The sequence below is a fragment of the Aotus nancymaae genome, unplaced genomic scaffold, assembly GCF_030222135.1.
Source record: "Aotus nancymaae isolate 86718 unplaced genomic scaffold, 86718_ANA_hifiasm-v0.15.2.pri h1tg000016l, whole genome shotgun sequence".
Classification (NCBI taxonomy): Eukaryota; Metazoa; Chordata; class Mammalia; order Primates; family Aotidae; genus Aotus; species Aotus nancymaae.
Genome location: NW_026988428.1, coordinates 73,553,181 through 73,697,359, shown reverse-complemented (window position 1 = coordinate 73,697,359; position 144,179 = coordinate 73,553,181). Strand labels below are relative to the sequence as shown.

The 144,179-nt window shown below is 35.7% G+C and overlaps 5 protein-coding genes across 19 annotated transcripts; 4 read left to right on the top strand and 1 right to left on the bottom strand.

Moving 5' to 3' along the window:
• Positions 1-33,275: 33,275 nt before the first annotated feature.
• KLRC1 (killer cell lectin like receptor C1) lies at positions 33,276-40,535 on the top strand. Its single transcript, XM_012477043.2, has 7 exons — positions 33,276-33,357; positions 35,386-35,603; positions 35,995-36,090; positions 36,610-36,663; positions 37,191-37,342; positions 38,928-39,028; positions 39,902-40,535. Exons 2-7 carry the CDS (start codon positions 35,417-35,419, stop codon positions 40,011-40,013), a joined length of 702 nt encoding a protein of 233 aa, XP_012332466.2. The 5' UTR covers positions 33,276-33,357; positions 35,386-35,416; the 3' UTR covers positions 40,014-40,535.
• Positions 40,536-48,854: 8,319 nt separating this feature from the next.
• KLRC2 (killer cell lectin like receptor C2) lies at positions 48,855-61,128 on the top strand. 7 transcript variants are annotated; one of them, XR_010343062.1, is made up of 9 exons: positions 48,867-48,961; positions 50,627-50,856; positions 51,228-51,326; positions 51,848-51,892; positions 52,435-52,586; positions 54,176-54,276; positions 55,408-55,502; positions 57,996-59,082; positions 61,041-61,128. XR_010343062.1 is itself a non-coding variant. In XM_012477046.2 (8 exons), coding segments are annotated over exons 2-8 (678 nt in total). In that variant the 5' UTR covers positions 48,867-48,961; positions 50,627-50,672; the 3' UTR covers positions 57,998-60,300. The 7 variants fall into 7 exon arrangements, 4 of the variants coding, with proteins under 4 accessions (XP_012332470.2, XP_012332468.2, XP_012332467.2 ...); XR_010343061.1 differs by lacking the exon at positions 61,041-61,128 and adding an exon at positions 60,777-60,864; XR_010343063.1 differs by lacking the exons at positions 55,408-55,502; positions 61,041-61,128 and adding an exon at positions 60,777-60,864 and having other exon boundaries at positions 48,858-48,961.
• KLRC4 (killer cell lectin like receptor C4) lies at positions 61,116-63,540 on the top strand. Its single transcript, XM_021671993.2, is given in 5 exon segments — positions 61,116-61,312; positions 61,693-61,791; positions 62,317-62,370; positions 62,921-63,005; positions 63,007-63,540. Coding segments are annotated over 5 exon segments (474 nt in total). The 5' UTR covers positions 61,116-61,125; the 3' UTR covers positions 63,056-63,540.
• On the top strand, positions 62,989-93,207 carry KLRK1 (killer cell lectin like receptor K1). 4 transcript variants are annotated; one of them, XM_064377658.1, is made up of 9 exons: positions 63,055-63,069; positions 77,290-77,361; positions 78,239-78,331; positions 79,796-79,903; positions 86,650-86,742; positions 86,961-86,996; positions 87,723-87,874; positions 88,195-88,298; positions 93,004-93,207. In XM_064377658.1, exons 3-9 carry the CDS (start codon positions 78,289-78,291, stop codon positions 93,119-93,121), a joined length of 654 nt encoding a protein of 217 aa, XP_064233728.1. In that variant the 5' UTR covers positions 63,055-63,069; positions 77,290-77,361; positions 78,239-78,288; the 3' UTR covers positions 93,122-93,207. The 4 variants fall into 4 exon arrangements, with proteins under 4 accessions (XP_021527667.1, XP_064233728.1, XP_012332471.1 ...); XM_012477048.3 differs by lacking the exon at positions 63,055-63,069 and adding an exon at positions 77,015-77,177; XM_021671992.2 differs by lacking the exon at positions 77,290-77,361 and having other exon boundaries at positions 62,989-63,069.
• Positions 93,208-126,708: 33,501 nt separating this feature from the next.
• Positions 126,709-136,403, bottom strand: KLRD1 (killer cell lectin like receptor D1). 6 transcript variants are annotated; one of them, XM_064377653.1, is made up of 7 exons: positions 136,155-136,403; positions 134,758-134,850; positions 134,551-134,613; positions 132,754-132,849; positions 132,120-132,271; positions 130,902-131,008; positions 126,709-130,074 (listed from the first exon to the last, which is right to left on the bottom strand). In XM_064377653.1, the coding sequence occupies exons 1-7, from the start codon at positions 136,159-136,161 to the stop codon at positions 129,954-129,956; spliced, it is 639 nt and encodes a 212-aa protein (XP_064233723.1). In that variant the 5' UTR covers positions 136,162-136,403; the 3' UTR covers positions 126,709-129,953. The 6 variants fall into 6 exon arrangements, 5 of the variants coding, with proteins under 5 accessions (XP_064233723.1, XP_064233725.1, XP_012332484.2 ...); XM_064377655.1 differs by having other exon boundaries at positions 130,902-131,005; XR_010343060.1 differs by having other exon boundaries at positions 129,984-130,074; positions 132,116-132,271.
• Between the last annotated feature and the right edge of the window lie 7,776 nt (positions 136,404-144,179).

Below are 144,179 nucleotides of genomic sequence, written 5' to 3'. Positions count from 1 at the left end.
TGGAATAGCTAGAGATGATGATTCTTTAGGATACAACAGAGGGGGAATCCACACTAGGGATGGAATTTTCAGAGTTGTTCAGTGGGAAGAAATTTTTTTTTTTTTTTCTGAGATAGATGAATGGGTACCTGTGTGTTTGTTGGAGGACAAGCAAGAAATTTATTAAAGTAGCAGATGAGGGCATTTTCTGAAAGGGAGCATCAAGGAAGTACAGTAGATAATTTAGAAAAATATTACATAATTGAAATAGCTGTTGAATTGAGAAAAAAAGATACAGTAAGTAGATTGTATACTGTTGAAGGGCTAAATGATCATACAAACCACAATTTGGAGGTGAATTAATCTGCATCTGTACAGTTTTGTGATTTTTATTTTATTTTATTTTATTTTATTTTTGCCAGGAGGCTTTCAGATGCTTTTGTGAAGATGAGATGGTGAGTAACAGAATGTTTCAGAACTGGCTGTTTTTAGATGAATAATATGCATTACATAAAGACTATGGTACAAGATTGTTAGATGTCCTGCCAAAATTATAAAATGCTACATTATGTGGACTGGGGTGGGCAATAAGAAAAGGAGAAGAGAATTGACTAATTACAAGGAAATAGTAGTAGTTAGAAACCAGATGTCTTTCATGTGTCTTTTAATTTCGGGTCTAGAATATAGGTATTGGAGTGGATTGCTGCATGGAGCAATAACTGCATTTGTTATAATTGGGAATGTTAAGAGATTATGCAATTTATGTTGGTAGATTTTTACGAGTAGAATCAAATTTGAATGAACAATGGTGAATAGAAGCAGAATTGTTTTTGTGTGTGTGTGTGTGTGTACTGGGATTATAGGTGTGAGCCACTATGCTCGGCTGCATTAATTATATTTTTTAATCCTTCTAAGTTTTAAAGGTAGTATTAACACTATTTCACAATTGAGGCTATACAAGTTTAATAACTTGCCTAGAATCCAGGTTACCATGACTATGTTCATTCTACCTATCCATCAGGTCAGTTTTAGTTTAGTAAACTTAGGTCATTTTTAAAAAGGCAAAATTAAAGCTCCAATTTTCTCATAAAGTACAAAGAAAGTAAAGATAACTAGACTTACATATAATTCTGTCCTTTAATTTTTTTCTATACTTTAAATTAATTTTTATATCTACAGATAAAAATACTTAATAACAATTGATCATATTGCACATGTGGTTTTGCATTCTGCCATTTTCATTTAATCATGATGTGAATGCTACTCTGTGTTGTAAATTTTTTTTGAGACAGAGTTTCACTCTTGTTGCCCAGACTGGAGTGCAATGGCACGATCTCGGCTCATCGCAGCCTCCCTCTCCTGGGTTCAAGCATTTCTCTTGCCTCTGTCTCCCAAGTAGCTGGGATTACAAGCATAAGCCACTGCACCTGGTGTTTGTTTGTTTGTTTTTTTTTTTTTTTTGGAAGAAAGAAAGAAAGAAAAAAAAGAATGAAGAAGAGGAAGAAAAAGGAAGAGAAAGAGAGAGAGAGAAATGGGAGTATTGCTTTCTTGCCCAGGCTAGAATGTAGGTTAGTAATGGGTATTGAAAACCTCTTTTATACCAATAATTATACTTAATGATGTAGACAGGGAAGGAATAAGGGAAGAAAATAACAAACAAGCAGCCAACCAATATTTCATTTAAACCTATGAAATGCTATGCGATTACTGAGGAGTGATTTACTTCCATTTATGTAGTCACTTTTGGAATAGGTGTGAGGTGGTAATGTATGTTTTGTGTATTTGAAGTGGAGAGTTCTATAAATGTTTATTAAGTTTACTTGTTCCGGGTCTGAGTTCAAGTCCTGGATGTCCTTGTTAAATTTCTGTCTCGTTGACCTATAGAATCATTAGCTCTTCTTGTTACATTGATCCTTTTGCCATTATGTAATGTCCTTCTTTGCCTCTTTTGCTCTTTGTTGCTTTAAAGTCTACTTTATCAGAGGCGAGAATTGCATCTCCTGCTTTTTATTTATTTGTTTATTTTTACTCTCATGTTTGGTTGGTAAATCTTCCTCCTTCTCTTTGTTTTGAGTCTTTGTGTATCGCTGCATGTGAGATGGGTCTGGATGCAGGATACCGATGGGTTTTGGCTTTTTATCCAATTAGAATATATATAAGTTTAATACTGCCATTTGATGCTAGCTGGCTGTTTTGCCCATTAGTTGGTGTAAATTTTTCATTGTGTTAATGCTCTTTGCTTTTTGATATATTTTTGGAAAAGCTGATACTGGTTGTTCCTTTATATGTATAGTGCTTCTTTCAGAAGCTCTTGTAAAGCAGGCCTGGTGGTGGTGAAGTCTCTAAGTACTTGTTTGTTCGCAAAAGATTTAATTTTTCCTTCGCTTGTAAAGCTTAGTTTGGCTGGATATGAAATTCTGGGTTGAAAGTTCTTTAAGGATGTTAAATATTGGTCCCCACTCTTTTCTGGCTTGTAGGGTTTCTGCTGAGAGATCTGCTGTAAGTCTGATAGGTTTCCCATTATGGGTAACCTGACCTTTCTCTCTGGCTGCCCTTAGTATTTTCTCCTTCATTTCAACCCGAATAAATCTGGCGATTATGTGCCTTGGGGTCGGTCTTCTTGAAGAATATCTTTGTAGTGTTCTCTGTATTACCTGGAGTTGAATATTACCCTGCCTTGCTAGGTTGGGAAAGTTTTCCTGAATGATATCCTGAAGAGTATTTTCCAACTTGGATTCATTCTCTTCGTCACATTCAGGTACACCTATCAAATGTAAATTAGGTCTTTTCACATCCCATATTTCCTGGAGACTTTGCTCATTCCTTTTTATCCTTTTTTCTCCAATCTTGTCTTCTCATTTCATTTCACTAAGCTGGTCCTCGACAGCTCATATCCTTTCTTCTGCTTGATCAATTCGACTGTTTAAACTTGTGCATACTTTGCGAAGTTCTCGTGTTGTGTTTTCCAGCTCCATCATTTCACTCATATTCCTCTCTAAATTGTCCATTCTCGTTAACATTTCGTCGAACCTTTTTTCAAGGTTCTTAGTTTCTTTGCATTGGGTTAGAACAAGTTCTTTTAATTCACAGAAGTTTCTTATCACCCACCTTTTGAAACTTGCTTCTGTTATTGGAAGCTGCTTCTGTTATTGGAACACACTCGTTCTCCATTAAGCCTTGTTCTGTTACTGATGAGGAATTGCGATCCCCTGTAGAGGGAGAGGCATTCTGATTTTGAGTATTCTCTGCCTTTTTAGGCTGGTTTCTTCCCTTCATTATATATTTATCCCTCTGTCGTCTTTGTAATTGCCGACTTTCTAACTAGGTCTCTAAGAGGACGTCCAACTTGTTGATTCCCAGTGCTGAAATCTGTGCAATCCACTGCGCTGGCCAAAACAGCAGTGTTAAGATTGATGGTGCTTTTCTGCCCAGGAATCTCTGGACTCTGCACCAAGAACTGCTGCGCTAAGGCACCAGCGAAACCGCCACGCTGGCCACCAGAGTCACCCTGGGAACCTGTGGGGCTCCTCCTCTGGGTATCTTTTGGTCCGTGAGCAACAAATATTCGTCTGAAAGTGTGGCGTCCTCTCGTTCTCTGCGCTTTCACTGGGAGCTACGAGCCCAAACTGCTAGTGATCAGCCATCTTGTATCTCTCTCCCAGAATTGTTAATAGAGACTCAATTGTGTAAGAAATCGCTGATGAATTATTTTTAACAGAGCCATACACTTTGTGCCTTTACATTTTTTATTCTTGACTTTTTGGAAGAAATTGCTATTTCTTTCAAGGAATCTTAACTTTCCTTCTGCACGTTAGAAATAGCTGCATAAGCTCTTTCCTTGTGTGTTTTCAATGAATTCATTATAGACTTATATGTAGAGATAAATCCCTTTAACTCTAAATGCAAATATCAATCACAACCTTGAAATAATTGTTTGAAGATAGAGTAAAAGCCAGCTAAATTCTTCAAATTTCCAGTTTATATATTGTTTTATAAATAATTACTGTTTTATATACTGAAAAAATATAATTTATAAGTAATTTTATTTAAAATTTCATTTTATGTTCTGACATTTCAAAATATTTTGTTTTTCCCAGATTGTACTTTCACTTCATCGACATCATTCACTTTGTTCTTTAGAATTTCAGTAAATACCAGGTATGGTAGCTCACGCTTCTAATCCCAGCACTTTAGGAGGTTAATACCAGCAGATCACTGGAGCCCAGGAGTTTGAGACCAGCCTGGGCAACATGACGAAACCACATCTATTAAATTTAAAAATTCAGTAAATAATGATAATGAAATCATCTTTCATTAAAGCCATTCATAATATTAATTTTATAATATAAAGTTCTGCAGAGTTCCTCTAAAGGTAAAAGCATAAGATATAGAAGAGAGAAAAGAAAGAACAAATCTTCTTTCTAGAAGTTAAAGATCACTCAGTTTTATCATCTAGTACAAGTATGTACTAAGCACTTAAGCTGACAGCAAACAGATTTTTTTTCCATAGAATTAACCCCTTCTGCACTATTTTAGTAAAATTTTACATTGATCTTTGTCAGGACTTTTAATTTTGTTTTTTCTCATCAAATCTGTTTTCTATATTATATGTAATTCAACACTTGATTTCACTAAAGAAGACCTTATTGTCATATTGATTTGAATAATTTATGCTTGTGAATAAATTTACCCAATATAGAACTCTTAGGATTAACATTCCTATATATTCACTTTGGTAGATTTCTTCCTGCAGGAGGAACTTCTCCATATTGGTGCAGTTTGTTTATACTTAAGAAGTCAAGATTTCCCAATGTAATCCTAATAGTGGCCTTGGGTCTGTCAGAGACAGTCTGGCTCAACAGTATTTTTCCCTGAAGAATTTGGTAGAAGAGCTATGTTCAATATACAGACTTTTGGCACACAAGGGAATGCTATTTTCTGGTAATTCATTCTGAAGTAAGCAATGAAAAATAAAGCATACATGTCTCTAAATGGTCTTGGGGATGGGGTGCAGGTGATTGTTTTTGTTTTCCAGTAAAAGGCTGTGCCTCTTGTCAAGGAAAATTGTTCTGCTATGGAGAAAAATGTTACTATTTTTCAAAAGAAGAGAAAACTTGGAATGAGAGTAAGAAGTCATGCCAAGATCGGGGGTCTAATCTCATTAAGTTTGATGCCAAAGAGGAGTAGGTATGTTCCTCTTTTTTATTAACCCCGAGTAAGTGCTTTATGAGAAATATGTGTGTCCCGAGTTAGGATAATGGGCTTTCCTCCTTTCTTATTTGGCCCATTTGGTGGAGGTACCTTTAGTACTGGTGCACATTTTACCTGCAGAGGAAAGGGAGTAGGTATTAAAGAGACCTAGAAGAACTATTACTTTTAAACAAGAATAATAGCCCTGATGTGGGTGCCATGGAATGATTTTGTCTTTTTATTGTGTGTTTCATGTTCATGTTTTAGTATATATCAGACTATTCAATATTTAGCCTCTCAGTGCTAATGTGGGACAAAATATAAACTGCCTTGGATGATATGAATAGTCTAAAAGAGATGACTTACTGTGTTGAGCTCTCTTCTTTCACCATCAATACTTGGGAAAGATCAAATTTCTAAGGGAAGATGATCTCTTACTGTCGTGTCTATGAAAACAATAGGATAAAAAATTGAAGAACGTAAATAGCAATGAAAAATACACATTGTTTTTAGCTGGGACTACAGGTACGCGCCACTGTGCCAGCTGTTCTTTATATTTTTTATCATGAATATATAAATAATTAGCATATGATTGGGTGTGGTGGCTCATGCCTGTAATCCCAGCACTTTGGGAGGCTGAGGCAGACGGATCACTTGAGGTAAGAAGTTTGAGGTCAGCCTGGCCAGCATGGCAAAACCCCATCTCTACCAAACATACAAAAATTAGCCGGGCATGGTGACGCGCACCTATAATCCCAGCTACTCTGCAGGCTGAGGCAGAAGAACCACTTGAACCCTGGGGGCAGAGGTCACAGGGAGCCGTGATCATGCCACTGAACTTCAGCCTGGGCAACAGAGCAAGACTCCATCTCAAAAAAATATATTCACAATATTAATATTATTGCTAGAATAATATTTATATTTATCATTAAATTATATTATTTATAATATAGATATAAATATTGCTTTACTTATAACCTGGAATGTAGAAGGAAGTTTTTCTTTTCCAGACCTATCACATGTTACCATTACTTGCAATGTTTGGAAACACAGTCAATGTAACAGATTCTGTATATGTACCTACAGTGATTCAATGTAGGCACTGAATTCCTTTTATAATGTTCGTTCCTAGTGATGTTATTTCTTATAGTACGTTATGACAGATCAGTTAAAGATTATTAGCTTTGCTTATTTATAATATATTTTATTAAAATAGGTATTTTATAAAGCAATAGAAGAGGGAATCAAAGAAATACAAAAATCAAGATTTAAGTATGTTAGTCAACTTAAGCCTCAGTCGTTATTAATCAACTACTAAATGGTTTGGGTTTTGCTGTATTCTCAGAAAATTTACTTTACTTACATGTAATTCATAGTTTTTCTTCTGATTTCCAATTTTGTCTGCTTCTGTTTTATTCTTGCTATTGGAACTACTGGACTTTAGAGTTTCAATGAAACTGCATACACCTAAGTCATACCTATATTTCTGTGAACTATTATAGCCCTTTGATATTTCTCAAACTTCTAAGCTTTATTAGAGCTAAGGCTGGACTTTGTACTCTAATATCTCATTTGATTATGGCTTTGTCATCCATGTCTAACATCTGCGCACAGATACTCATTACAAACCCTGTGACGAACTATTTTAGAGCAACTTTTGTTCACACTAACGGTTTAGATTTTTGAGTCTTTGACTGCTTTATAAAGTCTAAGAGTATAGACAAAGTAATGACTTAGAACCACTGATATTTCAAAACAAAAGTGGCCTTTCGTGCATTTATGTATACTCCTAACAGTTAGCAGTAATATCTGACTGCATTAATGAACATGTAATTGTAGTGCCTCTTTAGAGATCTAGAAATAATAAACTACACTTTTAACCTGCTTCTAAAATACCCATTTTACCTCTCACTTGACACAAGTTACATACTTTTCATCCCTTATTCACATTGAGTATTAAGGAATTACCTTTGGGTGTTTTGTCTTCATGAAGAGTGTCACAAAGTTACTTTCAGCAGCTCAGACTTGGATTGGCATGTCTTTTAAGGAAGAGGGTAATGAATGAAAGTGGGAAGATGGCTCTTCTTATCCTGGCCTGTAAGTTTTTAGTATATAATACAATTCCTTATTCCTTTCTCAGTGTCTCAATGTGGTTTTCTTAAATTTTATACATAATAAAGGCAATTAGATATTTTATAATTTGTGTAAATATGCCTCTATTATTAGATGATTTGATTATAACTTTTATAATAAATATAATATGGGGAAGAACATTGTTATATATGAATTTTGGAATATCTCTGATATTTTTATTGGGAAGATGTACAGAATTATTATTGTTTGGCCAAAGAGTTTGGACCTTTTTTGTGGTTTTAAGTAAAAATTGTTAAATTGCTCTACAGAACACTGTATTAGACAACTATAGTAAGCTATTTTATCACTCTTTGCCAACTTTAGATAACCTTTGAGAATTTGGATAGTGGATTATTTTTATTTTGTTCTTTTCAGTTATTTTCTTTTGATGCTACTGAGGCTGTTATTCCTATAATCTATATAATTTTTTTTGCCCATTTTATTGTATTTTATTGCTTAGTATGAATTTCTCATATATTAAGCTGATAAATTCTTCTTTGGATATCTTGCTGGTTTTCTTTCTTTTTTTTTTTTTTTTTTAGTAACTTTCCTTTTAAGTTTATTTGCTTTTATTGGGTGAACAAATGTTTGACATTTAAGTGGACTGAAATTACCTTTATTCATTGGAAATTTCTTTTAGGATGAGAAGGAGACAGTTGAAGTACATACATGTGTATACACACATAGATAGAACTCTTTCTCTATATATATATTTCAGTTGGGCAATCAGTTGCCAGAGTACTGCTTAAATGATTCATTATTCTTTCATTATTGATTTTAAAGTTAGATTTATCGTACACTAAAACATTAATATGTAAATATTTAAGTCATTTAATATGCAATTTAAATATTTCATAATTTATGCAAATATTTTATGTACAAACATGTTTCAACATTTTCCTGGAATTTTTTCAGTATTTCCTGGAATGTTTTCCTGGAATTCAATATTTTCCTGGAATTGCTCATGCTATTGCATCAAACTGTGAGTATACTCTTGCTTTTATGATAATAATTTAAATGTTATAATGTTATTTGATCTTTTATACCTCAAGCCTTGTATAATGTTTGGCACATAGAGCACTCAATAGATATGCTGAATTAATAAATAGGAAATATATAAGAATATGTTGGCAATATATTTCTTCTTTTTCTTTTTTTTTTGGGACAGAGTTTTGCTCTTGTTGCGGTGATGTGATATCGGCTCACTGCAATCTCCACCTCCTGGTTTGAGTGATTCTCCGGCCTCAGCCTGCCGAGTAGCTGGGACTATAGGCATCCGGCACCAGGCCCGTCTAATTTTTTGTACTTTTAGTAGAGACAGGTTTTCACTCATTTTCAATTGGTGTAAGTTTCAGTTATGCAGGATGAATAAGTTCTAGAGATATACTGTACAACATAGTACCTATAGTTAGCAACAATATATTGTTCATTTTAAAATCTGTTAGGAAGTTAGAGCTCATGTGAAGTGTCTTACCTGTCCTCCGCTCCAAAATTAAAAGTACTCAAGAAAACTTTTGTAGATGATAAACATACCTATTATCTTTATTGGGTGATAGTATAATGAATGTATGCATATGTCCAAACTCATCAAATTATATATATTAAAATGTGCGTTTTGTGTATATAAATTATACCTCAATAGGGCTATTGTAATAAATCTCTAATATAGCATCTGTTAATGGTCATCACTCAAACATAATTTGAAGAAATGAAAATTAGGATATAAACCACAACATAGCTATTTGTTTTGAACAAAAAATAAATACATTAGTAATTAATCTTCTTAAAGAAGAAAAATATTTAGCGCAGAAGTGATATTATCAGGTAATTTGGGTAGTTTTACTTTTAATTTTTGAGGAACCTCTTACAGCTTTTTCACAGTGTGGTCTTATCATCAATGTGGTAGGGTTCCAGTTTTCTCACATGTGAAGAAATATATATGTATATCCATATATATCTATATGTATATATCTATATATACACACATATATCCATATATATACACAAATACATATATCCATATATATACACACACATATATATCCATATATATGCACATGTATATCCATATATATACACACACATGGATATATATGTGCAGATCCATATATATACATATACATCCATACATATATACATATATGTACATATACATCCATATATATACACATATACCATATATATTCACATATATCCATATACACAAATACATATATCCATATATATACACACACATATATATCCATATATATGCACATGTATATCCATGTATATATACACATGGATATATATATGTGCAGATCCATATATATACATATACATCCATACATATATACATATATGTACATATACCTCCATATATATACACATATATATATATGTAAAATAGCCATCCTAACAGGTGTTAGGTAGCATCTTATTCTGGTTTTGATTAACGTTTCCCTAATGATTAGTGATGTTGAGCATTTTTTTCATATACCCACAAGCCACATGTCTATTCAAGTCTTTCATCCATTTTTTTAAATTGGGCTATTTTTTGTTTTTCCTATTAAGTTGTAGAGGTTCTAATACCTTAACAGATATGTTATTTGCAAATATTTTCTCTGATCTATAGGTTGCCTTTAACTCTGCTATTTTCTTTGCTGTGTGGAAGATTTTGAGTTTGATGTAGTCCCACTTTATATAATTTTGCTTTGGTTACTTATGTTTTGTTAATATTTAATATTGTTAAAACATGCATACTATCCAAATACATCTATAGATTCAAAGCAATTCTGATCAAAATTACAATAGCATTTTTTAGAAAAATAGAAAAATATTCCTAAAACTTATATAGAACCACAAAAGACACTCAATAGCCAAAGCAATCTCCAGGAAGAACAAGGCTGAAGGCATCATACAGCCTGATTTCAGAAATTTCACAAAGCTACAATAGTTAAAACAGCATAGTACTGGCATAATAGAAGACATAAGATCAGCGGATCTTTGAGAAATGCATATCAAAACCACAATGAGATATCATCCTCACCAGTCACAATGGTGATTCAATTTTGACATTTTGATTAAAATATCAAAGAATCAGAGATGATGGTGAGGTTGAAGAGAAAAGGGACACTGATATTATGTTGGTGGAAATGTAAATTAGTTAAGGCGTGGTGGAAACCAGTTTGGAGATTTCTCAGACAACTTAAAACACAACTACCATTCAGCCTAGTAATCCCATTACTGGGTATATGCCCAAAGGAAAATAAATCATTCTACCAAAAGACATTAGCATTTGTATGTTTATCACAGCACTATTCACAATATTAAAGACATGGAATCAACCTAGGTGCCCATCAAAAGTGGATTGGATAAACAAAATGTTGTACATACACACTCATGGAATACTATGCAGCCATAATAAAGAATAAAATGATGTCCTTTGCAGCAACCTGGATACAGCTGGAGGCCATTATCCTAATCAAATTAACACAGGAACAGAACACCAACTACTACATGTTCTCACTTATGAGTGGGAGCTAAACATTAAGTACACATGGGCATAAAGATGGGAACAATAGACACTTGGGACTCCAAAAGGAGGAAAGAAAGGAGAGAGGTAAGGGGTGAAACACTTCCTTTGGGTACTATGCTCACTATGTGGTGATGGAGTCAATTAAAAAAACCCAAACCTCAGCATCACACAATATATTTATGAAAAAAATCTGCACATGCACCTCCTGAATCTAAAATAAAAATAAAAGAATGAGATAAAAAAGAGATAAAGTATACTTAGTACAGTCTATTAGGGCATTCCTAGATTTAAATTGTTTCTATATAATATTTCTAATATATAAACTATTCCTCTATGTTTTCTTCTAGGAGTTTAAAAGTTTTAGTTCTTACACTTAAATCTTCAGTTGATTTTGATTTGATTTTGTGCCTGATGTATGATGAATCCAGCTTCTTCTACATGTGGATATCCAGTTTTCCCAACACAATCTGCAAAAGAGACTGTAATTTCATGGCATCCTTATATTAATATAAAATTAATTGACCATGTGGGTTTATCATGTGGGTTTATTTTGGGGTTTTCTATTCTTTTCCATTGGTCTATATGTCTGTTGCTATTGTTTTGCTTAATCAGTACCATGCTGTTTTGGGTATTGTAATCTTGTAGGATAGTTTTAAGCCAGGTAATATGAAGCCTCCAGCTTTCTGTTTGTTTGTTCACTTGTTTGGCTATTTGGGCTCTTTTTTGGTTCCATACAAATTTTACAATAGTTTTTTTTCTAGTTCTGTGAAGAATGACATTGGTGATTTGATAGGAATTGCACTGAATCTGTAGATTTTTCTAGATCATATGGACATTTTAACAGTATCGATTTTTTCCAATTTTTGAGCATAGAAAGTTTTGGCTTTTGTTTGTGTCATCTCTTGTTTTAGGGGATGGCAATGTTTTGTAGTTCTCCTTGTAAAGATCTTTTACCTCTTTGGTTAGATGGATTCCAAGGTATTTTAATATTTCTGTGATTATTGTAAATGAGATTACATTCTTGATTTGATTGTCAGCTTGAACATTATTGGTGTGTGGAAATGCTACTGAGTTTTGTATCTTAAAACTTTACTGAAGTCATTTACTGGGTCTAGGAGTCTTTTGAAAAAAAAACTTTAGGGTTTTCTACTATAGAATCATACTCTCAACCAGATGAACTTACAACAAAATTCTACCAAATGTACAAAAAAGAGTTGGTGCCAATTCTGCATAAACTCTTCCAAAAAATTAAGGGGGAGGGATTTCTTCCTAACCCATTCTATAAAACCAGTGTTTCTGATATTAAAATCTGGCAAAGACACAACAAAAACTACAGGCCAATATTCGTGATGAACAGGGAGGCAAAAATCCTCAACAAAATACTAGGAAACCACATTCAGCAGTACATCAAAAATATAATCCACCACACTCAAATGAGCCTTATTCCTAGGATGGTGGCATGGTTCAACATATACAAATCAATAAATATGATTCCCCTCATAAACATAATTAAAAACAAAAACAATATAATCATCTAAATGGATGCAGAAAAGGGACTTGATAAACTACAGCATCCCTTTATGATAAAAAAAACCTTCAATAAACTAGGCATCGAAGGAGCATATCTCAAAATAATAAGTACCATTTATAATAAACCAACAGCCAATGTCTTACTGAACAGGCAGAAGTTGGAAGCATTTCCCCCCAAGAGCTGAAATAAGACAGCGATGCCCACTGTCACCATTACAGCTCAACACAGTACTAGAAGTCCTAGCCAGAGCAATCAGGCAAGAGAAAGAAATAACAGACTTCCAACTCGGAAAAGTGTAATTATAATTGTCTCTTTATCTAAATCTTTTTATCAGAGCTATATATAATACATATTCTTAACCAAATTTAAGAAAATATTTACATTGTTTCTAAAACAAATTTTTCATTGACTATGTAAACAAGCATTTATTAAGAATCTTTTTTTTTTTTTTTTTTTTTTTTGAGACGGAGTTTCGCTCTTGATACCCAGGCTGGAGTGCAATGGCGCGATCTCGGCTCACTGCAACCTCCGCCTCCTGGGTTCAGGCAATTCTCCTGCCTCAGCCTCCTGAGTAGCTGGGATTACAGGCACGCGCCACCGTGCCCAGCTAATTTTTTGTATTAGTAGAGACGGGGTTTCACCATGTTGACCAGGATGGTCTCGATCTCTTGACCTCGTGATCCACCCGCCTCGGCCTCCCAAAGTGCTGGGATTACAGGCTTGAGCCACCGCGCCCGGCCTTAAGAATCTTTTTTATGCCAAACATGCATCTAGGGTCTGAGAATACAAAAGAAGAAAAAACAAAGAAAAGTCATAGTTCACATGAATGACCTTTAGTGGAAAGAAGACAGGTAGTGAGTGAGTAAATTACATGTGTAATACTTGATTATAAGTAATCATAATAAAGCAGGAAAGGATATTTTGCAGTATCAAATGGCATGTTTCAGTAAACTGGTCAGAAAAGCCTTGGCTGATCCTTGTTTCTTTCCAGTTCTGCTTTGGTCATCAATTAATCTAAAATCTCACATTCTCCACTGGTAGCGGTGGCTCATGCCTGTATTTCCAGCATTTTCAGAGGCTGAGGTGGGCAGATCACTTGAGGCCAGGAGTTCAATACCAGCATGGCCAACATAGTGAAACCCCATCTCTACTAAAACTACAAAAATTAGCTGGGCGTGATGGTGCACACCTGTAATCCCAGTCACTCGGGAGGCTGGGGCAGGAGAATCACTTGAACCTAAGAGGCAGAGGTTGCAATGAGCCTACATCATGCCACTGCACCCCAGCCTTGGTGACAAAGTGAGACTTTGTCTCAAAATAAAATAAAATCTCATGTTTTCATGGATAACTGAAATTCTCTATATTTGCTATTATGACATGGCTTCTTGACAATGTAATTACTCTACTAATGAATTGCATTATAAATTGATGGGGCTGTAACTTCCAATATAAGAAATTTTAAAAATTTATTGGTTCACTAGGTTGTAGAAATACAAAATATTGATAACATTTTGTCTTTTTTCTTGTGATTTCTTCATGAAAACTAGGCCAAGAATAAGAAAAATCAAGGTGGAGATAGTTATTCCCTTTATAATTTCAGAAACAAGTAAACAGCAGATAATCCTTCTGAAACCTAGGTACCCATTGAAATGAAACTGACACAAAAAGAGCTAATGGTAGTTGCTTAAATCTAAATCTCCTACAATAGTCTTGAAATATATATAGATTACATGAAAAAATAAAAACAAATTTATGCCTTTAGCATGACTAGGGGTCAGAAAATATCAAAACTTCAAATTACTTGTAAAAAAGACTTAAAATGGAGCTATTCCTAGATCCCATCTCTATCCTTTCACGGTGCCCCAGGAGTTTCAGATAAACTAGCAACTACCTCGGAAAGAGCAAGACCACACTAATTGTGAAAATTTAAAAAGGAGCTCCAGAAGGATCAGATTGCTGGATAGAAGGAAACTGTGTTTTGGACTCGAAGAGTTAGTCTTGGAAAACCAACACTTTTGAGGAGAAGAAGGTGAAATATAGGAAAGGAAAAAGCACATTTAAAACCTGCTAAGTCAATAAGGGGAAAAGCCAGTGTGTATATGTGTTGAAGAGAAGTGTGAGGATAATCTTAGACAAAAATGACACTCAAAAAACAAAACAAAACAAAAGAAATTTCTCTCCCCCAAATCCATTCATTTATGAGAACGCATTGCAATTTTCTGACAGAAGAGGACACTCTTGACGTAGGAATCCAGTACAGTGTTCCAACTATCATCCCAGTCTACAAAAAGCATTTTTCGTCTATTAATATACGAAGATACGATGGAAAGAACACAGAAAATGAGAATTAGAATATTCAAACTGATGTTTTAAATGCCCCATGAAGAACAATAATGAAACACAAGAAAAATATGATGCAACACTTCAAACTGATTTAAATATCCTAAAAACAAATGAAAATAGAACAAGTATATCAAAAACTCACAAGTTAGAAACCAAACTGTACAAAGCAGAAAGAAATGCAACAGTTCTTTGATTTTCCCTTTTTCGCTCACTTATTGTTATAGGGACTTTTTAAAATCTAAATTACAGACTTTATAGCTACAAGCTTCTTCCTAGGAACATCCTACATTTTAGCAACTTTCAGAATGGGTTTTCCTTATATAAATCTTTATTAAATTTACTTATTATCCAGCTATTTTTTTCTGGAAACATACAATGATAAGTTACTTCCTGCCTCAATAAATTTTTACTTCCTGGATTTTAAATATGCAATGACATATCGGAGTCCTGTAACCACTAAATCCTTTCTAGTTTATTTTTTTTACATATATTTTCACAGAAACCCTGGCATCTGGATAACCTGTCATGTAATTTATGCTAGGAGAACCTTTTATAAAATGTTTTAAGCACTATTTTTCTGACAATTATAAGCCAAGACTCAGAAAAAATGGATCAGTGAAACAGAAAATGTTCTAAATCAGATGGCCAGAATTATCTATGATTCGGAAAATAAAGGCAGGAACAAAGACTGTGGCCATGAGAGTTGCGGAACTAATTCCTAGTGTTTAAGTCCTGAAAGAATAAAGTTTCTGCTAACATGTGTTCTGTTTCTATTGCTTTGATAATTAATCATGGAATTTTTATTTTTTTTAGATGACTGTAATTCTCTGACTTTGCTTTAAAAAAATCAATTCTCTTGGCCAGGCACAGTGGCTCACACCTGCAATCCCACCGCTTTGGGAGGCCGAGGTGGGTGGATCACCTGAGGTCAGGAGTTTGAGACCAGCCTGGCCGACATGGCAAAACCCCGTCTCTACTAAAAATACAAAAATTAGCTGGGCACATGGTGGCAGGTGCCTGTAATCCCAGCTACTTGGGAGGCTGAGGCAGGAGAATTGCTTGAACCTGGGAGGCAGAGGTTGCAGCGAGCTGAGATTGCCCCATTGCACTCCAGCCTGGGAGACAAGAGCGAAACTCCATCTCAAAAAAAAAAAAAAAAAAAAAAAAGGTCAATTCTCTCTATTTAACCACAGCTTATTCAAAAGAGATGACAGGTGTATAGATCTGTGGTTTCTGTCACAAGAAAATCACTTCTTAGGAGAATTTTCTATACATAATCAAGTTTAGAAATGCAAAAAAAAATTTTAACTTATCTATAATATTGATTACAAAGATAGGAAAAAGTAATATAAAGAAAATGGCTGATTTTTAAAAATGTATCTTTGTGCATATCCTAAAAAAACCCTGACTTTTATATAGAGATAACTATTACTATTTTTCTTCAGAATTTTAGAAATAACAAAAGAAAAGAAACTTTTACAGAAATCTATGTTTCCATCTCATTAAAATAGACCAAGGAGGGATTTGGACTGTAGACACTTCATCTTATTTCCTTATCTTATTCTATTCATGTTACTATCTCTAACCAAAATAATCTTTCTTACCTTTGACTAGCTGGTTTATACTATTTTTAGAACATAATGTTATATATTCTGTTGGAGCAAGACACAGAAGTCAGTGATAGCACAAGGCAGATGTAAGTCTGAACTGTGATAGGAGTATGTAGGATGGACCTTATCCAAAATGTTAGGCTGCCCAGCATTTACATATCTGAAAATAGTTTTCTGGGGTATTTAATATTGAGTCAAATTTTAAAAATGAAAAGAATATTTTTTACAAGACATAGCACATTCAAAGATACACTGTTTTCTCATCAATATTTTTTTATGCTCTAGCAAGCTACAACAAAAAAAAACATTTCTTGGTTCCCAGGAACTATGAAGAATTTCAGAAGGAGGGAGTGTAACTTCTACATTCAGAAAGCACTTTAAAAGTTAAATATGAGCAATAAAGTTGAAGGTATATAAAAACTGAGTATAACAATAGTAAGTAGAAAAATGACTGTGTATGAGTGGTTGAGTGCGTGCACTCACCCTTGTAGAAATACAGCAAGCCCCAGAGCTGCCAAGGCTGTATGGAACTTCTGTGGCTTCTAGGGGAGGTGTGTAGTTCAGCCCATGACGTCAATATAGTTCAGAGTGCTATTTACTGACTATTTGGCTGGAACAATCCCCTGAATTTTATGTGAATTGCTTAGTGGAAAGTTTTAAAATCAAGCAATACCTGTAAATATATTTCTTGATGAGAGAAACAGTACAAAAAGGATAAAGTGAGAAACTTTTCTGGGCAGTGAGGTCAATAAAACACTAGTAGAGAAAATGAGACTGACCTAAAGATATTGACAAATATATTAGAAAAGAGCAAGAGAGAAGATTAAGCTCTCATATTTGTCAGCATACAAAATTTGATCATTCATATATTATGTGAAGGTAGATCTGAAAGTTTAGGAATTGTGTTGATATAGCTTGCATTAAAATTCAAACAGCTTTTTATTAGAAATGATATTAACACACATAAGTTCATAGCTTACTATTGATTACATTTACAAGACCAATAATACAAAACATAGAATTTGTTGGAAAATGAATTTGCTAGCAAAAAATTTAAATCTATGATTGTGAATCAATGACTGAAAATGACTTTAAAAATCTATTGCAAATATTAAGTATTTTATTCCACTGAAGAAATATGTTTCCTAAACAATCATTTCATTGAACATATGAGGTCTGATTGTACACATATTGTGGAATTTAATGTGTACAAAATTGTATATGTTTCCACACTGGTTTAGAAAATAATATTAATTTTTTTAATTGAAAGAATAATTTGTTTTACCTCTTTTTTCTCCTTGAAAGTGATTTGTTTTAAAAGTAATTTATCATAATATTTCAGTTACAGAACCAAAGAATTATGGTTTACAAACTTGAAATTTCCTGTACACAGTGGTAAGATTTATGGGGGATTGATATAAAAATACTAATTACTATACATTATATGAAATATCATTTTTAATGTTTAGTTGTATGTCTTTGCTTTCCATATTTGGTAAGTAGATTTGTCAGAATTCCTCTAGCCTGACAGAAGTGAGTGTCTTTGGTGTATCAGTCACAAAATCAAGTATACACCCATTGAGAAAAGAAGGGAGAAACACCAGGTTAAATTTTGAAAAGCCATGGCTAGTAAGGTGTTGTAAAATATGTGGCTTAAAGTTCTAGAAAATCCTGAGTCAGGATTGCAGAAATTGGCATTTCGATTCTGAGGTGTGCACAAACTTGAGAAGTTTGAAGAAAACCTTTGGAATTTTTAAGGAATAATAATAATAATTGTGAGTTAGTGATACAGACAATTTTGCAAAGATGCAAAAACATCACAAAAGAATGGGTATGTCTTTATAAATTCAGAATAAAATTGCAAAGCATCCTATTCTTTCCTAGATAAAGGGTAAATTTTTGCTTAGCATTGAATTATATTGTCAGAACCTAGTAAAGTGAAAAATTTAGTTTAGGAAACACCATTCAATTTGAGCTCTATTAATATTTCAACTAGATTTAGTCTCATTATTGGGATATTTACTTACTTGATGATACTTATTTAAATAGGGAAAATTTTATTTATGGAAATACATTTTATTATAGAACTTAGAATGTATGGACATAATAACATATTATATTAATCTGCATGCTGATATTCCAAAGAGCTTTTGGGGAATTTTATGTTTGCTATTTTCCTTCAGGAAATATTTCATGAATCTTAGCCAGGTGCAAATTGCTACATATGTGGAAATAATGTGAACATTGAACAGTGTAAAAACATTCCTATTTCTCCACATCCTCTCCAGTATCTGTTGTTTCCTGACATTTTAATGATCACCATTCTAACTGGCATGAGATGGTATCTCATTGTGGTTTTGATTAGTATTTCTCAAATGACCAATGATAATGAGCTTTTTTTCATATTTCTTGGCCACATAAATGTCTTCTTTTGAGAAGCATCTGTTCATATCCTTCGCCCACTTTTTGATGAGGCTGTTTGCTTTATTTTTTGTAAATTTGTTTAAATTCTTTGTAGATTCTGGATATTAGTCCTTTGTCAGATGGATAGATTGCAAAAAGTTTTTCCCATTCTGCAGGTTGTCTGTTCACTCTGATGAGAGTTTCTTTTGCTGTGCAGAAGCTCTTTAGTTTGATTAGATCCCATTTGTGAATTTTGGCTTTTGTTGCCATTGCTTTTGCTGTGTTAGTTAATGAAGTCTTTGCCCATGCCTTTGTCCTGAATGGTATTGCCTAGGTTTGCTTCTAGGAGCTTTATGGTTTTAGGTCTTACATTTAAGTCTTTAATCCATCTTGAGTTAATTTTTATACAAAGTGTAAGGAAGGGATCCAGTTTCAGTTTTCTGCATAAGGCTAGCCAGTTTTTCCAACACCATTTATTATTAAATAGGGAATCCTTTCACCATGGCTTGTTTTTGTCAGGTTTGTCAAAGATCAGATGGTTGTAGAGGTGTAGCATTATTTCTGAGGCTTCTATTCTGTTCCACTACATATCTGCTTTGGTACCAATATCATCCTGTTTTGGTTACTGTCGCCTTATAGTATAGTTTGAAGTCAGGAAGTGTGATGTCTCCAGCTTTGTTCTTTTTGCTTAGGATTGTCTTGGCTATATGAGCTCTCTTTTGGTTCCATATGAAGTTTAAAGTAGTTTTTTCTAATTCTGTGAAGAAAGTCAATGGTAGCTTTTGGGAATAGCATTGAATCTACAAATTACTTTGGGCAGTATGTCCATTTCATAATATTTATTCTTCCTATCCATGAGGATGGAATGTTTTTCTATTTGTTCATGTCCTCTCATTATCTTGAGCAGTGGTTTGTAGTTCTTGAAGAGATCCTTCATGTTCCTTGTAAGTTGTATTCCTAGGTATTTAATTCTTTTTGAAGCAATTGTGAATAGGAGTTCATTCATAATTTGGCTCTCTGTCTGTTATTGGCGTATAGGAATGCTTGCGATTTTCGCACATTGATTTTTTATCCTGAGACGTTCCTGAAGTTGTTTATCAGCTTAAGGAGATTTTGGGCTGAGATGATGGGGTTTTCTAAATATACAATCATGTCATCTGCAGACAGAGACAATTTGACTTCCTCTCTTCCTATTTTAAATATCCTTTATTTCTTTCTGTTGCCTGATTACCCTGTCCAGAACTTGCAATACTATATTGAATAGGAGTGGTGAGAGAGGGCATCCTTGTCTTTTGCTGGTTTTCAAAGGAAATACTTCCCGTTTTTGCCCATTCAATATGATATTAGCTGTGGGTTTGTCATAAATAGCTCTTATTATTTTGAGATAATGTTCTATCAACACCTAGTTCATTGAGAGTTTTTAGCATGAAGGGCTGTTGAATTTTATCGAAGGCCTTTTCTGCATCTATTGAGGTAATCATGTGGTTTTTGTCATTGGTTCTGTTTATGTGATGGATTACATTTATTGATTTGTGTTTGTTGAACCAGTTGCATCCCAAGGATGAAGCTGACTTGATTGCGGTGGATAAGCTTTTTGATGTATTGCTGATTCTGTTTGCCAGTATTTTATTAAGGATTTTCACATCAATGTTCCTCAGGGATATTGGCCTGAAATTTTCTTTTTTTTTTTGTTGTGTCTTTGCTGGGTTTTGGCATCAGGATGATGCTGGCCTCATAAAATGAGTTAGGGAGGAGTCCCTCTTTTTGTATTGATTTGGAATAGTTTCAGAAGGAACGGTACCAGCTTCTCTTTGTACCTCTGGTAGAATTCGGCTATGAATCTGTCTGGTCCTGGGCTTTTTTTGGTTGATAGGCTATTAATTACTGCCTCAATTTCAGAACTTATTATTGGTCTATTCAGGGATTTGACTTCTTTCTGGTTTAGTCTTGGTAGAGTGTATGTGTCCAGGAATTTATCCATTTTTTTCTAGATTTTCTAGTTTATTTATTATTAAATACTATAGAGGTGTTTATAGTATTCTCTGATGGTAGTTTGTATTTCTGTGGGACCAGTGATGATATCCCCTTTATCACTTTTTTATTGTGTCTATTTGATTCTTTTCTCTTTTCTTCTTTATTAGTCTGGCTAGCAGTCCATCTATTCTATTAATCTTTTCAACAAATCAGCTCCTGGATTCATTTATTTCTTTGTGTTTCTATCTCCTTCAGTTCTGCTCTAATCTTAGTTATTTCTTGTCTTATGCTAGTTTTTGAATTTGTTAGCCCTTGTTTCTCTAGTTTCTTTAATTGTGATGTTAGGGTGTCAATTTTAGATCTTTTCTCCTTTCTCTTGTGGGCATTTAGTGCTGTAAATTCCCTCTAAACACGGCTTTAGCTGTGTCCCAGAGATTCTGGTACGTTGTATCTTTTTCTCATTGGTTTCAAAGAACTTATTTATTTCTGCCTTAATTTCGTTATTTACTCAGTAATCATTCAGGAGCAGGTTGTTCAGTTTCCATGTAATTGTGTGGTTTTTAGTGAGTTTCTTAATCCTGAGTTCTAATTTGATTGCACTGTGGTCTCAGAGACTGTTTATTATGATTTCTGTTCTTTTGGATATGCTGAGGAGTGTTTTACTTCCAATTTTATGGTCAATTCTAGAATAAATGCAATGTGGTGCTGAGAAGAATTATATTCTGTTGATTTGGGGTGGAGAGCTCTGTAGATAGCTATTAGGTCCACTTGGTCCAGATCTTAGTTCAAGTCCTGAATATCCTTGTTAATTTTCTGTGTCATAAACCTGTCTAATATTGACAGTGGGGTGTTAAAGTCTCCCACTATTATTGTGTAGGAGTCTAAGTCTCTTTGTAGGTCTCTATGAACTTGCTTTATAAATCTGAGTGCTCTTGTATTGGGTGCATATATATTTAGGATAGTTAGCTTTCCTTGTTGCATTGATTCCTTTACCATTATGTAATGCCCTTTTTTGTCTTTTTTGATCTTTGTTGGTTTAAAATCTGTTTTATCAGAGACTAGGATTGCAACCTCAGCTTTTTTTTTTTTTTTTTCCTTTCCATTTGCTTGGTAAATCTTCCTCCATCCCTTTATTTTGAGGCTCTGTGTGTCTTTGCACATGAGATGGGTCTCCTGAATACAGCACACTAATGAGTCTTGACTATCCAATTTGCCAGCCTGTGTCTTTTAATTGGGGTATTTAGCTCATTTACATTTAAGGTTAATATTGTTATGTGGGAATTTGATCCTGACATTATGATGCTAGGTGGTTATTTTGCCCATTAGTTGATGCAGTTTCTTCATAGTGTTGATGGTCTTTACAATTTGGTATGTTTTGCAGTGGCTGGTACCTGTTTTTTCTTTTCCTATTTAGTGTTTCCTTCAGGAGTGTTTGTAAGGCAGGCCCAGTGGTGATAAAATCTTTCAGCATTTGGTTGTCTGTAAAGGATTCTATTTGTCCTTTGCTTATGAAGCTTATTTTGGCTGAATGTGAATTCTGGGTTGAAAATTCTTATCTCTAAGGGTGTTGAATATTGGCTTCCACTCTCTGCCATGGAGGGTGAGCAGAAGGAGGATGGGGTGTTGCTTCACCAGGGAAGTGCAAGGAGCCAGGGGACCTCCTTCCCCCAGATAAAGGAAGACATGAGGGACTGTGCTACCCAGCCCAGATACTACACTTTTGGGTGCTTTTCCCATGGTTTTTGCAATCTGCAGAGCAGGAGATTCCCTCGTGTGCCCACACCACCTGGACCCTGAGTTTTTGTTTTTGTTTTGTTTTTGTTTTTTTGAGACAGAGTCTTGCTCTATCACCAGGCTGGAGTGCAGTGGCACAATCTCAGCTCACTGCAACCTCCACTTCCTGGGTTCAAGCAATTCTTCCGCCTCAGCCTCCCGAGTAGCTGGGACCACAGGCACATGCCACAACTCTGAGTTTTAAGCACAAAACTGGGTGGCTATTTGGGCAGACTCCAAGCTAGCTGCAGGAGTTTTTTTGATACCGCAGTGGAACCTAGAACCCCAGCAAGACAGACCTGCTCACTTCTCTGGAAAGGGGGCTGAAGCCAGGGAGCCCAGTGGTCTCACTCAGCAGGTCCCACTCCCAGGGAGCCCAGTGGTCTCACTCAGCAGGTCCCACTCCCATGGAGCCCAGCAAGCTAAGAACCACTGGCTTGAGATTCTCACTGCCAGCACAGTAGTCTGAACTCAACCTTGGATGATCCAGCTTGGTGGGGGAGGAGCGTCCACCATTACTGAGGCTTTAGTAGGTGGTTTTCCCCTGACAGTGCTAAGGAGGCTGAGAGGTCTAAATTGGCAGCATTCACCACAGCATGGCAAAGTAGCTGTGGCCAGACTGCTTCTCCAGATTCCTCCTCACTAGGCAGAGCATCTCTGAAGGAAAGGTAACAGCCCCAGTCAGGGGCTTACAGATAAACTCCCATCTCCCTGGGACGGAGCACCTGGGGGAAGGGGCAGTTGTGGACTCAGCTTTAGCAGATTTAATCTCCTGTATGTGGTTCTGAAGAGAGCAGCTATTCCTGACAAGAGGGATTCTCCTGGAACAGCACACCAGCTCTGCTAAGAGACAGACTGCCTCCTCAAGTGGGTCCCTGGGCCCCATGAGTCTTGACTGGAAGAGACCTCCCAATGGGGATTGACAGACCCCGCATACAGGACAACTCCAGCTGGCGTCAGGAAAAAATCACAAGCATTCTTATACACCAATAATAGACAAGCTGCTTTACCCCTCTGGGACAAAGCTTCCAAAGGAAGGAGCAGGCTGCTATCTTTGCTCTCCTGCAGCCTCCACTGGTGATACTTAGGGAAAGAGTGTCTGGAGTGGACCTCCAGCAAACTGTAGCAGATCTACAGAAGAGGGGCCTGACTGTTAGAAGTAAAACTAGAAGCAATGGAAAAAACCAATAACATCAACATTAGCAAAAAGGACCCTCCCCACAAAAACCCCATCCAAAGGTCATCAGCCTTAAAGAGTGAAGGTAGATAAATCCATGAAGATGAGGAAAAACCAGCACAAAAACACTGAAAACTCCAAAAACCAGAACGCCTTTTCTCCTTCAAATGATCACAATTCCTCTCCACAAGGGCACAAACTGGATGGAGAATGAGATAGATAAATTGACAGAAGTAGGCAAATCAGTAAATGTAATCCATCACATAAGCAGAACCAGTTACAAAAACCACATAATTGTCACAGTAGATGCAGAAAAGGTCTTCTATAAAATTCATCATCGCTTTATGCTAAAAACTCTCAATAAACTAGGTATTGATGGAACATATCTCAAAATAATAAAAGCTATTTATGACAAACCCACAGCCAATATCATACTGAATGGGCAAAAAAGGGAAGTATTTCCTTTGAAAACCAGCACAAGACAAGGATGCCCTCTCTCACCACTCCTATTTAACACAGTATTGCAAGTTCTGGACAGGGTAATCAGGCAATAGAAAGAAATAAAAGGTATTCAGATAGGAAGAGAGGAAGTCAAATTGTCTCTGTTTGCAGATGACATGACTGTACATTTAGAAAACCCCATTCTCTCAGCCCAAAAACTTCTTAAGCTGATAAGCAACTTCAGCAAAGTCTCAGGATACAAAATCAATATGCAAAATTACAAGCATTCCTATACTTCAATAATAGACAAACAGAGAGCCAAATCATGAGTTAATTCCATTCACAATTGCTACAAAGGGAATAAAATACCTGGGAATTTAACTTTCAGGGAACATGGAGGATCTCTTCAAGAACTACAAACCACTGCTCAAGGAACTAAGAGAGGACACACACACAAAAAAATAGAAAAACAGTCCATACTCATGAACAAGAAGAATCAATATTGTGAAGATGGACATACTGCCCAAAGTAATTTATAGATTCAGTGCTATTACCATCAAGCTACCATTGAATTTCTTCATAGAATTAGAAAAAAAATACTTTAAATTTCATATGGAATGAAAAAAGAGCCTGTATAGCCAAGTCAATCCTAAGCAGAAACAATGAAGCTGGAGGCATCATGCTACCTGTTTTCAAACTATACTGCAAATCTACGGTAACCAAAACAGTATGGTATCGTTACCTAAACAGATATATGTTTAGGAACAGAACAGAGGCCTCAGAAATAACACAATACATCTACAGCCATCTGATCTTTGACAAACCTGACAAAAACAAGCAATGGAGAAAGGATTTCCTATTTAATAAATGGTATTGGAAAAACTGGCTAGCCAACTGCAGAAAACAGAATCTGGACACCTTCCTTACACCTTATACAAAAATTAACTCAAGATGTATTAAAGACTTAAATGTAAAACCTAAAACCATAAAGCCTATAGAAGAAAACCTAGGCAATACCATTCAGGACATAGGCATGGGCAAAGATTTCATAACTAAAACACCAAAAGCAATGGCAACAAAAGCCAAAATTGACAAATGGGGTCTAATTAAACTAAAGAGCTTCTGCACAGGAAAAAAAAAAAAAAAAAAAAAAAAACGAACACCAGAGTGAATAGGCAACCTACAGGATGGGAGAAGATTTTTGCAATCCATCCATATGACAAAGGTCTAATATCCAGAATCTATAAGGAACTTAAGAAAAAAACCAAACAATCTCATCAAAAAGTGGGTGAAGGATATGAACAGACACTTCTCAAAATAAGACAGTTACGTGGCCATCAAGCATGGAAAAAAGCTCATCATCACTGGTTATTAGAGAATGCAAATCAAAATGCAATGAGATGGTATCTCATTGTGGGAACACACACACTCAGATATGAGAAATAATCAAAGCAAGAACTTCAGTAACTCTTAAGGCCAGAATGTCTGCAGACAACTGCCCCAGTTTTCCAACAAGAGTTCTTAACCAGGCTGAGCTGGCTGAAATGACAGAAATAGAATTCAGAATATGGATACAGATGAAAATCACTGAGATTCAAGAGGATAATAAAACCCAATTCAAGGAAACTAAGAATCACAGTAAAGTGATACAGGAGCTGAAGGATGAAATAGCTGGTGTAAAAAAGAATCGAACAGGTCTGACAGAGCTGAATAATGCAACACAAGAATTTTACAATGCAATCACAAGAATTAACAGCAGAGTAAACTAAGCCGAATAAAGAATCTCAGAAGTTGAAGACTGGTTCTCTGAAATAAGACAGTCAGACAAAAATGAAGAAAAAGGAATAAAAAGAAATGAACAAAACTTCTGAGGAGTATAGGATTCCATAAAGAGGCCAATTTTATGACTACTTGAGAGTGGAGGGTAGGAGGAAGGAGAGGAGTAGAAAAGATCACTGTTGGTGATACTTGGGTGATAGAATACTTGGGTGATAAAATAATTTGTAAATAAACCCCCATGACGTGAGTTTACCTATGTAACAAACCCTCACATGTAAATCTAAAATTAAAAGATTTTTTAAAAGACTGCCAAAAGGCTACTAGAACTCATAAATGATCTTAGTAAGGTCTCAGGATATAAAATCAATATATCAAAAGCAATAGCATTCCTATACACTAATAATGTCCAGGCTGAGAGTAAAATACAAAACACAATCACATTTATGATAGCCACAAAAAAATGAAATAATAGAGATACAGCTGACCAAGGAAATAAAAGATCTCTACAAGGAGAATTACAGAATTCTACTGAAATAAATCACAGATAACACAAATTAATGGAAAAACATTCCGAGCTCATGGAATGGAAGAATCAATATTGTTAAAATGGCCATACTGCTTAAGGCAATTTACAGATTCAGTGCAATTCCTATCAAATGACCAATGCCATTCTTCACATAATTAGAAAAAACTATTCTAAAATTCATTTGAAACCAAAAAAGAGCCTGAATAGTTAAAGTAAATCTAAGCAAAAAGAAGAAAGCTGGAGGCACTGCACGTCCAACTTTGAATTTTACTATACGGCTACAGTAATCAAAACAGCATGGTATGGTACAAAGTAGACATGTAGACTAATGGGCAGAATAAAAAAAAAAAAAAACAGAAATAAACCTACACATTTACAGCTAGCTGATTTTCAAAAAGACAGACAAAAAAATAAATGGACCCCCTATCAATAACTATATACACTAGTCCATGGTGTATATATGGCACATTTTCTTTATCTAATCCACCACTGATGAGCATGTAAGTTGATTCTATACCTTTGCTGTTGTGAATAGTGCTGTGATAAAAATATGAGTGCGTGCATCTTTTTGATATTATGATCTATTTTCATTTGCTTATGTTCCTAGTAGTGCAATTGAGGATCAAATGGTAGCTCTATTTGAAGTATTATGAGAAATCTCCATACTGCTTTCCACAGTGGTTAGACTAATTTACATGCCCACCAACAGTGTATTAGCATTTTCTTTTTTCTGCACCCTCACCAGCATCTGTTGTTTTTTGACTTTTAAATAATGGTCATTCTGACTAGTGTGACATGGTATGTCATTGTGGTTTTGATTTGCATTTCTCTGATGATTAGTGATGATATAGCATTGTTGTCAGGGGTAATATTCGAGGTTTATTGTGCCGTGACCACAGAAAACTGGACACAAATACACCAGAGTGAGGTTAAGAGCAGAAATTTAATAGGCAAAAGAAAGAGAAGAGCTCTCTGAACAAGGAGGAGTACTAGAGAAAATAGGTTGCTGCTTCTGCAGTGAAATGTAGAAGGTTTTATAGATGAGTTTGAGGGGGCAGCATCTGATTTACATAGGGCACAAAAGATTGGTCAGATCAGGCATGCAATTTGCATAGCTCTTGAAGAAGCTGGCCACTCCACCCTAATCTTTTATCATGCAGATGGGTCCTTTACCTGGCCTGTGCCATATTGCCTGGTTCTTTACTAGTGACAAAGGAAAGGGAAGATGGAGCCTCCATGTTGAAAGTACCTAGCTTCCAGTTAGCCCCTTTTCTATTGGCACAGCTGCCAGCATTCACCCATGCAAGCTTCCAGCTTGCTTATCTATGTCTGCTGCTTGATTTTTCAGGCTGCTCTTTGCTGGAAAACAAATTATTTGGGTCTGCTTTTTGTTAAAAAGAAAAGCCTTGCCAAGGATTGCTTTATCCTCACTATCTGCCTAATTTCTTTCTAGCTCCTATATCACTGGTATAACTGGCTAGCCATGTGCAGAAGAACTAAACTGAACCCTTGCCTTTCACCATATAGAAGAATTAACTCAAGAGAGATTAAAATTTTAAATGTGATACCTCAATCTGTAAAACTTTTAGAAGAAAACCTAGGAAATACCCTTCTCAATGTCAGCCTTGGCAAACAATCTTTTTTGGCCTGAAAAGCAATGGCAATAAGAACAAAAATTGACAAATCGGACCTAATTAAACTAAAGAGCTTATGCACAGCAAAGTAAACTATTAATGAAATATACAGATAGCCTACAGATGGGAAAACTTATTTGCAAACTATGCATCTGACAAAGGTCTAATATCCAGAATCTATAAGGAATTTAAACAGAACTGTGCTAACCTACCCTGTGTTAGCCTAGCTGACTCCATTTTAGCTGAGAGCCAGACAGGCTCTATCTTAGCCTCCCTCTTCCTGCTATCCCCCTCCCCTGAGTGCATAGCTAGGTCACGCTGTACTCAAGAGGGCTCAGGAATGCACTTGCTGATAAGGTACCGAGTCAAGCCATGCCATCCCTGCTTAGGAATGCGCCCACTGATAGTATGAGAAGCCCCTACACCTGCAACTGCTTATCTTTTAATTTTGCTTGCTCTGCTTCTGTAAAATTTGCTTCGCTAGGCTTCCTCTCTCCTCCTTTAAGCAAGGTATAAAAAGAAGTCAAGCCCCTTCCTTGGGGCCGAGAGAATTTTGAGCGTTAGCCATCTCTAGGTCCGGGCAAATAAAGGACTCCTGATTCAATCTCAGAGTGTGGTGCTTTCTTCCAACTTGCTTGGGTATAACAGAACAACAAGCAGAAAAAAAAAAAAAAAAACCTCATTTAAAAATGGGCAAAGGACATGAACACACACTTCTTAAAAGAAGACATACAAATAGGCAACAAGCATATTAAAAAACACTTATCATCACCAATCATCAGAGAAACTCAAATCAAAACCCCAATGACATACCATCTCACACTAGTCAGAATGGCCACTATTTAAAAGTCAGAAAACAGCAGATGCTTGTGAGGGTGCAGAAAAAAGAAAATGCTAATACACTGTTGGTGGGAATGTAAATTAGTCTAACCACTGTGGAAAGCAGTATGCAGATTTCTCATAATACTTCAAACAGAGCTACCATTTGACCCTCAATTTCACTTCTGGGAATATAAGCAAATGAAAATAGATCACTCTATCTAAAAGATGCGTGCACTAACATTTTTATCACAGCACTGTTCACAACAGCAAAGGTATAGAATTAACTTACGTGCTCATCAGTGGTGGATTGGATAAAGAAAACATGCCATATATACACTATGGACTAGTACATAGCCATAAAAAAGAATAAAACCATGTTCATTAGAGCAACATGAACAGAGCTGGAGGCCACAATCCTAAGCAAATTAATGCAGGAACAGAAAACCAACTATTTCAGGTTCTCACTTATAAGTGGGAGCTAAACACTGAGCACCCATAGACATAAATATGGGAACAATAGACACTGCAGACTACTAGAGGGGAGAGAAGAGCAGGGAAAAGTGGTTCAGAAAACTACCTACTTGGGATTATAATGACTATCCTCTTGCAATATATCCATGTAACAAACCAGCACATGTACTCCCTGTATCTAAAAATAATGTTGAAAGAAAAGAAATTGGGAAAATTCTCCAGGACAATTGATTGGGCAAATATTTTTTATTTTAATTTTTTTTATGTATTATTTTTTTATGAGATGGAATCTCACTCTGTCACCAGGCTGGAATAGAGTGGCATGATCTCAGCTCACTGCAACCTTTGTTTTCTGGGTTCAAGCGATTCTCCTGCCTCAACCTCTCAAGTGGCTAGGACTCCAGGCATACGCTACCACACCCAGCTAATTTTTGTGTTTTTAGTAGAGGTGGGGTTTCACCATATTGACCAGGATGATCTTGATCTCCTGACCTTGTGATCCACCCGTCTCAGCCTCCAAAGTGCTGGAATTACAGGCGTGAGCCACTGTGCCTGGGCTATTCTTTAAGTCTTATCCCACAAGCACAGGAAACCAAAGCAAAAATGAACAATGTGATCACATTAAGCTAAAAAATAAACAAAACTCCCCACAAGATTCTCTTGTCTCAGACTTTTGACAATTTGACTCTGTTGTGCCTCATAAATAGTTCTTTCTGTACTGATCTTGCTTATGATTCATTAAGCTTCATGAATCTGGATTTCCATATCCTTCCCAAGTTAAGAAGGTTTTCAGACAGTATTTCTTTAAATAAAAAATATTTTTGGCCTCTTTTCTCTCTGTTTTTCTGAAGTTTCTATACTTTCTATAACATATTCTTGGTGGTGTCTCAAAGGTCTCTTAGGCTTTTTTTTTTTGCCAATTTTTATTCTTTTTTTTTCTTTTTTTACTCTAATTTGTTAATTTTAAATGACATTCTTTTGAGTTCACTAATTCTTCTGCGTAATCGAGTCTGTTATTGAAACTCTCTATTGACTTATTTATTTATTTCATTGTGTTCTTCAGCTCCAGAATTTTTGTTTGGCTGTTTTTAATGGTTTATGTTTCTTTATTAAATTCTTATTTTGTTCATGTATTTTTGTTTCAGATTTTTTAGTACTCTTCGGCATCTCAGATTTTTTAAGATGATTGTTTTGAATTATCTTAAAGGAAACTTATAGATCTCCATTTATTTGGATCAATTGCTAAAGTTTTATTAGTTTCCTTTGGTGGTGGTGTGTTTGTCTGATACTTTTTTATTTGTTTATCCTTGCACTCATGCCTGTGCATTTTAAAGAGCAGACATCTCAGCCGGGAACGAGCACTTTGGGAGGCCGAGGCAGGTGGATCACGAGGCCAGGAGGTCGAGACCATCCTGGCTAACATGGTGAAATCTCATCTCTACTAAAAATACAAAAAATTAGCTGGGCTTGGTGGCGCGTGCCTGTGCCAGGTACTTGGGAGGCTGAGGCAGGAGAATCGCTTGAACCTGGGAGGTGGAGGTTGCAGTGAGCCGAGATTGCACTACTGCAATCCAGCCTGGGCAACAAAGCAAGATTCTGTCTCAAAAAATAAAAATAAAAATAATAAAAATAAAGAGCAAACATCTCTTTCAGTCTTTACAGGCTGGTTTTGGTAGGTTAAGACCTTCTTCTGTTAGGATCCTGGGCCGATGAGATTGCCTTCAGTATCATGGTTGAATGGGGTTATAGCCAGGTTATATGGTTGCTTCTGGGTCCAGAGGGGGATTTTTGGTTCATGATCCTGTTATTAGGGCTTCTAGCAGGCTTGTATCTTATTTAGTCCTTCAGAGGACAAAACTGACTCTAGAATCATACTGTATAGGGGTGGGGAGTGGATGAGGGTTCACTTCAGGGTCTGCAGATAGTGGGTCTATTATTAGGTGTGTAGTTCAGGGAGAGTTTATCTAGTTTCCTGGGAAGGCTGCTCATGGGTCTCTGGGTGGGTTCTTCAGCCTGTGGCTGAGAGGAGTTAGTACTAAGTCACAAGGTTTCCTCAGGATCTATAGTTGAAAGAAGTGTCTTCATGTCTGTCTCTGGGGTCATGGATGAGTGTGTTTTCTGGCAGGTCTCTGGGCAGGCAGACTGGCTTCAGACTGTAATTGAGGTGGGCTGGAGCTGGCTAACAGGACTGTTTCAAGATCTGAAATAAGACTAAGGTCAGTGCCTATAGGTGCACTGATGATGTCTCTCTCCAGGTCCCTGTGTGGGCAAACTGCTTTCTAGCACAGCTGAGAAGGGTTGAAGCCCTTTTTCTGGCCCATTTCGGGATCTGCTGTGAAACCTAGGACAATGGTCTCCCAGTGGGAACATGGATGTGCATGCCCTCCCTCTGTATCCCTGAATTGGCAAGACTGCTCACAGTCCATAGCTGAGAAGAGTGAGGGTCAAGATTCAAGGCTGTTTCAGAAACTACTGTGGAACTAAAGTCAGCAAACTTATACTGCTGACAAAGATGAATGAGTCACACAGTAATTTCCTGTGATTAACTCAGCCACAGTTGAGAGGGGTTTGAGTGGAGATTCAGGGCCATTTTAGTATCTTCTATGTGACAGAGGTCAGCAAGCATGCCCCAGGGGAACAGATGTATATGTCTCCCAGGAAGTCTCTGTGGGTGAAGGACTGATCTCAAGTTGTGGCTGACTCTAGCTAAAGCCAAGTTAGAGGGTTGTTTCAGGATCCACACTGAGACTACAGTTGGTACACCTACCTCCTGAAACACTAGTGTGTGGGTCTCCTCCTGGACCCCTGGGAAAATGGTTTTGGCAGCATGACCAAGGCCTAATGGGGCTAAAGGCAAGTCCACAGGAGGATGGGTCCCTTTTCAGGTCTGGAGATGGAATCACCACTGGCAAGCTGACACTTGGGTGCAAATCTATTCTCTAAAACAACCCTCCTCCTACATCTTGGGTTCCACGGGCATTTTACAAACTCCTACTTGAATTCCAAAACTCCCTCAAAGGAACTTTTGTCTGTGGATGACTGGAAAATTATTGTTGCTGTGGGGTGTATGTGTTGGGGACCACCTATTCTGCCAATTTGCTGACTTTCTTCCTAATAAGATTTTAAACTTACTTTTTCCCCCATACATAGTTTGACTTGAGTTTTTGTCAATTACAACTAAATGTTTCTATTAAAGTTAAGATAATTTGTTATGGCAGAGGATGAATAAATGAATAATGTAATGAATAGCTGCTCAATATTTCAATCTCTGACATGATGATATATTTCAAAATTGATTAATGTTTTATCTTTCCAAGATACATTTATTTTTATCAAGAGTAATCTGAACATTAAATAATCTGCTTAAAAAAATAAAATTAAACACAAGAATTTAAGAACTAAGAGAAGTTAAGACTATAACTTTGGCAATGATGATTTTTGTGCCAGCTACAATCAATTGAGTAATTACTGCAGTAATTTCTCAGATAATTAGTGAAAAAAATCAGTAGGTATCAGTTCATAATGTTACTATGAGTTTTAGAATGTTTTCCCATTATAATGGAGGTGACATAATAAAATAATATAAAGAAAAGAGGTATGCAATGTTAAGATTTAGCAACCTAGTTTAAAAGATACTCTTAACAAGGTGAGCGTTGGCAATGTTTGTGATCAAGACAGAAAAAAAAAATTCTCAGAGGTACTTGAGAAATTGATGAACTAAATGACATACTTTCAAAGTCGACCTTATACTTTTAATAGACCACATTATCCTATATTTTGGAGGTGTGTGATGAAATAAACTGATTTCAAATAGCCCATGTGTAGAATTTCCTGTTCAAACCTTAGTAACACTTTGATAAGAAATCTACTATTTCCACTCTTGACTCACTCTGAGTCTTCACAGGGCAGTCTGCGAAGATCACAGACACTGTTCGTTCTTGTCCTGGATTTACGCCTTTAAATTTCACCTTTTATTACTCAACTGTAGCAGGCCTTTTTATGAGACTAACCTGACCTCTCCGCTAAAGGATGTGTGTCTTTCTGGGGACAGAAGGTATGTGTTGCTACTCTCGAACGCTCTACTAGCCTACCTCATTTAGTGGATGATTACAAGTGCTCAATATGATGCAACAGAGGCTTAATTAATATACAATAAAATCCAAGTAGAACATTGCTGTCTTCATTTGAATAACTAAGTGTAAAAACCTAAAAAATAAAACATGTTGGATGATTTCTTAAAGTTTTCAAATTATTGTTTGTGGAAAACTAGTAGGTTTGTTAATCAATATAATTTAAATGAAACCTATTAACATCACAATAATGAACAATTAATTTTATATTTTATAATCAGTACATCATGTATCTTTGAATAATCATAATTTATATTTAGTTTAGCCATTATAGATTATCAAAATAAATTAATCAATTGATGAAAGCCAAATACAATTTCTCAGACACGCAGATTAAATAAATAAAAGCAGTTTTTATTTTTAATAAAAATCAGAATGAGGTAGATTACATAAAATGCTAAAAGTAATAGAAAAATCAAAATACTTTTTAAAAATTGGTCAAAATATTGCAAAGAAAGATGTAGCACACGGATATAGGAGACTTATCTGAAGATTTATTTTCCACGCTTTAACAGACATGAATCAGAGACAGTAACATAACAATTGTTACTATCTAATAATTAAAAAGCTAATGCTTATTGAGAACTTTAAGTGCCAGGTTGAGTGGTAAATGTTTTACATGCAATGTTTTTATGTTCTTATTCCCATTTTAGATTAACAATCTGGGTTATTAAACATAGAATAACTTTTTAAAGGTCACACATTATAAGTGTCAAAGCCAGAATTAATTCTAGATCTCACTGACTCCAGAGACCATTGACTGAATGATTTAACTACATTATCTGAAATTTTACAAGTGCTATACAACTAAAGTGGCCTTTACTCACTTTGGCAACCATAAAATGTTTCTATAAGTTTAAATGAAATGTGCTTTAACATAAATTACCTATACTTTCATTTATCATTTTATGGTTTATAATTTAGCCAGGAAATAAATTACCAACACTTCTATAAAATAAGTATTAATGATTTTTGTAGTGTTTGTAATACCATTTAGGTTATGCATAAGTTAACTGTGTCACATAACTTTTTCCGATATATGCAAATATTTAAATTTTTAATAATTTCTTAAAATGTTTCAGCCATTAAGAAAAAAGCCATTTAATACCCCATCAATTTTAATAAATACATGTACGTTACTAAATAAAACTAATTTATTGCAAGAAATTTATATATATATATATATATATATGTCACCCTTACTATTAGTCATGTACAGATCCCATAGTCTCAACCATTACTGGATTCCAAAATTAAAATAAAAAATGAGTGCAGAAGTATCTGTAATACAACATTTTAATTTTTAATACAAGTAGGGTTTGGTATTACATTAAAATATATCTGCAGCATCAGACATTAACTAAGAAATATCTTTTCATTCCTGAACTTCTTTATTCCTTACTAATTTATTGCTTCTCATTGCCCCAGCAATAATATTTTGTCAAATGTAGAAAATCTTTTTTTTTTTTTTTGAGATGGAGTTCCACTCTGTCACCCAGGCTGGCGTGCAATGGCACGATCTCAGCTCAATGCAACCTCCACCTCCAGGGTTCAAGCAATTCTTCAGTCTCAGCTTCCCTAGTAGCTGGAACTACAAGTGCGTGTCACTACGCCCAGCTAATTTTTGTATTTTTAGTAGAAATGGGGTTTCAAGCTATTGGCCAGGCTGGTCTTGAACTCCTGACCTCGTGATCAGCCCACCTTGGCCTCTCAAAGTGCTGAGATCACAGGCATGACCCACTACGAGCTTGGCCCTAGAAAATCTTTAAAAAAAAAACAAACAACTATTTCCCATAAGAAGCTTGTTTAAGCTGGAAGAAAATTAGAGAAAGAAGTTTAGATTCTTTAATGCAAAATGAGCTCCAATACTTGTTCTCCACCTCACCCTTTTAACTGCACTAGAGATCTTGTATATAAACCATTAATCAACTTCTTAACTACTGTTATTATAGAGCACAGTCCCTGACATCACACACTGCAAAGATGGATAACCAAGAAGTGATCTACTCTGACCTGAATCTGCCCCCAAACCTAAAGAGGCAGCAGCGAACACCTAAGAGCAATGAAAACTCCATGTTAGTAACTGAACAGGAAATAACCTATGCGGAATTAAACCTTCAAACAGCTTCTCAGGATTTTCAAGGGAATGACAAAACCTATCACTGCAAAGGTAAAGCATTGAAAAGCTCCTCAATATAACAGTCTAGGATGTGCAGCTTGGGGTACAGGGATACGTGGGGAAAGAGCAGGGAGTGCTTACATATTTTCTATTTGCGAAGATCAGAATTCCAAGTGGAGATATGTGATTTCAATATAAAATATGAAGACTGATTTAACTCATTTTTGAAATTTATAGTCTTTGTCCAATAATTCATGGAGCATTATTTTTACTGAAATGCAATAGTATATTATTCTGAAAGAAAGATTACAATATGACATGAGGGTTTGGGGCCCAAGCTTCTCTGTATGATCCTCGTGCATTCAAGTTCTCTTGTCTGGGAATCTTCTAAACAACTGTATCCACCTCTCCTTTTGCACGGTTCTCATTTCTCTCCCTGCAGATTTACTGTCAGCTCCAGAGAAGCTCATTATTGGGATCCTGGGAATCATCTGTCTTCTCTTAATGGCCTCTGTGATAACGATAGTTGTTATTCCCTGTAAGTCTATTTTAGAAGATTACAAGGAAAATTTTCACATTAATGATTGAATATGCCCCTAAACATTTCATATTTTCAGGGAACAGTATTCTCATTGTAAAGTATATATTTGGACTAAATGTGGAATGGTTATTCTGAATTTGTCGAAGAATAAATGAAAGAATAATTGTTGAAAGTATTTGCTTCTGATTCAATTATGTGTATATATTTGTATTTCATAACTCAAAAATATGTTCTAGGGGTCTGAAAAATCTTACTGAGAAATAGAAATTAATTTCTGAAAGTAGTTAAATCACAAACTATAAGAACTATACGAGATGGTGAAATTTGATTCTTTAGATCTATGAAATACTTTTGTAAAAAAAAAACCATCATTACTTTATCAAAATTTTTCTTAAAATCAATTTTATTCTATATTATTCTAACTCTAAATAATATAACAAATTTCAAACAAAAATTAAAATTTTTCTGATTGATTTAGATGCTAATTTTTTACAAATATTGCTTTATTTTTTCTAGCTACATTAACACAGAAGCACAACAATTCTTCCCAGAATACAAGAACTCAGAAAGGTACATAATAATTTTTAAAGTTCTAATATTGTACAGTTTTTTTCTTGATCTCAGGCTGTGCAAAAATAGAATTTGGGGTGATAAATAAGTTATAAAAATTGGCAATAAATGTTCATAAATAAAGATGAGGGCATTACCTTGTCATTAACTATAAGTCAAATCACTATACTTTCTTTTGTCTGTTGCGTTCAAATTATTATTGCTATAATATGATAAGATACAAGTTATTATTATTATTTTTTTTAAAGCAGCTTGTTTTGTTCATTGCTTTTCAAGACACGTATAGAGTGGATTTTTGTTTGCTGGTTTGCTTTATATGGGAACACAATTAGGAGATGAAAGGCTGACCCTTTATTGTGCATGTGTGTATAAGTGACTGGGTATTTTAAAAGTACATATTTACCAGCCTGTGAGGATGGATAGATATGTTGCATACATGTAGCTTTATGCCTTTGCAAATATGTTAAATAATTTTTATTTTTAAAAATTCATGTTGTTCTGGATAGTAATTCCTGCTCTTTATTTAGCATATCGTTGTAACCATTGTCCAGAGGAGTGGATTATGTATTCCAACAGTTGTTATTACATTGGTAAGGAAAAAAGAACTTGGGAAGAGAGTTTGCTGGCCTGTGCTTCGAAAAAGTCCAGTCTGCTTTCTATAGATAATGAAGAAGAAATGGTAAGGTGTAAATGTTTTAAACACTTTATGAAAAGCTTATTTCAGTCAATAATATATTTGTAGAAATCATATATGTATATATATATTTAGCTTATATATTTTTAAGTCTGTGTAATATTCAATAGTTTGACTTAATAGTGTTTTAAAATTCGTATACTGCTAATGTATTTTGATAATTTTCAGTTTTTGCTTTTCATGGAAAACCATGCTTCTGTAAATGCTTTGAATCCACAATAAATTTTGCTATCTAAGTTTATCAAGCAAGATATGATCTGGTCATGCAGATTGATCACAGAGTGAATGAACTCATGTGATACAAGCCAGATCACAAAACAAGTTCCAGCTCCAGCAGTTCCACCCATGTGTATGCCCTCATCACTTATCCTGACTCCTCTCCAAAACACTGTCTTGACTTTCAATGTTATAAATAATATTTGTCTGTTTTTGAATTTATATAAAGGGAATCATACAATGTGAATTTTCTTATCTGTCGTTTTCACTCCTATCTGATATTTGTGCAATTCCTTCATATTATTGCAGTTATCAGTAGTTTGTTACTGTTCACTGCTATACTATATACAAAGAACACTAACAATCCATTCAGTCCTGTGTCTCTGGATGGGGAAGTGAGTCTCATGTCCTCAAAGACAAAGAGGAACCTGGATGGTGCACTGATAGTCACGGGGTCCCTTTGCTGATCCTCCTCACAGACACCCTGGTGTCTATTGGTATGAGAAGGAAGCACTTCCTCTGGCTCCTAATTGGTAGCAGATCTCCTGGTAGATCATCCTTGCCATTGGTACCAGCCTCACCTGGTGTTGTGGAGGGGACTCTTCAATACACAGCAGAAGTGAGCTTTTCTGAGCCTCCTCCCATTGCCAGGTCGGGTGCTGGGAAACAGCAGACCTACGTCACCTTCTTCTGGGTGGAGAACTTAACATGCTCCCTTGGACACTTGGTTGATCCCCAATGCTAGGGTTCCAGACAATTTCATCTTTCTCTTTCCAACTTTCAGAGTTTTCCATTGCTTTTGTCTTTCATTAATCCCAGAGTTTAAGTTGTTTTTAGTAGGGAGTAGCAGAGAGGAAGTAGCAGAAAGGGACATTTCTATACCACCTGGTCAGGACCACTGTTATTCCACCAAACTGAATCAGATAAAAGTGAGGGTTTATCTAGTTAAAGAATGGTGTGGTGCCCAGAAAACCCAATCTGTAGCTTCTATGTCATTTATTTCTGAATGACCACCCCTCTATTCTCTTCTAAGTCTACAACTCCGAGAAATATAGTACAAAAGTAGGTTGATTTAGTCACAGTATCTGGAGGAATAAATGCACAGTATCAGGAAACTCATAAAGCCTTGCTGTGTTTATTCTGCCAATTGGGGTAACTATTATATTGCAAGAATTAAAATTTTTAAATTAACATGAGAAGAATGAAACTACTACTGAAGAGTTCATTTAAATCAAAATTACAAACATATATGAAAGTTTTTGGCCTTGCCAATAGTGGTTTTCAACTTTAATATACTGTTTTTATAATGTTTTCATAATTGTTATTTAAGTGAAAATTCTTTATTTTCTTTCAGAAAGTTCTGGCTGCCATTTCAGCTCCCTCATGGATTGGTGTGTTTCGTAACAACAGTCATCATCCATGGGTGTCAATAGACGGTTTGACTTTCAACTATATGTAAGTTGTTTTGTATGTTGCTATATAAAAAAACACATATAAAGGATAAATTCAGAAGAATAATATGAATAAATTTATGTGGAATCATAGACATGAAGAAAGATGTGGAAAGTTAGTGAGATTGTGATATAAATATTTTACAATAGACCATCATGGTTCGTGTATGTCTACCCACTCATTAGTCAGCTAGTACCCTTCTTGGTTATCAGATGGACCAGGGGTGTCCAATCTTTGGCTTCTGTGGGCCACATTGGAAGAATTGTGTTGGGCCACATATAAAATACACTAACACTAATGATAGCTGATAAACTAAAAATAAATTGCAAAAATACCTCAGAACGTTTTAAGAACGTTTATGAATTTGTCCTGGGCCACATTCAAAACTGTCCTGGGCCACATGTGGCCCATGGGCTGCAAGTTGGACAACCTTGAGATGGACAATCAGGAAATTGTGGTGCTTGTTTTGTTAAAAAGTCACCCTTATTTTACTTAAGAATATCCTCAAAGCACAAGAGTAGTGCTGTTGGCGTATTGCTATAATTGTTTTTTATCAGTATTATATTTGTCCGTCTCTTGTGCCTAATTTATTAAACTTCATCATAGTTGTGAATGTGTAAAGAAAACATAATCTCTCTATAGGGTCTGTACTATCAGCTGTTTCAGGCATTCAATGGCATCTTGAAACATATCCCCCATGGATGAAGGGAGGCTGCTATATTGCGTTTTTAGAATAATAACATTTGCTAATATTATATGAAAAAGTTTATTACCCTTTTCCATAAAATTATTTTCTTACAGTACATGGAAAATGCTCTTGACTCATGAATCATTTGCATAAAATGTAATAAAATTATGGATTTTTCTCCATTACAGGATAAAAGACTCAAATAATGAGGAACGTAACTGTGCAATGCTGCATGTAGATGGACTTAAATCAGAGCCATGTGTATCTTCAATAATATATCATTGTAAGCGTAAGCTTTAGAATTAAAGCATTTGAGTTTGCAGTACATCAGATAAATTTTATATTTCTTAAAATAGAGATAATATTATGATTGCAAAAATTTTAAAATGAATTATGTTATTTGCTCCCATAATAAGAAAATTCTGAATCAATTATTGAAATAGGATATGCACAATTACTAAAGTACAGATCTCCCAGGATTTGTGCTAGGCTCATATTGCTCAACATGATGTTTGTGGCGTTCAGCCTTTCTTAAAGGTGCATATTATGTGAGTCAGTTTACATGAACTATCAAGAACAGGCAAATGCATGGAGACAGAAAGTAGAGTAGTGGTTGCCAATGCCTAAAGGAGATTGAAACAGGAGGTGGCCACTAATTGCTAGAACGTTTCTTTGTGTCACGATGAAAACTTTCTAATTCAGTAGTGGTGATGGTTGTAACTTTGTGAATATACTAAAAATCACTGAGTTTTAATCATTATAAGTGGATGAAATTTATGCTATGTACATGACACTTCAATAAATCTGTCCAGAAAAAAAAAATCCTCCCATAAGAACATCTGTGACTGCATTTATTCTCTAAAGTAATTTTTAAAGATTAGCTTCTTTATAGTGTTGACTTTTCTAATCAATATAAAGTGTTTCCTTCAATGTACTGTGTTACCTTTAATTTCTCTCTGTCATATTTTGGGGGATTGAAGTCGTACAGAAATGTAGACATTTTATATTCATGCTTTTGTAAATAGCATCCTGATTTTAAAATTCTCTTTAGTAATTTTTGTTGTTGTAAATAGAAATAAAATTGAAGTCATCTTGATTTTGTAACTACTTTTTCCACTAATTTTATGTATTTAAATCTATTATGTCAAGTATGATTTTTTTCTGGGTGTTCTATATAAACAGTAATTTTATCTGCAAGTCATGACACTTTTTTTTTTTATCCATGTGCCATAACTTATTTTAATTTTAATTTATTTTCACTGGCCATAGTTGAATAGAAGGTACAAAGTTCTGTGTATATTGTATGTATCATTTTTTTGTGTTTTGGCAAAAAATACTTCAACATATTATTCATATTTATAAAGTTTGGTGTTTTTCTCATAGTGAAGTAGTTTTATAATATTCCTATTTTCTAACAATTGTTATTTTCTAACAATTTCTATCAATTGTTGTAACATTTTTATTATTTTTGAATCAGTTGGAATGATATGTTTTCTTTTATAACATTTTATAAACTATTTTTATTTCTTTTAAATGTTAAACTACTATTTGTTTCTGAAATAAGTCCATGTTGATCCTTGTATATTTCCCTTTATAAAATATCAGTGCATATATGTTTTATCTAAGGTAAGATTTATTTCTTCATCCATGTCCACAAGGATATTTGACCATGTTTTTATTTATAGCTATTTACTTGAAAGGTTTTGGTATCAAGGCTATCTTGGGAAGAATTTCTCTTTTTCTATAACCTGGAGGTATTTGTTGAGAGTACTGCTTTATTTTCAAATGTTATCATTCACTAGTAATGTCATCTGAGTTTGTAGACTATTTTTGTAGGAAAGTTTGTGTCTAAACTGAATTTCTTTAATACATGTAGGATACACTCAGATTTCTATTTGAGGTACTGCATTTGGTAATGCGTATTTTTAAGAATTTTCTATTTCATATAGACATTAAAATATAATGATAATAGAGTTTTATCGTGTGTAAATAACTGTAAAGACCAAAATGGTATTTCCATATAATGTAGAAATAGGCCAGTTGTGGTGGCTCAAACCTTTAATTCCAGCACTTTGGGAGGCATCACTTTGATAAGTGCGCAGCCCTTATCAATGTTTAAAAATGTTAAATTTGTTATTTTTGTGGATACATTGGTGGGTATATATTTTTGGTAGTCTTTCATCAAATTTTAAAAGTATTTTCAGTAAAAATATTTTGCCTTGCTGTTCTCTCTATTGTAACATTATTCTTTAACATGATTTTTTTACTGTTTATTCATTTCTTTCTTATATATCACTTGTATTTAATTTCAGCTTTTCTATTTTTAATTTCTTTCAGTGCATTTGCAGGTAATTTTTCATGTCATCTGTTATAATATATGTACATTGAGGGCAATCAGTTTTTACAAGGAAGAATTTTGTTCCTTTTCTTTATAATTCATATAAAAATTATGATTATTCATTTTGATAATTTCTTTCACCCATGTTATTTACACATGTATTACTGAATTTAAAACCACGTAAGGTTGTCAGATTCTTTTTATTGACTTCTGTCATAGGTAAACTATAGTTAGAACATTTTCTATGAAGCTGGAAATATTCTTCATCTTTGTATACAAAGATGTGACTAGTGTGCTGAGGAACTGTTTTTAAATGTTATTTATTTTTTATTAATTAATGTTGAATTAGAATAGCTATATTTTAACTGTCCACTGGCCAAGCTTGGCAAGTGGTACTACGTTGAAATCATAGTCCTATATTTTATACTAATATGCTTAGAGTTATGAGATTATGGTGTATTGGGAAAAATATCATGTGAAATTAAATGTGTGTGAGTATGTGCATATGAGTGATGATTATTTGTCTAGTTTATATCTTTCTATAGGCTCACTGGCCTATTTGTGTGTTAACCAGTGAGAGAAAAGTGTTTAAAATCCCATTTATGATTGTTTACTTATTTGCTTCACTCAATTATATGTTGAACTTGCATCATTAGGTACATGCAATGACAAAAATATATATTACTATTTGTTTGGAAAACTAATCTAACATTAGGAAGCATGCTTCCCCAATTCCTGTAAAGGGCTTGCCTTATATTAAGACAGCACATTACCTGTAGTAGTGTTCTACCAGTTTGTGATGGAGGGTACATTTTAAAAAATTTTTTATCTTCATCTTTTCTTTTTTAAATATTTTAATTTTAATTTCAGTGGGCACATAGTAGGCGTATATGTTTATGTGGTGTATAAGCTGTTTTGAGACAGGCATTCAATGCTTAATAATGACATCACGTAAAAAATGGTGTATCCATCTCCCTAAGCAGTTATCCTTTGTGTTATAAACATTCTTATATATAATTATAGTCTTTTGTTATTTTTAAATGTACAATTAAGTTATTATTGAGTATAGTCACCCTGTTGTGCTATCAAACACTAGGTCTTATTCATCCTTTCTATTTTTTGTACCCATTAACTATCCCCACCTCTCTACTACCACATTTCCCCTCTTCTTCTCAATCTCTGGTAACCATCCTTCTACTCTCTCTCTCCGAGTTCAATTGTTTTGACTTTTAAATCCCAGAACTAAGTGAGAACATGTGATGATTGTCTTTTTTATTTAACATAATGACCCCTGGTTCCATTCATGTTGTAGCAAATGACAGGCTTTCATTCTTTTTTATGGCTGAATAGTACTCCATTGTTTATATAGACCACATTTTCTTTATCCATTCATCTGTCAGTGGACACTTAGGTAACTTCCAGATCTTAGCTATTGTGAACAGTGCTGCAACAAACATGGGAGTACAGATATCTCTTAGATATACTGATTTTCTTTGTTTTAGGTATGTACTTGGCAGTGGAATTGCAGGATCATATAGCAGCTCTACTTCTATATTCATTTTTCTTTATGCTTACATGAAAGGAATGTCTCGAAAAGACAAACAGTTATTATAGAATATATACATTCTTTGCTTTTAAATTCAAATTACTCCATACTTAATAATCAATTTGTAAAATGGAATTATGCATTTTATTTGTATATAAAAATATATAAATACAGTTATTAATTGTAACTGAATTTTTATTACATTCTGATTGAACATTACCAAGTGTTTAAATCTGTTGTTCCCTTATCTTTTCATAATAAATATATATACGTACACATACATACATTTTTTTCGGACAGTCTCGCTCTGTCACCCAGGCTGCAGTGCAAAAGGCACAGTCTCGGCTAACTGCAGCCTCCGCCTTCTGGGTTCAAGTGATTCTTCTGTCTCAGCCTCCTGAGTAGCTGGGACTATAGGCATGCACCAGCACACCTGGTTAATTTTCATATTTTTAGTAGAGATGGGGTTTCACCACGTTGGCCAGGGTGGTCTCAATTTCCTGACCTCATGATCTGCCCACCTCGGCCTCCCAAAATGCTGGGATTACAGGCATGAGCCACCATGTCTGGCCCATAATAAATACTTTGACTGTTTACTTTCCACATACAAACTTGTTAATGTAATACAATTTACACCAAACCTGCTGGCTGCTTGATCTTGGACCTCCCTGCTCTCTGAACTGTGAGTAATATATCTGCGTGGTTAATAAATTGCTTGGTTTGTGATATTTTATTATACCAATACAAACAAAGTAAGATTGCTCTCTATTTTATTTACCAATTAGCCTGTATCTGCTCCCCGAATTCTAATTCAAATATTTATTTTAATGTTGGAAACTTTGTCATTAATATACTATCTATTCAATATCCATAGAGGTATATCCACATAATTCCTTTACTTTAAGTCTTCTTTTTGGATATCCAAGTTTTCATTGGGAAGATGTGCTTAATCTAGTGAAGATATTTAAATTTTATTTTCTTTATTTAGAGTTAGTAATAACTAATTCATTCTAATTTTTTAAAATTCCTTGAAAATCATTTTAGTTCATGTTACATTAAAAGTATATTTTCACTTCTGATTGACTTCCAACTTACCCATAACTCACAGGAAACTAGATATTGTCATTATTTGCAGTAGTCACAGTAATATATATTTAGGTTCTGTGTTAGTCAGGGTTCTCCAAACAGACAGAACTAATAGGATACATGTATATATGAAAGGGAGTTTATTAGAGAGAATTGGCTCACACAATCACAAGGCAAAGTCCCACAGTAGGACATCTGCAAGCTGGGGAAGGAAGAACTAGCAGTGGCTCAGTCCAAGTCAAAAGCCTCAAAAGCAGGGAAGCCAAAAGTGCAGCCTTCAGTCTGTGGCCAAAGGCCCAAGAGCCCCTATAAAACCACTGGTGTAGTGCAAGAGTCCAAAGGCTGAAGAACCTGGAGTCTGATGTCCAAGGGCAGGAAGAATGGAAGGAAGCATCCAGCACAGGAGAAAAATGAAATCCGAAAGACTCATCAAGCCAGCTTACCCCACCTTCTTCTACCTGCTTTGTTCTACTTGCTCTGGCAGCCATTAGATGGTGCCCACCCACACTGGGGATAGATCTTCTTCACCCAGTCCACTGACTCAAATGTCAGTTTCCTCTGGCCACACCCTCACAGACACACCCAGAAACAACATTTCACCAGCTATCTAGGCCCTTCAGTCCAATCAAGTTGACACCTAATATTAACCATCACAAGTTCTCTGTGTGTGTGTGTGTGTATTTACATCATATAAATATAAATATAAATATAAATATATACACATCATATATAGTAAATTCTAACTACTCCAGTTATTTTGTGTAGTTTTTGTTTCGTTTTCATGTATTTATTGTGCCTTTGTATAAGCATAAACTTCAACAAAGTTAAATGCTCAAACAGTAGAAACCCTTATTATTTTGATTAACAAAGAACATGATACACAGTCATGTGCCACAGAATGATGTTTTGGTCAATGGCAGACTGCACATAGATAGTGGGCCCACTAGATTATAATGAAGCCAAAAAATTCCTATCACTTAGTGATGTCATAGCAATAGTTGCAGTTCAGTGTATTATTCACACGTCTGTGGTGATGCTGGTGTAAACAAATTACTGTGCTGCCAGTGGAATAAAAGTATAGCACATACAATTACATACACTACATTATGTTTGATAATGATAAGTGACAATGTTATTGGTTTATGTATTTACTATAGTATACTATATTATTATTATTATAAAATTATTATTTTATTATAAAATTATTATTTTAGAGTGTACTCCTTCTACTTCTACAAAAACAGTTGCCTGAAAAACAACTTTGGGCAGGTCCTTCAGGAGGAATTCCAGAAGAAGACATTGTTACCATAGGAGAGGACAGCTCACATGTGTTATTGCCCCAGTGGCCAAGACGTGGAGGGGACGACAGTGATAGTGATCTTGCTGACACTGTGTAAGCTTAGGCTAATGTGTGTGTCTGTGTCTTAGTTGTTTTAAAAAAGTTTAAAAGCGGCCGGGCGTGGTGGCTCAAGCCTGTAATCCCAGCACTTTGGGAGGCCAAGGCGGGTGGATCACAAGGTCAAGAGATCGAGACCATCCTGGTCAACATGGTGAAACCCCATCTCTACTAATACAGAAAATTAGCTGGGCATGGTGGCGCGTGCCTGTAATCCCAGCTACTCAGGAGGCTGAGGCAGGAGAATTGCCGCCTGAACCCAGGAGACGGAGGTTGCGGTGAGCCGAGATCGCGCCATTGCACTCCAGCCTGGGTAACAAGAGCGAAACTCCGTCTCAAAAAAAAAATAAATAAATAAAATAAAATAAAAAATAAAAAAGTTTAAAAGTATAAAAAATATGTAAATGAAAAATTTAAAAAAGCTTACAGAATAAGAACATAAAGAAAATAGTTCTTAAGGCTGTGCAATTTGTGTTTTAAAATAAATGGTATTTAAAAAGAGGCAGAAAGGTTTTAAAAAATAAAAACTTTAGAAACCAACAAAGTGGCAGTAAAGTTAATTTACTATCAGCAAAATAAAAAAGTGTTTCATAAATGCAGTGTACCGTAGTGTACCGTACTGAACCGTTGATAAAACCTACAGGAGTGTGCAGTAACATCCTAGGCCTTGACTTTCACTTGCTGCTTGCTGACTGACCCACCCAGGGAAACTTCCATTTCTGCAGACTTCATTCATAGTAAGTGCCCTTTAAAAGGATGCCATTTCTAACCTTTTATACCATATTTTTACTGTTTTTTTCTATTTAGATATGATTTGGTAAACAAAAATCATCATTCTGTTCACTGCTTATATGATTTACTACAGTAACATGTTGTGCAGGTTTGTATCCTTGGAGCAATAGGCTATCCCATATGACATGGGTGTGTAGTAGCTATACCATTTAGGTTAATGTAAATACACTCAGTGATGTTGACACAAGGATGAAACTACCTACAGATACATTTCTCACAAGTATCACTGTTCTTAAATGAAACAATCACAGTATATAACATTATTTAATGGAAAACTCCAAGTAGATGTTTGTAGCAGTAGTAGACATCAGTTCTTCAAACTTAAATAGAAAACATTAGTGAATAATACATTATGTGGCATCTTTAGTGAATAATTTTATTGTTTTAATTCTTAAATGTGACTAAGCAAAAACCTAGTTTATGAAAATGTAATAAATATGTAAATATAAATAAATTTACTTTTAATAGAAATAGATACAATGTAAACACAAGCATATATGCATATAACATTATTATTTTATGAAAATGTATTACAATATATTTTACAGAAAAGAAAAACATATATACCTAGCTAACATTAGCCATTCTGATGGAAGAGCAAATAATTCTGATTGCAAAGATGTAAATATGAATTTAAATTCCAACTGTTTAGATTTTAGAAAACTAAAGACTTGGGTTTTCTGAACTCAACCTATAAAAACTTACACAGGGATAGATATATTTTAGAATTATGCATAAACATTCCCCCTTTTCTTGATAGAAAGTAAATGATGAAAATATTTTATTTAATCTGACCAGATAATTTATAGTTTTTTTCCTGATGTTCATATTTACCTTTTTAAAAAAAAAAAATTTGTTTATTTATTTTTGAGACAAGGTCTGGCTCTGCTGCCCAGGCTGGAGTGCAGCAGCACTATCTCAGTTCACTGCAGCCTTCACCTCCAGGGCTCAAGCGATCCTCCCACCTCAGCCTCCAGAGCAGCTGGGACTACAAGAAAACACAAGAATCCTCGGCTAATTTTTGTATTTTTTTTGACGTGACGGGGTTTCATCCTGTGTCTCATACTGGCCTTGAACTCCTCAGCTCAAGTGATCCTGGAGTGCTGGGATTACTGACATGAGCTACCACACCCAGACACTCATATACCATTTAACTCGTGTTTTAAAAATCTGTTTTCTGCCCACCCCATTTTTAAGTAAGTGATGTTTTAAAAATTGTTTTACCTCCCTACATAGTTCAACTTAAGTTTTAATCATTTACAACAAATATTCCTATTAAAATGCAGACAGTAAGTCATGATTGGAGAAGGAATCAGTGAGCAATATAGTGAGTAGTTTGTATTATTTCAATCTCTGGCATGGTGATATAGTTCAGTATTGTTTAACATTTTATTCTTTCAAGAGACATTTGTTTTAATCAGAGGAATCTGGTTAACTTATATGAAGAAGAAAAATGAATGGGAATTTTAAGAACTAAGACAAAGAAATTAAGAAGATAAGTTTGAGAATTGATATCAGTTACAATTAAGTTGAAAATGTAGTATTTTCTCAGAAGAGTGACAAGTATATTAAATTCCTATTGATAAGATTATTTAAATTTTTTATTATGATAGCAGTGATATTATAGGGGTATATGACAAAGTATATAATGCCAAGTTTTAGGCACTTTGTCTAAACGTAGAAAGTAAACACCTAAGATACTTTTAAAAAGTTACAATATTTCAGTGTTTGTGACTGAGATGGAAATGATGAACTGCATGTGTTAAATCTCTGTTCTCTCTTCATCTTGTCGACTATAAAAATAATTTCTAAGGGGTACTTGAAAATGGACAAACTACATGACACACTAGCCATCCAAAGTCTCCTATATTCTGAGGTGTGTGATGAGATAAAATGATTCAAAATAGCCCTAGAGTGAGAATTTCCTGTTCAAATCTGAAGTGACACATTGGTGAGGAGTCTACTTTTTCCACCCTTGCCTCACGCTGAGCCTTCAAAGGGCAGTCAGTAAAATCACAGATATCTTTTGTGTCTTGAAGAGGTAACCTGACCTCTCCACTGAAGAGTGTGTGACTTTCTGATGACAGAAGGTATGTGTTGCTACTCTCCTGTTTTTCTACCAGCTCATCTCCTTTGGTAGAAGATTGTAAATACTGGATGAGATGCACCTGAAATAAAGTTTATATAGGCTAAAATCAAAGTAGAACTCTCTTTATGTGAATAATTCAGGGTTAACAATGAGCCAAAATATAAAATATGTTTGAGGATTTCTTAGAGTATTCACATTATTGCCTGTGGAGAATCACTCAAGTACGTGCATACATAATAATAGGTTTGCCAGTCAATGTAATTCAAAGTGAAACCCATAACCATCATGACAATGAACAATTATTTTGAATATAATAATCATTACTGGTTTAATTGTATATTACATTTGGGCCAAACTTTAAAAATAAATTTTTTAAATGGATACATCAAATTGTAAATGTCAAACATACGTTTTCAATCACATACCTAGATTTAACGAAAGCAGTTCTAATTTTTAATAAAAGCAAGAATGAAGTCATTTCCATAAAATACAAATCTGAACTTAATTATAAACAATTGGAAGACTTAAAACAATTGAACCAAACATTGCAAAAAAGATTTACCACACTGACATGAGATGCCTAACTAATGAGTTATTTTATACACTCTAATGCAAATCAGAAATAATAAAATGGCAAAATTGTGTTAAAAAATAATTAAAATATCTATTATGTATTCAACGCTAATATGTGCCATGTTGTGTGTTTAGTGTTTTACATATTCACTTTAAAAATTATTTTTCCCAATGTAGATTAGTAAACTAGGTTAGTAGACACTAAGCAATTTAGTAAGGTCACGCATTGTAACTTTCAAAGCTAGAGTTAATTATAGTTTCATTGACTACAGAGCTCATTGACTAGATTAGTAAATGACATTATCCGAACTGTTACAATGACTTATACAGCCAAAGCGACCCTCACTGATTTATACACCCATAGGAACTCTCTGAAAGTTTGGTTGGCAGTATTCTTCCATAGATGGCCCTCACTTTTATTTATCACTTGAAGTTTTCCTATTTTAGTCATTTAATCAAATATCAATTTCTTGTGTAAAAGCAGCAATTAAAAAATATATTTTGTTTTCAATTGTATTTAGTTTATGCATAGGGTAGTTTTACAAGATATAAGATGTATTTTTAAATTTTAATGATTTTTCTGATTTCCTAATTTAGAAAAAAAAATCGTTTGACAATACCTCAGGTTCTATTGATAAACGAGTGTAAGTCACTAACAATGTATTTTCATATAAGAAGTTACTCTATATGCTAACGGAACTATTTTATCTTATGGCACACAATTCTTAACCATCAGTGAATTTTAAAACTATCATAAAATCAGTGTATTTTTAAATACAGCATTTTAATTTGTAACATATGCATTCTATTTGTGTTAAATGTTTTTGAAGAATCTAACTTTAATACAAATATTTTTTTCATGAACTTAGTTCTCACAAATTTAATGTTTTTATTGTTCCCACTGGTCAAATACAGAATACCTCTAAAAAATTACCAATTATAACATGAGATTTTTGTTTAAAGCTTCAGGAAATTAGTAACATAATTTTACACGGGTTAACAGCAAAATAAACATTACTGCTCAGCCCCAACACATGCAGTTTGCCTATACCAGGGATCCTGTCAAAATATACACCATTTATATCTTCTTCAGTGCAGTTATCATAGAGCACAGTCCCTGACATCACACAGCTGCAGAGATGAATAAACAAAGAGAAACCTTCTCAGAAGTGAGTCTGGCCCAGGACCCAAAGAGGCAGCAAAGGAGACCTAAGGGTAATAAAAGCTCTGTTTCAGGAACCGAACAGGAAACACTCCAAGAAGAATTAAACCTTCAAAATGCTTCTCTGAATCATCAAGGGATTGATAAAATATACTGCAAAGGTAAAACATTAAATACGCCTGCAATATTATTGTTTTAGGATGTGCAGTTGAATACAGAAGGGTGGGGAAAAAATAGGGAATAATTTGCACTTGTGAGAATCAGAGTTCATAATTGGGATCTAATATTCTAATATGAAATAGGAAGACTAATTTTATTCAGGCATTGTTCAACTGTAATCTGTGATCAGCAACTCATGAAGCATTATATTTCCTGAAAATGAAATGGTATCTTCTGAGAGAAAGATTACTATAATAGATATAGATTTAGCAGGCAGAGTTTACCATTGTTTGCCTGTGCATGTGGGTTCTTTTGTACATAATCCTAATAAACTATCTCCCCTCTCTCTGTGCCTCTATTTATCTCCCTGCAGGTTTACTGCCACCTCCAGAGAGGCTCACTGCTGAGGTCCTGGGAATCATTTGCATTGTCCTGATGGCCACTGTGTTAAAAACAATAGTTCTTATTCCTTGTAAGCATATTTTTGAGAGATTAGAAGGGAACTGTTTACTTTAATGCTTGGAACTGCCTCAAAATATTTTATAATATTAAGGAACAGAACTTTCATTTTAATGTATATATTTGGACCCAAAAGTATTATAGTTATTCTGAACTTCTCACAACTACAAATAACAAAATAATTGTGGGGAATATTTTTTTTGCTTGTGTAATCTATATATGTATACACACCCAAAGATAGATATATTTTCTGATTTCATAATTCAAAGCCATGCAATAGGAGAAAAGTATTTAGAAAAATTAATTTTTGAAAGTGGACATGTCAAATACTACAGGAGATGGTGCAGTTTTGTGCTAAAGTGTTTAAAAATATTTCTTTCAAAGATCTATTACTTCATTTATTTTTATTAAAAAAGTTAATTTTATTTAAGATTGTCCCCATTTTAAATAACACACAAAGTGTCAAAGTAATAAACTAAACTCGTTATGGTTTATCTAGTTTTAATAAAAATCATTTTAATTTTTCTATTACAGTCCTGGAGCAGAACAATTCTTCCCCAAATACAAGAACCCAGAAAGGTATATTTTGATTTTCAACGTTCTGATATTAGTACAGTTTATATTTTGTGTCTGTTTTAAGGCATGTAAAATAACAATAGCATTACTGGAGAAAATAAGCCATTCAACTGAGCCACAAATATTTATAAACAAAGACTATAAGGAAGCATTTCCTTTCTTTCAAGTAGAAATATTCACTTAAAATCATTCTACCCTCTTTCTCCCAATTAACAGAAGTTTCCTACTGCTGTGAGATGATAAGAAATAAATAATTTTACTACCCTCAAAAAGTAGTTTTGTATCAGTGATGTTCAAGACATGTAGGGTGTATTTTTGTTTGTTGGTTTGCTTTATATGGGAACACAATTAGGGGATGAGAGGCTAACCCTTTTCTGTGAATGTGTGTATGGGTGACTCGGTTATTAAAATATATATATTTATAATCATGTAAGGATGCATAAATATGTTAAGCACATATATGTTAATTCCATTGCAAATATGTAAAATAATTTTCATTTTTATAAATTCATATTGTTCTGCATAGTAACATATATCTTTCATAGCACATCATTGTGACCATTGTCCAGAGGAGTGGCTTATGTATTCCAACAGTTGTTATTATATTGGTAAGGAAAAAAGAACATGGGAAGAGAGTTTGCTGGCCTGTGCTTCAAAGAACTCCAGTCTGCTTTCTATAGATAATGAAGAAGAAATGGTAAGATGTAAATGTTTTAAACACTTTATGAAAAGCTTATTTTGGTCAATAAGACATTTGCAGAAATTATTAATATGTGTGTACATATATTTAGCATATATATTATCAAGTTTATGTAATATTCAATTGAGTGACTTATTGTTTTTAATTTACATACTATGAATGTACTTTTATTTTCAGTTTTTGCTTTTCATGGAAAACCATGCTTCTATAAATGCTTTGAATCCACAATGAATTTTGCCATTTAATTTTATTGAGCATGATATAATCTGGTCATGCAGATTGATCACAAAGTGAATGAATTCATCCCATAGAAGTCAGATCATGAAAGAAAAGTTTCCAGCTCTAGCAGTTCCACCCTGTGTGTGCCCTCATCACTTATCCTGACTCCTCTCCAAAACACTGTCTTATTTTTAACGTTATAAATAATGTTTGTCTGTTCTTGAATTTATATAAAGGGAATAATACAGTGTGGATTTTCATGTCTGTCTTTTTTACTCCTATCTGATATTCTGATATTTGTGCAATCCTTCTATATTATTGCAGTTATTTGTAGTTTGCTACTGTTCACCGCTGTACTATGTGCAAAGAACACCAACAATCCATTCAATCTTGTATCTCTGGATGGGGAAGTGAGTCTCATGTCCTCAAGGGCAAAGAGGACCCCGCATGGTACACTCATAGTCATGGGGTCCCTTTGCTGATCCTCCTCACCCACACTCACCCTGGTGTCTCTTGGTAGGAGAACAAAGCACTTCCTCTGGTTCTGAATTGGTAGCAGGTCTCTTGATAGATCATGCTTGCCAATGGTACCAGCCTCACCTGGTGTTGTGGAGGGGACTCCCCTTCAACAAAAACAGGAGTGAGCTTTGCTGAGCCTCCTCCTATTGCCAGGTCGGGTGCTGGGAAACAGCAGACCTACGTCACCTTTTTCTGTCGGGCGAGGGACTTAACATGCTCGCTTGGACACTTTGTTCATCCCTGATGCTAGGGTCCCAGACAATTTTATCTTTCTCTTTTCACCTTTCAGAGTTCTCCATTGCTTTTGTCTTTCATTAATTCCAGAGTTTATAGTAGTTTTTAGTAGAGAGTAGCTAGTCTACACTACCTGGTCAGGACCACTGTTATTCCACCAAACTGAATCAGATAAAAGTGAGAGCTTATCTAGTTAAAGAATGGTGTGGTGCCCAGAAAACCCAATCTGTAGCTTCTATGTCATTTATTTCTGAATGACAACCCCTCAATTCCCTTCTAAATCTCCAACTCTGAGAAATATAGTACAAAAATAGATTGATTTAGTCACAGTATCGGGAGGAATGAATGCACAGTATCAGGAAACTTATTTAAACTCTTACTGTGTTTATTCTGCCAATTGGGGTAACTATTACTTGCAAGAATTAAAATGTCCTTATTAACATGAGAATAAGAATGAAAATACTAAGTATAAACGTTGAAGAGTACATTTAAATCAAAATTGCAAACATTTATGGAAGTTTTTCGCACTGCAAATAGTAGTTTTCAACTTTAATATAGTTATTATAATGCTTTCATAATTGTTATTTAAGTGAAAATTCTTTATTTTCTTTCAGAAAGTTCTGGCTGCCATTTCACCTCCCTCATGGATTGGTGTGTTTCGTAACAGGAGTCATCATCCATGGGTGTCAATAGACGGTTTGACTTTCAAACATACGTAAGTTGTTTTGTATGATGCCATATTAAAAAAAAACACGTATAAAGGATACATTCAGAAGAATAATATGAATAAATTTATGTGAAATTATAGACATGAAGAAAGATGTTGAAAGTTAATGAAATGATGATATAAATATTTTACAATAGACCATCGTAGTCCATAATGTCTACATGCTCATTACTCAACTAGTACCCTTCTTGGTTAGTATCAGATGCACAGGGGTATCCAATCTTTGGCTTCTGTGGGCCACATTGGAAGAAGAATTGTCTTGGGCCATACATATAATACACTAACACTAACGATAGCTGATGAGCTAAAACGAAACAAAACAAAATTGCAAAAATACCTCAGAATGTTTTAAGAAAGTTTATAAATTTATGCTGGGCTGCATTTCAAGCTGTCCTGGACCATGAGTTGGACAAACTTGAGATGAACGATCAGGTAATTGCAGTGCTTGTTTTTATTAAAAAGTCACCTTATTTTACTTAAGAATATCCTCAGGCTGGGCACAGTGGCTCTCGCCTGTAATCCCAGCACTTTGGGAAGCCAAAGTAGGGGGATCATGAGGTCAGGAGTTTGAGACCAGCCTGGCCAATATAATAAAACCCTGTTTCTACTAAAAATATAGAAATTAGCTGGGTGTGGTGGCATGTGCCTGTGGTCCCAGCTACTTGGGAGACTGCGGCAGGAGAATCACTTGAACCTGGGAGGAGGTGGTTGTAGTGAGCTGAGATCACACCACTGCACTCCCACTACAATAGTAGTGCTGTTGGCATATTGCTATACTTGTTTTTTTATTAGTAGTTATTGTTGTCAATCTCTTATTGTGCCTAATTTACAAATTAAACTTTATCATAGTATGAATGGGTAGAGAAAACATAATCTCTCTGTAGGTTCTGTACTGTATGTCATTTCATGCATGCCCTGGGGTTTGGAAATATATCCTCCATGGATAAAGGAGGACTACTGTATTGAGTGTTCAGAGTAATGACTTTTACTAATAGTATTTGAAAAATTTAATTACTCTTTCTCATAAAATTATTTTTTTACAGTACATGGAAAACACTCTTGTCTCATGGATTATTTGCATAAAATGTAACCGAATTAATGGATTTTTCTTCATTACAGGATTAAAGACTCATATAATGCTGATCGTAACTGTGCAGTGCTACATGTAGATGGACTTAAATCAGAGCCATGTGGATCTTCAATAATATATCATTGTAAGCATAAGCTTTAGAATGAAAACATTTGAGTTTGCAGTCTGACAGTCAAATTTTATATTTGTTAAAATTGAAATAATATGATTGCATAAGTCTTAAAATGCATCATGTTATTTGCTGTAATAAGAAAATTCTAAATCAGTTATTGAAATACAATACACACAGTTACAAAAGTACAGATCTCCTAGCATTTGTGTCGGGCTTATTTTGCTCAACATGATGTTTGTGGCATTCAGCCTTCCTAAAAGTTGCATATTATGTGAGTCAGTTTATATGAAGTAGCAAAAACAGGCAAACTCATGGAGACGGAAAGTAGAATAGTGATTGCCAATGCCTAAGGAAGGAAGGTTGAAATAGGAGATGGCCACTAATTGCTAGAATGTTTCTTTGTGTCAGTGATGAAAACTTTCTAAATTTCAGTAGTGGTGATGGTTGGAACTCTGAATATACTAAAAATCACTGATTTTTAATCATTTTAAGTGGATGAAATTTATGCTATGTGCATGATACCTCAATAAAGCTGTCAAAAAAAAAAAAAAAAAAACCTCTCATGGGGTTGTTTGTGACTGCATTTAATCTCGAAAGTAATTTTTAAAGATTAGCTTCTTGACTTTTCCAGTCAAGATCTTATGGTTTCCTTCAATGCACTGTGTTCAATGTACTAGGTTCTCTTTAATTTCTCTCTATCATATTATGCGTTTTGGGGATTTAATCATACAGAAATGCAGATGTTTTACATTCTTGCTTTTGTAAATGGCATCCTGATTTTAATATTCCTTTTAGTAATTTTTGTTGTTGTAAATAGAAATACAATTGATGTCTGCATTTTGATGTTTTATCTGGTTATTTCACTTATTTTACATATTTAAATCTATCATTTCAAATATAACTTTTTCTGGATTTTCTATATAAACATCAATTTTATCTGCAAATAATCACACTTTTATTTTTTCTAACCATGTGCAATAACTTATTTTTTCTTCATTTGTTTTCACCAGGTAGGGCTTTATATCCATAGTTGAATAGAAGGTACAGTCAAATTCTGTGTGCATCATATGTACCATTTTTTTGTTTTGGCAAAAATAATTTCAAAATATTATTCATATTTATAAAGTTTTTTTATCATGTCTTTCTTATATCGAAGCAGCTTTGTTAATATTCCTTTTTTTCTAATGGATTTTATCAATTGTAACATTTTTATTATTTTTCATTAGTTGGAATGATATATGTTTTCTTTATATAACATTTTATAAAATAAACTAGTTTTATTTTTGTCAAATATTAAACTAGTCTTTGTTTCTGAAACAAATCCATGCTGATTATTGTGTAAGGCCCCTTACAAAATATCAGTGCATATATTATATATAGGGTAAGATTTGTTTCTTTATCCATGTTCACAAGGATATTTGACCATGTTTTTATTTATAGCTATGTACTTGAAAAGTTTTGGGATCAAGGCTATCTTGAGAAGATTTTCTCTTTTTCTATAATCTGGAAGCATCTGTTAAGACTACTGCTTTATTTTTAGATGTTATTCACTAGTGATGTCATCTGAGTGTGTAGGCTATTTTTGTAGGAATGTTTGTCTAAACTGAATTTCTTCTCAGATTTCTATTTGAGGTACTATATTTTGGTAATGAGCATTTCCTAGGAATTTTCTATTTCATATGAACATTAAAATGCAGTGATAATATAGCTTTATTGACAGTTAATAATAACTGTAAAGACCATAATGGTATTGTCATGTTTAAACTAGAAATAAAATATTTGTGCCTTTTCAAAATCTTCCTTCAGTAGTCTTTTGTGACCATTCATCTTGATAATTTCTTTGGCCCATATGTTATTTAGACATATATTACTGAATTTAAAACCGTATAGGGTTCTCATTTTTGTTTATTGACTTCTATTGTAGGCAAAATATAGTTAGAACATTTTCTACAAAGTTGGAAATGTTCTTCATCTCTCTATAAACGTGGCTCATTTGGTGAAGAATTGGTTTTAAATGTTATTTACTTTTTAATAATTAATGTTAAATTTAAATAGCTACATTTCAACTGTCTCCTGGCCAAGCTTGGCTAGTTGAAATTGAGTATATATGTGAGTGTGTGTGTGTGAATGTGTGCATATAAGTGATTGTTACTTGCCTAGTTTAAATCTTTCTATAGGCTCACTGTCCTGTCTTGTATTAAGCATCAAGAGTCTTTAAAATCTCATTTATGATTTTTTACTTGTTCACTTTATTCAATTATGTGTTGAACTTGTATTATTAGATATATGCAATGATAAAAAATATATTACTAATGGTTTGGAAAGTTAATTTTCCATTATGAAGCATATTTCCCCAATTTCAGTAAATTTCATCTCGGCTCACTGCAGCCTTGACCTCACCTCCAATGCTCAAGCAATCCTCCCACTTCAGCCTCCAGAGTAGCTGGGACTGCAGGCAGATACCATCATGCCAGTTAATTTTTGTATTTTTTTTTTTTTTTGCAGAGACGGGGTTTTATCATGTTGACCAGGCTGGTCTTGAACTCCTGAGCTCAAGTGATCTACCTGTCTTGGCCTCCCAAGTTGCTGGGATTACTGGCACGAGCTACTGTGCTCAAGTGCTCATGTAGCATTTAATTTGTGTTTTAAAAATCTACTTTTTCTGCCTCCCTATTTTTAGTGATGTTGTAAAAATTACTTTTTCATCTCTATATAATTTGACTTGAGCATTAGTCATTTACAACAAATATTCCTCTTAAAATGCAGACGGTTATGATTGGAGAATGAAATCGGTGAACAATATAATGAGTGGTTTTTAAATATTTCTATCTCTGGCATGGTGATATAGCACAATATTGTTTAATATTTTATTCTTCCCAGAGACATATATTTCAATGAGAGAAATCTGATTAATTTATTTTAAGAAACTGAATGAGGGAATTTTAAGAACTAAGGTAGAGAAATCAAGAAGGTAAGTTGGGAATTTAAGTTTGAAAATTGATGTCAATTATAATAAAGTTAAAAATGTATTTTCTCAGAATAATTAGTGACAAATACATTAAATTCCTATTGGTAAGATTATTATTTTTTAAATTTGTCATCATATTAGCAGTGATATTATAGGGGTAGATGATAAAGAAGTATGTAATCCCGAGTTTTAGCCACCCTGTGTAAATGTAGAAGTTAAACATCTAAGAGACTCTTAAAAAGGCATAAGATCTTAGTGTGTGTTTGTGATTGAGATGGAAACAGTTAACTGCGTGGGGAGTAGTCTCTGTTCTCCCCAAATCTTGTTTCCAAAAAAAATAATTTCTAAAAGTCACTTGAAAATGGACAAACTAATGACATTCTAACAGCTCAGTCTCCTATATTCTGAGGTGTGTGATGAGATAAACTGATTCAAAATAGTCCTAGTATGAAAATTTCCTGTTCAAATCCAAAGTGATACATTGATAAGGAATCTGCTTTTTACTTTCTTGCTTCACTCTGAGCCTTCACAGGGCAGTCTGTGATGATCACAGTTAACTTTTGTGTCTTTAAGAGGTAACCTGACCTCTCCACTAAAGGATGTGTGACCTTCTGATGACAGAAGGTATGTGTTGCTACTCTCCTGTTTCTCTACTAGCTCATCTCCTTTACCAGACAATTATAAATATTAAATATGATGCAACAAGGTAAAGTTAATACAGAATAAAATCGAAGTAGGACGATCTTTACATGAATAACTCAGGGTGAAAACCCAAAATATAATATATGTTTAAGGATTTCTTAAAGTATTTACATCATTGCCTGTACAGAATTAGTCAAGTACATGCATACATAATAATAGATTTGTTAATCAATATAATTTAGAGTAAAACCTGTAAATAGTGTGACAATGAAGAACTAATTTGAAATTTTATAATCATTATAGATGTAATAATACTTTATATTTAGCCCAGACTTTAACAATCGATTTTTAATGGATACACAAAATTGTGAATGTCAAACATAATTTCTCATACACATACTTAAATTAATTTAAAGCAGATTTTATTTTTAAGAAAGCAAGGATAGTTTCCATAAGATGCAAATCTAAACTTAATTATAAATAATAGGATGACTTAAAAAAATTGAGCCAAACATTGCAAAAAAGATGTACTACACTGACATGAGACCCCTACCTAATTATTTTACACACTCAATATGAATTAGAAATAATAAAATGTCAATTGTGTTAAAAATAATTAAAATATCTAATATGTATTGAGAGCTAATGTGTGCCAGGTTGTACGTTAAGTGTTTTATATACATTATACTTTATAAATTATTTTTCCTCAATCTAGATTAGTAAACTGGGGTAGTAGACACTAAGTAACTTTGTAAAGGTCATGCATTACGAGTTTCAAAGCTATCATTAATGTTAGGTCTCACTGACTACAGAGCTCATTGACAGATTATTAGATTACATTTTCTGATTTATTACAATTATTTACACAACCAAAGTGACCTTCCTTGCCTTTTAAAACTATCGCAGGATCTTTCTGAAAGTTTGAACCTGAAGTGTTCTTTCATAGATGGTCCAAACTTATGTTTATCATTTTCAGTATTCCTATTTTAGTCATAAAATCAGTTACCAGCCGGGCGCGGTGGCTCAAGCCTGTAATCCCAGCACTTTGGGAGGCCGAGGCGGGTGGATCACGAGGTCAAGAGATCGAGACCGTCCTGGTCAACATGGTGAAACCCCGTCTCTACTAATACAAAAAATTAGCTGGGCATGGTGGCGCATGCCTGTAATCCCAGCTACTCAGGAGGCTGAGGCAGGAGAATTGCCTGAACCCAGGAGGCGGAGGTTGCGGTGAGCCGAGATCGCACCATTGCACTCCAGCCTGGGTAACGAGAGCGAAACTCCGCCTAAAAAAAAAAAAAAAAAAAAAAAAAAAAAAAAAAAAAAAATCAGTTACCAATCACTTCTGTAAAATAAGCAATTAAATTTTTTTCAGTAGTATTCAGTTTATGTATAAGTTAATGTAATGTTTTCAAGGTATAAAATATTTCTTTAAAATTTTAACAATTTTTCTGATTTCCTCAATCATTCAGAATAAAAAATATTTGCCAACACCTCATGCCTATTTAGTAAATGAATGTAAGTTACTAACGTAACATATTTTAGTATTAAAAGTTACTCTGTATGCTAACAAACTATTCCTCCATCTTTAGCAGTCAATCCTTACATTAATAAATTAAAAAATTGTCATACAATTAGTGTACTTTATTTTCAATACAGTATTTTGTTTTTTTACACAGGTATTCTATTGGTGATAAAATATTTCTGTAGAATCTGACTTTAGTGAAGATATTTATATTCATTTACTTCTTACTTTCTCAAATGCAGTTTTTCATTGTTTCCATTAATATTATGTCAAATATAGAATACCTCTTAAAATGACCTATTATATCATGAGATTTCTGTTTAAAATTTTAAGAAATTGGTGCCAGACTTTTACATTGGTCATCAGCAAAATTAACATTATTACTCAGCCCCCAACACACACAATTTGCCTATACCAGGGATCCTGTCAAAATATACATCATTTATAGCATCTTAAGTGCAGTAATCATAGAGCACAGTCCCTGACATCACACGGCTGCAGAGATGAATAACCAAAGAGGAACCTACTCAGAAGTGAGCCTGGCCCAGGACCCAAAGAAGCAGCAAAGGAAACCTAACGGCAATAAAAGCTCCATTTCGGGATTGGAACAGGAAAGAATTTCAGTAGAATGAAACCTCCAAAATGCTTTTCCGGATTGTCAAGGAAATGACAAGAAGTATCACTGCAAAGGTAAAACAGTAAATAGATCTTCAATATTATTGTTTTAGGATGTGCAGTTGAATGAAGAAGTCTGGGAAAAAAATAGGGAATAATTTGCACTTGTGAGAATCAGACGTCAAAGTCCTGATCTAATATTCTAATATGAAGTCTGAGGCCTAATTTTATTCAGGTATTGTTCAATTGTGATCTGTGATCAGCAACTCATGGAGCATTATATTTACTGAAAATGAAATGGTATATTCTGAGAGAAAGATTACTATAGTAGATATAGATTTGGAAGGCAGAGTTTATCATTATGTTTCCCTGTGCATGTGGGTTCTCTTGCATGAAAACCTTCTCATCAACTCTCTAGCTCCCCTCTCTCAGTGCCTCTATTTCTCTCCATGCAGGTTTACTGCCACCTCCAGAGAAACTCACTGCTGAGGTCCTGGGAATCATTTGCATTGTCCTGATGGCCACTGTGCTAAAAACAATAGTTCTTATTCCTTGTAAGCATATTTTTGAAAGACTATAGGGGAACTTTTCCCTGTAATGATTGGAAGTGCCTTGAAACATTCCACAGTAATAAGCAATAGAACTCTGTTTTTAATTTATACATCTGAACCCCAAGATAATATGGTTCTCTGAACTTTTCAAAATTATAAATGACAGAATAATTGTAGAAAACATTTATTTTGTGTGTGTATAAAATATATATGTATATATGATACACACAGAGATGTATTCTGATTTAATGATTCAAAGACATGTTTTAAATGAAAAAATATTTAGAAAAACAAATGAATTTTTGGAAGCGGTTAAATCAAATACTGCAAGAGATGGTGACGTTTTATGCTAATGGCTTTAAAAGTATTTGTTTTAAAGATCTCATTACTTTGTTTATTTTTATAGAGGAGTCAATTTGATTTCAGATTGTCTCCATTTTAAATAACACAAAATTTCAAAGTAAGCAACTAAAACTATTATGGTTTATCTAGGTATTAATTTTATTGGAATTACTTTAATTTTTCTAGGTATTGGAGAACTGGAGCAGAACAGTTTTTCACTGAATACAGGAACTCAGAAAGGTACATTATGATTGCCAATGTTCTGATGTTAGTACAATTTATATTTTGTCTCTATCTTATGACATGCAAAATGATAATAGAAATTTGGGGGAAAATAAACTATAACATTGAGCCATAAATGTTTATAAAATAAAGAGTATATGAGGGCATTTCGTTTTCTCCAATAATAAGTAGAAATACTCAGTTAAAATCATTAAACACTCTTGTTGCTAATTAACTGAAATTTCCTACTACCACAAGATAATAAGAGACAAATAATTTTACTATACTGAAAAAGCAGTTTTGTTCAGTGATGTTTAAGACATGTGTAGGGTGAATTTTTGTTTGCTGGTTTGTTTTATACGGGAACACAATTAGGGGATGAGAGGTGGACTTTTTATTGTGCATTTGTGTAAGAGTGACTGGGTATTTAAAAATACATATTTAACAGCCTGTCAGGATGTATAGATATGTTATGTACCTATATGTTTATAGCTTTGCAAATATGTAAAATAATTTTCATTTGTAAGCATTCATATTGTTCTGCATAGTAATTCATATCTTTATTCAGCATATCATTATGGCCATTGTCCTGAGGAGTGGATTACATATACCAACAGTTGTTATTATATTGGTAAGGAAGAAAGAACTTGGGAAGAGAGTTTGCTGGCCTGTGCTTTGAAGAATTCTGATTTGCTTTCTATAGATAATGAAGAAATGGTAAGATGTAAATGTTTCAACACGTATTAAAAGCTTATTTCAGTCAATATCATATTTGTAGAAATCATCCATATGTTTATACATCTATTTACCTCATAGATTTTTAAGTCTGTATAATGTTCAATTGACTTCATAATATTTTCTATTCATATACTCTTAGTGCACATTTGATTATTTCCAGTTTTGCTTTTCATGGCAATCCATGCTCCTATAAATGTTTTTATCCCAAAATAAATATAAAGAAGACTAAGCCTGTCATGGTCATGCATATTGATCACAAAGTGAATGGACTCATGATACAAGGCAGGTCATGAAATAGAAGTTTCCAGCCCCAGCAGTCCTGCCCCCGTGTATGCCTTCCTCACTTTTCCTGCCTCCTCTCCAAACCACTGTATTGACTTTTAATGTGATAAATAAGTTTTGCTTATTTATCATTTGTTTTTGAATTTATATCAAGTGAATCATACAGTGTGTATTTTCACCTGTGTCTTCTTTTACTCCTGTATGATATTTGTGCAATAATGCAGTTAGCTGTTGTTTGTTACTGTTCATTACTGCATGATGTACATAGAACATTTACAATCCATTCAGGCCTGTGTCTCTGGTTGGGGGAGTGAGTCTTATGTCCTCAGGGACAAACGGGAACCTGGATGGTGCACATGTAGTCATGGGGTTCCTTTGCTGACCCCTCTCACCCACGCCTTCCCTGGTGTCTTTTGGTGTGGGAGGAGAAGCCCTTCCTCTGACTCCTAATTGGTAGCAGGTCTCCTGGTAAATCATCCTTGCCAGTGGCACCAACCTTGCCTACTGTTGCTGGCAGGACTCCCTTTCAATACAGAGCAACAGTAGGCTTAGCTGAGCCACCTCCTGTTGCCAGATTGGGTTCTGAGAAACAGAGGCCTAGATCACTTTCTTCTGCTGGATGGGGGACTGAAGATGCCTGGATACTCTGTTGATCCCTGATATATGAAATATCAATAAAAGGCAATCCCATAGAAATAGAAAATGGAATAGTGGTTGCCAATGCCTAAGGGAAGGTTGAAATAGAAAGTGACTGTTAATTGTTAACAGCTTCTTTTGGGGATGATGGAAATTTTCTAAATTTCAGTAGTGACAGTCATAACTGAATATACTAAAAATAACTGACTTGCGGTAGGGCTGTTCTAAAAACAAAAAATAAAAATAAATAAAAATTAAAAAATAACTGACATGCACATTAAATGGATGACATTTATGCTGTATGCATGACACCTTAATAAAGCTATTTTGTAAAAAACTGGATTTATATTTGGGACTGAATGTGATATCTAAAGTAGTGTTTAAATATAAGATTTCTTTATAACATTGACTTCTCTAATCAATATCATGCTGTGCCCTTCAATACATTCTTTTCAACAAATTAGTACTTTTACCCCTTCTTAGACAATGAAAAGATCAAACTCTCTTTCCTATGGTTTAAATATTTGTATCTTCTCAAAATTTATATTGATACATCTCTATTTTGTTGTTTTAAGAGGTAGGGCCTTTGGGGAAATAATTAAGTCAGCAGGGCTTTGCCCTCATGGGTTGATTAGCGCTTCACAAAAAGGCTGTTAGGAGCTAGCATTCACTCCATTTTCCCTTCTACCACATGAGGATGTAGCAATACAGTGCCACCTTGGAAACAGAAAGCGGCCCTCATCAGACACCAAATCTGCAAAATGTAATGAATATGTAAATCTAAATAAATTTATTTCTAATAAAAACACACAACATGCATATAAGCATATATCATATCAGATTATTTAGAATTATAATTATAAAAATAAAATAAAATACAATTAATAAAAATGCACATATAGCTAGCAAAAAAAATTGGAATTTCAGATTCAAGGTTTTGCAAATGGCATCCTTATTTTTAAAATTTCTTTAGTAAATCTTGCTATAAATAGAAATACAATTGAAATTTGCAAGCTGATTCTTATATCCAGTTACTTCACTGAATTTTTTTTCTATTAAATGTATCATTTTAGGTGTAATTTATTGGGTTTTCTATATAAACAGGTATTGTGTCTATAAATAATCACACTTTTATTTTTTCTTTTTAATTGCCACATTTTCTCTTTATTTCTTTTCTTTTTGATAACTGAAAAAATTATGGATATGTAATAGTGTATGTATTTACAAGTATACGTGATATACTGATACAAGCATGCAATGTGTAATGATCAAATCAAGTAATTTGGATAAGCATCACTTCAAAAATTTATCATTTGATCAATTTTATTAGTTCCCACATATGAGTGAGAACAAGTGATATTTACCTTTTTGTGCCTGGCTCATTTCACTTAACATGATGTCCTCCAGTTCCAACCATGTTGTTGCAAATGACAAGGACTTTATGTTTTTATGACTGGATAATATTCCATTATTATTCCACATATATGTAATCTATCTGAACCACATTTTCTTAAGTGGGTAGTACTGCAATAAACATGGCAGTGCAGATTTAACTTTGATATCCCGATTTCATTTCTTTTAAATATATATCCAGAAGTAGGATTGCTGATCACATGGAAGTTCTATTTTTCGTGTTTTGAGGAATCTCCATATTGTTTTCCATAATGACTGTGCTAATTTACTTTCCCACCAAAAGTGTACAAGGGTTCCCTTTTCTTCACATCCTCATCAGCATCCATTATTGTCTTTTTTATAGTAGCCATTTTAACTGGAGTGAGATGATATTTCATTGCAGTTTTGATTTGCATTTCTCTGATGATTAGGGATGTTGTGCATTTTTCCATATACCTATCGACCATTTGTATATCTTCCTTTGAAAAATGTGTATTCAGATCTTTTGCCCATTTTTTAATCTAATTATTTGGTTTCTTGCTACTAAGTTGTTTGAGTTCATTATATATTCTGGTTATTAATCCCTTGTCAGTAGAATAGCATAAAAATATTTTCTCTCATTCTGTAGGTTCTCTTTTCACTCTGCTGATTGTTTCCTTTGCTGTACCAAAGCATTTTAACTTGATGTAATCCTATTTGTCCGTTTTTGATTCTGTTGCCTGTGCTTTTGAGGTCTCACTCAAGAATTTTCTGCCCAGACCTATATCTAAAACATTTCTCCTATGTTTTTTCTAATAGTTTTATAGTTTCAGATCTTACATGTAAGTCTTTAATCCATTTTAGTTTGGTTTTGTATATGGTGAGAGATAGGAGTCTAATTTCATTCTTTTGCATATCAATATGCAGTTTTCCCAGCATTATTTTTTGAAGACACTGTCTTTTTTTCCAGTGTATGTTTCTGGCACCTTTGTCAAAAGTGAGTTGTCTGTAAACACACAGGTTTATTTCTGGGTAAGTTGGTCTATATGTCTGTTTTAATGCCAGCACCATGTGGTTTTGGTTGCTATAGCTTTGCAGTATATTCAGGTAATGTGATGCCTCCAGCTTTGATATTAAGCTCAGAATTGCTTTGGCTATGCTGGATGTGTTGTGGTTTCATATAAATTTCAGAGTTGGTTTCACTATTTCTGTAAAGAATGTCACTGGCATTTTGATACAGATTGCACTGAATCTGGACTAGCTAAGGTTTTAGCTTGAATGTTGATTAGAAGTCACAGAAAGGTTATATGTATATCATATGTATCATTTCCTATTTTAGGTAAAAAGTTTGCAACATTTCATCCATATTTATAAAGTTTGTTCACTTTTATTATATCCTTCTCACATTGAAGCAGTTTTATCATATTTTTTCTAATAGATTTTATTATCTATTGTAATATTTTTATTATTTTTTGCATCAATTGGAATGATACATGTTTTCTCTGCATAACGTTTATAAAGTAAACTATTTCACTTCTCTCAAATGTTAAACCAGTCTGAAATAAAACCATACTGGTCATTCTGCATTGCCTGTTCAAATTTATTAATGCATAGGATATTCAACTGTGTTTTTATTTTTACCTATGTACATGAGAAGCTTTGCTCTTAAGGATATATTGAGAAGCATTCCTCTTTTCTATAACCTAGAAGACTTTGTGTAAGGGTACTGTTTTATTTTAAAATGTAATTATTCACTAGTGATGCCACCTGAGTTTGTAGAATATTTTTGTAGAAAAGTTTATGTAGGAAAGTCAATTTCTTTAGCACATATAGAGGTGACTCAGATTTCTGTGTGTTGTATTGCATTTTGATAATTTGTATTTTCATGAATTTTCTATCTCATATGGATATAAAAGTATTCATAATGGTTTCATTATCTGTTTAATACCTGTAAAAACCATAATGGTTTTCCCTTATTTAATCTAGAAAAATATTTGTGCCTTCTCAAATTATTTAATAGTCTTTTATCAATTTTATTAAGTCCTTTCAGTGAAAATACCTTCAGCCTCATTGACCCTCTCTACTGTAATTTTGCTCTTTGTCATGGTTTTTTACTATTTATTGTTTTCTTTACTTCTGTTTAATTTCAGTTAATTTCATCTTTCTGTTTTTATTTTTTGATACATGGTCAGACCATTTCTTATCTGCAATTTTTGTTGCAACATATGCATTTAAGGCATATATTTGATCCCTAATTCAGAATACTCATATTTTTAAGTTTACATGAAGATCTCTCAAAGCTACACTATATTTGCATTAGCCTATGCATTTTAATATAAAATTTAGAAGTTTGTTATCAATACACTGGCACTAGCCAAAGTTGGCCAGTGGACACTTAAAATGTTTTTGTTTCAAATTCTTATTTTTCACTGTCATTTTTTAGCCCCACACACTAGGGATTGTCCTTGTGAATTGCATAGCTTGGTTGTCAGCCAATATATTATTTTAAAAGGTTTGTTGAAACACCTTAAGTTAGTAGAGGTTCGACTCTGTGTTAGTGGGGTGTGTGTGTGTGTGTGTGTTAGAGGAAGTGTTCATAACTTTACAATCAGTTCTCAAGTCCCTTTGGGCTTTTACTTTTTACTGGAATCACCCTGATCTCCTCTACACACATGCATATTTTTTTCAGTAATCAAGAACAAAATCCCATTATTTATGACAATATGGATGAACCTGCTGGGCATCATGTTAAGAAAAAAAAGGCAGATTCAGAAGATAAATACCACATAATCTCACTCATATGTAGAATTAAAGCAAAAAAGAGCTGATATTATAGAAGCAGATTGATCACCAGAAAAACACCATAACAGTGATCAACAGAGACTGGAGGAGAGAAAAAGACGGGGACAGGGCAAGAGCTTGGTCAATGGGTATAAAGTTATAGTTAGGAAAAAGGAGTAAGTTCTTCTGTTCTATTGCACAGTAGGATGATAATGGTTAACAGTAAGATATTGCACATTACAAAATAGCTGAAACAGAAGATTTTGAATGTTCTCCACAAAGAAATGATAAATACATGAAGTGGATGGATACACTAAATAACCTGATTTGATTTTTCAATACAATATATGTATGTATTGAACATTAAATTGTACCCCATAAATATGTACAATTACAATGTGTCAAAACATTTTCAAAGAATATGTAGACATCCAATATTACGAATTCTATTGCATTCTCATTTTAGAGCTCTGTCACCCAGGCTCTTGTTACTATACTTATGGCTGGCACTGTTCTTGCCCCAAAGGAGACTGCATCTCAGACTTTTTTTTTTTTTTTTTTGAGACGGAGTTTCGCTCTTGTTACCCAGTCTGGAGTGCAATGGCGCGATCTCGGCTCACCGCAACCTCCGCCTCCTGGGTTCAAGCAATTCTCCTGCCTCAGCCTCCCGAGTAGCTGGGATTACAGGCACACGCCACCATGCCCAGCTAATTTTTTGTATTTTAGTAGAGACGGGGTTTCACCATGTTGACCAGGATGGTCTCGATCTCTTGACCTCGTGATCCACCCGCCTCGGCCTCCCAAAGTGCTGGGATTACAGGCTTGAGCCACCGTGCCCGGCCTCAGACTTTTTTTTTTTTAAAAAAAGGGATTTTTCTCATTCGTTTCCTACAAAATTCAGCACTTTGAATTGAAAAGCAGTGGTCTATTACCCTATGACCCCAACCTACTGGCAGCTAATTAAGTCTGTCTTTGTAGCAAAAAGACTGTTGATTTTCCCTGCCTTCCCCAAGCTGTAAAACTGCAGTTGTTTCTCATGATGTGGGGGTGTGGTGGGTGGGCAGGGAGGCATGGGAGTAGCACTAGGTAAACTTACTACAAATTTGCTGCATTCTTTCTTGAATCCCTAGCAGTTTTTCCAGGAAAAAAAAAATATTTCCCAAATGATTATTAGCCTTTGATCAATTTCCAGAGGCTTGGTATTGTTTTGTTAATTTGTCCTCCTCATTCAGTTGTGGCAATACATTTTTATGTGTTTAGTGTGTAACACTCATTATCTTAGTGAATTGAGACTGAAAAGTAACAAGAATTAGCTTTGCTATTACAAAATTTAAATTAGTATAATAGCTTTGATTTTGCATCTCACAAAATTTGTTTTCTCATACAAATTCTCCAACTCTGTCATTAATTTTTTTGTGGATTGCAGTCTCCCACAAAACAATAATCATTTGCAAGTGTGGCCAAATGGCTCAGTTTTCTATTGCAAACACTAATCTTTTTGAAAATTTCTATATTTTATACCTAGAAGGAATAATGTTAGAAAGAAAAGAGCAATATGTGAACAATTCTATAAATACTTGTTTCCATAGACAAATTATGTAGAAAATATTCAGATTTACATATATAAATATTAATCTAAATAACTTGTCTATTCTTAAAAATACTGTTTTTTAAAAAATTACCAATATTAGCAATACATTATTTTGTGTATTTCAGGTTTCCAATATCTTCAGAGAGGAACAAGAACTGTGTACATTTGAATTTTTACAGAGACAAACTTCTTTTGAATTTTGTTTGGAAATTAAAATATGCTTATAAACACCAGCTTATGAACACTTGTGTATTATAGCTTACATAGGTTTGATATAATGTAACTTCCACCATCAGTAAAGAACATACTTCTAGTTTCTTCAAAAGTCATACAATTATGTTCTCAGAATTATTTTTACATCTTTACATTATTTTAAAAATTCATATCCAGATACATATTCTTTCTTTTTTTGAGACAGAGGCTTGCTCTGTCACCCCAGCTGGAGTGCAGTGGCAAAATCTTGGCTTACTGCAACCTCAGCCTCCCAGGTTCAAGCAATTCTTCGGCGTCCACCTTCTGAGTAGCTGGGACTACAGGCACGCGCCACTACGCCTGGCTAATTTTTCATAGAGTTGGAGTTTCGCCATGTTGGCTAGGCTGGTCTCAAACTCCTGACCACAAGCAATCTGTCCACTTCGGCCTCCCAAAGTGCTGGGATTACAGGCGTGAGCGACCGCGCCCGGCTATATTATTTCTTAAACATCTGTTATTCATTAAAATACATAGTGTATAAATTATAAATCATAATATTATCAAGAACTATTATTTCTAAGTCCTGAATAAAATGAATATTTCCACTCATATATTCAGATGAATTAATTTTTTCTAGTCTTTGAAGGTGTTTAAAATGAGAGTTCAACAACTGTGGGTGGTCCTAGGACAGGGCAGTTTGAAAACCAGCAAGCTGAAATTGGTGAGGATGGATCTCACGCTGTGACTGGCAGGCAGGAAGAGTTTTCATTCCAGAGTGCCAGAGCTAGATGCTGGAAGGCATGGGACAGGCAACCAAAACCTGCTGGAGGGTAAAAACCACAGGAAGTCATGCAAGCCTGCATGCAGCTGGTAGCCAAAGCCATAGGAGCAAAAGGAGAGAAACTATGATAAAACCAGAGAGAAAAACCCTTTCTCTTCCCGTCTACACAGTGACTTTTAGTGTCAAAACTTATCATATAAGCTGGCAAGGGAGAAAATTTATGGGATCGATTTTGTTTATCTTACAGCCAGGCAGTCAAGGATAGATTTGGAATTAAGATGCAATAAATTGTTAAAAAATACACAAGGTTACTATGCAGCAACCACAATGTTGCTATATGACAGGCATTTGGATATACCCCCTTCCTCAGAGAATAAAACCAACATTACATTCTAAATCTGTTCTAGTGCAGCATTGTAAATAATTAGTTCTGCTTTCTGGTAGAGATTGGTATTTTCATTGGGAAATAGTTTCCTTTGTTAATATCACAGTTCCAGGTAAAAACATCATTTGCTTCTATTGCATATGGCCTGTAACCGTTTGTGTCTGTTCCTCTAGCTCCATTAATATCAAATTCATTGTCTTCTGAGTATGTCACATTGTCTACTCAAAGCGTGGAAACCTGGCCTTGTTAACCTCTTCCTTGAAACCCCTCAAGGGCTTTTTACTGACTACATGGTACTACTCAAAATAGCTTAGATTATCAATCTTACTCACACCCTTTCTTGTGGTCCCAGGTTGCTCCAGGCTCTATTTTTGTCTCCAGCTCTTCATAACTCCACTTAATAAACCAACAATACTGGACTACATATAGCTTTATTTATTCATTTTAATGTCTCTCTTCTATGTTTTTGAGATTTTTGTCTTCAATATGTTTTAACAACATTACCTTGATTTACCTTGATTTCTAACATATTTTTTTAAAAATTCTCCAGAAATCACCCAGTCTAGGACATCTTCCCTAGCGCTGGACCTATTAGAAAATTGTCATCTGTAATACTATCATTTAAAACACCCAGAGTTTGTGTCTACCACAGTGAATTACATACTAATTTAAAACCATATACTTCTGTGTATGCCTTAAATAGAGTGTGAACAACTAGATGACAGGGATTGTGCTTTATACTTTATTGAACTTTGTTTATTCATGGCCAAGAAATATGCTTGCCCCGTAATAGATAAAAGCTCAGCAAATCAATATAGAATGATATTATGACAATATCAATTATTTCCTATTTATTTACCAATTTTTGTTAAGCTTTGGTACTATTATTTCTGTGTCAAACAGTTAAGGCAATGTGAGGCGGGTGCGGTGGCTCATGCCTGTAATCCCAGTACTTTGGGAGGTCGAGGCAGGTGGATCACTTGAAGTCAAGAGTTTGAGACCAGCCTGGCCAACATGGTGAAACCCTGTTTCTACTGAAAATACAAAAATTAGCTGGGCGTGGTGGCAGGCACCTGTAATCCCAGCTACTCGGGAGACTGAGGCAGGAGAATCTCTTGAACCCAGGTGGTGGAGGTTGCAGTGAGCCGAGACCACGCCATTGCACTCCAGCCTGGGAGACAGAGCAAGACTCTGTCTCAAAAAGAAAAAAAAATAAAGACAACATTATTTCAGTGTAGAAAAACTCCAGGGCCGGCCGGGCGCGGTGGCTCAAGCCTGTAATCCCAGCACTTTGGGAGGCCGAGGCGGGTGGATCACGAGGTCAAGAGATCGAGACCATTCTGGTCAACATGGTGAAACCCCGTCTCTACTAAAAATACAAAAAATTAGCTGGGCACGGTGGCGCGTGCCTGTAATCCCAGCTACTCAGGAGGCTGAGGCAGGAGAATTGCCTGAACCCAGGAGGCGGAGATTGCGGTGAGCCGAGATCGCGCCATTGCGCTCCAGCCTGGGTATCAAGAGCGAAACTCCGTCTCAAAAAAAAAAAAAGAAAAACTCCAGGGCCTCTTGGCTAAGACCTCAAAAGGAGCATTGTAAGATTTTAATTGTGATGCTTATATCAGCCAAAGCATAATGCAAGAGTTGTAGACTTTAAATCATTTGCATTTTTTATTCCTCTGTACACAAATGAAGTTACTGGGGATAAAGGAGGGAGAAATAAGTCAATAAAAATTTGACCACCTGCCATTAGGTACATAAGAGGGAAAGAACGTGACTTGGGACACCTTGCTTTCACTGAGATCTACAATTAATGAGCCATTTTCTTTTGGGGGAAAAAAATGCTCTCTTATCCCTAAATCTGTGTCTTTAAGCACTTACGGTAAGCAACACCACAAATTCAAGACACCTTCAAAATTCTAAACTTCTTTGATATTTGAAGCACTGAAGTAAACACAAAATTCACTTGAATGAGAGATGCAAAAGTCGTTAAAGGCATCATTCCATTTACAAATGTGGAGATTATCACTATAGCAGGAAATGAAAGGTTAAATGGCAAACCAACAAGCAATCAGAGAAAAGTAACCAGGATGCTAATAAAAAATATGATCTCATCTGACCTGCAAGTCATGTGTGTGACTTTCTTGAGAACAAGTTTTAAAAGTTACTATTTATTTATGGCCATTTATGCACAATTATAAAGATAATTTATATCTTTATAACTACATTGGGAAAAAAACACTTTTCTGTTCCATCATACTATATAGATTGCAATTAAACAAACAAAAAATGGTGTGTCCTAGCATGGATTAGTTAACATAACTTGTTTGCTAAAGATATTTTAATTGAATTGCTAAATTTTAGAATTATAGAAAGCTTCAACTGAGATGCGGCCAAAAAATCATTTAATCATTCCTGGCTTAGGAAACTGTCCCAGAGAATATTAATTAATTGCCAAGATGATGACCTGTTTTTCCTCCAAAGTATACATTTAAGATTTATGGAATCTTTGCCTTGAGTTTATATAATTATAATATACCTCTTGACATTATATATGCCTAGCCCAGTATGTAATACCTACTTAAACGCAAAATAGATTCTGGAAAAAAATATTACTTAAAATATGTTTGCAGATTTTTTAAATTTTACATCAGTCATCATTTCACTTCTGCTTCAATATGCCCACGCGTGTCCAGACGAGACTGGGTGCATCATGGTGGTGTGGTCATACATGCCCCTGCATATCCAAAGACTCAGCTCTATTTCTTCCAGTCCCTTTTGTTTTCTTTACTGTGAATTTTAAAAATTTGTCCTTTTTGACACGTCTTTTGTCAATTTAAACACATTTACCAAAAAGTCAAGATTAAAAATGTTTTGCTTGGCAATAACTGCACATCTTATCCTTTCATATTTGGGCAAGTGTCCAGTAAACAAACACCGCTGACCACATCCAATTTTAGCGTCACAGCTTGAAATGAGCATCCTGCCAAAAGCTCTGTTTCTCACCACAAACTTGCACTGTGCGTGTTAAGTCTTTCCTGTGTACCACCAGAGAAGGATTTTCTGAGGCCACAGTGTAAGTTAGCTTACTGACCAAAAAGGCCAATTGATTGTTGGCTCTTCTCAACTAATGAATGTACTCAAATAGTCTATTGTGGTGATGGGTGTTCTCAAATGACTCGAGCCTAGGCTGTTTGCAAAATATTGTAACTTTTCTTCTAACAATAGTTTTTAAAAGTTACACAAATAAAAAACTTAGAAACTTCTATATGAAGTTTGATCAGGTACTTTTATAGCCAAATTATTCTTTTTGCATAAGTTCATTTATGTTGGTTTTATTCCATTTATTAGAAAGTATTTTTTCTGAAAGCTACGCCATGTCCTTTTGCAATTCCACATAGCATAAACCAGTACAAATGCCCAGCAAATCCCCAATAAGTTTACCATCATGACTATAGCAAAGTGAGCATATGTTCAACATTGAGAAAGATATTGGAGTTTGAACATACTATTTCTTTATCTAAGTAACTGTTTTAACTCAACATACAGGACTCATTTTAGACTTTTCTTCTTTAAGAATCCTTTCCACACTCAGTTGGTTTAGGGACCTTTATATATGATAATAAAACTCTCCATGTGCTTAGCTTTATCACGGTATTTATTTCAAAAGTCTTCCTGTAGGTATGTCTTGTGACTTCCCTGTTGGCTGTGAGTTGCGATTTGAACTAAGTGAAATAGGTAGGACATTCAAATTCTCTTTTTTATCCTATTTCTATCCCCTTTACTCAATTTTGTATTTAAGAGAAAAATAATCTCTATTCAATTGAAAACTACGTATATAAAAATAACTCTTCATGAAACTGTGATTCAGGTTTTCCCCATAAAAAGCCTGCATTTACACATTTATTCATTTCCTTTTGAAAACCAAATAGTTGTTAAAATGTGGTTGCAAGAGAATACCAGCCTATACTTCCTCTATATAGGTCTATTTTTACTATATAAAATAGTTAATAGAAAATGTTTTCTCTGCTTTCTGCTCTTAGTGTTGAATTAAAAAAAAAGAAAATGTTTTCTCTTAAATACAAAATTGAGTAAAGGGGATAGGAATAGGATAAAAAAGAGCACTTGAATATAGTTAATAGAAAATGTTGAGGGTCTGGCACGGTGGCTCAAACCTGTAATCCTAGCACTTTGGGAGGCTAAGGCAGGCGGATCACGAGGTCAAGAGATCGAGACCATCCTGGTCAACGTGGTGAAACCCCGTCTCTACTAAAAATACAAAAACTAGCTGGGCGTGGTGGTGCTTGCCTGTAGTCCCAGCTACTCGGGAGGCTGAGGCAGGAGAGTTGCTTGAACCCAGGAGGCAGAAGTTGCAGTGAGCCGAGATTGTGCCACTGCACTCCAGCCTGGCGCCTGGCAACAGAGTGAGACTCTGTCTCAAAAAAAAAAAAAAAAAGAAAGAAAGAAAATGTTGATTAGCTGAAAAGAATCTTGGTATGTCAGAAAATAACATATGTTTTTCAACTTGTTTTATATTCACCTATCTTGTTTAATTTTGAAATTGTTTTATACTTATTCATTTTCTATCACCTAAACTAAAAAGTAGTTTCCAGGCAGGTGTGGTGGCTCACACCTGTAATCTCAGCACTTTGGGAGGCTGAGGCAGGAGGATCACCTGAGGTCAGGATGAGACCAGCCCGACCAACATGCTGAAACCCCTTCTTTACTAAAAATACAAAAATTAGCCAGGAGTGGTGGCACATGCCTGTGATCCCAGTTACTCTGGAATCTGAGACAGGAGAATTGCTCGAAACTGGGAAGCAGAGGTTGCAGTGAGCCGAGATCATGCCATTGCACTCCTGCCTGGGCAACAAGAGTGAAACCTCATCTCATAAAAAAAAGTAATTTTCACGTGGGCAAAAACTTTCATTCGGATTGTTTACTTTGACATTCTCAAGGCCTAGAAAAGTGTGTAGCAAATAGCATTCGCTAAAGAAAAAAAACTGAATAAATTTATGTCAAACTTTAACACATCACCACACAAAAGTTGTTTTCCTTCCTTATATTACAGAGTTTTGGGATTAATAACTTTGGTTTTTGTTAAAATTTTATAATCTGTTCATCTTATACTGCTTTAAATGATGTCTGATGTTGATATTTTAAATTAATAAATTTTAATAAATATGAATATTTAGCTAATCTTGCTCATTGGTATCAACTCATATTTACTTATTTTTATGTATACCGGGGTATATATTTAAGTTTCTAATTCTTCTGCATATGATGTATATATGATAGATATTTAATTTCATATTTCTATGTTAAAATTTAAAATTTCCCTGGACTAATTTTTTTTAACTTAAAGGCCCATGTGATAGTAACCCAGGACTAATTATTGAATAGGAGCTAATTTCTCACTTTATCTGCAGTGTTACCTTATGTTTTTTAATCTAGGCACATGACTTTTTCTTGTCTTTTTCCTTTCTCAATTTGTCTATGTTCACGTCACTTCGTCTTTGTGAATATGGTTCTAACATACGTCTTCATATCTAGTAGAACAAGGCTCCCACATTGTCTGCACCTTCAATAGTGATTTTACTAGTTTTGACTTGTGTAATTTAATGTACATTTAGAATTCTGCTTTGTAAGTAACACAATAAAACCTGAGGTATTAATTGGAATTAAATTGAATCTCTAAATTATGAAGGATTTTAGAATTCGGCATCATTTAAATTCATCATTTTCAAGTCCTAAAATGTTATTAAACGTAATGGAAAAACCACAACTACTTTTGCACCAACCTAACATTTATCGAACAATGGGTGGTCCCATCTCTTTTACTAAATTAACAATAAAATTTTGTGTGGTGATAAGGTGGAAATACTGTGGTTTGTGTTGTGTTTTTCCACAGGAAGATGAGATTATAATATTTGTCATATCTTTCTCAAAGATAAAAATTTACTGAGTATTCTACTTTCAATTTGAAATCAGGAACTCGAGACATGTCTAAATTTTCTAGTTTTATAGAAGGCTTTTATCCACAAGAATCAAGATCGTCCCTTTCTAAGCAGGTGTGTGTATGTGTGTACATGTGTGTGTTTATTATTCAAGATATGAGGAACTATATTTCAATTCAAAAAACTAAAATATTTATGCTATAAGGTAATTCTAATTGTTTCTTAGGTGCTTGAATAGAACTCCTGAGATAAAGAATGTTTATCATTTCTGGTGTATGTTCTATCACCGTATCTGATGGTAGGTATTTAGGATATTCTTACTGAAGAATCAGAAGTTGTAATGTTACCATAAAAAGAAGCCTTGTCTCTAAGCAAAACTGGAAAAATGAATCTACATTTAGGATTAAAAGAATTGAATTTCAATTTGAATTCTCAAATTTATGAGTTTTCTGATGTTTTAGGGAGCAACCTTTGATACACATCTTTACATGCAAGGTGAAACAAGTTATATCTGTGCTTTCCAACTATCATAATCAAATGTGAAATAGCTTTTATTTTTTAAATCTAAGCAGTATGCATATTTATTAAATAGTTATTTTTTTCTGGAAGCTCTGCTATGTATTACTAAGATGTTACTATATAAACATGTGAGATTAGTTTTGTTAATGATGATGGTGACAATAATTTGTTGTTGATGATTATAATATGGGCATGTTGGATTAAAATGCACTAGAAAAAGACACTCAGCAAAAACGCATGTAACTTACCTGAGTTTAGCTTGCAGAAAACTAAATTATCACCACATAAAATAAACAAGTATAAACACTCGATCTTAGCTAAAAGGCCAGGAAGCAATAAACAACTATAAAGAGAAAACTGTATGTGTTGTTATCTAATATCAGTAATATAAAATATTTGTATTAAATATCTCAATGTAGGTGAATTAAAATAGTCATTGTATTGTTATGACATTTTGAAATAATTGGCAATTATTTTACAACCAAGAGAAATGTATAAAATTAATTTTGCCTGGCTTTCTGTGAATTGTCATTCCATTCTTTCCTTAGAGACATGCACAGGGGAAAAGTTTCTGCATTTATTTTTCTATTCAGAATATTGCATCTCACCACAAAGAAAGAAAACAAAACACCAATGCTCAATTTTATTTTATTCAGGAATCCTTTGTGGATTGAAGACTTTAGATTCTTCTCTGAGGTAGAATTATATGATGGGGTGGATTCGTGGTCGGAGGCCTCGTCACAGCTTGGGTATGTTTTTTCCACATAAGTGTGTAGTTTTGCTTTTATACAATTTTAAGATACTGAGAATTTTATACACGCATATAAGGTATAGGCAAGCAATTTACTCTGATTCTTTTCATGTTCTATTTATGTTGATTTCATGTTATGTTCATATTGTATTTGAAATCAAGTCTTCAAAAACTTAAAAAAGTTTTCCCTTTATTTTATTAACTATACTATGGTAAAGTCACTCACAATTTGGGACAGCTTGAAATAGAGGAAGAGATGTGGAGTCAGACTTGAAATTTACTCAAACTTTGACCACCATCTAGATTTGAAGTGGAGTCAATTACAACCTCTATGCAGTTTCATTTCTTTTTCTGTCACATACAGGCATGAAACGTTCCATATTTATCTTAGTAGATTTGTGCAATATTCAAATCAAGTGACATGTATTTTGAAGTGCTTCTTATCTTAAAGGTGTTTATTAATTTTTAACTTATTCACAGTTGGTAACATATTAAATAAGCTATATGATTTTGGCCATCTCTAACATTCAATTTCTCCATCCATAAAGTGATACCTACGCTCTTTACTCCATATGTTTCATAACTGAGTTAGATATTACATTTGCAAACAATGTCTAATTTTAGGTATAAAAGAAACTTCATATTATCATTTACTTTATAAAAGGCTTTTGTACAACAAACCCCTGTGACACAAGTTTACCTATGTAACAAACCTTCACATGCACCCCTGAACCTAAAAGTTTTAAAAAAGGCTTTTAAGTAAATACTAATCATCAGTAAATAATTAGTATTTCAAGAAAGCAAAATAATTCTTTAGGTATTTTGTTCAGAGGCAAGATTATCTGTCCTTGTTCTGAAGTGTTAGATCCTACTATTTTAGCCTGTGTATATCCTTCACCATAAAGAAAATTAGACACTCTAGTATTTACTAAAAGTTTACTAAATGATTGATGTCATTGATGCTAAGTTCATTATATTTTATTTTTAAAATACCCATACTTGATTGTAATAATATCCTCTTCTTTTTGATTTATTTATTCTTTTGCAAGTTAGGAAACCAGGATGCAAAAGCTGAATTTTTTGTGAAGCTATCAAGTTTATATATGTGGATCTGTGATTTAAATACATGTCTTTCTCCCTACATCTGTCTTTTTACTGTATCAAGTCTCTTTCTTGTAATGTTAAGTTTCATGATACATTACGAATTAACTAATTTTAATAGTATATAGGATTTTGCTAAGGATACTTTCCCATGGAATAAATATAATTTTATTTATATAGTAAAGTGTAAACATAATAATGTAGTAATATAAAACAAAAGTAAGTTCATGTTGTACTTTTAAAAGGATATTCATGGGAAGTATATCGATGGAAACAGCAAGTTGAATTTTAAAAATTTATGCCCCAAATGGCAGAAAGGCCTTGACTCATATATAAATAAACTTGAATTCTTTTTCTCTAGCGATGAGTGAATTTCATAATTATAACTTGGAGCTAGCAAAAAGTGATTTTTCAACACGATGGCAAAGGCAAAGACGTCCAGTAATCAAAAGCAAATGTAGAGAAAACTGTAAGTCCTATGTTCCATTTGTCTCCTCTCAGTATATTGAAATGAGTCTTGGAAACTATGTGATTAAATCAATGACAATCATTCAGTTTACTTTCATGAGGAAAGTAGGAATAACATGAACTCTAATAGGATATTAAAATATATAATAAAATTATGGTATTAAAAACTACTGAGCTTGGAATCTTTTCATGCCCTAAAAATGATGAGCTTATTTATCAGGAGTTTCTAAGAGATCACTGAAATAAAAAAACAAACTAAATAGAAATCAGAAACAGAAGAGAAAAGAAATTTTAAAAATCTTCCAGAGATATGTTCTTAAACATTACAGAAGTGATAACTTGATTATTATTTACAGAATTGTTTCTGAGTGCAGTGAGGAAGGTAAGATATATTCGCCAATGTCTTTTTGCAAGGCAGAATATTATTGATAATAGACCTTTACATAGTTTGTATGAAAAAGAAGAAAACAGATGATGCTCTCCTATTAATTTTGATTAAAAACTAAGAAATAAGTTATTAATAAATAGCATCACTTTTCAAGAATTAATTTAGGAATGCAAAGTGCTGTATGCAGTAATCCCTCTTTGGACTGAAATTTTCGACTGTTAACCAAAATTTAAAACACACATGCCCTTCCACTCAGCAATTATCATTGTGGGAATTTATCCCAGATCGGGACTCAAAAATATGCACAGATGGGTATGAAATGCATCATTATTTCCAATAGCAAGACCCAAGAAACAATTTAAATATCCACTGGAAAAAAATTGAAAGTCTGTCAAATATTAGATTCTGTCCAGAGTTGTCAGTGAAATACAAAGCAGCTATTTATAAATTTGGTATCCTTATATGCCATGATATGGACTAATCACCAGAATATTGTCTTAGGTAAAAAAAAAAAATACATGGGATATTTTGCATATTATAGTTTCTTTAAAATGTATTTTTAATATGTAGTTAAGGGAAATGGTATTTCTTATTTCTTTTTAGTTGACATGTAATAATAATATATATGTTTGGGATACAGTGACTTTCCATACAACTATACAATGGCTAATGACCAAATCAAGGTAATTGGCGTATCCATCATCTCAAACATTTATCATTTCTTTGTGTTAGGAACATTCAAAACCTTCTCTTCTAGCTATCTGAAAATATACAATAAATTACTGTTAACTATACTCTCCCTACATGCTATACAACACTAGAACAATCCCCCATATAATTCTGCATCCATTAACCAACCTCTTCTAATCCTCCCCTTCCCCATTTTTCTAGCCTTAAATAACCACAATTCTACTCTCTACTTCTATGACCTAAAAATCTTTATCTCCCACATATGAGTGGGAACATGTGGTATTTATCTTTCCATGCTTGGTTTACTTAACATAATGTGCTTCTGACTCATTCACGTTGGTGCATATAATAGGGTTTCATTCTTTCCACTCTTTTTTATGACTGAACGGTATTCCATTGTGTGTCTTCGTGTGTGTGTGTGTGTGTCTGTGTGTGTGTATACACATACATATATACATATATATATACATATGCACACATTTTGTTTAACCATTCATCTTTAATGGACACAGGTTAATTCCACCTCTTGGCTACTGTGAATAATGCTGCAATAAACATGGGGATGCAGACGTTACTTCAATATACTGATTTCCTTTCCATTAGCGAAAGAGTGAGATTGCTGAATCATATAGTAGTTCTATTTTTAGTTTTTAAAGGGACCTCCATACTGTTTCCATAATGAACATACTAATTTACACTCCCACCAACATTATATAAACATTAGAATGTCCTTGAATCCTCACTGTCATTTGTTATTTTTTGTTTTTTTAATAATAGGTATTCTAACTAGGGTGAGATGATGTCCACTGTGGTTTTGATTTTGGTCTTCTTGATGATGAATGACATTGAACTTTTAAAAAATATATTTTGTGGCTATTTGTGTTTCTTCTGAGAAATATCTATTGAAATCCTTTGCCCGTTTTCAAATCAGTTTTTTTTGTTGTTGTTGCTGCTGCTGCTGCTGCTGTTTGAATTCCTTGTATAGTCTGGATATTGGTCTCTTGTCAGAGGAATAGTTTGCAAGTATTTTCTTTCATTCTACAAGTTGTCTCTTCACTATGTCAGTCGTTTCCTATGCAGTAAAGAAGTGTTTTAGTTTGATACAGCCTCATTTGTTTCGTTTTGCTTTTGTTGCCTGTACTTTTGTAGTCTTACCCATAAAATCTTTGCCTAATGTCCTATGGTGTTTCTCCTATCTCTTCTAGTAGTTTTATAGATTCAGTTCTTACATTTAAGTTATTAATCCATTTTGAGTTGATTTTTGTATATGGTGTGAGATGAAGGTCTAATTTCATTCCTCTATGTGGATATCCAGCTTTTTCAGCACCATTTATTGAGGCTGTTTTTTCCCAGTGTATGTTAATGGTGACTTTCTGGAAAAATAGTTGGCTGTAAATACATAGATTTATTTCTGGGTTGTCTATTCTGTTTTATTGGTGTAAGTGTCTATTTTTATACCAATGCCATACTGTTTCAGTTATTATAGTTTTATAGTATATATTCAAGTCAGGTAATGTGATGCCACCAGTTTTCTTCCTTTTTATTTAAGATTGCTTTGGCTATTTAGTCTTTTGTGATACCATACAAATTTTAGGATTTTTTTTCTATTTCCATAGAGAATGTTATTGGTATTGTGATAGGAACTGCATTGAATCTGTAGATTGCTTTGAGTGGTATGATTACTTTAACAATATTCTTTCAATCTATGAACATGAGATGTCTTTCCATTTTTTTTGCATCCTCTTCAGTTTTATTCATCAGTATTTTTCATTGTAGAGAGCTTTCACTTGCATGATTAAATTTATTCCAAGGTATTTTATTTTTTGTAGGTCTTATAAATAGGATTGATTTCTTGATTTCTTTTTCAGCCACTTTGTTATTGGTGTATAGAAACACTACTGATTTTTGTACATAGATTTTTATATCCTGAAACTTCACTGAATTTACTTGTTCAAAAGCATGTTGTTTAATTTTCATACATCTGTGCAGTTTCCAAAGTTCCTCTTGTTATAAATTTCTAGTTTTATTCCATCGTTGTTAGAAAATTTACTTGATATAATATTGAATTTTGAAAATTTGTTGAGACTTGTCACCTAACTTGTGGTCTATCCTGAGGAATGTTCCATGTGCTGATAAGAAGAATGTGTATTTTGTAGCAGTTGGGTGAAATGTTCTGTACATTTAGTTAGGTTCATTAGGTCTAGATTATAGTTTTACTCTGATGTTCTTTTCTGATTTTCTGCCTGAATGATCTGTCCATTGCTGAAAATGAGTGGTTGAACTCCATTACCCTTATTGTATTAGTCTATTTCTTCTTTCAGGTCTATTAATATTTGCTTAATATATCTGAATGCTGTAGTATTGGGTGCATATGTATACTTATACATATTATATTGCTGAATTGACCCGTTTATCATTATATAATGGTCTTCTTTGTCTCTTTCTTAGTGTTTTGACTTAAAGTTTGTTTTATCTAGTATAGCTATGCCTGCTCTTTACTGATTTTTATTTTCATGGAATATCTGTTTTCATCCCTATAGTGTCCGTCTATGTGTGTTTTTACAAGCAAAGTGAGTTTCTTATAGGCAATATATAGTTTTGTTTTGTTTAATCCATTCACTTACTCTATATCTTTTACTTGGAGAATTTAGCCCCGTTGTATTTAATGTTATTATTATTGGTAGATAAGAACTTACTACTGCCATTTTGTTCCATGTTTTCTAGTGGTTTTCTAACTCTTCCTTTCTTCCTGTCTTTCTTTGTGATTAAGTTACTTTCTCTGGTAGTGTATTTTAATTCCTTGATTTTCATTTTAGTGTATCTATTATAGGTTTTTGTTTTGTGGTTACCATGAGACTTACGAGGACATCTTATAGCTACAGCAATTATTTTATACTGATGACAACTTAACTTTGATCACAAAGAAAAGAAAAGAAAAAACTAAACAACTCTACATTTTAATTCCATCTCCTCTCACATGTTTACTTATGTTTGTGTGGATTTACATCATTTTACATTGACTATCTCTTAACAAACTACAGTCATTATTATTTTGATAGAGTTGTTTTTGGTCTTCATACTAAAGATCTGAGTGGTTGATGCACCACAACTACAGTATTAGAATATTCTGAATTTGTCTGTGTACTTACTTTTATCAATGAGTTTTATACCTTCAAACGTTTTCTTATTGCACATTTGTGTTCTTTTTTTTCTGACTGAAAAACTCTCTTTATAACAAATTCACTAAACTTCTGTTTGCCTGAGAAATACTTTTTCTCTCCAACGTGTTGATAGTTTTGTTGGGTACGGTATCTCAGTTGGCATGTTTTTTCCCTCAGCTCTTTGAATATGTCACCCCACTTCCTCTTGGCTTGTAAAGTTGCTGCAAAGAAGTCTGCTAACAGATGTGTTGAAGCTTCTTTTTATTTTATTTTGCTTTTTAAATTTCGTTTCCTTTAAAATTCTCACTTTGTCTCAACCTTTGAACATTTAAATTTTATATGCCTTATGGTCATCTTATTTGGGTTGAATCTGCTTGATAATCTTCGACCTTCCTATATTTGGTTATTCATATCTTTCTCTGGGTTTGGAAAGCTTTCTTTGTCCACAGCCTCCCAGACCAGTGCTGTGCCAGGACTTGCCCAAGGGCCATAGTTGCTGTGGCCAGCAGCCACTGAAATTTTCTTGAGACTCAAGGCCACCTTAGTCAGCTGGTGATAAAGTGGGCTGAGACTAAGTTTCCTCCCACCTAGGCAGTGGACTCCCCTCTGGCCCATGATGAGTCAAAATACTCCCCGTATGAGCACTGGTTTGAAATCAAGGGCCATGGGGTCTCTGTCTTTTGCTATGTTCCAATGTGATGGGGCCAGTACTAAGTTCCAACACAAAATCCCTCACTTTTATTTCCCTTTCCCAAGCAGGCACTTTCTCTCTAAGCACTGCACTATCTGGGTTTGGAAGAGGAGTGGTTAGGCTATCCTTTCTTACCTCTTTAATGTGTTTTTTCTTGTTATAATACTAAAATCAGGGTACTGTGATAATTCTCCTAATTTCTTGAATTCTTCTGAAGGTACTTTTTTGCATGGATAGTTATTTAATTTGATGTTTCTGTGAGAAGATAATCACTAAAGGGTTCTTCACAGCCACCTTGCTCTTCTGTCATTTTCTTAATTGTTTTCTGGTATACATATTGTTCTGCATACCGACTGATTTTTTCTCCTCTATTATTGTTTTGTTTATCTTTGTGGTTTGCTGGTTCTCTGTGGTGATAATGTTTGATTCCTTTCTCTTTCTTATTTGTGTATCTGCCCTACCAGTGTTATACTTTTGTATATTTTCATGATGATAGATATTATCCTTTTGCTTCCAGATACAGGACTCCCTTAAGCATCTCTTTTGTGGCTAGTCTAGTGGTGGTGAATTCCTTCAGTTTTTGCTTGTCTGGAAAAGAGTATTTCTCCTTTATTTCTAAAGGATAGCTTTGCTTGATACAGTATTCTTGTTTGGCAAAAGGTTTTTTTGACATTTTGAATATATCATTCCATGCTCTTCTGGCCTGCTGCTGGGGAAAGTAGGATTGTTGGCAGTGGTGGCAGTGGGCCCCAAGCAAGTGGCTCTGGGAATCTGAGGGACATATGCATGACTCTCTTTATGCTGAGGACACATTCTCTACTTGGCTGCATCACTTGTTCCCTGGACACAGGGCTCTGTATGGGCTTGATGCAAGGGTCACACCTACACTATTGACTGGGATCACCTGGTGTTACTACGCTGCAGTCCTCTAGGTGGATTTGGTGGAATGTCAGCAGGGCCCCAGGCATGTGAAGATGCAGAAGCTATTGGGCCCCAAGGATGTGAAGATGAAGGAACTACTAGGCCCCAGAGCAGGGTGTACTTTGGTGGTGGCTACACTCTCAAACTGGTGCAGTGCTGCAGCACCCTGTGTACCCGAGAAGACAGGGGAGCCCAGTGTGAATTCCCACTCTGGAATAATGCAATTATGTGGATTCCAGTCAACTTCCTATACTGGACTTGGGGCTAGTGAGGAATGCGGAGCTCTCCTATAGGTAGGTTAGCAGGCATTTGTAATGGGAATGTGGACTTCTCGGGAGCTCCTGTTTACCTTTTCTCCTCAATGGAGAGTCCCTCTTGGCTCCAAGCTGATCCTTGTCACCTGCTTCTCTTCCATTTCTATGCTATCACCCTGAGTGTCTGTGCCTTAGAGAGACTTGGCTGCTTTCTTGCTGAATTCCAGCATTCTCCCTTCAACACTCTATTCAATGTGTGGTTATCTACTCCTTGTTTTGGTCCTTCTTTGTGGAAGTGAGTGCTGGGTGCCTGTAGTTAGCCATCTTGATGATGCTTCCTCTTTCTTTGTTTATGTTTATTATTGTATCTGCATAGAAAATAATAAATCATAAGCATAATTTACTCTTGAGATGACTGGGGAACTTTTACAGAAGTATAGGAGGAAATATTACATTGTTGTACTCTTAATTTTTGATCATTTGCAAGGTATTCACATTCTGTTCTGGGAAAAAAAATTAAGGCAGGAAAAGGACCTATACTACCTTCTCATTAAAAAAGTAACTCTAATATTTATATTAAATACAAAGATACCCAAACCCTTTATGCTTCCTTTTCTGATCTGTCTCTTTTTTCTTTGACAGCATCTCCATTTTTTTTCTGCTGTTTCATTGCTGTAGCTATGGGAATCCGTTTCATTGTTATGGTAACAATATGGACTGCTGTATTCCTAAATTGTAAGTGATAATAGAGAGGTAGATTGCAACATTGTTAATTTAACAATTATAATGTATTGCCTTTGTAAGTATTCAGAAACACAGAAACATAAACTAGAAATATTAAATGTACCTTTGTCACATTTTTGGTATTAGCCCAGAAATTTGTAAACTATATTTGATTATATTATAAGTTACTAACAATACAAAATTTTAAATATTTACGGTTATTTTAATAGCATTATTTAACCAAGAAGTTCAAGTTCCCTTAACTGGTAAGTGAATTTTTAAAATATTTTAGAGCATATATTATATTTATTTACCTACCCTATTGTGTAGGCATGTATTCGATGATGTTAAAAAAAAAGGAAAAAGTAAATAATTAATTCTAGTCCATAATGCACTAAGGCTTCTGTTTTCCTTTTAACAATGAGGGAGTACTTGTAAAAGCAGAGGCTACTTAGGTTTGACATCCTTCTCTCTCTCTCTCTTCTTTGTTTTTGAGATGGAGTCTCTCTCTATCACCTAGGCTGGAGTGGAAGGGGTTGATCCAAGAACTCCGCTTCCCAGGTTCGAGAGATTCTCATGCCTCAGCCTCCCAAGTACCTGGGACTGTAACCTCTACCTCCTGGGTTCAAGTGATTCTCATGCCTCAGCTTCCCAAGTAACTGGGACTGCAGGCATGCGCCACCACGCCTGGCTAATTTTTGTATTTTTGTAGAGGCGGGCTTTCACCATGTTGACCAGGCTGGTCTCAAACTCCTAACCTCAAATGTGTCGCCCGCCTAGGGCTCCCAAAGTGTTAAGATTACAGGTGTGAGACACCACACCCTCCCTGGCATCTCACTATGAATATGTAGAAATATGTATTTGGTTATGACTGTAATAATGTAATAAGCTGAAATTTTAGCATTGGAGTGAAAAAGACATTTAACTTGTCTAGATAAAATCTGCTATAATGTTCAGATGTATGGTATTAATAATGTATTCTCCCTTTCTAGAAAGTTACTGTGGCCCATGTCCTAAAAACTGGATATGTTATAGAAATAACTGCTACCAATTTTTTAATGAGAATAAAAACTGGTATGAGAGCCAGGCTTCTTGTATGTCTCAAAATGCCAGCCTTCTGAAAGTATACAGCAAAGCGGAACAGGTTGAGTACTTAATTTAATTTCCAATCCTATATTTAATCCTAACATCTGAGGCAACTCACTGGAGTATGAACCTGAAACATAAAAGAGACACTGTGACTTGGTCATTCTAGTAACAACCCTAAATCTTTCTTCATTAAAAATAACAAAGCACAGAAATTGCAGGTATCATGTATGTGTTGCCCAGATGGAAATTACGATATTTAGGGGACAGAATGTATTTTTTTTACGAGTGTGAGAACAGATGAAATAGTTATGGTCTTGAATTTCCTAAAATTATGAACACTGATTTTACTTGTGGTTTATTTGTGGTTTCAAACAGGATTTCCTTAAACTGGTGAAGTCATATCATTGGATGGGTCTAGTATACATTCCAACAAATGGATCTTGGCAGTGGGAAGATGGCACCATTCTCTCACCCAACCTGTAAGTCTCTGACCCAAGGGGTCTATAGTTTTCGATTTTTTTTTCCTAAAGTTTCCCTGTAATCATTCTTATCACTCATTTCACATAATCTCAGGATATTTGTACATTTTAATAGATCTAGTAAAAAGTGCTTAGGCCCTAAATTTGGGAGAAAGTTATGTTAGTTGTAGAGCAGCCAACACAAATACTAGTGAGTAATATAAATTGTTTACTATATGCTAGGTACTGTGGAAGGCAGGTCTAATATTGTGTTCATTTTACAGATAAAAAGACAGGAGGAGAGACGTTAAGTATCACACATATTTCTTTCTGAATTTATTACCAGATACATTAAGATATAATTAACATTGCACATATATAAAGTATGTAATTTGATAAGTCTCAAGAAAATATATGCCCATGAAACCATTAAGAACATCAATATAATTAACATATAAATTACCTGGAAAACATTCTCTAAGCATGCACCTTTATGATTTCTCCTGTGTCCCTGTCTACTTACCTCTTTTTCTTTCCAGTCAATCAATTTTCTGCCACTTTAGATTAGTTTGCAATTCATAGAATTTAATATAAATGAAGTCCTTCAATATATATCATTTTTAATGTCTTATTTTCACTTAGCAAAGTTATCTTGAGATTCATCTATCTCATTGCATGAGTAAAGAATTAATTTCTTTTTATCTCTTCATTTATTGATGTATATTTAGGTAATTCCCAGTTATTGATCATTATAAATCATGCTACTTGCTAATATTTGTGTACAAGTCTTTGTATCATATTAATGAAGTCTTTCTTTTCCTTAATGTAAATTCCTAGAAACAAAATGGCTGAATCACATCATAAGTATATATTTAACTTTTTAAAAAGTGCCACACTGTTATCCAAAGTGGTGGTGATATTTTTCAAATTTACTTTCTCTCTAGCAGTGCGTAAGAGAAAATCTGAGAGAGAAGTTGCTTCATATCCTAGTCAACACTTGTTTTGATCAGCCTCTTAAATTTTATACTGGCTGGGTGCAGTGGCTCACGCCTATAATCCCAGCACTTTGGGAGGCTGAGGCGGATGGATCACCTGAGGTCAGGAGTTCGAGACCAGCCTGGCCAACATGGTGAAACCCTGTCACTACTAAAAATACAGAAATTAGCCGAGTATGGTGGCAGGCACCTGTAATCCCAGCTACTCAGGAGGCCGAGGCAAGATAATCACTTGAACCTGGGAGGCGGAGGTTGTAGTGAGCCAAGATTGCACCACTGCAATCCAGCCTGAGTGACAAAGCAAGACCCTGTTTCATAAATAAGTAAATAAATAAATAAATTTTAGACATACTAAACTGTGTGTTTTGGTATATCACTGTAGTTTTAACTTGCATTTTACTAATGACTAATGATGTTAAGTAGCATTTTTTTGTGCTTATTTGCCATTCAGGTAAAAATTTTCTTTTCACTGATTTTTGCTTTGATTTTTATTATTTACTGTCTTCTTACAGTAGGTTAAATTTCCTTTTTTAGTTTCTTATATTGAAAGCTGATATGTTGATTTGAAACGTTGTTTCTTTTCTGATAAAAGCTTTTTATGCTATTAATATGTAAGATGATTTGGCAACATCAATATTTTGAGATGTTATTTTTTATTTTCATTCAGTTAAAAATAGTTTCTAAATTATCTTTTGCATTCTTTGATTCATTGATTATTTACATGTGTCATTTGGTTTTCAACATTTGTGAATTTTTCAGACATTTTTATTATTGATTTTTAATTTAATTTCATTTTCATTAGAGAATTATTTTGTATAATATAAAACAAATTTATAGACATTAGTTTTATGGACTAGACTATAGTGTGTTTTTAAAAATGTTTTATATGTATTTAATCAGAAATTGTATTTTGCTGTTTTTGAATATAATGGGGTTTTTTTCTTTCTTTCTTTTTTGAGATGGATTCTCACTCTGTCACCCAAGCTGGAGTGCAACGGCATGATCTTGGTTCACTGCAATCTCTGCCTTCTGGGTTCAAGCCATTCTCCTGCCTCAGGCCCCTGAGTGACTGGGATTACAGATGCCCACCACTGTATAGGGCTAATTTTTGTATTTTTGGTACAGATGGGATTTCACCATGTTGGCCAGGCTGGTTTCAAGCTCCTGACCCTAGGTGATCTGCCTGCCTCGGCCTACCAAAGTGCTGGGATTACAGGTGTGAGCCACCACATCCAGCCAGAGTAGAGTATTTTATAAGAGTCAATTAAGTCAAGTTGGTTGAGAGTTGCTCAAGTCTTCTACAATTTTTTCTGATTTTCTGTAGACTTGGTTGGTTGGTTGTTTTTTGATAGAGGTATCTGTTAAAACGCGCATGCCGAATGAAGAGACCCCCTCAAACAGGCTTTGTGTGAGCAACCTGGCTGTTTATTCACCTGGGTGCAGGCAGCTGAGGCCAAAAACTGCATCAGTGAAGCGCAGAGGGATAGGAGTTGGTTTTGTAGGTTTGGGGTGGGCTGTGGAAAGTTACAGTTAAAGGAGGTTTTCTGCGAGCTGGGAGGGGGTTGTAGGGTATAGAGTCACGAGGTTGACCAAGGTCAGTTACAAAGTCCAATAGCCTTATCAATTGGGACGGGAATAAGGAACAATAGAGAACGTCTAAAAGTTAAGTAGGGTTGATCATTTCTTCCTCTTTTCATGGTCTTCTAGTTACTTTAGATTTTCCAGGAACTCATCTGGAGTGTCCATGCAGGTCACAGAGGTTAACATGGCGTCCATGACACCATCAGTCAGGCTAAAAGACCATATAGTATCAATTATTTAAAAATAAGGCTGGGCACAGTGGCTCACACCTGTAATCCCAGGATTTTGGGAGGCTGAGGCGGGTAGATCACCTGAGGTCAAGAGTTTGAAACCAGCCTGGCCAACATGACAAAACCCCGTCTTTACTAAAAATACAAAAATTAGCCTGGTGTGGTGGTGGGTACTTGTAATCCCAGCTACTCAGGAGGCTGAGGCAGGAGAATGACTTGAACCCAGGAGGCGAAGTTTGCAGTGAGCCAAGATCATGTCATTGTACTCCAGCCTGGGCAACACAGCGAGACTCTGTCTCAAAAAAAAAAAAAAAAAAGTACCAAAGTCTTGATCTGTAATAATGGACATATGTATTTCTCCTTGCAGGTCAAACAAATTTTTGCCTTATATATTTTGAAGCTCTGTTTTCAGTTGCATGAATGTTTAGTATTGTTGCATACTCCTAATGAATTTATGAGTTTAACATTATGTAATGAGCACTTTAACTAATGACATTTTGTGTTTTGTAATGCTACTTTGTCTAATATAAATATAGCCACTCTAGTTTTCTTTTGTTTAGTACCAGAGTAGTATATATTTTCAGCTTATATTAACAGTGAGTTTCTTGTAGACAGAATATAGTTGAATCTCACTTTTTTAATCTAATCTAACAATTTCTGCTTTTAAAATTGGGATGTTTAGGACATTTCTATTAAATGTCATTAGGTACACTTTAAGTTATCTTACTGTTTGTTATTTGTTCCATTTGGTTTTTTTTTCTATTTGCCTTTTCTTCAGTCTTTTAAAAATATTTTGTTTTATGCTAACATTTGTTATCATCTTAGCTTAGTAAATATTTATATTTAGGCTGGGGCTGGTCATGGTGGCTCACACCCTATAATCCCAGCACTTTGGGAGGGCGAGGTGAGTGGATCGCTTTAGGTCAGGAGTTCATGACCAGCCTGGTCAACATGGTGAAACACTGTCTCTACCAAAAATACAAAAAGTAGTCAGACATGGTGGCACATGCCTGTAATTCCAGCTACTCGGGAAAAGAATCACTTGAACCTGGGAGTCAGAGGTTGCAGTGAGCCAAGATTGAGCCACTGCACTCCAGCCTGGGCAACAGAGCAAGATTCTGTCTCAAAAAAAAAAAAAAAAAGTTTTCTCCCTATAGTGGCCAATTATTCAATTATAGAACAGAGGTTATTACATTGTTCTTTTAAATAGGGGTAGCATCAGACCATAATCTTTTCATTTTTTGTCAATTTTACATTGAAGTGACATCCTCACTCTTTCTTGAGCTATTTCCCATCTGCTATGAAAGAAAACAAATTATATTAATTAAACAAGTTATATTAATCATATAACTCCAAAAGATTAAAGATGCTAGAGTAAAACACATATGTAGATGTAGAAATCTCTACATGGAATGCCTAACACATGCACGCAAACACACACACTTATACACACTTGTGAATGTGTGTATATATGTATTAGAAGATTTTAAATTTTGTTTTCATTTCCTTACCAAGTAAAATTGCATTTATCTGAAGAAAATGTTTTATTTTTCCACAAAACACCGTATCAAATTCTAAGTTGAATTATGAATTTATTTCTAACATAAACATTTGTTTTAAAATAAACATTTTAAAGCTTTCATCTAACATATGAAAGATTTTAGACTTCAGAAGTGATTAGTTTCCAATGTATAAACTAGTGGCATAAAAATGGTGGCACATTATTTACAATGGAAAGGAATTTTTACTTTTATTATCTGAGTTGGCTATATTTTGTTCATGAATTAGGACCAGGTGTGGTCCTAAAATCTCCTAAAATGCTATTAAATTCCTATATTTGAAGTTTAGTAGGTATTATTCATTTTTATTTTCCTGCATTAATAAAATCATTAATGTAACTTATAATTGTCTCTTCTCTAGACTAACAATAATTGAAATGCAGAAGGGAGACTGTGCAGTCTACGCCTCAAGCTTTAAAGGCTACACAGAAAACTGTTCAACTCCAAATACATACATCTGCATGCAGAAGACTGTGTAGGGATGATCAATCATCTCAGTAAAAGCCAGGAACAATGAAGGGATTACACCAGTGGAAACACTGCCAACTGAGACTAAAGGAAACAAAGGAAACAGGACAAAATGACAAAAGACTGTCTGACTTCTTAGACTCCACAGGACCAGACCATAGACCAATTTCAATGCAAATGTGCATGATCCTCCAAGACAAAAGAATAAAGATCCTGAAGGCGATTCCTCAAGGCTGCCTCTCCCACCATAAGCCCAGAGTGGATGGGCTGGGGGAGGAGTGCTATTTTAATTTCTAAAGGTAGGACCAACATGGGGGGATTAGTGAAGGAAGAGAAGCCCAGCAGATCCCTGAGAGGGCAACTCCAGCTCCACAGGAAATTGCCTTATGAATAGGGCCACGGCACAGAGACACAGCATGGGCAATGCCTTGCCTGCCTGTGGGGGTCATGCTGCCACTTTTAATGGGTCCCTTCCTGACCCTGTCCCTGCCACTTTTAATGGGTCCCTTCCTAACCCTGGGTCAGGAAGGTGAGACTGCTACCCCAGTGGGCCATGACTATGTTAAGGCTTTATTCTCCAGCCTTAAGATCTTATGAAGTTTCCTTTGCTAGGATTTGGACTTGCTTGAGTCCTATTACTGTTTCTCTTTCTCTATTTCTTCTTTTTGGAATAGTAATGTCTATCCTATGCTTGTCCTACTATTGTATTTTGGAAGCACAGAACTTGTTTGGTTTCACACGTTCACAGTTAGGGAGGAATTTTGCCTCTGAATAAATAGAATCTTGAGTCTCATGAGTACCTTGTTTGATGATATTTAGATAAGACTGTAACTGGGAGAGCATATCCGGCTCCCAGAAATTGGAGATTCTTGGCCTCGCTAACCCGGAAGAATGGGGAAAGGGTCCCCGGTGAGCTTAGTATTCAAATAAATATCGTGGACTCAAAGAGTTTTGCGGAAGAGCGATTTATTAGAGAGAGAGAGAGAGAGAGAGAGAGAGACAGAGACAGAGACAGAAACAGAGAGACAGAGAGGCAGAGAGACAGAGAGACAGAGACAGCTCCCATGCTGTTGTGGGAGGGGAGACCAGAGTGGGAAATCCGTATAGGCAGGAGCAGCTGGAGTTTTAACACTTGAGTTATTCCCTCTCCATTCATGTTCTTGTCTAATGAGAGGATCTCTTTCAAATTTCCTCTGGAGTGATTGATCTTTGATTCTGATACCAGATTGACTACTTGCTGCACAATCCTGAGTTACAGAGCCCCCTCCTCCCAGAGCTTTCAGCAGGATTTTGGGACAAAAGAGCCACACAAAGAGCCCCACCTGGTTTTCCCTACCTGGCCCCCGTGGGGAAAGCCAGAAAAATAACTTTACATTTGAAACTCCTCTGGTTCCTGGAGGAGGTGCTCAAAGGAAATCCCTGCGTTTGAAACCACATCCCTTGTGGACTTGGGAAGAGAAGACCCTCAAGACTCTGGACTTCAGACTTTACAATCGATTCTGCAAAAAGTTAAGACTTGGGGTTATTAGGATGGAATAAATGCAAGCAAAAAGAACATAAACTTTGCCAGGGTCAGAATGTCATGGAGACAATGTTTCTATTCCCCTAAAACTCATATTTGAAATTCTAACTCCCAACGGTATCGTATTACGAGGGTGCTTTTGGGAGGTAATTTAGGTGTGAAAGTTAATTATAAGAATCGGGTAATTCTTTTCATACCTAAATAAAACAGAGTGGAGAAGCCAGCAGGAAAAGCATCCGGGGTATAAAGCATTGCTCCAAAAATGTAATTATCTGCAAGCCTGGCTGCTGAAACTGCCTATTGTAACCAGAAACCAGTTTTATCTATAGCTTCTGAAATAACTTACTGCAACTCTAGGAGTAATGTTTGCTCACACTGTTGTCACTCAACAGTCGGAGTTTTCTGGCTCCCCAAATCCTTACAAGTGTCAATGAACTTTCTCAAAAAGCAATGTATACAACGCCTAACCTTCTCTTTGTTGTTTGGATATACCGAAGACCACGTGTAATTCTTTCTTGAACTGCAATTCTTTCTTCCCGAATAAAACATTAAATTTAGAGATTTGTGTCTACATTTTTATTTTTACTCCTACATACTGTTATCTCGGCAGATAGAGAGTAAAAGGGGTCCTTGGGAAGTTTTAAAGCAGCTCCAGAAACTTGCGGGCAAGCTTTGATATACAAATGCAGGCCATTAGAAACTGGGCCCACCCAAACATGCTAATTCCTGCGCTATTCTCTTGCTCTTGCCCCCACATATGCCTGGCAACACGGCCGCCCCCACATATCCTACTGGTGTAAAACATCATGGCGTCCTGTATTTGCATATAAAAAGGCTAGGGTGGGAGGGCCAGGTTCTTCACGGGTTGCATGAGTGGCATACTTGGTCAAACCAATCCCCTGAGCCCTATGCAAATCAGACATCACCTCCTCCAGCCTCCTCATAAGCAGTGACCATTAAATTCTGTCCTTCCATTGTTTATGTTAAGAAGTTACATTACTGGCCAAGCACGGTGGCTCACACCTGTAATCTCAGCACTCTGGGAGGCCAAGGTGGGCAGATCACCTGAGGTCAGGAGTACGAGACCAGCCTTGCCAATTGGTAAAACCTGGTCTCTGCTAAAAATACAAAAAATAAAAATTAGCCGGGTGTGGTGGGTGGGAGCTTGTAATCCCAGCTGGGAAGCTGAGGTTGCAGTGAGCTGAAATCATGCTGGTGCACTCCAGTCTGGGTGACAGAGCAAGACACCATCTAAAGAAAAAAAAGAAGTTAGATTTCTAAATTATTTTTGTTTTTCTCTTCCCATGGTTAATATTAAAATTGTATTTTCATCTTTGTTTTCTATAAAACTACACCTTGCTACGATTTTTCTGTTTGTCCTGTCCTGAGTATTCTGGGTTTATTTTTGGTTGTTGTTTTCACGTTTTCTCCTCACCCCATAACTTCAATTCCTCGTAAATTTTACTGCTGGGTATATAACACATTTCATTCATCTATTTATCTGTTTTTACTTTTCTACTTTGTTTTGTCTCCATGTGATATAGTTTGATATTTGTCCCCTCCAAATCTCAGGTTGAAATGTGATCCCTAGTGTAGAAGATGGGGCCTGGTGGGAGGTGCTTGGGTCCCTTATGATCCCTTATGAACGGCTTGGTGCCCTCCCCATGGCAATGAGTGAGTTCTTGCTCTGTTAGCTCACATGAGAGATGGTTGTTTAAAAGAGCCTGGCATCTCTCTTCCTCCCTCTCTTGTTCCCTTGCTCAATAGATGCTTTCCAAAGTCACATGACTCCAAGTTAATTTTTAAAAAGAAAGCAGGTGCAAATATGCTGCCAATTCATTTGGAAATAGGCTCTTGTTGCACTTTTCAGATGGCACCAAGTTAAGATCTTTGCAGGTGTGGCAAAGGTGTTTTGTATGACTACTTTTAAGAATAAATTCTACAGTAAGAAAGAGGAACTAGAAACAATAAAGTGATTTAAACATTAGAAGCCAGGTGCAGTTATTTGAGTTTTAAAAGAATAAAATGTGAAAATTATAATTGAACTGTTATTAAATTAACTATATAACTTATGAATAATATTCCTCAACCCCTGAAGTTTTCTGCTTAAAGCACAATCATAGCTCTCTGTAGCCTCAAACTCTTGGGCTCAAGATCCTCCAGCCTCAGCCTCTAGAGTGACTGTGGCTACAGGTTCACACCACCACACCCATCTAATTTTTAAATCATACTTTGTTGAGATGGGATCTCACTATGCTGCCCAAGCTGGTCTTGAACTCCTGCTCCCTCAAACTCTTGGATTCAAGATCCTCCAGCCTCAGCCTCTAGAGTGACTATGGCTACAGGTTCACACCACCACCCCCATCTAATTGGTAAATTATACTTTGTTGAGATGGGGTCTCACTATGCTGCGCAAGCTGGTCTTGAAATCCTGCTCTCAAGTGATCCTCCTGCTTTGGCATTCAAAGTGCTGGGATTACAGACATGAGCCACTGCCTGGCCTAATACTTCTTTTTATTCCTGTGTTTATAGTAGACCATTTGGCTTACAAAACACAAGTCAAATATTTTTCATGGAAATTATACTAGTATCATAAAACAAATAGTTTTAAAATTCATTTTTAGAACAGTATGTCACCCTAATTAAGTGAAAAAATTTTTTTTTCCAAGTCTCATAATTTTTTTCTATTATATGTCAAGAGGCCCAGATAAAGTTATCTTCTACTTTAATTTTCTTTCAAGGAAATAAGGAGGGAAGGTGGCTATTTTGATGAAGGAATTAGAGGAATTAATAGTTTTGGTAACACTGAGTTACCCTAGCCCTGTAATCTATGGAAAATTTAGTTCTTCCCTTGAAATATTTTTATTTTAATGATTTAATATCTTAATAAATACAGCATCAAAGACTGGCAAGTATCTTGGGTCTTGAGGGTGATATCGGTCATGTATTTAGGGCTCCTATCTTCTCCAGTTTTATCACTATTGTTCTTCATGAATAGTAAAATCTCCACTGATTTTTCAGTCGCAAAGCCATGACCTCGGCCAAGGGTCAGAATTGGTTTTGCTGCTTTCAGCCATTTCCAGAATCAATCACCATTGCCAGATGTGACTATACGGTAGATCTCCAGTGTCAGGCACTACTCCTGTGATAAATGATTTCACTGACTGCTGTTTGCTGGTTTGTTTGCTTATAGCTCCTTCTGGCTAATCTTTGTTCCCTTAAATACAGAGAACTTTGGGAGCTTTGGGCAGTTGGCTTTTTTTTTTTTCTTTTTTAGATTTTTTTTTTTTTTTGCCTTGCTTTATATTCTTGAATTTTGTTGTAGAATTAGCAAATGGCTTGCAGGAAAAGTGAAGATTTGAACACTGTCTGTTTTCTACTGCTACAATAGAATACCAAAGACCAGGTAATCTATAATGAACAGAAATGTATTTGCTTACATTTCTAGAGGCTGATAAGGGGCCAGCGTCTAGTGAGGTTCTTCTTGCTGCGCCATCAAATGGCAGAAGGTGAGACAGGGAGAGAACCCACTCCGGAAAGTCATTTTTTAAAGGCACTAAACTCACATATAAAGGCAGAACTCTTATGGGTCTTAGAGGCCCCACCTCCCAATACCATTATATTTGCCATAAAATTTTAACCTGAGTTTTGGAGGGGACAAACATTCAAACTGTAGCAAAATCCTTCAAAATTTAGTATTGCCACCCTAGTCCACATAACCACTCAAAAAATTGCTAGCTTCACTTTCTGCAAACATGGTTTCTGTGTCTTGGCCAGACTCTGATCCATGAAAAAAGAAAAATAACAAAAGTAGCAGATTGCTAATTTGTTCTCCCTGCTCTGGAATTAAAGTCATTTGGTTGTAACTCCACAGATCTCTGATGCCTTAAAAATGCGTTTTGGGGGAGATCTGGCAAGAAGACCCAATAGAAACAGCTCTGGTCTGCAGCAGAAGCAAGATATGACATTGCCTCACCCAGGAAGTGCAAGGAGTGGGGGAACCTCCCTCAACCAAGGGAAGCCATGTGGGACTGTGCTACCTGGCCCAGATACTGTGCTTTTCCTATGGCTTTTGCAATCCATAGACTAGGAGATTCCCTCATATGCCTACACCAGCAGGGCCCTGGTTCCAAGCACAAAACTGGGAGGTTGTTTGGGCAGACACCAAGCTAGCTTCAAGAGTTTTGTTTTGTATTGTTTTTTTCATATCCCAGTGACACTAGAACCCCAGCGAGGCAGAATCATTCACTCCCCTGGAAAGGGGGCTGAAGCCAGGGAGCCAAGTGGTCTTTGCTCAGCGGGTCCCACTCTCACGGAGCCCAGTGAGCAAAGAAAAACTGGCTTAAAATTCTCACTGCCAGCACAGCAGTCTGAAGTGGACCTGGGACAATTAAGCTTGGTGGAGGGGGAGGAGTGTCCACCATTGCTGAGGCTTGAGTAGGCGGTTTTCCCCTGACAGTGCTAAGGGGGCTAGGAAGTTTAGCCTAGGCAGAACTCACCACAGTGTAACAAAGTGATTGTGGTCACACTGCCTCTCTAGATTCCTCTTCACTGGGTGGGGCATCTCTGAAAAAAAGGCAGCAGCCCCAGTCAGGGGCTTATAGATAAAACTCCCATCTCCCTGGGACAGAGCACCTGGGGGAAGGAGCAGCAGTGGGCGCAGCTTCAGCAGACTTAAATGTTCCGGCCTGCTGGCTCTGAAGAGAGCAGTGCATACTGCCAAGGAGGATTCTCCCAGCACAGTGCTGAAGCTCTGCTAAGAGACAGACTGCCTCTTCAAGTGGGCCTCTGACCCCCGTGCCTCCTGACTGGGAGACATCTTCCAGCAGGTGTTGACAGATACCTCATACAGGAGAGCTCCAGCTGCCATCAGGCCTGTGTCCCTCTGGGTTGAAGCTTCCAGAGGAAGGAGCAGGCAGCAGTCTTATGCTGTTCTGCAGCCTTCACTGGTAATACCCAGGCAAAGAGGGTATGGAGTGGACCTCTAGCAAACTGCAGCAGACCTGCAGAAGAGAGGCCTGCCTGTTAGAAGAAAAATTAACCTAGTACACATCTGCAGGACTCTCCACCCCAAATTAACAAAATATACATTCTTCTCAGTGCCACATGGTACTTATTCTAAAATTGACCACATAATTGGAAATAAAACACTCCTAGCAAATGCAAAAGAACAGAAATCATAACAAACAGTCTTTCAGACCACAGTGCAATCAAATTAGAACTCAGGATTAAGAGACTCACTCAAAACGACACAATTACATGGAAATTGAACAACCTGCTCCTGAATGACTCCTGGGTAAATAAATAATGAAATTAAGGCAGAAATCAAGAAGTTCTCTGAAACCAATGACAAAACCAAAGAGACAACAAACCAGAATCTCTAGGACACAGTTAAAGCAATGTTAAGAGGGAAATTTATAGCACTAAATGTCCACAAAAGAAAGCTAGAAATATCTCAAATTGACAACCTAACATCACAATTAAAAGAGCTAGAGAGACAAGAGCAAACTAATCCAACAGCTAGCAGAGGACAAGAAATAACTAAGGTAAGAGCAGAATTAAAGAGAGAGACAAGAAAAACCCTCCAAAAATATCAATAAATCCAGGAGCTGGTATTTTGAAAAATTAACAAAATAGGCCATTAGCTAGACTAATAAAAGAGAGAAGAATAAAATAGACACAATAAAAAATGATAAAGGGTATATCACCACTGACACCAAAGAAATACAAACTACCATAAGGGAATACTATAAACACCTCTACGCAAATTTTTACTTCTTTGAAGACCCTTTTGAGGACTTCTAAAGGGTCCCCAAGGAAGCAGAAGCCAAGGGATGAAGTCGTTTTTCTCTGCGTTCAGTAGATTTCCACCTTTTGGAAGTAGATTTTTTTTTTCTTTTGTTACAGGATTTACTTCATTTGGGTAACTAGGTCACGGAGCCTCGCTTCATTCTCTTCCACGTCATTTAGTGGTGGTGAGATGGGCAACTTCAGACAGATGTTAACTTCTACCAAAATGGTTAATGGCAGAAAAATCACTACAAAGAAAACTGTTGAGAATGGTCAAGAAAGAGTAAAAGTTGAAAAAGATGGCCAGTTAAAGTCCTTAACAATAAAGGGTAAGGAGCCGCTGCTACGCTCGGATAACAAGTAATTCAATGCACTCTCTTAACAGAAATGTTAAACTGTAACAAGCACCGTTAGAGGATTAATTTTGAAGGTATCAAGTGAACTTGACTTTCAGTATAATTACACTTAATCTAAAGTGTTTATAAACAGTTAATCAGTGCCTCTATTTGTCATAGACTTTTGAGTTTATTATTGGAACCACATAATAGGACCACTGTTTGTGTCTTTAAAATTTTTGTAAATCTCTGTATGTATTAAGCATACTCCAGGTGAGCCTTGACTCTTCAGTGTAGGACAAGATTGTACACTAACACCAGCATGGATCTGCTTTTCCATTGTGCTAAACGTGAGCCTGCTGTGAAGTTAACATTGCCAGGACAAATCTACAGAAATAATTTCAATTTTTTTTCAGTATTTAGTAGTGAAAGATATTAATACATTAAAGGCAATGCATTTCTGGTTTAACATAAATTAAGGACGTTTTCTAGTTGTGCATGAATGCTGGTAACTTAGTAAGTTTTGACAATTGTTTAAATATGTAAAGTTAGGCTTAGATTTAAAAAAGAAAAGATGGTAAACTGGGTCTTTGTCATATGCTTTTAAAAAAGAAAAGAAAACACTCTCAATAAACTATGCATTGATGGAACATATCTCAAAATAATAAGAGCTATTTATGACAAACCCACAGCCAATATAATATTGAAAGAACAAAGGCTGGAAACATTCCCTTTGAAAACCGGTACAAGACAACGATGCCCTCTCTCACCACTCCTATCCAACACAGTATTGCAAATTCTGGCCAGGGCAATCAGGCAAGAGAAAAAAATAAAGAATATTCAAATAGGAAGTCAAATTGTCTCTGTTTGCAGATGACATGATTGCATATTTAGAATACCCCATCATCTCAGGTCAAAAACTCCTTAAACTGATAAACAACTTCAACAAAGTCTCAGGATACAAAATCAATGTGCAAAAAAACAACAAGCATTCCTTTACACCAGTAATAGGCAAGCAGAGAGCTGAATCATGAATGAACTCCCATTCACAATTGCTACAAAGAGAATAAAATACCTAGGAACATAGCTAATAAGGGATGTGAAGAACCTCTTCAAGGAAAACTACAAACTACTACTCAAGGAAATAAGAGAGGATAAAAACAAATGGAAAAACATTTCATCCTCATGGATAGGAAGAATCAATATCAAGAAAATGGCCATACTGCCCAAAGTAATTTATAGAATCAATGCTATTCCCATAAAACTACTATTGACATTCTTTACAGAATTAGGAAAAAAACTACTTTAAATTTTACATGGAATCAAAGAAGACCCCATATAGCCAAGACAATCCTAAGCAAAAGGAACAAAGCTGGAGCATCACACTATCTAACTTCAAACTCTACTATAAGGCTACAGTAACGAAAACGTCATGGTACTAGCACTAAAACAAGAGATATCAACCAATGGAACGGAACAGAGACCACAGAAATAACACCATACATCTACAACAAACCTGACAAAAACAAGCAATGGGGAAAGGACTTCCTATTTAACAAATGATGTTGGAAAAACTCCCTAGCCATATGCAGAAAACTGAACTGGACCCCTTCCTTACACTTTAAACAAAAATTAACTCACGACAGATTAAAGACTTAAATGTAAAACCCAAACCCATAAAAACTCTAGAGGAAAACCTAGGCAATACCATTCAGGTCAAAGATAACCATGAGCAAAGCCTTCATGACAAAAAAGCCAAAAGCAATTGCAGCAAAAGCCAAAATTGACAAATGAGATCTAATTAAACTAAAGAGCTTCTGCACAGAAAAGCAACAACAACAACAACAACCATAAAAACTCTAGAAGAAAACCTAGGCAATACCATTCAGGACATAGGCATAGGCATAGGCAAGGACTTCATGACTAAAACACCAAAAGCAATGACAACAAAAGCCAAAACAGACAAATGGGATCTAATTAAACTTGAGAGCTTCTGCACAGCAAAAGAAACAATCACTAGAGTAAACCAGCAACCAACAGAATGGGAAAAAATTTTTGCAAGCTACCCATCTGACAAAGGGCTAATATTCAGAATCTACAAAGAACTAAAGCAGATTTACAAGAAAAAACAGACAACCCCATCAAAAAGTGGGCAAAGGATATGAACAGACACTTTTCAAAAGAAGACATTTATGTGGCCAACAAACATATGAAAATAATGGTCATCATCACTGGTCATTAGAGAAATGCAAATCAAAACCATGTTGAGATACCATCTCATGCCAGTTAGAATGGCACTCATTAAAAAATCTGGAGACAACAGATGTTGGAGAGGATGTGGAGAAATAGGAACACTTTTACACAGTTGGTGGGAGTGTAAATTAGTTTAACCATTGTGGAAGACAGTGTGGTGATTTTTCAAGGATCTAGAACTAAAATACCATTTGACCCAGCAATCTCATTATTAGGTACATACCCAGAGGATTATAAATTGTTCTATTATAAAGACACATGCACACATATATTCATTGTGGCACTGTTTACAATAGCAAAGACTTGGTACCAACCCAAGTGCCCATCAATGATAGACTGGATAAAGAAACTGTGGCACATATACACCATGGAATAATATGCAGCCATAAAAAAGGATGAGTTCATGTCCTTTGCAGGGACATGGATGAATCTGGAAACCATCATATTCAGCAAACTGACACAAGAACAGAAAGCCAAACACCACATGTTCTCACTCATAAGTAGGTGTTGAACCATGAGAACACATGGACACATGGAGGGGAACATCACACACTGGGGTCTGTTGTGGGGTGGGAGTCTAGGGGAGGGGTAGCAGGGGGTGGGGAAGTTGGGGAGGGATAACATTGGGAGAAATGCCTGATGTAGGTGATGGGGGATGGAGTCAGCAAACCACCATGGCATGTGTGTACCTATGTAACAATCCTGCAAGACCTGCACATGTACTCCAGAACTTAAAGTATAATTAGAAAAACAAAAACAAACAAACAAAACGATCACCAGAGTGAACAGGCAACCTACAGAGTGGGAGAAGAATTTTACAATCTACTCATCTGACAAAGGTCTAATATCCAGAATCTACAAGAAACTTAAACAAATTTATAAGAAAAAATAAACAACCCAATCAAAAAGTGGGAAAAAGATATGAACAAACACTTCTCAAAATAAGACATTTAAGCAGCCAAGAAACATGTTTAAAAAAAAGCCCAACATCACTGATCATTAGAGAAATGCAAATCAAAACCACAATAAGATACCATCTCACGCCAGTCAGAATGGCAATTATAAAAAGTCAAGAAACTATAGATGCTGGTGAGGCTGTGGAGAGATAGGAATGCTTTTACACTGTTGTTGGGAATGCAAATTAGTTCAACCATTGGGGAAGACAGTATGGTGATTCCTTCAGGATCTAGAACCAGAAATACCATTTGACCCAGCAATGCCATTACTGGGTATATACCCAAAGGAATATAAATCATTCTACTAAAAAGACACATACATATGTTTATTTGTGGCACCATTCACAATAACAGAATGATGGAACCAACCCAAATGCCCATCAGTGATAGACTGGATAAAGAAAATGTGGTACATATATAACATGGAATACTATGCAGCCATAAAAAGGGATGAAATCATGTCCTTTTCAAGGACCTGGATGAAGCTGGAAGCCATCATCCTCAGAAAACTAACACAGGAACAGAAAACCAAACACCACGTGTTCTCCTCATAAGTGGGAGTGGAACAATGAGAATACATGGACACAGGGAGGAGAACAACACACACCAGGGCCTGTTGGGGGGTGGGGGGCAAGGGGTGAGAACTTATTGGAAGGGTCAATAGGTGCAGCAAACCACCAGGGCACATGTATACCTATGTAACAATCTTGCATGTTCAGCACACATATCCCAGAATTTAAAGTAAAATTAAAAATATGTATATATCTTGAGTAAGTTTATCCTAGAAGGTGAAAGAGTTATATACTGAAAACTATAAAACACCAATGAAAAAAGTTTAAGCTGACACAAGTATGGAAAGATATTGTATGCTCATGGAGTAGGAGAAAGATATTATAAAATTTCTATGCAACCCAAAGTGATATACAGATTTAATGCAATCCCTATTAAATTTTACGTGAAAATAGAAAAAGCATTCCTGAAATTTATATGGAATCACAAAAACCCTGAACAGCCAAAGCAATCTTGAGCAAACACAACAAAGCTGGAAACATCACACTCCTTAATTTCAAACCCTATTATAAAGATATTGTAATTAAAACAGCATAGTATTAGCATATAAATAGACACATTGACCAATAGGACTGAATAAAAAGCCCAGAAATAAACCCACACATTTAAGGCCAATCAATTTTTGACAAAGGTGCTAATACACAATGGCAAAAGTACAATCTCTTCAATAAATGATGTTGGCAACACTGAATGTGTACATGCAGAAAAATAAAGTTGAACCTTTATTTTACATCCTACCAAAAAATCAACTCAAATTGGATTAAAGTGTAAAATGCAAGACTTGAAATTATAAAACTACTAGAAGAAAACATAGGGGAGGGAAAATTCTATGTCATTGATCTGGGCAAGAATTTTTTTCATATGACTCCAAACCCACAGATAACCAAAGCAAAAATAAATAAATGGGATTGCAACAAACTAAAAAGGTTTTGTGCAACAAAGAAAACAATTAACAAAGTGAAGAAATAGACCACAGATTAGGAGAAAATATTTGCAAAGTATACTCTAATAAGGGGCTAATGTCCAAAATATATAAAGGACTTGCACAATTAATTATCAAGGAAACAAATAACTAAATTCAAAAATAGGCAAAGAACCTAAAAAAAGTCTGAAAAGATGACATATGAAGGATCACAAGTATGTAAGAAAAAAGTGCTCAACTTCTAATTATCAGAAAAATGCAAATTCAAAACACAATGCGAGGTTACCTCACACCCGGTAGAATAGTTACTATCAAAAAGTCAGTAGATAAGAAGTGTTGGAAAAAAAGTGAAGAAAAGGAAACTCTACTACATTGTTAGTGGAAATGTACATTCGTACAGCCATTATGAAAAACAGTATGGCAATTCCTCAAAAAGCTGAAAATACAATTACCATGTGATCCAGCAGTCCTACATCTCAATATATAGCCAAAGGAATTGAAATGCATGTATCAAAAAGAGTTGAATGGTATGCTGAAGAGATATCCGAACTTCACGTTCATTGCAACATTAATCACAATAGCCAAGATATGGAAGCAGCTTGTTTATCAACATATGAATGCATAAAGAAAATACGGTATATAGGCCGGGCGTGGTGGCTCGCGCCTGTAATCCCAGCACTTTGGGAGGTCGAGGTCGATGGATCACCTGAGGTCAGGAGTTCAAGACTAGCCTGACCAACATGGAGAAATCCTGTTTCTACTAAAAATACAAAATTAGCTCGCTATGGTGGTACCTGCCTGTAATCCCAGCTACTCAGGAAGCTGAGGCAGGGGAATCACTTGAACCTGGAAGGTGGAGGTTGTGGTGAGCTGAGATTACATCATTGCACTCCAGCCTGGGCAACAAGAGCTAAACTCTGTCTCAAAAAAAAAAGAAAGAAAGAAAGAAAGAAAGTAGATAAATAAGCCCATACTATATAACACCAAAAACTATTAAATACCTAAGAAAAAATCTAACAAGAGTTTTATCAGAATTATTGCTAAAATTGATGAAGTTTTTCTGTGAGAAAGTAAAGGTAACATAAATAAATCAACAGATAATTTTTGTTCACGGATTGGAAGATTCAGCACTGTTAAGGTGTTTGTTCTCTTCTAATACACATAAAATCTAGAAATATGGATTCCATACAATTTCAATATAAAATCCAGTCTGTGTGTATTTATGGAAAATACAAGATAATTTACACATACAAACACAACTTAGAAATATATGTATATTGGCCGGGCGCGGTGGCTCACGCCTGTAATCCAAGCACTTTGGAGGCCAAGGTGGGCGGATCACCTGAGGTCGGGAGTTCAAGAAATATATGTATATTATATACACATATAATATTAATAAACGGTAACCAAAGACTTAACAGACATTACATAGAAGAAGACATCCAAATGAACAAAAAGTTATGGGTTCTATTAATCATAAGAGAATTCAAATTTAAGCTACAATTATATACCAATATATAATATAGCCCAGAAATATGTGAAACTAAAAAAGATTGACAATGGAAGTGCTGGCAAGGAAGCAGGCAATGTTACTGAAACAGCCAGGGGTTTGGTCTAGGTCCCATTGCTCACTGCACAGAAAGCAAATCATTGAGACAAGTGTCGCCAGACAATAAGGGTTTATTTGGGTGCTGCAGCTGAGGAGATGGGAAGTCAGTCTCAAATTCATCTCCTCAATTGACGAAAATTAGAGGTTTTGTAGGAGGAAAAAAAGGAACTACCTGTGAAAAAATAGCAATTAGGGAGGGGTAAGAAAGAGCAGTTAGTCAACAGGAAGCAGGTGGTTAGTTAGGCAACTATGATGGGTGAAGTGTCTGGCTCTCACAGTCCAGATACAATGACCTGGTAAGTTTCAGTTCCTTGATACTTTCTGGGAGGTCTGATGGTTGGTTTCTTGAGAAGGAAACTCATTAGACAAATGTAGGTTTCTCAAATTTTAAGACTGAGTCAATTTCTACGTCTATTTAAAAGAAACAATAAACATCAGTTCTATGGGGCAATTTGGCTGGTTTCTGCAACCGACAGTCACATAAAACCACAGGTAAAATTATACATTTTGACTAGCACTTTGGAAAACTGTTTGGGATCACCTTCTAGACCTAAATACATGCCTCTGCTCTGACTTAGAAATCTAATTTTTCAATATACATGTAAGGGAAATGAGGATACATATCCACTAAAAGTGTACATATACAAGAAAAATAAAAATGTTTAGAGAAGTTTTATTCATATTTAAAAATAGGGAATAACTGAAGTGACCATCATGAGTAGAACAGTAGAACTGATGATAAGCAAATTGTTGTGTATTCATACAATGGAATTCTACTGGTAATAAAACATCACACATAGGCACAGGCAAAGACTTCATGATGAAGATGCCTAAATCAATTGCCACAAAACCAAAAAATTGACAAAAAAAATTGTCAAAAAGTGACAAACCTAATTAAAATAAAGAACTTTTCCACAGCAAAAGAAACTATTAGAGTAAACAGATAACCTACAGAATGGGAGAACAGGTTTGCAATCTGACAATGGTCTAATATTCAGCATCTACAAGGAAAAAGTTACAGGAAAAAAGAAAAACAACTCCATTAAGAAAGTGGGAAAAAGACATAAACAGACACTTCACAAAAGAAGCCATACATATGGCCAAAAACACATGGGAAAAAACCCTCAACATCACTGATCATTAGAGAAATGCAAAGCCACAAGATGTCATCTCACATCAGTCAGAATAGTCAGAATAGCTGTTATTAAAAAGTCACAAACAACAGAGGCTGGCGAGGTTGTGGAGAAAAAGAAATGCTTTTACACTGTTGGTGAGAATGCAAATTGTAAGGCTGGCTGCGTTGGGGAGATTTTAGACACGCCCCCTCCCCTTGCAGGACGTTCAGACACGCCTCCTCCCCTCGCGGGGAATTCGGACAAGCCCCCTTCCCTCGCCGGGAGCCCGGACACGCCCCCTACCATCGCTGGGAGCTCGGACACACCTCCTTCCCTTGCCCGGAGCTCGGACACGCCTCCTTCCCCCGCTCCAGGAGCCCGGGAAAAAAAGCCCCATCAGGACCTACCTGATACCATTTTGTCCCATCCAGGCCCCACTCCCTGCCTACTATTTTGTCCTATCTGGGCCCCACTCCCCTCCATCCGGGTCCCACTCCCCTCCATTTTGTTTCATCCGGGTCCCACTCCCCTCCATTTTGTTTCATCCGGGTCCCACTCCCCTCCATTTTGTCCCACTCACCTTGGGCACAGCCAATCGGATGCCTCCACTCCCTATAAAACCCCGTGCCTGAGAGGAGTCGGCAGGAGTTCTCCGGCCCTTCCTGCAGGATCGCAGAACCTCGTCCGGGAGCTTAAATAAATTCCGTTGCATTGGATTATTTTTGTGCTGGCCTCAGTTTCTTCATTTTATCCTCGGCGAGAACAGACCTTACATAAATTAGTTCAACCATTGTGGAAAACTGTAATGATTCCTCAAAGACCTAGAGACAGAAAGACCTTTTGACCCAGAAATCCCAATAGCAGAGGCATGGAATCAACCTAAATGCCCATCAGTGAGAGACTGGATAAAGAAAATGTGGTACATGTACACCATGGAATACCATGCTGCCATCAAAAGAAATAAGATCATGTCCTTTGCAGGGACATGATGGAGCTGGAGGACATTATCCTCAGGAAACTAATGCAGGAACAGAAAACAAAAACTGCATGTTCTCACTTATAAATCGGAGCTGAATGATGAGAACTCATGGACACATGGTGGGGAACAACATCCTTTAGGGCCTGTCAGAGGGTAGGTGGAGAGGAGGGAGAGCATCAGGAAAAATGTCTCAGGGATGCTGGGCTTAATACCTAGGTGATGGGATGATCTGTGCAGCAAACCAGCATGGCACATGTTTACCTATGTAGCAAACCTGCATATCCTGGCCATGTACCCCTGACCTTAAAATTTAAAAAAATATCACAAACTTTAGGCTGAGAGAAAGGATGCAGATGCAAAGAATATGTACTGCATTATTTCATTTATATGATGTCCACAAAGAGCAAAAACAGTTTACAAAGTTAGACATCAGAATAGTGGTTTTCTTAAGGCTAAAGAATAATTATTAATAGACACAAGGCATGAAGAAACCTTTGTTAGTTCTAGGAATAGTCTGTATCTGAAATTGGGTAATAACTGTATGTGTGTATGCATACATAAAAAATTAATCAAGCACTTATGATTTATGCACTTTATTTGTGTTCTCTCTAATTTTTTTTAAAAAAGAGGAAATTTGTAAGAGTTACTAGTCCTGATGTGTACGAATTGACTTCTAAGCTATAATTAGAATAAAAAGCAGTTTCATAAATTTAAAAATGTCAGAAATGGTACTATTTAGGAGCATGTAGATGTAGCAAGATTTTATTTTGGAAGAATAAATTTACACTTATTTGTGTGTGTTTTCCATATGCCTCTATGGTTCTGATACACTGATATTCACTCAGCTGGATTCTTCCATGTTAATTTTCAAATTTCATAGTAAAAGATAGCAAAAAAAGAAAAGAAAAAGAAAAAAAGAAAAAGGTCTCTACTCCTACTCAGAGAAATCTCATGCAACAGACAAAAAGGACTTTTTAAAGAAAATTGTGTATATAAAAGTGGTCTTCCTCTTCTCAAAGACTAGAAATAAATTCCCAGGAATGCAGTCAAGGGTTGGGCATGAAATACTGAGAAAAAGAGAGAAGTCAGACAGCCCTCTGTTAAGTATGACTAATAAGAAGGGGCCAAGCTGGCCGGGCATGGTAGCTCATGCCTCTAATCCCAGCACTTTGGGAAGCCAAGGCAGGTGGATCACTTGAGATCAGGAGTTCAAAACCAGCCTGGCCAACATGGCAAAATCCCGCGTCTACTAAAAATAAATTAGTTGAGCCTGATGGCACACGCTTGCAATCCCAGCTACTCAGGAGACTGAGACATGGGAATCTCTTGAACCCAGGAGGCAGAGGTTGCAGCGAGCTGAGATCATGCCACTGCACTCCAGCCTGGGCGGCAGAGCAAGATCCTGTCTAAAAAAAAAAAAAAAGAAGAGGCCAAGCTGTGAAAAAGCTGCTCTACCCTGGGCCATCACTACCCTCTACTCAAGCCAGCATCTTCTGCTGTCATTGCCCTGAAGTGATGTGCGTCTGAAGGAGCAGCAGGAGCTTCCAGAGAGGCACAGCTCAGGCTCTAATTGAGTGAGAATAACATGCTCCTTCTCAGGGGAAGGCAGCTTCTGATACGCATTTTCTTTTGACAGCAGATACCACCATCCTATTTGAGACCATCTGGATCACCACTCCCCACACAACTGTTCATAAAACCTCGAAAAGGCAAATGGATCTCTGGACATCTGATAGGGTAGTGATAGGAAACGAATCACTCTTGCCCTTCTTTATACTTTGGTGTGGTCAGATACAGAAAGAGAACTCTGGTTCCATCATAGAAAACCTCTGCAGCAAATGAAGTCTCAAGAGAGAAGGATGGGGAGATGGGACAGGTGGGATGGATTTTGGTTATAAGTTCTTTAGTACTTAGGGATGTATTTTAATTTTAAGCATTATAAGTGCCTCAGTACTAAGGAATTTATTTTCAATTTAGGGTATATTGCTCTGGAAACAGTAAGCCAAAACTTTGCACATATGCGAGAAATACAATGCATAAACGTGCTCAGTGTTCAAACATTTTGGCTGATAAGTTTCTACTTTGCATCTTTCGTCATGTAACTTAGGTACATCTTTCCTAAATCAACCTTCTGAGAACTGTTCCGCTTTGCAGTCCTATTGAAGCTGTATCTTTAGAAATAAATGAAAGAGCTTTTCCCTCTGCAATGACTCTTTGTATCTTTGTAAACAAGTTTGGTGTTATTTGTTTTAATCATTTTGATTGAAATGTAGAACTAGAAACAAAATGACGGTATCAAAAATATTTTATTAAGTAGTTAAGTTTTTAGGGAGTCAGAAGTTACACAATGACTTTCAACTGCAGAGGAGGTCAGGGACCCTAATGCCCACCTTGTTCAAGCGTTGACTACATGTGTATATCTGTATTTTTTTCCAGTTAAGAAATAGTCATACATTTTTTACTTTTCTCTTGAGCTTTATCTGTTCTATTTTTTTGAATGTTTCAGGTGCATTTGAAGAAAAGATATATTTGCTATTATCAGTGTATAGTGATCAATATGTACTCAGAATATCTACTATACATTAGACTTAGATCTTCTACAATATAACTTGTTTTTTTGTCCACATTTCCTGTCTTATATTGAGAGTGTTATGTTAAAATCACCCTTTATTAATGTGTTATTGTCTATTTTTTTATATCTCTTTTAATTTGTATTTTATATAATCTGTATATTAATTGCTGCATAAATTCTTAACTATGTAATCTTCATTGCAGTATGTGGATTTTAACATTACACAACATCTTTCTTTGCCTCATTTAGTTCTGTTTTTATGTCAGCTTTTTTGTCTGCCGTCAGGATTGCAAGCCCAATAAGAAATTGCTAACATTTGCCTTGTAAATCTTCGTTCATTATTTTACTTTGGTATCCTGTTACCCCTCACAGTTCAACTCCGTTTCATACCAACCTTATTAATTGTTTTGGCATTTCTGTTCTTGTTTTTGTGATTGTGTTAGAATCTCTAATTCAATTTGCAGCGTTTATTACCCTTTTCATTTGCTTCGTGGTTGTTTCCTTTTCTGAGTGACTTTTTATAAGAAAAATATTTTATTCACATTATGTGAAATTTTAAAGCAGTTTCACATAAATATGGTTTGTTTTTTCCTATTCCTAGTTCGTGGACAAGGATCCTAGTTACAGAGCTCCCTCTTCTGTCAGTTCTCTATGGGTGGTGGCGATGATGGCATTAGGAAGGGCAAATGATTGTCATGTCTTTTTTTCTCTTTCCTTTCTGCAAGATTCTTAAATTCCTTAAATTAAGTATTTGCTTTGTTAGTCACACTTCTTTTTCTTTTTCTTTGTTTTTTTTAGACAGTCTTGCTCTGTCACCAGGCTGGAGTGCAGTGGCGCCATCTCGGCTCATTGCAGCCTCTGCCTCCTGTGTTCAGGTGATTCTCCTGCCTCAGCCTCCTGAGTAGCTGGGATTACAGGCGCATGTCGCCACCACGCCCGGCTAATTTTTGTATTTTGTTTTTAGTAGAGACGGGGTTTCACCATGTTGGCCAGGATGGTCTCCATCTCTTGATCTCATGATCTGCCTGCCTCGGCCTCCCAAAGTGCTGGGATTACAGGCGTGAGCCACCACACCCGGCCAATAGTCACATTTCTAAGGAGTGTCATCCCTTCTTTATTTTCTGCTTCTCTCACAGAAACCATTGCTTTCCTTTCCAAGTTTTCCACTTCTGGTTTTGCGTTTCAGGACTTTTCCCGGTTTTGTGAACTACTAAGTCCCAAACTGTGTTAGGTATTTTGGCATTTATTGTTGAAGTTTTCGCTTTCAGGGTTTATTATGTCTGTGATTCATTTATGTCCGCTAGTCTTCTCTTCTGAGTATGTTAAAGACAAATCTCCCTACCCTCCACTGCAGGTGTTCAGTGGTAGACAGGAGTAAGTGGTCTTTTGCAAATTTATTTATTTATTTATAGGTAATTTGAAGGTTGTGGTACTCTGTCTCCTAGAGATGTTGAAAGGGGAAGGTATTTTTGTTTTTTTTTTTTTGCTTTTCTTATTGATTGTATGAGTTTGGGGGAGAGATGGGAGATATTTGGGAGTAGGCAACCATCTCTGCAATGAGAGAAACAGGATTTAGCTGCTACGGTATTTGTTAAAGTGCCCTTTCTCTTATATCCTTACTCTGAAATCTATTTCATACTTCAAACCAATCAAAGGTTGTATGGAAGACTTATCATAAGCTCTCAATAAATAAGAATTCTAAAATGTTAACCTGAGAGTTATTGTGTTCTTAATGTACATGTTTACTTTCTTGTAGCCTGTCTGTATAATTTATTTAGTGTTTTAGCAAACAGCTGTCACCTATGTTGGCTAAAAAATGTAAGTCTAACCATTTTAATGTTGGAGCAATTAAAACCATGTGTGAAAAAATATCACACTGGATTTTACAATATATGTGCATCATAGCTAGAAGCACTTCCAAGAATACATTTAAGAAAACCTCAGTTGGCAAGTAGAAAATATCAGAAAGCCTACTTAGTACTATATGGGATTGTGTTATCATAGCTCCTACAGGAGGTTTGATGGCATTGTGTACCATGACATTCATTCTCTCCATCATGAGATGACTCCAGCCACGATTACTTCTGTTTATACATAGTAATATTTTGTCCATTTAAGATGCAATTACGTCCGGGCACTGTGGCTCACGCCTGTAATCCCAGCACTTTGGGAGGCCGAGGCGGGTGAATCATGAGGTCAAGAGATCGAGACCATCCTGGTCAACATGGTGAAACCCTGTCTCTACTAAAAATACAAAAAATTAGCTGGGTATGGTGGCGCGTGCCTGTAATCCCAGCTACTCAGGAGGCTGAGGCAGGAGAATTGCCTGAACCCATGAGGCGGAGTTTGTGGTGAGCCGAGATCGCGCCATTGCACTCCAGCCTGGGTAACAAGAGCGAAACTCTGTCTCAAAAAAAAAAAGATGCAATTTCATTTCATTGTATTCCAATTTAGAAATACAGCAAACGTTTTATATATATAAACATTAAATTAAAAAAAGATACACAGAAATTATAAATATGTATCATATTTTTATATATTTAAGTTCTAAAATATTGATGGAGTAAAATTAGCAAGATGACAGAATAGGAATCCCTACAAGCACACCAATTCAAAGAAAAATTCATAGACAAATTTTCTTTGTGAGAAATTAAGAAACTCGTTGAGATTCTCCTATGCCGTTGGTGAAACTACTCATACTGAAACTTTAGGGAAATCTAAGGCACACTCCAGCCATAATTCCTACCCCAAGCACAGTGCCAAAGAAGCAGAAAGAAGCTCCCCAGTTCCCAGCTTTGCTCTTGGTTAATAAATAATGGATTGCATGTCCAATTCCCCAATTTTTCCAGGGGCTACTCCCAAGACTGGCTTCTCTCTAGCCTGTCTCAGTATACTGATTGAACCAAACACAGCCTGACTGCCTGGGACCCGCAAGAACATAGGTGGTGTGTCAGCTGGCAGTTTCGTAGCCCTGCAGTTCCTCTCCTTGGATCAACCCAGAGTGAGTGGACCAAAACCTTCAGCTCTCAGCTTTTCCTTGGGGGAAACAGTGAACTAAACATCTGATAATCCATATTTTCTGGAGATTGCCTAAGGAGCTAGCTTTATTCCTGCTTATCTCGGAGTGCTGACAGGACCTGGCATATTCTAAATGCCTGGGATCTACTAAGAAAAAAAGAAAGCCAGTTTGGACTAGCGTGAAGGCTGAAGAAGACTGCAAAAAATCTCTTGCCAATAATAACTAAAAGACAACAAAAATGCCTTTACTGATATTATAAAAAATTGGCTTTAAGTCAAAAATTGTCACAAGAAAAAAAGAAGGACATTTTGTAATGATAAAGGAGTCAATTCACCAGGAGGATACAACAATTTTAAACATATATGCACCCAACATCAGAGTATCTAAATGTATAACGCAACCATTGACTAAACCTCAGGGAGAAATAGATAGCAATACAATAAAAGTTGGAGATTTCAGTGCTCACTTTTAATAATGGTTAGAACAACCAGACATAAAGGCAACAAAGACCAGATGACCTGATCAACACTGCAAACCAAGTCACCTACAGACATATACAGAACATTCCATCCAACAGCAGCAGAGTATACATTCTTCTCAAGTGCACATGGATCATTCTCCAGGATAGATTATATGTTAGGTCATAAAATAAGTCTTAAGAAAATTGAAGTCATATCAAGTATCTTTTACAGCATCAGGGGAATGAAACTAGAAATCAGTTGCAAAACGAAAACTAATAAATATGTGATAATTTAGCGATACATGTTTAAACAACCAATCTGTCAAAGAATAAATCAAAAGGGAAATTTTAAAACTCATTAGAATAAATGAAAGCAAAAATATAACAAAACTTATGGGATGTAGTAAAAGTAGGGCTAAAAGAAAAGTTTATAGTGATGAATGTCTACATTAAGAAAAAAGAAAGATCTCAAACAACTCACTTTATACCTTGATATAGTTTGGGTATGTCCCCACCCAAATATCATCTTGAATTATAGCTCCCATAATTCCCTCATGTTGTGGGAGGGACCCAGTGGGAGCTAATCGAATCATGGGGGTTATTTCTCCCATACTGTTCTCTTGGTAGTGAATACGTCTTATGAGATCTGATGGTTTTATAAGGGAAACCCCTTTGGCTTGGCTTTCATTCTTTCTTGTCTGCCATCAGGTAAGGACATGCCTTTCACCTTCTGCCATGGTAATGAGACCTCCCCAGCTACATGGAACTGTGAGGCCATTAAACCTCTTTTTCTTTATAAATTACCCAGTCTCTCAGGTGTATCTTTATCAACAGAGTGAAAATGGACTAATACATACCCCAAAAAACTAGAAAAGACAAAAAAGAACAAAGTTCAAATTTAGAAGAATAAAGGAAATAACAAAGATTAGTTCAGAAATAAAATAGTGAATGGAAAGGAAATATAAAAAGTAAACAAAATTAACAGTTAGTTTTTGGAAAATATGAATAAATTCACAAAACTTTAGCTAGACTAAGAAAAAAAAGAGAGGCCTCAAATAAATGAAATCAGAACTAAAGTAAGAGACATTGCAACTGATGCCAAAGAAATACAAAACGTGGCAAGGCCAACAAATTGGATAACCTAGAAAAAATGAAAAATTTATAAAAACAAGGACCTACCAAGACTAAATTATGAAGAAATAGAAAAATCTAAGTGTATCTATAACTAGAATGAAGATTGAATCAGTAATCAAGAAACTTACAACAAAAAAATTCCCAGGACAAGATGGCTTTTCTGGTGAAGTCACCAAATATTTAAGGGGAAATTAATGCTCATCTTTCTCAAGCTATTATGTAAAAAATTAAAAAATAATACATATTTTCAAATTAATTTTATGTGGTCAGCATTACCATTACACCAAAGCCTGGGAAAGATACCACAAGAAAACTATAAGCCAATATCTCTAATAAGTGTAGATACAAAAATCCTCAACAAATAACTAGCAAAATTAATTCAACAGTACATGTAAAGGAGTATATGGAGTACATTTAAAGGAATTCAGCAGTATATTTAAAGGAATTTATCCTTGGGATGCAAGGATAGCCTAACATACAAAATCAATTGATGTTAATATACTACATTAATAAAATAAGGGAGAAATGTCACCTGAGCATCTCAATAGATTCAGAAAAATGTTTTCACAAAATTTAACACCAATTTCATGATAATAACTCCTGCCAACCTAGAATTTGAGAAAATTATTTCAACATTTTGAAGACCCTATATGTAAAGCATATAACTAATTTCATACTATAGAAAAAGCTAAACTTTTCCTTTGATATCAGAAACAAGGCAAGGATGGTTACATTTGTCATTTCTATTTAACCCTTGTCCTCGTTAAAGTTCTTAGGCAAGAAAAAGAAATAACAGGCATCCAGATCGTAAAGGAAGAAGTAAAATGGTGCCTCTGCATATGGCATGCTCCAAAGAATCCACAAAAAAACCTCCTAAAACTAAGTAAAATTGTAGGGTACAATGTCAACATGAAAATATCCTCCCATATTCATTTATTAGAAGAGTTCATATAGTTAAAATGTTCATATTTCATGATGTGATCTATAGATTTAATGCAATTCTTATCAAGATCTCAATGGAATTTTATATAGAATTATGAAAACAATGATATTAAAATGTACATGATATCACAAGAAACCCTGAATAGCCAAACAAATCTTGAGCAAGAAGCAAAAGGCCAGAGGCTTCAAACTTTCTTACATCAAAATATATTACAAAGCCACAATAATTGAAACAATGTGGGACTGGCATACAGATGGACATATAGACCAATTAAACAGAGTAGAGAACTTGGAAATAAACTGTTACAAATATGGTTAAATGGTCTTTGGGTGGCAGGACTACTTAAAGGGGAAATGACAGTTTCTTCACCAAATAGTGATGGGAAAAATGAATATCCATATTGAAAGAAATAAACTGCTTATCTTACACCATACACACACACACACACACCACACACACACACACACACACACAAACTCAAAATGGATTAAAAGACTAAATGTAAGTACTGAAAATGTAAAGCTCTTAGAAGAAAACAGGGAAAAACCTTTTGACATTGGTTTTGGCAATGATTTCATCAATCTGACACCAAAAGCACAGGCAACAAAAACAAGAATAGACAAGTAGGACTAGAGCAAACAAATAGCTTCTTCACATCAAAGATGTGAAAGGAAAATACATTGGGCCCCTAAACTCACTAAGCTAAAGGGAAAATTCAAGCTGGGAACTGCTTAGGGCAAAACTGCCTCCCATTCTATTCAAAGTCATTTCTTTGCTCACTGAAATAAATGCATATCTGACTGTTTTCTTTGCAAAACCTAATCAGAAACTGAAAAGAATGCAACCACTTGTAAACTCAAAAGAATGCAACCACTTGTCTGTTACCTGTGACCTGGAAGCTCCCTCCTTGCTTCCAGTTGTTCCACTTTTGCTCTGAGTTGTCCCACCTTTCAAGACTGAACCAATGTACATTTTACATATGTTGATTGACGTCTCATGTCTCCCTAAAATGTATAAAACCAAGCTGTGCTCTGACCCCGTTGGGCACATGTCAGCACGACCTTCTGAGGCTGTGTCATGGGCATGCGTTTTCAACCCTGGCAAAATAAACTTTCTAAATTAACTGAGACCTGTCTCAAATTTTCCAGGTTCACAAAGGAAACAACTAATGGAATGAAAAGATGATCTACAGAATGGGAGAAAATATATCAGAAAAGAAGTCGCCAGGCGCAGTGGCTCACGCCTGTAATCTCAGCACTTTGGGAGGCCGAGGCGGGTGGATCACAAGATCGAGACCATCCTGGTCAACATGGTGAAACCCCGTCTCTACTAAAAACACAAAAAAATCAGCTGGGCATGGTGGCGCATGCCTTAGTCCCAGTTACCCAGGAGGCTGAGGCAGGAGAATTGCTTGAACTTGAACCAGGAGGCGGAGGTTGCAGTGAGCCGAGATCATGCCATTGCATTCAAGCCTGGGTAACAAAAGTGAAACTCCATCTCAAAAAAAAAAAAAAAAAAAAGAAAAGAAAAGAAGTCAATATCCAAAACATATAGAGAACTCCTACAATTCAATATAAAAAAACACAATTAATCCAATTAAAAAATGCATCAAAGACTTGAATGATAATTTTTCCATAAAAAACATACCAGTGGTCAATGGGTATAGGAAAGGATGCTCAATATTATTAATCATCAGGGAAATGCAAATTATAACCAGCAAATGTCATCTCTCACCTATAAGGATGGCCATTATCAAATGAACAAAAGACAAGTGTTGGCAAGTATGTAGGGTAATTAGGCCCCTTGAACACTTTGGTGGGAATGAAAAATTGTGCTGCTGCTATGGAAAACAGGATGGTGATTTCTCAAAAAATTAAAAATAGAACTAAAGTATGATCCACCAATCCCCCTTCTGGGTAATTATGCAAAAGAATTGAAATAAGACTCTCAAAGAAATATTAGTATACTATTGTCCATTGCTATACTAGTCACAGTAGCCAACATGTCCATACGCATACAATAGAATATTATCCAGCCTTAAAAATGAAATCCAGCAACATGTAACAATGTGGATGAACCTTGAGGACATTAAGCTAAACGAAGTAAGCAAGTCACAGAAGGGTAAATACCATATGATTTCACTTACATGAAGTATCTAAAGTGGTCAAGCTTATAAAATCAGAGAGTAGAATGGTGGTTGCTAGGAATGGAGAGAGGAAAAAATGGGAAGTTGTTAATTAAAGGCCTCAATTATGCAAGATGAACAAATAATAGAAATCTACTAAATAACATTGTACCTATTGTTAATAATACTGTACTGTATACTTGAAAAATTTATTGAGGGTAGATCTCACATTGTGTTTTTATCTCAATAAAATAAAATTTTAAGAAATTAGCAAATAGATGCAAAGATACATAAAAAAGATAACATGAACAACTGAGGTTTATAACTGGGAAATAAAACTATCTGGTTTCAAACAAGGCAGAATTAAGCATTTAATAAAACATATGTCATGTCCACTCCTTATAAAAATTCTCATCAGACTAGGACTAGGAAGGAACTTTCTCAATCTAGTAAAGGGCATTTATGAAAATCCTATAGCTAAAATTAAGTATAAAGGCAAAAAAGTGAATATTCATTCTCTAAGATCAATAACAAAATGAGGTGTTTTACTCACCACTTGTATTCAACTTTGTGTTGAATGTTCAGACCACTGTGACAAGGCGATAAAAATAAATAAAGGCATATAGTTTTCCAAAGAAAGAGGTAAAACTGTCTTTATTCATCTATGCACATAATCCAATGAAATCTACAGAAATGCTGCTAGAATAAGTGAATTTAGGCAGGTTGAACAATAAAAGATACACTTATAATCAACTGTATAAATGAACATATATATTTACAATTTTAAAATAAAAAATTTGAAATTAGAAAATACAATGTATAATAGCATTAAAAACAATAGACTACTTTGGGGAAATCTTATAAAAACATAAAAGGCCTGCATATTAAAAACTACAAAACATTGCTGAGTATGATTTAAGAATATTGAGACAATGGCCTGGATAAAGAAAATGTGGTACATATATACCATGGAATACTATGCAGCCATAAAAAAGAATAGAATTATGTCCTTTGCAGCAACATGAGACCATTATCCTAAGCAAATTAACGCAAAAACAGAAAACCAAATACCACATGTTCTCACTTATAAGTGTGAGCTAAACTTGGAGTACGTAGGCACACAGAAAAAGGAAACACTAGACACCAGGGCCTGCTTGAGGGTGGAGAGCAGGAGAAGGGTGAGGATTAAAAACCTGCCTGTCGGGTACTATGCGGATTACCAGGATGACAAAATTATCTGTACACCAAACCAGTGCAACATGCAATGTACTAATATAACAAGCCTACATACGTATCACTGAACCTAAAAGAAAACTCAGAAACAAACAAAAAAATAAGCATACGCATATTGAGGTACAAGAAACATATCTTGTTCAAGGACCAGGAGACTCTTAGAAATAAAAGGGAATTGATGGGGAAATGGTGGCTCACGCCTGTAATCCCAGTACTTTGGGAGGCCAAGGCAGGTGGATTGTTTGAGGTCAGGAGTTCAAGATCAGCCTGGTCAAAATGGTGAAACCTTGTCTTTGTTAAAAATACAAAAATTAGCTGGTGTGTTGGTGAGTATCTGTAATCCCAGCTACTGGCGAGGCTGAGGCTCAAGAATCTCTTGAACCCAGGAGGTAGAGAATGCAGTAAGCCAAGATCATGCCACTTCACTCCAGTCTGGGTGATAGAGCAAGACTCAGTCTCAAAAAAAGAAAACAAAAAGAAGAAATAAAAGGGAATTAACTATTGATACACGTATCAACATAGATGACTATAAAAACTATTATGCTGAATGAAAAATCCAGACAACAGATGTACATATTATATGTTTCTATCTATATAAAACATAGAAAGGCAAATTTATAGTAAAGAATACAGCACAATACTCACCTGGGGGCGGGGAGCAAGAGGAAAGTATTATGTATAGGCAAAAGGATACTTTTGAAGGTAGTATGTGTTTTATATATTTCTGAAGTGATGGTTTCACAGAGGCATAGATATGAAAATACATCAAATGTCATACTTTAAGCATATAAAGTTGTTGTATCTCAATTATACTGCAGCAACACTGCTGAAAATAGATAATGGCTGAAAGCTTAAACAAGCACTACACAGAAGAGGATATAAACATGAAAAAAAAGATGAGGGGTAAGCATATTATTTATTAGGGAAATGAAAATTCAGTGTAGAGTTGCATGCAGATGCATAGTATCCAGAAGGTCCTTAGACTAAAATACTTCATAATACTATGTGTTGTCAAGACTGTAGAGTAACACTCACATAAACTGCCAGTGAAATTATAAATAAACTTTATAAATAAATTGTTACAAGTTTTTAAAGCATGAACTAAAGGGCCTAAATATATGACAGCTTATGACTTAGAAATTCAACTCCTAGGCATGCACTCAAAGATATGAAGCCACATGTCCCACAAGAGATATATTTAAATGTTTATAGCAATTTTACTCATAATAGTAAAAAGTGGAAATGACTCAAATGTTGAACAATATTAGAGTGAATAAGCAAATTGTGATATTTTCTTTTTTGTTTTTTTTTGAGACAGAGTCTTGCTCTGTTGCCAGGCACCAGGCTGGAGTGCAGTGGCACAATCTTGGCTCACGGCAATCTCCGCCTCCTGGGTTCAAGCAATTCTGCCTCAGCCTCCCGAGTAGCTGGGACTACAGGTGTGCACCACCACGCCCAGCTAATTTTTGTATTTTTTTTTTAGTAGAGACAGGGTTTCACCATGTTGGCCAGGATGGTCTCGATCTCTTGACCTCATGATCCGTCTGCCTGGGCTTCATACATTCTTATGAATTCTACATGACAATAAAAGGAGCTACTGCTTCACAAATATATAGATGTATCTCACAGACATAATGCTTAGCAACAGAAACCACAAAGATCATATATGCTGAGCTTCCATTTATATGAAATTCAAAAACAGGCTAAACAAACTTCTATTTTCAGAAATCAGAGTAGTGATTTTCTTGGAACAGGGGAGACAGTGTCAATTAGCAAACAGCAGGAGAGTCTTGGTGGTGGTAGTCTATATTTCAATCTGGTAGTAATTGTCTAAGTGTAGACATAGCTTAAAGATTTAAATGTAAATTTAAAATAGGTATTCTTTATTGTGTTTTCACTCAATTAAAAATATATATAAATAGGTAAGGTGTAATCAATGAAGTATTTAATGTAAACGAGAAAATTAGTGAAGAAAAATTTCCTGAGAGCAGTTTGTGGAGCAGGTCTAGTAAGACGCTGGTCCAAATAACAGCAGGTAGGTAAGGGCTCTTGGAAGGATATTTTCATTGAGAACAAAGTGACACTCATGGGTTATATAACATAACTGAGAACTAAAAACTACACAAAAAATAAACCTTTAATCTAAAAGAAGAGTTTGTTTCTTATTGTATAAGCGTTATAATAATAGAACCTCGAAGAAGGAAATATAATCCTAGCTTACTATTGGGCTCTAAAACGTCCTCTATTTGGCTGGACATGATGGCTCATGCCTTCGCGCAATCTCAGCACTTCAGGAGGCCGATACGGATGGATCACTTGAGGCCAGGATTTGGAGACCAGCCTGGCCAACATGGCAAAACCCCCTGTCTACTGAAGATACAAAAATTAGCCGGGTGTAATGTGAGTGCCTGTAATCCCAGCTACTCAGGTGACTGAGGCATGAGAATCGCTTGAACCAGGGAGGCAGAAGTTGCAGCGAGCCGAGATTGCATCACTGCACTCCAGCCTGGGTGACAGAGTGAGACTCTATCTCAATCAATCAATCAGTCAATCAATATGTCCTCTATTCCTGAGGTCATGATGATGAAACATATTGTAGTAGCTAACTACTATAAAGAACTAATTATCCTCAAACCTGTAAGATTAAAACAAAACATTTCACTGCACACAATTTCTTGAGGTCAGGAATCAGGAGCAATTGTGCTAGGTGGATCTAGCTCAGGATCTCTCATGAGGTTGCAGTCGAAATGCTGGTTGGGTTGTAGTTATCTAAGGTTTGACACTGGCTAAAGAGTTGATCCAAGGAGGCTCACGCACATGGCTGTCTGCAAGAGGCTGCAGTTCCTTGCTAGCTGTTCATAGGAGGCCTCAGTTCTTTGCCACATGGAATGCTTCAAAGAGTTGCTCATGACAAGGTAGCGGGCTTCCACCAAATCAAATGACATGAGAAAGGGCAAAGCCGAAGACATACTGTCTTTCATAATCTAGCCTCAAAAGTGACATGCTGTAACTTCTGCCTCATTCTCTTGGTTGCACTGATCAACACTTATACAATGTAATTGATTGTATCAAAAGTGTTAAAATTCCAAGAAACAGGGATCATTGGGAGCACATAGGAAGCTGTTTACAAGAGTCTAAACTTTGGTCCCAAAAGATTTATATCCCTCCCACATACAAAATCCACACCGACTCCCAAATCCCATTACAATGTCAGCTCAAAGTCCAGAAATTTGTCACACCCAAGTATGAGTGAGACTCACCAGGTGTAATTCCTTAAGTTTAGCTTCTTGGGTATAATTTTTCTCCATCTGAATGCTTATGAAATTAACAATACTAGAGATTTTCTTCCCTTATACACTCAACATCCAAAAGAATGAACTCTATAGACTTCCTTGTTCAAAAGAAGGAGGGGCATGAGAATTACAAAGGAGTCACTGATGCATAATAATTTAAAATCTAGCAGGCCTGGCAAGGTGGCTCAAGCCTGTAATCCCAGCACTTTGGGAGGCCAAGGAGGGCGGATCACAGGGTCAGGAGTTCATGACCAGCCTGACCAACATGGTGAAACCCCGTCTCTATTAAAAAAATACAAAAATTAGCCGATGTGGTGCCACACGCCTATAATCCCAGCTACTGGGGAGGCTGAGGCAGGAGAATCGCTTGAACCTGGGAGGCGGAAGTTGCGGTGAGCCGAGAGCGCGCCATTGCACTCCAGCCTGGGTGACAGAGTGAGACTCTGTCTCTAAATAAATAAATAAATAAATAAAATAAAATAAAATAAAATCTAGCATAGCAAATGTTGGGACTTACTTGATTAGGACTCAGTCCTGTTTCTGCTACAAAATGACTCTTTACAACTCTTGGATCCACCTTATAGGTTCTTAGTTCTGTCCTTTGAATCATTCCTAGTTTTTAATACAAGGTAGCAAGCACTTCATTGTCATTTTTCTACTGACATAGTCATCTCAAAAATGTTTTGGGATTTTCTATGAACTCTATTTGTAAAAACCACATAGATAAATCCCTTTAGTCTTCTCTCTTCCTGGAGCTTTTGCTGAGATACCTGAGGGACAATGCCCTAGGTCTTTCTAGAAGCCCTATTATTTGACCTTTATAGATCCTTCATCGGACTGAATTGAGGCATTACCTATGTTCTTTCTATGATATTTACAGGAAATTTTAGTCACACCCACACCTTCTTCTTTAGAATCATGCTTTCCTGAGAGCACCCTAGATTGGACCTTTGCTCAGAATCTATTTCTCAATTTTAGCTTTTTTGACATGCTAAAATTTGAGAGTCCAGGAATCTCAAAACTATCCAGTTCTGACTTCTTTTGTTTAAAAGCCCTTCCAAGAGGTTATGTGTCTTCTGTAGCATTGTAATATAAGTAGTAGGAAGAAAGCAGACAGTATCTTCAACACTGACTGGAAATAACTTTAGAGCATTCTATTAATTCATTAAGTACATTTTTTACCTTCCACAATACTACGGACAAAAGTGTTGCTAAACTTTCTGGCACTAAATAGAAAGATTTTTACTTTCTCCAGTTTCTAATATGTTTTCACTTCCCTACTATAAGCCCTTAATCAAAGGTTTCAGTCTTTCCTGTCCTCTATCCACTGCCTGTTTTCAAGCACTCCAAAATTTGTTTTTTTTTTCTTTATAACAGTAACTTCATTCTAGGTACCAAAATATGTAATGGTTATCTATTGCTATGTAAAACATTAATACTTAGCAACTTAAAAGAATAAACAGTTTACTGTTTCACACAGTTTCTGAGAATAAGGAATCCTCAAAAGCATAGCAGGATGGACCTAGCTCAGAGTCTCACATGAGGTTATCGTCAAGATGTTGGCTGGGGGCTGTAATCATCTGAAGGCTTGACTAGGACTGGAGCCCATACATGCAAAGAAGGCTCATAACATGGCTGTTGGAAATAGACTTCAGTTCCTTGCTGGCTGTGCATAGAGTCTTCAGTTCCTTGCCACATGGTCCTTTCAATAAGGCTGCTCGTGACATTGTAACTGGTTTTCCCCAGATCAAGGGATCTGGGAGAGAGGAAAAAGAAAGAGGTCATAATATCTTTAATGACCTATTCTCAGAAAAGACATATCATCATTTCCACTTTATTTATTTATTTATTTATTTTATTTTATTTTTTTCTTTTTTTGAGATGGAGTTTCACTCTTTGGAGTTTCACACTGGCTAGTGTGCAGTGGTGCAATCTCTGCTCACTGCAACACCCGCCTCCTTGTTTCAAGCATTCTCCTGCCTCAGCCTCTGAGTAGCTGGGATTACAGGAGCCAATCACCTAATTTTTGTATGTTGGTATTTTTAGTAGAGATGGGGTTTCACCATGTTGGCCAGGCTGGTCTCAAACTTCTGATCTCAGGTGATCTGCCAGCCTAGGCCTCCCAAAGTGTTGGGATTGCAGGCATAAGCCACCATGCCCAGCCATTTCTACTTTATTTCATTGGTCACACAGGTCAACCCAGTGTGGAAGGAAATTCCACAAAGGTATGTACACCACAGGTGGAAATCATTGATGAACATCTTGCAACTTGGCTATATCACATAATTTGTAGGTTTTCACCCTTTAAAATGAACACAGATTGATAGTAAGAGCCATAAGTGTTTACACATAGCAAAATGTATAAGTACATTTACAACTGGTAAGAAGTGACCTGGAAAAGACTAAAGCAGGGAGTAGAATAATGGCCTTAGAGTCTTACCTTACATACTCGGGCACTTGTTGGCAAACTATGGCCTGTGGACCAAATTTGTCTCACCATATGTTTTGTCAATAAAATTCTTTTGTAACACAGTCAAACCATTCATTTTTGTATTATTTATGACTTCTTTAGCACTATCGTGGCAAGGTTGAGTAGTTTCAACAGAGAATGGCTCACAAAGTTGAAAATAAATGCTATATAGTTCTTTGAAAAAAGTTTTTCAATCCCTGGGCTAGGATATAAAAAGAAAAGTTCAGAAAGTCAAAAGTTATGGAACTAACATTTCCAGGTATAATAACTGAAAGGAATTACAAGGTTCCAATGAACATACTCATGAAAAGCTTTTAATAAGGGAAAGGAATATGTTACAGTAGAAGAAAGACAATTCAAATCAGCAGTGTGGGACCAAGAGACATCTGGAAACAAGCTCTTCAGTGTTCTTATTTGCACAAAGACACCCTTCATCTCTGGATGAAACCTGGTATTTGTGTGATGAAACTTGATTTCAGAAGAACTGAAACTGAAATTTCCTGCAGTCTTGTATGTCCATCTGGTCACATAGCAGACAGAAGATTTGTCATTATCTCAGGTGGAAACTATCAATAAACAAATTGACCCTAGGTTCCACTGAGGGATTTTGAACTTTAAAGAGCTCACTATAAACCATTAGTTAGCTAGTTAGCCTAACTAATGGTTTATAGTGAGTTCTGACCATATCACGGCCAAGAGTCAAAAATAGACACCAAGGCAGCTCTGGAAATAAACAAAGAGCTGTCCCAGTTCAGATATAAAATAACTCACTTTCTTATGCATGCATTATGAGAATTAGATGTCACTAACTGATATGGCTTGGCTGTGTCCCCACCCAAATCTCATCTTGAATTGTAGTGCCCATAATCCTCACATTTCGTGGGAGTGAGGAGTGGTAGTGGGAGTGATAGTGAGTTCTCACTAGATGTGATTATTTAATAAGGGGCTTTTTTCCCTTTTGCTCAGAGCTTCTCCTTACTGCTGCCATGTGAAGAAGGAAGTGTTTTCTTTCCCTTCTGCCATTATTGTAAGTTTCCTGAGGCTTTTCCAGCCCTGAAGAACTTTGAGTCAATTACACCTCTTTATTTTATAAATTACCTAGTCTCGGGTATATTTTTATTAGCAGCAATGAGAACAGACTAATACACTAATGTTGTGGGTGAGCAACAGCTATTTGAGCCAGTGGCTTTGAGGTAAAAGAATTTACCAAGACAGTTGTAGGTAAGAAAAGCAGATTCATTAAAGAAAAGTAGGAAAATAGGTTTCCAGGGAGGCAACAGGCAGCATCAGCAGAAGAAAAGCTGATAGCAAAGAAACAAAGGCTTGCTGGGGATGTTATGGAATAGCGTTTACGCTGTATGCTGCAGAGGGCTTTGTACAGTACTGATAACGCCAAGGTTGCAGTGAGTTAACTTACAGGTGTCTGGTGATACTTAAGCATATGGCCCACTTCCTGGATCATGAAGAAAGGCAGACTAATAGCTTATCTGCTTTCTTTTTCTGCTTTCCGCTGCTCCCACCAGCCTGACTCCTTTTCCCTAATTAGGACTTCACAACTAATGGAGGAACCAAGAATTAATATACTGGGAAGCCAGAAAATAATTACTTGTCCTAGCATATGTCAATTAAGGAACCAAAAGGCAGTGATTAAATTATATAAACTGGCTGGGCACAGTGGCTTATGTCTGTAATTCCAGCACTTTGGGAAGCCAAGGCAAGCAGAACCCTTGAGCCTAGGAGTTCAAGACCAGCCTGGGAAACACTGAGAAACCCCATCTCTACAAATGATAGGAAATATTAGCTGGGCATGGTGGCTAGCACCTTAGTCCCAAGTACTCAGAAGGCTGAGGTGGGAGGATCACCTGAGCCCAGGAAGTCGAATCTGCAGTGAACCATAATTGTATCATTGCACTATAGCCTGGGCAATGGGAATGAAACCCTGTCTCAATAAATAAATAAATAAATAAATAAAATGACATAAACTATGAAGTAGCAGTTGTAACATATTTTTAGGATTATGTGGGTACAGTAGACATAACTCTAAAGTGGTTTCTAATTGGTACCCAGTGGCCTAGTGTACACCTGCATCATCCCTTCCCCTTTAGTTTGAGTAGGATTTGGGATTATGATGGGATGTTACTCCGTGTTTAGATTACACTAAATGACAAAGATGAGGCAGTTTTTCAGATGCAATTAAGGTTCCAAATCCTTCCCTTTTTTTTTGAGTAGTCTTGCTTTGTCACCCAGGCTAGAGTGCTGTGGTGCACTCTTGGCTCACTGCAACCTCCACCTCCTGGGTTCAAGCTTCTCACCTCAGCTTCCCAAATAGCTGGGATTATAGGTGTGCACTACCATGCCCAGCTAATTTTTATATTTTTAGTAGAGACAGGGTTTCACCATGTTGGCCAGGCTGGTCTCGAACTTCTGACCTCAAGTGGTCTGCCCGCCTTGGCCTCCCAAAGTGCTGGGATTACAGGCATAAACCACCACACCCAGTCCAAATTCTTCCATCTTAAGTCAATCAAAATGATTTTTTTCATCACAACAATGATGTAAATAGACTAGCTTTGATTAATGAAAGAGAAAAACACTCTAAGTATTAAAACAGAAGACAACGCCTCATGAGAGGAGGTCAGGGAGATAGAAGAGTTAGCACAAAAAATATTGATAACCATTACATGCTAACCATTATTTTAAATTTTTTAATCAAAAAATATATAATTTTGTAATCACATGGACAACAAAACCAAAATATTACAAATCTCCAGAAAGTGCAATTTGTAATAAGCTGTCTTAGTAAAATTAAACATATGAAAGATATTATATTTCATCCTATATCTTTTATAAGTTAACTGAAGTGCATTTTTCCTAAATCAGTCTTCATACAAGAATGTGAAGAGGGCCAGGGATGGTGTTTCACACCCGTAATCCCAGCACTTTGGGAGACCAAGGTGGGAGAATCACTCGAGGCCATGAATTCAAGACCAGCCTGGGAAACAGAGCAAGACCTTGTCTTCACAAAAAATTAAAAAATAAAAATTAGCTGGGCATAGTGGCATGGCGCCTGTAGTCCTAGCTACTTGGGAGGCTGAGTCAGGAGGATCACTTGAGCCCAGGAGTTGAGGTTGTAATGATCTATGATCTTACCACTGCACTCCAGCCTGGGCAGTGTGAGTTAAATTTTATTTTGTAAATTTTATTTGATGTGAATTAAATTTTATCTAAATTTCTGCTGAGAATTAGCAAGAATGTAAATAAAGTTACACACATCTGCAATAAAACTACATCACACTTAACATTAAATATATACATCAAATCAAAATACAAAATTCTTTATATTAACTTTATAATTTCAAATGTAGATGTACAAATTTCGTCAATTTTAAAACACATTGTTTCACATATATGACAATTGTATAAGACACTGTTTGAAACGTTTAATAGATTCCAGAAGTAGACAATAAGTAATAATATAACAAGTGAATGTATCATTATTAGTATTGTTGGGTCTCTACTCTCCACCTTCTCTGCCCCAAGAAACATTTAAATGACCTGTTGCTTACAGATAAAACGATTTTTAATTTCACAGGGTTCATCTACAGCATTTCCCTTTGGATTATATGCTATGCAGTTCTTTCGATTAGAAGTTTCAAACAATGGAAATCTGTAATGAAGAAGGAAACGTTAACATATGGAAAAAGGAAGTGAGAATGATCAGGGAAGTTTTCAATTAAATGAGGTAACCTTTAAAAGCATTTGAGTGAGATATTAACATATCGAGTCCTTTTTTCTTTTTCGGTAACAACAATTTTCATGATTCTCTAGTATAATGCTACAAAATACCCAGTTGTTTTCTCATTGATCAATATCATTGAGGCCAGGGATTTTTCCTTGTTGTTTTTCTGTTGTCATTAATGGTTTAAATGTGTGATATGCTTTACTTCTATTTTGTTTAAGATGTATTATCTGATCTCGTCTAGGGAAACAGAAACAAGCCAGAGCATAAACTTTGTCCATGTGTGATGTTGCAAACTCATGTTTATAAATGAAAAGGAGATTCAAAAAGTACACATATACAGAAAATAAGTCTACAGTATACAAAACATAAGAGGATGCTGAGAATATTGGAATCTACCAGAATAAATAAAATAATGGATATACTGTTTTATCTGGACTGCCTCTGTGTATATGAGTACCTGTACATGCACATATACTGCCAAGTACTTGTACTACGGCAAAAAAAAAAAAAAAAGCATAAGTTAAAGTTATTTTATGGCCACAAATACACTAACTTTATGTCACTTGAACATAAACTTGGACGTTCTAGGCAGATCTAAAATTGTTATTTTGTTGTACCTTCTCCTTTTTCTGTATTTTCATGCCCTAGACAAGGTTATTTCACTTACAGTGCTCCTGGATGTTACCTTTGCTAGTCACATCTAAGGACAAATTCATAAAGAGCAAAAAAGGTAATGACTGGCAGAAACTTACAGATCCTGGGAGAGTACAGAGCCACTCTCCCATAACCAGGCGTTTTGTTCTTCACTATAAGAGAGTCCAATCCAGTAAAATTGTTGACTGGAGCTCATAAAATCCTGCTTCAAGTAAAAGACAATCACATTAATCTAATTTTAATCTACTCTGGAAATAACAGATTTTGAAGGAAAGTCAGTATTCAGAATAAGATTCAGCCTGTCCATCACACAAAAGGTATAGTCACATGACTCAAAGTTCTTATTTATCTGGCCCATTCATATATGGATAAAAAGTACCATAAAATCTCACTTCTTGAAGAATTAAAAACCTTATAAAAGCAGATAGAGTCTTCATGTAACACTTTCCTTACAGGGGATCAATTAAATTTGATTCCAAAATAATGGTATTCTGAAGGATGAATCTCATGAGTATAACCTACTCAACCGATAATCAGCACAGGTGCTGCATGCATCTGGAGAATTTTTTCACTTTTTCTTATGGATTGGGCAATTAGGGCCATGCATGGTAGCTCACACCTGTAATCCTAGCACTTTGGAAGGCAGAGGCGGGTGGGCCACCCAAGATCAGGAGTTCAAGACCAGCCTGGCTAACACAGCGAAACCCAGTCTCTACTAAAAATACTGGTGGCATGCACTTGTCATCCCAGCTACTCAGGAGGCTGAGACAGTAGAATTGCTTGAACCCAGGAGGCAGAGGCTGTAGTGAGCTGAGATCGTGCCAGTGTACTCCAGCCTGGGCAACAGAGTGAAACTCTGTCTCAAAAAAAAAAAAAGAAAAAAATTTAGTAATTTTTCTTACCATATTTTCCATACTAGCTTATATGCCAGAAAAATGACAAAAACTATAAAATTATTTTTAAAATAGAAATTTAATTAAAAGTTGAAAATCACATTTAGTTGGTTCTTTAAATAAAATGGGTAAATATAGTAACCTATTATCTAAAATGGGTAAATATAATGACTTTGAATTCTTCCTGAAAAGTTTCTTTCACTTTATTTGGCACCTATCTTGATTTGTATTCCTATGATATAAATCATCAAGGAATTTAATATAGATTTTACAATGACTATTTTAAGGTACACAGAATCAATAACTTAATTCCAATATAACCATCCACTTGTGATCTGATTAATTACTTAAAGTATTTAACTTGTTTAGATAGTATATTTTTCTAGATCAAAGAAAATGTAGAAAATCACACTTAGTACATGCCAGCTCATCTCTGCTTTGAAGCTGAAGAAGACTGGATTTCTGAGCAGCACAGAGATGCCTACTTTCATTCCAACTTTTAGATTCACTGGAAATGAAGTAACAGTTGCATCGATAACCAATCCATTTTTCCTGGCAAGAACAGCAGTCAGAGTCTGACAGAAAAGATAAAACATAACTAATGACACAGGAGATGACATTTTCTTCAATGCCATTTCATATTCAAAATTTATTTGCTGTTTATTCTTTTAACATTCTTTCAGAATCTACTGTATATACCACAGTTCAGGGGCTATTAATGTGAACTAATTAGACGTGAACATGATGCTTTTTCCTCATGGGAGATTATATTCTAGAGAGAGAACCAGAATTATATAATTTTCAATAATTTATTAATGATACTTAATGATGATTTAGGTAAGTACACAAAAACAATTAAGTATTTTAAAACAGCATGTAGCGGAGTGTAAGATGAGGGGCAGTTAGAAGAACATTTTTTGAGGAAGTAACTCAAAACTAAGTACTGTAACATAAATAGAAGTTAACTAGATGAAAGAGACTGAAAGGAGGAAAACATTTTAGCATGTTTTCTGAGTCAGAAAAGAATATGGCACTGGTCAGGAGTGGTGGCTCACACCTGTAATTCCAGAACTTTGGGAGGCTGAGGTGGGCAGGTCACTTGAGGTAGAGAATTCGAGACCAGGCTGACCAACATGGAGAAACCCTGTCCCGACTAAAAATTCAAAAAAAAAAAGTCAGCTGAGTGTGGTGGCACATGTCCGTAATCCTAAGGTAGGAGAATCGCTGGAACCCAGGAGGTGGAAGTTGTGGTGAGCTGAGATTGCACCAGTGCACTCCAGCCTGGGTAACAAGAGTGAAACTCTGTCTCAAAAAAAAAAAAAAAAAAAACGGTGCGGGGGTGGGATTTTGGTACATTTGGAGAATTTTGATGTGTTTGAAAGGGAATATAAATAAACCAATTATCTTGAGTCTTAATTATATAGTTTATCAATAATAGTGTTTTCAACATTTGTTGTCCACAGTAATAAAAAGCATGACATTGCATAGGCGCTCAAATCTTTGCCATATAAGAGTGGTGCTGAAGATGTTGCACCATTTATTTATTTATTTATTTATTTATTTATTTTTGAGACAGAGTCTTGCTGTGTTGCCTAGGCTGGAGTGCAGTGGTGCCATCTCAGCTCACTGCAACCTCTGCCTCCCAGGTTCAAGCAATTCTCCATGCCTCAGCTTCCTGAGTAACAGAGACTACAGGTGTGCGCCACCATGCCTGGCTACTTTTTGTATTTTTAGTAGAGATGAGGTTGCACTAAGTTGGACAGGGTGCTCTCAAACTTCTGACCTCAAGTAATATGGCTACCTCCAGCCTTCCAAAGTGCTCGGATTACAGGCATGAGCCACTGTGCCTGGCCAAGATGTTACACTGTAAATGAAGCCCTATATAATCACAAAAGATGGTGAGACAACTTGGGGTGCATTTGGAAAAAAATATATTTAGAAAATCTGGGCTGGGTGCTGTGGCTCTGCCAAGCAGAGTGGCTCATGCCCGTAGTCCCAGCACTTTGGGAGGCTGGGGTAGGTGGATCACCTAAGGTCAGGAGTTCAAGACCAGCATGGCCAACATGGCAAAACCCTCTCTCTACTAAAAATACAAAAATTAGCCAGGCATGGTGGTAGGTGCTTGTAGTTCCACCTACGCGGGAGGCTGAGGCTGGAGAATCTCTTGAACCCAGGAGGAGGAGGTGGCAGTGAGCCGAGATCGCACCACTGCACTCCAACCTGGAAGACAAGAGCAAAACTCCGTCTCTATAAACGAAAGAAAGAAAGAAAATTGGGCCGGGCGTGGTGGCTCACGCCTGTAATCCAAGCACTTTGGAGGCCAAGGCGGGCGGATCACCTGAGTTCAGGAGTTCAAAACCAGCCTGACCAACATGGTGAAACCCCGTCTTAAAAAGCAAACAAACAAAAAAAAAAGAAAGAAAATTGGACTTTCAGCTGGCTTCCATTGGATAAGTAAGGTTTAGAAATCTGTGCACTATATTCTGCATCATTTACGAATCAAAAGGGAAAAGTAATGAGATGCAAAAGCACAGGTTATAAGCAAATTCAAGCAGGTAATGAGGATTAACTGTAATATTTCCTGTGGTTTATTTTTTGTTACCTAATGATGAGCACTCATATATTTTTTCATTTCAAATACCATTTTCCTAATTAGTTAAATGTATAAATGATGCACATTCAATATAATTTAATCATGTTTACATTAGAGAACAGTAAAATGAGACTATCCTACGCTGGCAGGCAAATTTCTATTACTAAGTATAATATTCTATCATGCTTCTCTGTGTGAAAAACAAGAAACTGCTTATTTCATCCTTTACCAATGCTAAGTTTTCCAAAAAATTTGACCTACCTTTCTGGAGTTCTATGTTGGGTCCTGGAGTAAATGCTGACTCAATACTCAGTTTAGTAAAAGCTATAAGAAATGATTAGAAATTTGTTTAATTAGATATGAGTTTCTGAAATAATAACATATTAACATTAGTAAGATGAAGGCTTTATTATTAAATGATGTCATCACAGTTTTGATTTTTATGGAGACTTGCTTAGAAGAACTTACAGTTTTTTAACAAAATTCCCAGTGTAGCCATCAACGAAAGGCATATTATCCCTAAGGTCCCAGAAATCAACCTCCAGAAAGTGGCCTTAAACACTGTAAGAAAGACGGACAGGGTAATGACTTAAAGAGCAAACACAGGAGCTGAAACTAGCGAGAGAGAATCCAAAGCATTCTTTCATTTGATAACGGAGTCAGCTTGCCAACAAAACACTGAAAAACGAAGACGTTCCAATCAGGACTTCACCCAATACCAACATTTCTATGTGATGCATCTTATTCTTCAGGGAGATTATTCAAACATTTTCTTCTCTACCAGCTCTGTCTCAGTAAAGTGAATTTACCATGTATGTTTAAAACTGACAGAGAAGCTTAAAGATCTGGAGGAAGACGATATTAACAGGCACCAAGTTGTATTTTATGAACTTACGTAATAGCCATTTATTTTTATTCTCTCAACAAAATCGTAAGATAGATAGTATGATTCTCATTAGGTAGATGAGAAAACATAAGGTCCAATAATAATGTTATTTTCTCAAGGTATCAAAGCAAGTAAGTATCCAAGTCAGAAATCAAATGAAAGTGTGTCTAGCTCAAGAATCTTTCATTTAACATAGTCTACCATTGTCTCAGTAATACTACTTGAGAGTGTGTCCTCTCCTCATCTCAATGGGGTTTTGCTCTGATAAATGTCTAGCTGCTCATGGCTTCATAGAGATATTATAGGGAAAAGAAGACATAGGAACATTCTGGACTTTGTGTGATAACTCCTTCTACAACCAATAGATGGGTGATACCTTGGAGGCCTGGGTTCATTTCACAGTACACCGAATTATGATACACAAACAATCTTTTTTTCCCCAAGAACATTACATTTGTTCACACTCAAAAGTGCTTGTTTCTAGACTTTTCACCTAAAACATTTCAACATTAGGAGATTCTGTGCTAACACTGCCACACTCTCAAATAATGATGGCATTAACAACAGTACAATGTGTCAAACTGTTCATTTGTGTAATTTTTGGATGTCACAACATAAATAGTAAATTTAAAACTTTAAGCATTGTATCATTAATATTTGGCACTTTCTATTTCTATACTAGAATTCTGTTGCTCACAATTTAACCAGGTTGAAGTTCAGTTCTTGTTCAGAGTTTAGAGGTAGCCCTGCCAGAAGCCACTCATTAAACCTGTTATAAAAGCTTCATGGAATCATTTCTAAGTTAAACAATGAAGAATCAGGAAAATAAAATAAATGTGGAAAGTGCTAATTCATGAAAAGCCTAAAAATATCCACTGTTAATCATGTCCATTTCTCTTAAAGCACTACCCCAAAATTAGCCAATCCAAGGAATAGCTTTTCCGGTTATTTTTAATTTGGCGATTGAAATCACACATACCTGCCATGAGAAGTTATGTTCCAAGAGCGATGTAGAGAAGGCACAATGTGTACTTGTTTAGAAAGAACAGCGTTGAATTGTTGGAGCTGAGCTGGAGTTGAAAGACTCTGAAAGTTGAGTATGAAGGAATTTAGCAAAAAAAAATAGAATGAAAAATTGTGTATTTAAATGATGTTTTTGAATTATCTATTGATGAGACACGTATTACGGTATGAATAAGAAGCGGTAAAATCACAAGCTTCTAACGTGTTCCAGGAACCACAACACAGGAAGTTCTCACAGTACTTTTGTAATATTAACACTGTGGTAAGCACTAAAGGTGAGAAGAGGTGAGAGGGAATTTTGTTGTTGTTTTGGTTTTAATGTTTGAAAATAGAATTCATTTTGAAGAGTTATCTGGAAAATGAAGGAAATGATCGGCAAACCAAAGGTAAATTTACTTAGTGTAATAAAATTACTCACAGAATTTTCCTCTTTAAATAATAACAAACATTTATTACTTAGCTTGTACTTGAATTGTACACAGTTTAAAGACTTGGCATATGTTAGCTCATTTATTTCTATAAATGGTTTGATAGTAAAGACATATAAATATCCTCAATCTGTCAATGAGAAAACTGAGGCATATAGAGCTAAGTAATTTGCCCAGCGTCACGTAAAGTGGGATTTCCCTGTCTCACTCTGTTCTTCTGATCCCTACCTAATAATCCTGGCCACGACAGGAAAAGTTCAAAAAGGTAGAACCAGATGGGTTTCCCACCTGAATGCCTCATTCACATTAGCCCTAAAAGCTTTGGTCAACACCTCACTTTGTATTTCCTTAAAGTTCTTTGAACATGACTTTAGCTGCTTTATTTTCTTTATTTTTACTAATACATTAATTATTATATTGTTTAGTGTGTTATCTAATTCAGATACTATACTGCTACTTCAATGTACACTTTTTTTGTCTACAGAAGAGTAACCTTGTTGATAGGAACATCAGATGTGGAACAGGTCAAATTTCCAATGTGGAACAGATTGGCTATAATAAGAATCCTCAAATGACAGATTTCGATCTATGACTTAGTATCTGGAAATACAATCTACCATCCATCCTCATACAAAAGCAGACATTCAAATAAACTTTGTTTATTATATTGTGTATATTGTTTATGTTCAAGCATTGTAATACTACTATAGATAAACATTTTTGTGAAAGACAGGCTTTCAACCAACAACAGAAAAAGAAAAATAAAACAAAGACTACTTTGATTTCTCAGTTTTTATGAGGTCAAAAGCCTTCCATCTTTTCAGTGTGCATTGTGTGTATAGAGCTTGTTTCATTGCACCACCAAATTTGTAGAAATATAAATCCTTACTGAAGAATATAAGCATAAAATTTACTTCATCCATAATTTATGCAAATCTTAGTTGAAGTGATTTATTTAAAAATCCTTTGCTTACTTGAAATCTATTCATTTTCAGTTTTAGTATTAGAAAAAGCTAATCTAGAAGAAACCTATCTGATATTGATTATTTCCCCCCCATATAAAATTACCTTAAAATACAGGAGTTTAGGGGTTTGCTTTTAGTATTTCTCTTGAAATAGTACATATTTATGACAGAATGTGCAATAGGGATTATTACTACACTTTCATTACTAACTGAACCACCTTTATTTGGAAGTTAATCTAAGTTTTTAGAACCATGTTTGGTGAGAATATATCCATCAATCATTGTCTTTTTTTTTTTCTTCTTAGTTCACTGACTCAGAAATAAAAATCCAACAAATGCAAGTTTAATTCAAGAACTCCAGCCTTAAATAAGATATCTAAACACACCCACCCTCCACACACACAGACACACACACACAGAGTAAGCATATATATATACCTCCTTCCTTTAACTCTTTCTGAGCTGCCAACTCTGATTGTCCTTTCTATTTAGTTTTGTACATAGGCAGGTGAATGGTTTCCATGCACTGTATCTCTTCCACTCATCTCCACTTGTTCCTGAGGTTATCATTGCCTTGCCTACATCCCTTGGAATATTTGGGGAACTATGGCCAACTAGTTATCTGTATAGCTATATCTGTGGGTTCCTTTTTGTTGGATAACTGCTGAAAGCCTTGCTGTTCTCAGACATGCTAGTCCGGAAGTGCTGAATAATCATCACCAGAACGGTCCTCAACAAATCAATCTTGGGATTCTCTAGAGTCCAGCAGTCTCAGCCCTAAAGTCAAGTAATTCTGAACGTTGTGTTTTGCCCCATTTCCCAGAACTACTCAAAGTGTTATGCTCCAGTCCCCTCCTCTAGAAACTAGATTCAGAAAATCTTTATTGTGTTCCACCTTCCCTTTCCTATTACACTTCCTTTCCTACCTTTATTCCATACATAATTCCAAATAAAGTTTGCACTCAAAGGATTCTCTAGGGCTCCTGCAGAGAGAACCCAGACTAAATTCCACTGAAATTTCCAGCTTCACTTATATAAATTTGCTTTTGCAAAGTTAGGTATCCTGCCAAAAGAACATCTTTCTTTGTGGGACCTCCCGTCCACTAGTAGCCACTGCAGGAAGCCACCCTCTTCCTCCCCTGTTTACTAGTGCTTTTGTTCAGAGCAAGTGATGACTTCAATAGCTAAACCGACTTTTAAACCTCAGTCAAGAGCCGGGAAAATAAACTAATGTTCACTCAAGATATAAACAGTGGAGTATTTTCCCTACCTAAAAATTTATAATTAAAATGTTGCAGAACACAATAATAGTATACATTTTAATACCCCCAAGGAAGAAATTTATTTTGATCTCACTGCTTTTAGAAAATGTATTCTTTGAGGGGGAAAAAAAATTGCTAGCATCAGGCTACAAACTGTTCTTTTAACAGGGAGAGGGCTCCCCGAGAAAAAATAAAAGATGTTACTGACCTGGTAAAATCTCATTGTAAACATGCTAATAATAAACCTACTAGCTAGATAGTGGGTTTTGCTTGCAAAATCCTTATCAATTGAATGATTTTAGCAGGATGTATTAGAGTGTCTAAAATTGTTAGTGAGTGGTAAAGTCAAATAAAAATGTAAAACTAAGGCTGGGCCTGGTGGCTCACACCTGTAATCCCAGGACTTTGGGAGGTCAAGGTGGGTGGATCACTTGAGGTCAGGAGTTTGAGACCAGCCTGGCCAACATGGACAAACCCCATCTCTACTAAAAATAGAAAATTGGTCTGATATGGTGGTGCACACCTGTAAGTCCTGCTACTTGGGAGGGTGAGGCATGGGATTCTCTTGAACCAGGTGAACTGAGATCACGCCACTGCACTCCAGCCTGGGTGATGAGAGCAAAACACCATATCAATAATAATAATAAAAAAAGAACTAGAGAAACAAGAGCAAACGAGTTTAAAAGTTAGCAGAAGACTAGAAATAACTAAGTCACAGCAGAACTGAAAGGGATAGAGACACGGAAAACCCTTCAAAAAAAAAAAAACCAACAAATCCAGGAGCTGGTTTTTCAGAAAGATCAACAAAATAGACTGCTAACCAGACCTAATAAAGAAGAAAAAAGAGAAGAATCAAATAGATGCAATAAAAAATGATAAAGGGGATATCACCACTGACCCCATAGAAATACAAACTACTATCAGAGAATACTAGCCAGACCTAATAAAGAAGAAAAAAGAGAAGAATCAAATAGACACAATAAAAAATGATAAAGGGGATATCACCACTGATCCCATAGAAATACAAACTACTACCAGAGAATACTATAAACACCTCTATGCAAACAAACTAGAAAACCTAGAAGAAATGGATAATTTCCTGGACACAAACACCCTCTCAAGTCTAAATTAGGAAGAAGCTGAATCCCTGAAAAGACTAATAACAAGTTCTGAAATTGAGGCAGTAATTAATAGCCTACCAATTGAAAAAAAAGCCCAGGACCAGATGGATTCACAGCTGAATTCTACCAGAGGTACAAAGATGAGCTGGTACCATTCTTTCTGAAACTATTCCAAACAATAGATAAACTCATCTTAAGAGCTCAGCATTGTCCTGATACCAAAACCTGGTAGAGACACAATAATAAAAAGAAAATTTCAAGCCAATATCCCTGATGAACTTCAGTGCAAAAATCCTCAATAAACTGGCAAACTTAATCCAGCAGCACATCAAAAAGTTTACCAAGCACGATCAGATTGGCTTCATCCCTGGGATGCAAGGCCAGTTTGACATATGCAAATCAATAAAGGTAACTCACCACATAAACATAACCAATGATAAAAACCACATGATTATCTCAATAGATGCAGAAAACATCCCTTCATCCAAAAAACTCAATAAACTTGGTATTGATGGAACATATGTCAAAATAATAAGAGCTATTTATGATAAACCCACAGCCAATATCATACTGAGTAGACAAAACCTGGAAGCATTCTCTTTGATAACTGGCACAAGACAAGGATGTCCTCTCTCGCCACTCCTATTCAACATAGTATTGGAAGTTCTGGCCAGAGCAATCAGGTAAGAGAAATAAGTAAAGGGAATGTAAATAGGAAGAGAGGAGGTCAAATTGTCTCTGTTTGCAGATGACATGATTGTTTATTTAGAAGACCCCATCATCTCAGTCCAAAATCTCCTTAAACTGATAAGCAACTTCAGCAAAGTCTCAGGATACAATATCAATGTGCAAAAATCATGAACACTCCTACACACCAATAATAGACAAACAGAGAGCCAAATCATGAGTAAGCTCCCATTCACAATTGCTACAAAGAGAATAAAATACCTAGGAATACAGCTAACAAGGGATGTGAAAGATCTCTTCAAGGAGAACTACAAACCACTGCTCAAGGAAATAAGAGAGGACACAAACAAATGGAAAAACATTCAATGCTCGTGGATAGGAAGAATCAATATCATGAAAATGGCCATACTGCTCAGAGTAATTTAGATTCAATGCTATCCCCATCAAGCTATCATTGACGTTCTTCACAGAATTGAAAAAAATACTTTAAATTTCAAACTAGAAAAGAAGAGCCTGTATAGCCAAGACAATCTTAAGCAAAAGGAACAAAGCTGGAGGCATCATGCTACTTGACTTCAAACTATACTACAGGGCTACAGTAACCAAAACAGCATGATACTGGTACCAAAACCGATATATAGACCAATGGAATAGAACAGAGGCTTCAGAAATAACATCACACATCTCCATGTATCTGATCTTTGACAAACCAGACAAAAACAAGCTATGGGGAAAGGAGTCTCTATTTCATAAATAGTGTTGGGAAAACTGGCTAGCCATATGCAGAAAACTGAAACTGGACCCTTTCCTTACACCTTTTACAAAAAGTAACTCAAGATGGATTAAAGACTGAAATGTAAGACCTAAAACCATAAAAATCCTAGAGGAAAACCTGGGCAATACCATTCAGGACATAGGCATGGGCAAGGATTTCATGAATAAAACACCAAAAGCAATGGCAACAAAAGCCAAACTTGACAAATGGGATCTAATTAAACTAAAGAGCTTCTGCACAGCGAAAATAAACTATTTTCAGAGTGAACAGCAACCTACAGAATGAGAGAAAATTTTTGCAATCTATCCGTCTGACAAAGGGCTAATATCCACAGACTCAAAGAACTTAAACAAATTTACAAGAAAAAACCCCATCAAAAAGTAGGTGGAGGATACAAACAGACACTTCTCAAAAGAAGACATTTATGCAGCTAACAAACATATGAAAAAAGAGCTCATCATCACTGATCATTAAAGAAATGCAAATCAAAGCCATCTCAATGCAAATCAAAACCATCTCATGCCAGTTAGAATGGCGATCATTAAAAAGTCAGGAAACAACAGATGCTGAAGAGGACATGGAGAAATAGGAATGTTTTTACACTCTTGGTGGGAGTATAAATTATTTCAACCATTGTGGAAGACAGTGTGATTCCTCAAGGATCTAGAACCAGAAATACCATTTGACCCAGCAATTTCATTACTGGGTGTATACCCAAAGGATTATAAATCATTCTACTATAAAGACACATGAACATGCATGTTTATTGTGCCACTGTTGGCAATAGCAAAGACTTGGAACCATCCCAAATGCCCATCAATGATAGACTGGATAAAGAAAATGTGTCACATATACACCATGGAATACCATGCAGACATAAAAAAGGATGAGTTCATGTCCTTTGCAGGGACATGGATGAAGCTGGAAACCATCATTCTCAGCAAACTAACACAAGAACAGAAAACCAAACACTCGCATGTTCTCACTCGTAAGTGGGAGTTGAACATTGAGAACACATGGACACAGGGAAGGGAACATCACACACTGAGGCCTGTTGCAGGGTCAGGGGCTAGGAGAGGGGTGGCATTAGGAGACATAGCTAATGTAGATGATGGGTTGATGGATGCAGCAAACCACCCTGGCATGTGTAGACCTACATAACAAACCTGCACATTCTGCACATGTACCCCAGAATTGAAAGTATAATTTAAAAAATGCTAGTCTTCAAGCCTTCAGGGAGACTTATTTGAGTGATAACTCCAGTTCTCCTAAGTAAGCCAGCCTTGTGTCGATTAATCTTTCTCTGCTGCAATACGGGTGTCTCGGTGGATGGCTTTTGTCTGTGCAATGGGCAGGAAGAAACTATTGGGCAATTGCATGAGAAGGGAGGCTGCATTGAGTGACGCTTACCTGCCACTGACATCAGCACTTCCCTGCATCAATATTCTGAATTTTTATGGGAGTTGAGTAAGTGTCTTCAAAACAACCCACACTCTGTATAGATGAGAATAGTCATACCTTGTTTTATTGCAGCTTACTTTATTGCACTTTGCAGAAATAGCATTTTTTACAAATGGAATATTTATGGAAAACTTTTGTCAACACCATTTTTCCAACAGCATGTGTTCAATTCATGTCTCTTTGTTGCAATTGTCAAATTAATTTCTAATGTTTTCATTAATATTATATCTTTTGTGGCAATCTGTGATCAGTGCTTGTTGAAGTCAAGCTTGTAATTGTTTTTGGGTACCAGGAACCATGTCCAGATAAGATGGTGAACCTATTAGTAAACGTGTGTGTTCTGCTCCACTGTCCAGCTGTTCACCATCTCTTCCTCCTCTCCTCAAGCCCGACTATTATCTGAGATACAACAATACTGAAATTTGGCCAGTTAATAACCTTACAGTGGCCTCAGGTGTTCAAGTGAAAGGAAGTCTCATGTCTCTCACTTTAAACCAAAAGCTAGGAGGACGTGTCCAAAACTGGGATTAGGCTGAAAGCCAGCCTTCTTACACAAAAGAGTTACCAAGTTATAAATGCAAAGGAAATGTCTTAGAAGGCAATTTTAAAAGTGCTACTCCAAGTGAGCACACAAATGATAAGAAAGCCTAAAAGCCTTATTGTAATAGGATTACTAAGTTGCCATGCCCACTTTGTAGCAACAGACCAATACACTGACAGCAGGTTTGCAGCAGAGAAAGAGTTTAACAATCACAAGGCACAGAACAAGGAAATGGGAAGGATTCTCAAGCATCAATTTGTGGAGGTGTTCTGGGCAAGAGTTTTTAAGGGATTGTGGAGGGCAGGGGTTGGAACGTTTGGGATCATCTACTGGTCAAGGTTAAGGGGGTTAAAATCATCAGGATTTGGTAACCACATTCTATGAGTCAGCTTCTCACTGGACCCTCCATACTGGCTGGCACTGGTGGTTTTGTTGGTATGCAGAACCTAAGGAACAAGTTCAAACAAAAGTTTATCTTCTCACAGTGTCTTAGATTTTATCTATGGAACAGAAAAAGAAAAAGGCCTACATTATCCTGGGGTACTAAGCTACAACTGGTTACACAGAAATGAATCAAAGGACAAGCTGGCTTAATCATTGTTGCTATTGTGCTGGAAGCCTAGTTGGATCTTTTCCTCCTTAATTCATTTTATAAAATTTGGGGGTGGGAGACATTTCATTATTGATGATATGGAGAAAGTTGTAGTGGTCTGCATTAAATATCAAACCAGTCACAACATT

Coding starts and splice junctions, on each gene's coding strand:
- KLRC1 (XM_012477043.2), top strand. CDS start 35,417: ATGGATAACCAAGAAGTGATCTACTCTGACCTGAATCTGCCCCCAAAC. Junction 36,091..36,609: donor AACGATAGTTGTTATTCCCT/GTAAGTCTATTT, acceptor TATTTTTTCTAG/CTACATTAACACAGAAGCAC. Junction 36,664..37,190: donor GAATACAAGAACTCAGAAAG/GTACATAATAAT, acceptor CTCTTTATTTAG/CATATCGTTGTAACCATTGT.
- KLRD1 (XM_064377653.1), bottom strand. Junction 134,614..134,757: donor GGGAATTTTGTTAAAAAACT/GTAAGTTCTTCT, acceptor CATTTCTTATAG/CTTTTACTAAACTGAGTATT. Junction 130,075..130,901: donor TCTGTACTCTCCCAGGATCT/GTAAGTTTCTGC, acceptor TCTTCATTACAG/ATTTCCATTGTTTGAAACTT.
- KLRC2 (XM_012477045.2), top strand. CDS start 50,673: ATGAATAAACAAAGAGAAACCTTCTCAGAAGTGAGTCTGGCCCAGGAC. Junction 50,857..51,227: donor TGATAAAATATACTGCAAAG/GTAAAACATTAA, acceptor ATCTCCCTGCAG/GTTTACTGCCACCTCCAGAG. Junction 52,587..54,175: donor TAGATAATGAAGAAGAAATG/GTAAGATGTAAA, acceptor ATTTTCTTTCAG/AAAGTTCTGGCTGCCATTTC.
- KLRK1 (XM_021671992.2), top strand. CDS start 78,289: ATGATGGGGTGGATTCGTGGTCGGAGGCCTCGTCACAGCTTGG. Junction 78,332..79,795: donor GAGGCCTCGTCACAGCTTGG/GTATGTTTTTTC, acceptor CTTTTTCTCTAG/CGATGAGTGAATTTCATAAT. Junction 86,743..86,960: donor GACTGCTGTATTCCTAAATT/GTAAGTGATAAT, acceptor TTATTTTAATAG/CATTATTTAACCAAGAAGTT.